At 41.2% G+C, this 141,711-nt stretch overlaps 8 protein-coding genes across 16 annotated transcripts; 6 read left to right on the top strand and 2 right to left on the bottom strand.

Annotated features, from left to right (window-relative positions):
- Positions 1-2,449: 2,449 nt before the first annotated feature.
- ano2a (anoctamin 2a) lies at positions 2,450-15,759 on the top strand. Its single transcript, XM_069162629.1, has 27 exons — positions 2,450-2,575; positions 2,794-3,099; positions 4,381-4,476; positions 4,628-4,800; positions 5,099-5,153; positions 5,271-5,322; positions 5,443-5,498; positions 5,983-6,030; positions 6,210-6,274; positions 6,613-6,747; positions 6,849-7,009; positions 7,764-7,846; positions 8,294-8,305; positions 8,575-8,649; positions 8,752-8,808; positions 9,413-9,487; positions 10,008-10,209; positions 11,257-11,368; positions 11,453-11,510; positions 11,614-11,714; positions 11,837-12,000; positions 12,097-12,249; positions 12,506-12,558; positions 13,652-13,830; positions 14,065-14,170; positions 14,444-15,020; positions 15,112-15,759. Exons 1-27 carry the CDS (start codon positions 2,450-2,452, stop codon positions 15,756-15,758), a joined length of 3,927 nt encoding a protein of 1,308 aa, XP_069018730.1. The 3' UTR covers position 15,759.
- A 1,982-nt stretch (positions 15,760-17,741) lies between these two features.
- On the top strand, positions 17,742-22,484 carry cers3b (ceramide synthase 3b). Its single transcript, XM_069162798.1, has 11 exons — positions 17,742-17,784; positions 18,525-18,701; positions 18,874-18,991; positions 19,453-19,571; positions 19,654-19,711; positions 19,924-19,974; positions 20,074-20,166; positions 20,452-20,580; positions 21,691-21,797; positions 21,881-22,034; positions 22,148-22,484. The coding sequence occupies exons 2-11, from the start codon at positions 18,529-18,531 to the stop codon at positions 22,265-22,267; spliced, it is 1,122 nt and encodes a 373-aa protein (XP_069018899.1). The 5' UTR covers positions 17,742-17,784; positions 18,525-18,528; the 3' UTR covers positions 22,268-22,484.
- A 605-nt stretch (positions 22,485-23,089) lies between these two features.
- cfap161 (cilia and flagella associated protein 161) lies at positions 23,090-27,687 on the top strand. Of its 4 annotated transcripts, XM_069162772.1 has the most exons (9): positions 23,090-23,241; positions 24,102-24,191; positions 24,288-24,505; positions 24,601-24,682; positions 25,166-25,201; positions 25,612-25,734; positions 25,896-25,969; positions 26,353-26,498; positions 27,340-27,687. In XM_069162772.1, exons 1-8 carry the CDS (start codon positions 23,170-23,172, stop codon positions 26,486-26,488), a joined length of 831 nt encoding a protein of 276 aa, XP_069018873.1. In that variant the 5' UTR covers positions 23,090-23,169; the 3' UTR covers positions 26,489-26,498; positions 27,340-27,687. The 4 variants fall into 4 exon arrangements, with proteins under 4 accessions (XP_069018873.1, XP_069018874.1, XP_069018872.1 ...); XM_069162773.1 differs by lacking the exon at positions 27,340-27,687 and having other exon boundaries at positions 25,681-25,734; positions 26,353-26,618; XM_069162771.1 differs by lacking the exon at positions 27,340-27,687 and having other exon boundaries at positions 26,353-26,618.
- Positions 27,688-30,368: 2,681 nt separating this feature from the next.
- Positions 30,369-35,772, top strand: LOC138206248 (high affinity choline transporter 1-like). The gene is made up of 8 exons (XM_069162824.1): positions 30,369-30,552; positions 30,696-30,809; positions 33,007-33,162; positions 33,313-33,461; positions 33,647-33,793; positions 33,959-34,112; positions 34,416-34,633; positions 34,734-35,772. Exons 1-8 carry the CDS (start codon positions 30,369-30,371, stop codon positions 35,247-35,249), a joined length of 1,638 nt encoding a protein of 545 aa, XP_069018925.1. The 3' UTR covers positions 35,250-35,772.
- Positions 35,773-38,630: 2,858 nt separating this feature from the next.
- Positions 38,631-109,048, top strand: igf1ra (insulin-like growth factor 1a receptor). Of its 2 annotated transcripts, XM_069163542.1 has the most exons (21): positions 38,631-39,905; positions 48,491-49,054; positions 88,931-89,231; positions 90,293-90,429; positions 91,058-91,202; positions 91,899-92,107; positions 92,205-92,331; positions 92,977-93,212; positions 93,363-93,530; positions 93,807-94,014; positions 97,279-97,562; positions 97,676-97,818; positions 98,255-98,420; positions 98,521-98,623; positions 98,847-98,917; positions 99,014-99,243; positions 100,058-100,162; positions 100,425-100,584; positions 100,831-100,960; positions 102,882-103,016; positions 106,736-109,048. In XM_069163542.1, the coding sequence occupies exons 1-21, from the start codon at positions 39,800-39,802 to the stop codon at positions 107,259-107,261; spliced, it is 4,254 nt and encodes a 1,417-aa protein (XP_069019643.1). In that variant the 5' UTR covers positions 38,631-39,799; the 3' UTR covers positions 107,262-109,048. The 2 variants fall into 2 exon arrangements, with proteins under 2 accessions (XP_069019643.1, XP_069019644.1); XM_069163543.1 differs by lacking the exons at positions 100,425-100,584; positions 100,831-100,960; positions 102,882-103,016; positions 106,736-109,048 and adding an exon at positions 100,302-100,414.
- A 3,578-nt stretch (positions 109,049-112,626) lies between these two features.
- Positions 112,627-114,551, bottom strand: pgpep1l (pyroglutamyl-peptidase I like). Its single transcript, XM_069163560.1, has 5 exons — positions 114,186-114,551; positions 114,048-114,100; positions 113,845-113,961; positions 113,281-113,507; positions 112,627-113,184 (listed from the first exon to the last, which is right to left on the bottom strand). The coding sequence occupies exons 1-5, from the start codon at positions 114,214-114,216 to the stop codon at positions 112,959-112,961; spliced, it is 654 nt and encodes a 217-aa protein (XP_069019661.1). The 5' UTR covers positions 114,217-114,551; the 3' UTR covers positions 112,627-112,958.
- A 474-nt stretch (positions 114,552-115,025) lies between these two features.
- On the top strand, positions 115,026-123,151 carry synm (synemin, intermediate filament protein). Its single transcript, XM_069163544.1, has 4 exons — positions 115,026-115,952; positions 117,219-117,343; positions 118,851-118,930; positions 119,108-123,151. The coding sequence occupies exons 1-4, from the start codon at positions 115,155-115,157 to the stop codon at positions 121,150-121,152; spliced, it is 3,048 nt and encodes a 1,015-aa protein (XP_069019645.1). The 5' UTR covers positions 115,026-115,154; the 3' UTR covers positions 121,153-123,151.
- ttc23 (tetratricopeptide repeat domain 23) lies at positions 122,043-134,220 on the bottom strand. 5 transcript variants are annotated; one of them, XM_069163547.1, is made up of 12 exons: positions 133,705-133,917; positions 133,311-133,488; positions 132,001-132,124; positions 131,634-131,787; positions 131,414-131,539; positions 126,673-126,844; positions 126,402-126,507; positions 125,912-126,039; positions 125,754-125,783; positions 125,516-125,665; positions 123,689-123,771; positions 122,043-123,480 (listed from the first exon to the last, which is right to left on the bottom strand). In XM_069163547.1, exons 1-12 carry the CDS (start codon positions 133,758-133,760, stop codon positions 123,366-123,368), a joined length of 1,422 nt encoding a protein of 473 aa, XP_069019648.1. In that variant the 5' UTR covers positions 133,761-133,917; the 3' UTR covers positions 122,043-123,365. The 5 variants fall into 5 exon arrangements, with proteins under 5 accessions (XP_069019648.1, XP_069019649.1, XP_069019647.1 ...); XM_069163548.1 differs by lacking the exon at positions 125,754-125,783; XM_069163546.1 differs by lacking the exon at positions 133,705-133,917 and adding an exon at positions 134,016-134,220 and having other exon boundaries at positions 125,516-126,039.
- Between the last annotated feature and the right edge of the window lie 7,491 nt (positions 134,221-141,711).

The raw sequence follows: 141,711 nt of genomic DNA, 5'->3' as shown, positions 1-141,711 counted from the left end.
AAAAAAAAAAAAAAAAAAAATCCAGATGTATGGGTTTTACTGAAAGTTTGGTACATGTCCATTTGGTCTGAAGTGTGTCTCTATATTTGTCAAAATTGTTTTTGCTGGTATGGCATTAGAAAGGAAGAGGCAGCTGTTAAAATTAGCGATGTGTAATCTGCTGTATTTCAGGAGAGATCGTATTAGACCAGCTCCCCCGCTGCCCTCTGCCCGTTAGAGGGTACAGCTGACCCTCCACCCTCTGCAGTTAAGCCGTCATCTAAGGATAGTGAATAGTGGGACTAAGCATCCTGTCACTGATGTTATAGTAGATGCTTAAGTTAAGTGTTTGCAAAGTGTGCATGCGTATTGATGAGCACGATAAACCTTCTTGGAAGCAGCACTGGCATCAGCCATTTGAGAAAAGGTATCATGACTGATGAGCCAACTAATGCACCACACGTGGGACATGTGGCTGAGTACGTACTATATGAAAGGCACTAACTCGCACCTCTTTATGGTTCTGTGAAGAAACAGTAGAGTTTATGGAACATTTGTAGAGATTTTACTTTAAAATACATGTCCAGTTCTGTCATTGCACCTTCCAATGTGTCCCAGTTTTGCTGAATTGTTCAAAAAATGACTGTGCCCTGGTGAATTAATAGTTGACGTGGAATCTTTTTGACCTGCTGAACTCCAAGTGACATTCTCCATTTCCATCCTGCCTCGTGTGTTTGCTAACACTGGGTTAACAAGGATTATCTTGGGTGTGTGTGCATATGTGTAAGGGGATTGAGTGTTGGAAGTAATTTGTATGTTGTTGTGTGAACGCTGTTTGATTGACTCTTGGTGTGTTTGCAAGTCTGATGACTTTCCCTGCTGTCGGGTAGGTGAAACAGACAGTTCAAATCTGTCCTGGGACCATTATTTTTGGAATTCCAAATGTTTTGAATACTCTATGTACTGTATGAACTCTTCATTTAAGTGACTGAACCATTAGTAAGATTGAGACCACATACACTGATATTTTTAATCAGTTCCAAACTGAGATGCCTTAGAAACTTTTCCAGTGTGCAAAGTGCAATAATTAATGGAAAAAAAACTAAAACAAATTCTAACTCAGAGAGGGAAATAAACATATTACTACTTTTTTTTAATGGAATTTTGAGAATTAAGAAAAAGAGCAGAATTAATCAGTCAGAAATGAGAGTTATGCTAATCTTATGCTAAACTGTAAAATTAGAAATATAAGCCAACAGTAACAATGTCAATCTCACTGATAGAGCCATGGAGAACCTGTAACAAAAAAAAAAAGATGCCACAAAATGTGAAATAATTGTTTCGATTTATGTTTAAGGAAGAACATTTTACATGATGTAAATGGACTAGCCCACCTTTGAATGGCTGATGCTCAATCCAAAAATATCTATGCTCTCCCAAATTAAATCAATGTCTTGCTCGCACTTACAAACATGTGTAGATCCGGTTGTGATTAACCACAGAGACAAAAAACACAAAACTAGTGTACGATTCGAATGTTTTTTTTCTGAGCTTGATGAACATTGTAGGGATTGAGCGGAAAATTTCAGGAATTTTAGCTGCATCATTTTGAGCACTTTCACTTATTGCGCCATATTTAGTGGATTCAATTTGAGGGATTCGAGTAGTGAGAGACTTACCACCCACTCATCTCTTACCACTTCATACTTTAGCTCCAAAGAATGAGCCCAGTGACCAAATTACCCCAACAGATTGTAAACTGTGCCGCTTGGATTGCAGTGTGAGCTTAATCTGAGCCCACGGCTTCAATTGGGTAAAAAAGAGACAAGGCAGCTTAACTTTGGCTTAGATTTGATCTGTCAGCCTAAAACAGCTACTACTCTGTGTTTTCTAACACGAAATATTCGACAGAAAGCTCAAGCGAAAAACCAGTCGTCGATTTATATTTCTGGTTGCACATCAAATAAAAGTTCAACAAATGGAAGTCTGTTTCTGCTTCTGGAAATGAATCCACAAATTTTTTATTTTTTGTATTATTATTATTTATTTTTTTTTACTTAGAATTGTGATTTATAATTGAGAGGAGAATCACGGGAGGCCTTTCAATGATAATAAGATGTGTAATATTATAAATCCTAATTATGCCAAATTATTTACGAGTCAGTATCCATATCTTTTAATTAGGAAACATCCAATAATTATGAGACAGTATGACATAAAAACAAATCATAATTCAGGTTCACTTTAAGGAATGATGGTACAAAAAGGTTATGGAGGACTATTGTATGAACATAATAAGATTCTACGGGGGGGGGGGGGAAATGGTTCCACAATTGACTGACTATCTTTTTTCCAGTTATAGCTTGAGCTGCCAGGCCTTCCCAATTTTTCAACACTGAACTCACTTCTTTACTTTTGTTTTCCAACAGAGGGATGAAACGGAAAAGAACGTATGCCCTTCACCACAGCAATGAGTGAGTCATCGTCCTTTCACTCAGAGAAGTTGGTTTCATTGGCCCGATCACTGTCCGGGCTTGGAATCGATATCAACGGAGGGCCTATCAACCCACCTTACAATGAAGAATTTCTAACTTCGGTATGTTTGCCCCTGAATGCAACAACTCACATGCTGAGGCTTTAGCATCCTGCAGCAATATTTCAGCTTTCTCAGCTCTGGTTTCCACTTCCAGAGATGTCAGACATGCAGTGTTGCCAGATTGTCATGCTGTTATGTTACAGTATTCCTTAAGACCCCCCCCCCACCCCCTTTAACTCATCACTTAATCAAATCATCTGTTTGTGTTCACCTTTTAGGAGTCTGGCATCGATCTAGGCCCTGGTCTTTTTTTTGCTGATGGCAAGAGAAAAGTGGACTACCTACTTTGCTATAAATACAAAAAAAGGCAGGCGTCTAAGGGACGAATGTCCATCATATCCAATGGTAGTATACCATTCCCTATATCAGGTCGTATTGAAATAGAAGCAGATTCAGGGGAGGGAGGTGGACCGGCAGGAGATGTGGAGGAGTCAAAGCTAACTGAGGAGGAAAAGGCTTTAATGAGGGAGGAGTTTGAAGCAGGACTACTGGAGGCTGGACTGCAGATTGAGCGTGACAAAGAGGTATGCAGCTGCTTTTTCTTGAACATTTTTTTAATCTGCTCTACTCTCCGACAGACGTTTATGGCTCTGAGATTTGTCCTTAAGTGATATAAGTGAGTCCCTTGAAGCTGGAGAACATTCCTGATCTGTAATTAATGAGAGAGAGTCTAAGATTAGTCGTATATTATAGGATAATATAGCCTGACACAACCAGACCTTTCTCCACTGCTCTCTGCCAGTGCATACGTATGTTGCATGTCTTTTGTAACGGAATGTATTCTTCTTCTTTTTTTTTTTTTTTCTTATTCCAAATATGTCTATGTGTGTGTAGATTGCGGGGTTATCTCTGTGTGTATTTGCCAGCGAGATGCTTGTTTGTCAAATCGGCTGCTGTTTTGGTTGAGGATTAAGACCATTGACCGTAAGTGTGAGGCCAAATGACAGATTACAAGCCCTTATTAGAGAGTGATCCACTACTCAGAGGTGTGCGTACTGACACATACACGTATTTGGGAGTGACTGCTGGGTTTTACCTGTATTGAATGGTTGGAAGGATGTGCATAGTGCCTATTGTCCCTGTATATGAGTAAGTATTTAAGATACTTTGAAATATTTGCTGTGAAGTGAATATTCACTGATTCATGCTCACCCATATGTAAGCTATAATATCAAAGAGTCTTTAGTTTGTCTGAAGGTAACATTATTATGTTTTAAACATTCATTAACTGCTCTCTTTAGAGCCAGCTACACTTCAGGGTAGAGTAAATCTGAAGAAGATGATTAATATCATCACTGGAAAATTGCTGGAAGCATACAGCTTTAGATGCACTGTAGGTGATGTTTGAGTCTGTGCGGTTGTACCTGCTAAGCACTGAGTTCACAAAATTGATTGCGTGGGCTGGCTGGAAGTCATTGTTCTGTTCACATTATCAAAATTGGTAATTGGCTACATTATGGCGACTTTCAGGTACTTTTCCCAACAGTTATTACTTGCACTTTACTATACGTTGCTGGATTGGGAGGTTCTGGGTTTGAAATAATGGGATTTCCTGCAAATGCAGTAACATACTTACAGGTTTAGAGACGGTTCATCTGGGTGTGTAAGGACTAGCGGAAGAGGCAATTAAATGCAAAGACAGAGTGACAGATGCACAGTCTACCCCGACGTGATAATGTAATAACTTAAAATATAATTTTTGTTTCCACTTGTAATTGAAATCTAATTTGATTTGTGTGCAGTAATGGGTGGTATGAAGTCGTTTAGATAATGTTTTTTGTGTTAATGTGTCTGTTTACGTGTAGAGGGCAAATGGCTTGGGGTTTATCCGGCTGCACATCCCATGGTCGATACTCAGTCGAGAAGCAGAGCTGCAGAAGATCAAAGTTCCTGTGAAAAAGGTCAGCAGTTTGACATAATCACTTTCACATCCTGGTCATTGATAGTTTTATTTAATGGGTTTTGACCTGAGGAGTTGTATGTCAGAAAGCTGTTGAGTGTGAACATCTTTGATCTAAATGGTTTTTACATATGGTTTTTTTGTTGTTGCAGAAATGCGAATTGCGAAAACAGATAGGCATCGCTGGCATGTGGGATTCTGTTGTCACCAAAGTCAACACACCATTTCAACCAGACGTCCCTGACTTTGACATCCACAGAGACTCACACTCACGCGTCAACTTCAAAACCCTCAAACACCCTTTTATCAGAGACAAGCTTCACCTGTGAGTACATAGACCGTCACACTCGCATGCACACCTGCAGTGAAATGGAATCAAACAACTCACCCACTTTAGGAATTTCCCTTGGCTGGGGACAAACATGTGGTTTAGTTCAGTCATATTGGGGATTTAGATAACACCCTAATATCTAAATCACCTGCAGGCCGTGTACTTTTATTGTATATATATAAGTATAAGTATATATAAGTAGCCTTTTATTTTTTGCATTGCTGAAATTCAAACTCTACAGTCAGTGTGCCTCTGTCTAGTAAGGGTGACTACTTCCTGTGACTTCTTGCAGATATGACATCAAGTCAACAGAAACGGTATTTGACCATGCAACACGGAGCAGAATAGTGAGTCTAGGAAAAAATATTTTCTAATTTCTTTTGTCAGGAATATTATGTAGGTTTTAAATATGTAATTGAGCTCAACTATATATATTTTTTTTTCTATGCCATCTGTGCGTTTAGGTTGCTGAGATTATTTCACGCATTTCCTGCAGACACTCTTGCCAAACTACTGGTGAGATCTTAACTTTCTTTTACATATTGTTCAAATGCATGCTATTTAAATTGTATTCTTTTCCATATGCCAGTGGTCATAAAACTAAAACTGTGTTAAACTCCCTTTTGGTGTCATAAGGCATCAACTCATTACTGGCTCGGGGTGTCTATGACTCTGCCTTCCCTCTGCATGATGTGAGTAGAACAGAAACAGACAAACATTTTGTTAAAGGACTTTATTGTGTCATATAGTAGAGGTTACTCAGTGTATGTGCAGGATGGATGTTTACGGAGAAAAGAGGGCACAGCTTTGGTTTTCTTTGCTGTGATTATAGTCTGGAAGACCCTGTTCCCATTAACATTTGCACAGTTACTTTGAAGGACGGGTGGAACAATCAGTGGGCAGCGTGGCTGGTTAAATGTGATGATGTTGCAGTTAACGCCTAGTCTACATCTATTAGGATGGACCGTCTGGAATTGATTCCCTTCGGAGCGTCTCTAGACTCATATATTCAAACAGTGGATTGGGCTTTGGTAACACCAGACTATGGAACTTGATCAAATTTCATATAAAAATGCAATCCCAAATTCATATCTGCAATTATGTATGGATATGTATAAAATATGAAACACTATAAGTCACTTTATCTCATAAAGAGCCGATCACTTTTTTCTTTAGGGGTCTTTTACAAGGAGGGGACGGAAAGATCAGCGAAATGACAGACAGGTGAGTTGAGTTTTTGACTTTCAGACATGTTAGGAGCAACAAGGATAGTAACCATTTATTAATCCATTTTGTTCAGTCTGAAAACCTTACATTGATTCCAACATTCGTATTTTGTCTATTCAATTATGTGTTATTAATTGGTAATTTACTCTAATGTCATGTGCTTGTGTGTCCTTTAGCTCCTCCATGAAGAATGGGCCAACTATGGAGTGATGCATAAATACCAGCCTGTGGACCTGATCAGGTACTGAGCAGATTTCCAGCTACTGTTATAGCTTCGCTGTGTGATTGCAATATTTATTACCGATACGAATACCAAAATGTTGAACAGAACAAACATACGGGTAATTCTGCTGTTCAAGAGGTGCCAGTGGTGCAAAATTATGAATAGTCTGCCCAGAGGATTATATGCTGGAGAAGATGCCATAGGGTTATTGAAGTCAAAAGTATTTATTTTCTCGGGTTTATGAGTGTCCCAAGTAAATTTCACTGGATTCATAATTTTTTTTGATGACCACTGACCATGCTTTTTTCTATCTGCAAACCCATCCAGCTAGTTGATATGTTTTTCTATGTTTACAGGAAGTACTTTGGAGAGCAGATTGGGTTGTATTTTGCCTGGCTGGGTGTTTATACTCAGCTCCTCATCCCTCCCTCTGTACTGGGCATCATTGTCTTCCTATATGGCATATTCACTGTGGATGCCAATGTGCCAAGGTGGGCAGATACAAACTCTTCCAAATCAAAAGTACATATATAATCTACTACAAGTATTAATGTCATCATCTATGTGTTGTTTTTACACATGTGTATTTCAGTCAGGAGACATGTGATGACAACCTGAACATCACTATGTGTCCGCTCTGTGATGGAGTGTGCGACTACTGGCATCTGAGCTCAGTGTGCTCGCTGGCCCGAGCTACATACCTGTTTGACAATGGAGTCACTGTCCTCTTTGCTATTTTCATGTCTCTCTGGGGTAACTACACACTCCAACACACTTTCCTGATAATATTACAGCAACTACAGTACAATTCAATAGACAAATTTATAGGAAGACACAAACACACTTTCAGATTTTTTTTTAATTCACCCACTGGTTAACCGGGATATACATATTAAGATACGACATTGTCTCTAACGTGAGCCCTGACCATTAAGACAGCAGAGGAAAAAAGTGTTTTGTATGATTTATACTATATATTTACTGGAAACAGTACTGAATACAAATTAAGTCCCATATTACTACTGCAATTACAGTTCTCTCAGTAGGGGTTTAAAGTAGTTATATTGATCTGTTGTTGCTGTAAAGATGGAGAAATTATTGCTCAGACAGTTTACAAACTAATTTTGCATGGCATTCTAGTGTTCCTCAGTAAAGATGCTCTACTGGAGGAGTCAGGTAACCTCAGGTTTGCACGGTTGGGCACAGCTGTATTGGTGTAACCATGACAATAATAACATCAAGCTTGTACCTGCCATGTAAATGGAATCCAGGCTTACTCCGAAAACCTAAGAAACTATAACCATTACTATCAGGGCTTGTCGGTATGAGGTTAATTATTTTTCTGCATCTGGCAACATTTTTGTCCACATTTTGTAAGTCCCAGGCAACACAAAGAAAACCTTGTTTAACATATCCTGCTTTTTAAAATTGTTTACAAGGCCAGGGCTTTTGATTCTTTTTAATGTCAGTGATTTCTGACAGATTCCTTGTGTGAATCTTCTTGCAGCTGCCTGTTTCCTTGAGCACTGGAAAAGACGACAGATGTGTCTGAAACATACCTGGGACCTGACGAGCTTGGAGGATGAGGAGGTATTAAAGATTGATTCAAGGATACTGTGCATGTTCATACTGTGCAGTTAACACACGCATACACTATCTGAGAGTCCATAATATCACATAATTTGTTTTATTTTTGCCTCTCTGTTTCCCTTCTCTATTTTAATAAGCCAAGACAGTCTGGGTCAAAGTGTTAATGTTATGGCTCCGGTCAACCGTGACGACAGAACAGGAACTTCCCCCTAACGCACACATACACAAAGACACATGGCTGCCCATGCGCAATGTATTTACCACTCTTTATCTTGTGAAGGGCTATAATGGGGTTGGTCTGCTCTTAAAGGGCACTTGCTGGATAACATGACTCAGCAGGGTCGCAACATAAACAGTCACAGCCTATTAAAACTGCGTCTCTCTTCTCTCTTACTTACTATGTCTGTCTCTGTATCTTTCATTTTTCTCTGTCCCTGCTGCATGAAGGAGCGAGTCCAGGTGGGAAAGTTTCTATATTTGTTTAATGCACACATTGAAAAAAATATATATATATTTTTTAAAGCCACATAAAAATAAAAACAGCTTACACACATGCAAATATTTTCTAAATATATTTTCTCTGTACAGTTATTTGGAGCCTAATATTTAATCAGTAAATTATTAATCAGCAGCTCGTTTACATTTTCGTTTGTGTGTGTGTGTGTGTGTGTGTGTGTGTGTGTGTGTGTGTGTGTGTGTGTGTGTGTGTCTGTTTGTGTGCACTTCAGGAGGAGATGAGGCCTGAATATGAAGAAGCTCTCCAGGAGAAAAAACACAAGATGAAAGCAAAGTTAAAAACTAAGGTACGGTTTATTAGTGCATTTGTGTTTAATTCACTTGTATATTTGTGACAGAGACTTCACGCATTTAACCTTTTCTCACTCCGTGTTTTTACTCGGTTGCAGCAGACTCAAGCTGCGGAGGGCGTAGACGGAGAAACTGACCAGATGCTGGCCTCCCAGGTATCACTGCACTGCTCTGAGTGACAGGACATTTTGTGGGCAGGGCTGCTGCAGTTAGGTGATTTAAACTTGCTTCATTGTGACAGCCAGCGGATAATCTCCCTCCTTCATTTACATTGCCCTCAGTGAAGGCAAATAAACTCCAGCTACCAAAGCGAAATATTACAGTTCAGTTTTTTATGTATACGAAAATTATGAAGGACTAATTCTGGGTGTATGAGTTTGTTTGTTCATAAAGAACCCCCCTTCACCAACAGTGGGTGGTTCAGTCCAAAGCAGCTTACCTGCCTGAGATTAGCCTAGATTACTGTTGGTCGGAGAGGAAGAAGGGGAGGGGATTTCTGTCCTTTCAGATGGCAAGCATGCACCTGCCAGACAGAAAACAATATGTGTGTGTGCACAACATGTGCTCAGCATTACTGCACATCCCATACTGTAATGCAATAAATCATACACCTGTGTGTGTGTGTGTGTGTGTGTGTGTGTGTGTGTGTGTGTGTGTGTGTGTGTGTGCGTGTGTGTGTGCGTGCGTGCGTGCGTGCGTGCGTGCGAGTGTGAGTGTGTTTTCTGTGCACCCAAGTAATATGCATGTTTTTTTTTACAGCAAGAACCAGAGACCCTGGACATTGAGGATCACCTATCCGGTTATCTCATCAACATTTCTACTCTACTACTGCTGGTACTATTCGTACTCTCCTAATGTTCTCACTTTACTGTTAGCCGTCTCTCTTTTGTTGATCCCCTTGTTAATCTTTTGATTAACAGGAGAATCCAGTAGATTAGCAGTTGGGAGGGCGTCACTGTTGCGATATCAGGCATTTAATGGAACTCATCCGGGGTTTTTTTCTGTCTTCATATTCTTTGTCAATTTAACTACGTTGTTTCACCACTGTTTTCCTATTTTATTCATTCATTTTGCATCAATATACAGTGTCAACACTAGTAGCCCTAAATCAATACTAGTCACTGTTAGTTCACTTTATTAGACTGATATTAAACACAAAGTGAAAATCATAGAAATATAAATAGTAATAACAACAAGACAAGAAAAGTTAGAAAAAGATTTTTACATATACCAAACGTGAAAAATAATCGATAATCAGCGAAACATGACATTAAAGAAAACAGCTATTCTTTCATACCAGAATCTTGTCATTTACATTTTTTTTATGTTGTGTGTGCGTGTTTTGTGTGTCCAGATATTCGTAACCTTCTCGGCAGTGTTTGGGGTAGCAGTTTACCGTATCTGCATGTTAAGTGTGTGGTCCATGAACCCCGATCCTGAAGCCAAGGACAGTGTGAGGATGACGGTCACCACCACAGGCATCATCCTCAACATGATGGTCGTTCTGGTGTTGGAAGAGGTCTATGGAGCGATCGCTGTGTGGCTGACTGAGCTCGGTACTATAGTCAATAGTGTTATACAGTAATGCATTAAATGGTGAAGGTTTATTACTTAAAATGTTAATTTTTTGGATTATTATTTTTATTTTTTTTTATTTTTTTTTGTGGACCAAGACTGGACTGTAGACTGGAGACAGAATAGCAGCATGCTATATCAATAAATAATTTTTGTTCGGCAAAGCAATTAATGGGGGCCTATTAGCAAACATATAGAAATTTGTTTTTTTAACATTGCATTTTCCTGTAAACACTAAAAAGTTTGCAGAATAGATTAAAGTACAAGTTTTACATGAGATATCTTTCTTTCCATAACTCGCATACCTTCACTTGTCTATTCTGTCTTGTAAAAAAGTATTTTTCAATCTGTTTTTCTGTTTGTATTTTTTCTCCGTATCAAATCCTTTTATGAAGAAAAACAACTCCTTTGCTGTTTAAATCAACTTTAACACTGCAATTCAGGATATTTCAACACAAAAGGCCACCTTATAAAATTAGGAAATTTGAATAACAGTCACTCATTGTTTATTTTTATTTTTTTTGTATCTTTATCTAATGCAGTCTCATTAACATTAAGATCTCCAAGAGAGACCGGAGAACAAGACACATTCACAAGAACACAATCAGCTAAACAGACACAACACAATGGAAAAAAAATAATTACAAGAATCGTAAAAAAAAAAAAAAAAAAAAAAAGCTTCAAAATTGCCTCGGGGAATGTCAGATGCTTTTTTGAGGGCAAAACAGTTGTGCCAACACAAGTGTATATGAGAGATATCTAAAGTTGAGTAGTTTCTGGATTGTGTACTATAATTATTAGATTCAAATACAACAAGAGATGTGAGGTAGTTTGGAAGCTTCAACAGCAGAGCTTTATAAATATTTAATATTGAGATGGTTATTTCCTCTTGACAAGAAGTCCATCTGACCGGGTGGTGCTTAGCTGCAGCGTGGTGGATCGAATATGTTGAAACACACAATAACACGAGAGTGTGTCTAACGTGTGCTGAGGATTCATTTAGAATTGTTGTATCTTCTTTCCAACAGAACTTCCTAAAACAAAGGAAGAATTTGAAGAGAAGCTAATATTCAAGTCTTTCTTTCTCAAATCCATGAACGCCTTTGCACCTATTTTCTATGTGGCCTTCTTCAAGGGCAGGTTTGTATCTTTATTTTTTTCTATCTTCGCTAAGTCACTATTTTCTGTGTTTATTTCCTCATTGTGTGAACTCTTCTCATGCAGGTTTGCTGGGCGGCCTGGCGATTATGTTTACGTCTTTGGAGACTATCGCATGGAGGAAGTAGGTTCAGCTTCACACATTATTGATTATTGTTTATTTGTATGTACCGTGTAAGTAAGGTACATGTGCATCTGTAAGTACATTTGTGTTTTGTATTCTGCAGTGTGCTCCCCCAGGCTGCCTCATCGAGCTGTGCATCCAGCTTAGCATGATCATGCTCGGAAAACAACTCATCCAAAACAATGTGTTTGAGGTTCTTATACCGTATGTCTATATATATATATATATTTTACTTTTGAAAAGATACTTTTTTTTGTTTTTGTTTTTGCAAAACTGCTTAATTGACCTAACTTTCATCTTTGTTGTGACTCAAAAATATTTTGCAGCAAGCTGAAAAAGATGTACAGAACAATACAGGAAGAAAAAGGACAGAAACGAGCAGCAGAGGATGAGGACAATGAAACAGAAGAAAAAAGACCAAAGCAGCAATTTGACAAAGATTTCATCCTTGAACCCTTTGAAGGTGTCACTCCAGAGTACATGGAAATGAGTGAGTCTCTTGCGAAATCTTTTATTCACAGAATCACCCACAACAGCAATTGCGCAATCTCATTGTTACCTATGTGTGCCTGTGTGTCATATACAGTAATCCAGTACGGGTTTGTGTCTCTGTTCGTGGCCTCCTTCCCGCTGGCGCCAGCATTTGCTCTGCTCAACAATGTCATTGAGATTCGCCTTGACGCTTCAAAATTTGTCACTGAGATCCGGCGGCCCGATTCTGTGAGGTGTAAAGACATAGGTACAGATCTCACATGAGAACATGTCCGCTCTGTCAGTCTGTCTGTGGGAAATTGAAAACCTACTATTATGGAACTTTTAATCACTTTCTTCTTCTTTACTCCACTCTGACCTTTTGCTTTCCTTCCTTTCATACAAACACACACACACACACACACACACACACACACACACACACACACACACACACACACACACGTGGATGGCCACGCTTTCCTTTTCCTCTTTGTTTCTTTTCATGCAAACGCGTTCTCCAGGAATTTGGTACAACATTCTCTGTGGAATCAGCAAGTTCTCTGTCATTACAAATGTAAGTGTGTCTGTGTGTGTGTGTGTGTGTGTGTGTGTAACCTTTGACCCCTGGCAGAGAGGTTAATCCTAAAGAGACGGTAACATCAATTTACTTGCAATTCACTACTTCTGTTGCCTTATTCTTGATTTAATTGGTAGCATGTTCACATCTTTAAAACTAAATTAGTGTATTTTTTTTCCCAATGTTTCTTCCCAAAATTCATTGTTTATATCTTTGAGATCAAACAACTATGTTGCATTTATTTCCGTCCTTATAAAACATTTGCAAAGCGACTTTTAAAATACTTTTTGTAAATGAATTCACATTGTTGATTGCAATCTGGCAATCTTCCTCCTCCTTAACTTTGATGGTCCATTGCTACACCTTTATGTTGCCAGATGTCCATCAGTGGAACAGCAGAAAAATAGTTGCATGTGTTACACATCTAGAAGCGCTGCGGTACAAAACTCGCGGTATCTTTGAGTGGCTCAACTAACTCAGTGGTTCTGGTTACAATACGGTCTGTTAAGAAATTAAGCAGGTGCAATTAATAGTTAGCAAATCAATCAGTCATAAAAATTGATAATTACAGGTTAATGGAGTCAAATTACTGTTACTAAAAAAGCTATTTTGAAGTCTAACAAAGTAATTTTGGCCAAGCCCAAATCAAACTTAACAAAACTAAATAATGAACACTAGATAATGTGTAGTCCCAGGAAGATTTGCAAAAAAGTAATCATACACAGGCCAGAAAGTGATTACTAAATCTCACAAGAATATGCAGCAAATTTAAATAGTTTCTAAATGGACAACATCAACGCTGTGACTACAAATAATAATAAAAAAAATCCACCAATAGATTTTTTTTTTTGGATTGATCTCCCAATAGTGAAGCTATATCACAACACAGATTAAGGGAATAAAAAAAATTAACAACAATAACAAAAATGGAATTATAATAGTTAGATAGTAATACTGATCGTAGATTACTGTTTTGAGGATATACAGCTTGATATAGCTGATAAACAACTGCACCACAACTAACTGGTACACAATAATGTGTCATAATAAAATATAATAATTTTCTTAAATTTTTTTTGGTCAATTTCAGGCATTTGTCATCTCCTTCACGTCAGAGTTCGTGAATCGAATGGTTTACCAGTACATGTACAGTGTAAACGGCACCATGAATGGCTACATGGAGCACTCACTGTCCTACTTTAGTGTCAGTAACTTCCCACCTGGCACTGCCCCAAACACCACCCTCATCACCGGAGTCTCTATGTGCAGGTCAGAATGATTCCCTTAACCTTGACCTACCTGGATCTTCCTTTAAATCCTTGAGCCCAGCAGCTTAACTCTTAATTTACCCAAATCCCAATGTTGTCCAGAGTTCCACAAAATGTGGCATGGATAGCAATGATTTCCTGACACAAGTCTGTCTCAGAATTGACTGATTATTTTTTGTGGTTATTCATGTTGCCCGATGTTTTAACTCACTAATGCTCTGTCTGTTCTTTTCAGGTATAAGGACTACAGAGATCCCCCGTGGGAACCAAATGCCTACACCTTCTCCAAACAGTACTGGTCTGTCCTGGCTGCAAAATTGGCTTTTGTAATATTCTTCCAGGTATACAAATATTTATGATAATTATGTCTAATTTTGTCTTTCTCAAGGCCATGAATGTCTTCACATTCAATAAATATGTGGCTTTTTTTTTAAGGGTGGCCATACAGAGTTAGTTTTAAACCCTAATGTCTCTATGAACAGCCCAAAAAAATGCTTAACTCATTCTTCACTATTGTCTCTCTTTATTTCTCTCTCTTTGATGTTATGTTATAGGTCAGTGGGGATGCACCACTCCAGCTTCTCCTCTCCTGATATCTCTCTGTTTCCCTACAGAACCTTGCCATGTTCCTCAGCATGTTAGTTGCCTGGATGATCCCAGATGTACCACGATCCCTGCGGGAACAGTTGAAGAAAGAAAACATGATGCTGATGGAGTTCCTGCTGAATCAAGACCAAGGAGCCAAAAGTGCCAAAAGTCACTCCCCAAAACACTCCATCCCCTGTCTCCCCGCCAAGATAGACATTGTGGTGGAGGCACCACAAGAAGAGCTACAAGTGGGGGAGGAGGAGGAAGAAGTGGGACTTTATGTCAATCTGGATGAGCCCCGAAGGAACAGTGACAGCGACCCAGAGGTCGGGAAGTCATTTGAAGGAGTTGAGGAAAATGCACAAGACGAGCAAGGAGGTGAAGGAGAAGATAAATGGGAACCAGCAGAGGAGAAAGAAAAAGAAAAAGATGTAGAAGTAAAGGAAGAGGAGGGAAAGGAGGGTAATGAGCAAGAAGGAGGAGAAGAAAAAGAGGAAGGAGAGCAGGGAAAGGAAGAAGTAATTGAAGATGAAGCCAAGGCAGTGGAGGATGAGAACTTCACTATAGATCTGGACTCCTTCATGAGCGAGCTTGGCCTGTTAGGTGAGAGGAGAAAACTTTATGTTTCACAACATAACTTTTATGTTCTCTTGTCTGTATCTTATGATTAATGTTTCCATTTCTCGTCATGTAGATGAAGAGCCTCCTTCAACTACAGCTCGAGATACTGAGCTTCCCCGCTCAGGCTCCAAACAAGAATACCAGAAAGACAAAGAACCTCCGTCACATCCATCATCGACGAGAGGCTCATCCCAGAGTCTGAGGGGCTCCAGGGTAGAAATGACAACATCAGGTACTGAAACCAGGACCTTCTCACTCATCGCCCCTCCTCCCAGGGAGCCAGGCTCGAGGGCAAAGGCCCGTTGCTCCACCCTGCCTTCCCGCCACAGAGGGGCCGAGGCTTGTTACAGCCTGCCGCAGGCCAGCCACTCCACCAGCCTCACAAAGTTCCAGCCGACGGGTTCGCTTAAGGCCCTCGTCCCCCTGGGCTCTTCATCCAACCCATTCTCTCCCCTACACACTGCGGCGTCAACATCATCACCACAGCTCCCATTGGTCCAACAGGCCAAAGCCCCAAGTGAACTGTTTGTGCTCAAAGGCCCTCCACCTCAACAGCCACGCTCCAGGGGCAAAGCCCGGTGCGCCACCCTGCCTCCACGACAGAGGGCACCCGGTCCTGAGGAGCCCTCTACAAAGCCTAGCCATTCTACCAGCTTTACAAAGCTGGGAGACTGCATCCCTCCTTCGCCCAGTGAACTAAAGCGCAACACACCAGTATGAGGAGAGCTGCAGGGGAGGGGAGGAGACAGAGGGCGGCGGAGGGAGGGGGAGGACTATCCAGAATAGCCTCTCCTATCTGTGCCTGCAGCCACGCTCCTCCTTCTGCCCTCTCTATCTGCATATACGTGGGGTCTGAAGGTAGGCCATCCGGATCAACTGAAACTCCTTTTTATCCTCCTAATCTTCACAGAGATGTTTATACCACTCAGTGGTTTACAGCTGATCTTGATAAGGGGAGTGCTGGACAGTTCAGAAAAAGACTTCTCTTGCCATGACCACTGGACACCACTGGAACTCTTTCTACTTTATTTCTATTCTTTTTTTTTTTGCTGGTTGTTTCTTTGTTGCCGATTTGTTTTTGCCACATCTCAATAGCCACTGCTCCTCTATTTTTTTCAGTACCACACATGCATCAGTGCTGCCTTGTAGGCCAGAGGAAGCTGAAAATATATACATCACGGCTAGTATCAACAGTTATGCTTGTAGAGTTACCGTTCATTTTTAGAGGTTTTGATATATAAAAGATGTAAAATTATAATAAAAGAAACACATTTTTGATATTTGTTTTTCCTTCTGAAGTTTCACAATCATTGGTTTGTTTATGTTGGATTTTAGTCTTGTTATAGTTGCCACTAAGACTTTGCTTACTGACAGAAAAGGTGAAAATTTCAAATATTCGGCTGATTGCAGTTTATGGTTAAAACAGAAACCATATTAGACATACTGTATATGAGGGGTGGCGAATAATATAACCATGTTTCAGAGATAGCAGACTGAACAAAGGTAATAACATGTAAAAAAACAACATTAATAACATGTCACCAGTAAATCTTGACAGGGAGATGGCAACAAAATGTAACTTGACACACTTGTTGCGTTGTCTCTGTCGCCCCCCTGCGGTGTATGGTGGAACGCAAAGAAATGATTCCCTGGTTTCTTTTTTAACATGGATGATCAGTAATGTGTTGCTTTACTTTGTATCCCCATGAAACCTGATATATTCACAGCTCTCCTGCAAATTCATAAACATAATCACCAGGTGATTGTAATCAGTTACAGGAAATAATTATTTTCCCATGGAAAAGTAAGCAAGTACTTTATATTAATAACCATAACCAATAAGGTCACCTCATTTGCATTAATATGTTTATTATTAACCCTGGTAGCTATTAATGCAGAGTAATGTTTGACCCTCTCCCTTTGTGTGAGAGTTCCTCTTTCTCCCCTGGCTCCTCCTCCTCTGCCCCACCAACTGAATGGGGCCTTTGTGGGGGGGCTCCCTGGCATTCCAAGGGAATTCTTGCAGGTGAGAGTATATATGCGCAAACAATCCCACACTTAGATGGGATTGCAGCTCACTATTTTCAACTGAAAATGCTCGAAGGGCGGTCATGGGATTTCCTGTAGTGCTCAGCTCTCTCACCCCTAAAAGACCTGCAGCAACTACGAGGGTGTGATCTCAGGAGCGGACAGGGTGTGAGGGAAGGATCCCATTTTCTTGTAACCAGGTGAGTGACCACATGCATCCCTTAAAACCAACAAGCTTACTGAAACCTGTTCACACACAGTGAAGTACATCGTAGAGATTAGGCAAAGCATTACCTTACCAGCAAACATTTGCTTTCTTTCACTTTACTTTTTTGAAGAATGGCTCCACAATAGTAATACGATTTGATCTAATAGTGTTGTTATCTGCTGTGGATAAACACAATAAATAAACTACATGAGTAATAAGTTTGGCTTCACACAGACAGGTACCTGGAAAACATCCAGCATTTTACTCACATTGGGCAGATTGAAGGTGAGTGCCTGTTTGCCTGACCATACATTTACTTTCATTGATGTATTCTCTTGCTGGTTTACAACAAAGGATGTAATCACTTCAATCAGGTGGAGCGCTAAAACAGTTTGGGTTTCACATTATATTTTACTTTAGTTTAATTTGACTTGTGTCACACACGGGTTTTATATCTGCCTCAGCTTTCCTCTCTTCTGTTGGAACTTGTCAAGACAACACTGCCTGCAGGTATGTATGCTTTTTTCCTATGCTGACTAATTAGCTACCTTTGAGGATTAGGTACATACTAATGATTTATTACATTTTCGTGTCAAAATTTAGAGCAAATATTTGTAATTAGCTAAATTTATTTTAACAGACCGCACATTCTCACTGCTCAAATGCGATTTTTTTTTTTTTTTTTTTTTTTTTTTACATTTTATACTGTTTGATGGGCAGAGTCCACAAGAGGTAGGACTTTACTTCTTTATAATCTACTCCTCACCCTCCTTTATCTTTCTTGCCCTTTGATATATACTGGAGTTCTCCATCTTCAAATTACTCACTTCACTTACTTCTGATTTTGTCAGGGGCTAGATTGAAGTAGTGGAAAATCAGTGTTCTTTTCTTTATGTCAGCAAGGGAACAGCATTCATCTTATTTAAAAAAAAAAAAAAAAAAAAAAAAAAAAAAAACAGAGCTTCACATTACTTTGGCCACCTGATTATCTTTATAAAAAAAAAAAAAAAAAAAAGGACAACAGTAACAAATCCTTTATCAAATCTAATTATAAATCCTTAAATCAGACTTTCCAAAAACTCAGGCATAATTTCACTCATTTGAAATTAAGATTGTGATTGAGATGAATCAAACGTAGTTTTTCTTCTGTTTGTCAACTAATGCTCTGTAAATCTCCATTGAATTTCAGATTTTAAAACATGAATATGAAATAAAATTGTGGGTGTAAAGCTGTATTTTGTGTTTGCCAGCACCATGTTGCAGACAGTCGGTGAGTGGCTGTGGTGGGACCGTTTGTGGCTGCCAGCAAACCTGTCCTGGTCTGATCTAGAGGACAGCGAAGGTCGTGTCTACGCTAAAGCCTCTCAACTTTACGCTGCTCTGCCCTGCGCCCTCTGCCTGCTTCTAGTCAGATACCTGTTTGAAAGGTGAGAATATACAGTAGAGACATGCATGTGTCTGGGAGCTTTGCAATGCAATCATCTGGTTTCAGAATACAGGGATTATGTTGCACAAGCTTGAAGCAATGTTATGAAAGTCCAAAAACCAGGCCACCTGTTTGTGCTTGGAAGAAAGTAACACAGCTTTGTGCTGCTTCAGGTACATGGCCACACCGCTGGCTGATGTGTGGGGAATCAGGGACAGGGTGCGTCTCCCAGCAGAAAGAAACCCTCTCCTAGAAAACTACTTCTGCAGCCAAACACGGGTTCCATCACAGGTATGCTAAAAGAGGTGTGATCACTTAAAAACAAAATAGGTCTTTTGTTTACATACAGTTATCTTAAGCAACAGTCACTTACAGTATATATGCATTTTAGCATTTTAGATACTGCATTTGTGTGGATTTTATAAGATTGTTGTTGTCTTGTTAGTGAAGAAACATTTTAGAATAAAGCATGAAATACTTATAAGTAAAACAACAGAATGCACCACTGACTTAAATAAATGAAGCCTTTTATGAACAAGCTTGTTCTGCAGGTTGAACAAAGATAAACTGATTATATGTAAGGTTTTGTTGGCACAAACGTCACTGGAATTTGATGCACTGTAAATAAAAAAATTAAAAAAACATTTCTCAAAGAAACATTGCATCTCAGAGTGGAACACGTTATAGTGTATAGGTTCTTTAGAGAGTGTGCATCCTAGTGTAACCATTGGATGGTCTCCCTTGTGTCTGAGGCTGAGGTGAGGTCTCTTTGTAAGAAGACCGGTTGGCCTCAAAGGACAGTTGAAGTGTGGTTCAGGAGAAGGAGGAACCAGGACCGAGCGGGGCTAAAGAAGAGGTTCTGTGAGGCCAGGTGTGTGCATGTTTGTGTTTGTTGTTTATGCGCTGGCGTGTCTTTGTGAGTATGTGACATTAGTGTTCTTGTCTGTCAACAGTTGGAGATGCTTGTTTTATTTTTTTGCATTTCTTGGTGGGGTCCTAGCTCTCTATGATGTAAGTATTGGGGACATTTCTTACCTTATTTTGTCTTTCTCTTTTCTCCCTCGTGTCTCTCTGTCTTTTGGTTGTTGTCCTTCACACAACGGGGGTGACATGGCACACAAACAGGCATGAGCTCGTTGGCCAACATTTACCCTTGATGCTTTTCTAGGCTATTCTCCAACCCTCCTCACACTCCTCTTCCTCTCTGTGTGTGTTGGCTTTAGAAACCTTGGCTGTATGATCTGAGGGAAGTTTGGGAAGGATTTCCTAAACAGGTAAGTGTTTATATCTTTGTTATTATGATGGACTGCACAATAACGTATGCAGAATGACACACAAATACATCTAAATATGTGTGTAATGTGTTCACACAGTCCATGCTGCCATCACAGTACCGGTATTACCTCTTGGAAATGGGCTTCTACCTTTCGCTGCTCCTCAGTCTCACATTTGATGTGAAACGAAAAGTAAGCAAACAGATTTGTGCAGATGATTAAAATCAAAATGAAAGAGTTTCTTTTACTTTAATCAATTTTTTTTAATTATTATTTATTAGTTATGTTTGTATAATTGATATTTTCTTCATTATTCACAAAATGTTACTTTTGCAAGAGCTTCACATCATACAAACATGTTTTTTTGAACATATATCGTAGTTGATTTTATGTTGTAAACATGCAATCAGTTGAGGAAGAGTATCTTTATGTCAGAGTCATATACTGTATGTTCACCTGTCATGTGTTTGTGTGCAGGACTTCAAAGAGCAGGTGATTCATCACATAGCCACACTGCTTCTTCTGAGTTTCTCCTGGATTTCAAACTACATCCGTATAGGAACACTGGTGATGGTAGTTCATGACTCTGCTGATATACTCCTGGAGGTCAGTGCTGTTGTTACATTAGTCCATATACTATTCCATGTTTTATCTATTGGTATATTGCAGGCTGTGCAGTGGGGTATTAACAGATACTAATTAGCTGTGAGATTTTGTATTGACACTGTTCTGCAGAAACACATTGACTTAAACTGAGATATCATAAAAATGTTACTGGTAAATAGCAAAGCTGTGTTGTTAAAATAATTTTTTTAAAAAGCAGGAAAAAGGATTGAATGTTAAAAATGTGGCTTTGATCATGTGAAAATAAATGTATTTTTTTAAGTTATTTTTGCTACTGTAGTCTTTGTAAAATGTTATAAGAAATACTGAGATACAAGGTCCCTGTGAGCTGTATGGTACAGAAGGCTAGCTCTAATTTCTCATAAGAAGAGACAGATACTTGATGAAAACAGTTGGGGAAAAAAAAAAAAAAAAAGGCTACAGGATAATGGTGGAAGGGGTTGGCCCAAACAAAATACTAGTGACTAGCAATTGTTAAAGTGGAATGAAATGGAAATAGAAAAACTGAGACGTGTTGAAACTGCAATAATCACTGCAGAAAAAAATAGGCAGAATGAACATTGTTCGGGACTCAATATAGTGACATATAGTGTAGCTGCATCTAAACGACTGCATGAATAATGTCAAATTAATAAAAACCAGCTTGTTATCACTATGTTTTATATTTGTTATTTTCAGTATGGTATATTGACATCTCAATAAGTGAAAAGTTGCTGTAGGCAGGTCTGACGATAAAATAAATATATGTATACGTGTTGGCTGGTCCTGCTATACATTTCTTGGCATGTTCTTTGTTTCATGTTAGATGCTCAGATACATAAGAATTCCTGCTCACATTTGCAAATAGCATTTTGAAGTCATGACTCAGATTTCTTGATGCACAAAAAAACCAAGGTGACGTCACTATTAATAATCTAGAGACTAGCAGAGAAACGTTAGTATAAAAAAAAAACTTGAATTACTATAGTGTTGAATAAACATGCCTACAGTTTTTATTCATGTGTTGTATATGAATAGAAACACTGACGGCTGCCCTTGTTCTTTCATAACAAATAAATGAACCTGATTCGTGTCCCTGTTTTCATCTCACAGGGGGCAAAGGTGTTTAACTATGCAAAGTGGCACCAGACTGCTAACACCATGTTTCTGGTGTTTACATTTCTCTTCGTACTGACTAGACTTGTTCTTTTTCCTTTCTGGTAAGTGAGTTAAATGAACAGATGCAATGTAATGCATAATGGCAATCTTGGTGCCCTAAATATTATGTCCATATCCTCCTCAGGCTGATCCACTGTACATGGGTGTACCCGGTGGAGCACTATGCTCCCTTCTTTGGCTACTATTTCTTCAACATCATGTTGCTGGTTCTACAGATACTCCACATCTACTGGGCTATTCTCATATCAAAAATGGTTTACAAGCTCATCTTCAGCAAGGTGTGTTTCTATATTCATCGATGTGAAATGTGTGGCAAAGCTGCACGTCCTGTTGCTTCTCGTTGAAGCACTCATTTTCTACCTCTTCTCTGTGACTCATCTTCATCCTACAGCTGGAAGGCGACGACAGGAGCGATGAAGAGGAGAACGACAGTGACTCGCTGAAGGAAAGAAACCACAAATTCAGGCACATGAATGGCTCTGGTGCCAGAGGCCGGGCCAATGGTCACTGATACAGACAGGAACAGGAAGAAAAAGTCAAATGGACAGCAGACACATGGACATACTCTGTCTGGAATGCAGCTCTTTGAATCTAACAGCATGTAAAAAGAAGAGCAACTACACTTGAGCAGAGGATTTTATTTTTAAGGAACTGTGAAGGATGAGAGAAACTTGGTTGAAGCTTCAAGGTTTCCCAATTTGACTGTATTCTGAACTTTGACGTTATCGTATTCTACTCCCAATTAAAAAAATACAGGATCACCCCTTTATATGTTTTTATTTTTTTTAATTTTTATATCTTGCTGAATTTAATTATAGGCTAATGATAATGAAAGATAACATGTAAGGCTTGTGGGTGGCTACTTTTGGTGCAGTGGGGAAATGTATGTTATTTGTTATGGCTGACTGAGTTTATGCTTTTCAGACATAGGCTGTGGGTGAGTATTTTTTGCAGATCTACGTTCAATTTGTTCAGACGTTACAGCATGCCAACCACAAATCTTAAATCCATCTCACAATTAATTGACAAGCATATCACTAAGGTCTTTAAGTTCAGCTGCAGGGTCTTAAACTGTCGGTGAGCATGAGCGCGAATACAATCCCGTCGACTTCGTCCATGTGCGGCTTCTGAATGGATGACGTAGTGAAAAGCCCAGCTTTTAACAGCCCTATAAATCCATTTGCAGATCCCGATGTAGCTCGGGAGTAAAGCACCGTGGGAGTAAAGCACTGGATGCCAGCGGCTGTACCAGCACAACCTCTCGCGACAGTACGCGAGAACTGGTGAGAACATTGTTACCATAGAGACCACCACACAAAGCCCCAGGAGACGGCGAAACACCAAAAGTAGCTTAACTTATGAACGTCAGCTCTTGTATTAACACAAATATTTTTTTTCAGACTTGTCTGCAGAATGGATTTTATAAGAACCTATAACAGTAGTGTGAAAATCGGAAACTGGAATGAAGACCTGTGCTTAGAAGAGGTTTGTTTCAAACTAAAGATGTTTTCGGGACGAGAGTTAACTCATCGTAGTTAAGTAACGTTTTTTTTTTGTTTTTTTTTTAATAAGACCATCAAGAAGTAAACATTAGTTTACATTTTAAAATTGACTAAATGACTGAAAACGGATTTGAAATGGAAATGGGTACCAATTCAGTCTGACAATGAGGCTTCTGTCCTTCAGGAAGTGAATTTAATCTCGGTTTTCTCAGAGTCAAACACGTCACTGGGTTTACTGACGCAACGTAAACAACTTTTATCGCCATTCGTTAACGAAGTGGAAAAGAAAAGCAGAATATAATTAATCATACTGCCACTAAAAGAGGGAGGAAGACAGAAAATGTATCTAATGATTATAGTCTTTAAAAAATATTTTACCCCTTTTATACTTTTATGGCTGAAAACATTATCTGATATCTTATACAGTCTTCCTTGTTCCACCTTACTGAAAATAATCTGATAAACTGATAAATATCCAATGTGAGACTCTTGGGTTTAATATTTGTATTTGTATGGCTGTAAAATGTCCTCACCTTGCAACATTTAGATGCCATTTAATGCACATTTCTGTGATGTTTATTGGCAGCAGCTCATACGAGGAGAGAGATCACAACATGTGGCCGTGCCCGGTTCCTAAATCTCACTGCCTGAACTCTCCCACAGGCTCAGTTATAAGGAACACATTCTTCCTGATAAAGATGAGAATGTGTCCTTGGCTTGATTTTGCTTAACAGAGAGTGGGCCGGGCTGTCTCTAGTGTGAGCAGAATCAACAGTCATCTCGGTATGTCAGGCCTGCAAAAACACACATTGTAAATGTTAATGTTTTTTTTTTTTTTTCCAGGATGCCAAGGAAGAATATCTGGAGAAAAAGGAGAGGGGTGAGCTTGCTGCCCAAAAAGTAGATTTCCTCAAAGAGAACATTTTGAGACCGGTAAAATGAGTTTAATCTAATCAAGAACATCTTTCAAAGCAATACCAACGACACAATGGTTATGACAATGATGATGGTGTTTGTCCACTTGTGTAGGTGAATCTCTCGGTGACTAATGACGGCGGATTGCACTTCGGGGATGTTATAATGTTGGTGAACATGGGAGGAGAAAACAGTGAGCGCAGCGTAGTCAGCATTAACGCTGACATTAACAGTTTGACAAAGACTCCCTCGCCTGGCATTCAAATCCCTTGTGCTGTCAGTGCAGGAAAAAGTGTTCAGCCCTGCACACGCACTGCATTCATCATTACCAGGTAAACACTGTCATTTAAAATGACATCCACATTAACCTCAGTGCACACAGTAACACTCCAGATGTAAACTTGTAACACTGCCTGTGTGACTTCAGTGTTGATGGCAGTCCAGAAGGATCCATGCTGCGATTTGAGCAAAGCTTTGCCCTGAAAACAACAAGTGGCTTTGCCAGGGGAGTAAGTGACACACAGACATGCACACATTTAAATAAGTAATGTGCACAAAGACTGACTGCACTGCTAAAGTGGCACTCCACCGATTGTCGACATTGAGATCCTTTAGTATGTCACCGGGAGAACTGTGAAAACGGTTATTTTTTCTTTTTTTTTTGGCTGAAGGGAGTTTGTGGGTTATTATTGAACAATGTTATTTCACTTGTGCTTGATAGAAACTGGATGTTTGGAGATTGAATAAATAGGTTATTTACCAGGCAGGGCAAGTCTAATAATAGATGCAATATTGGAAGTGGTGTACCAGTAATCGGGACTAAAAAAAAGGCTGTGTGTCTGGGGGGGGGGGGGGGGGGGGTCGAGTTGTGCGAGTTGGATGAATATGATGTGTCTTGTGACCATGTATACTTGTGAAAAAAAAACACAAATGTTGTCTTTTGTATGTTATTTCTGGCGTTGACTCATTTTCTGTTAATTCTTTCCCCACAGCTTAATTTGACTAGTGACCTGCAAAGTTTTCAAAAGGTATATCACGTTCAAACATTATCTATTGAAGATCATCAAGGAGAAATCATTATAAAGCCCAACCAGACGTTTAACCCTCGTGTTGTTCTTGGGTCAAAATGTGTTCTGTGTTCAACCAAGTTCTATTTTATTTCTATATTTTTATATTTTTTTGGGATCATTGGTCATCATTCTTTAAAGAAACCTTCACAGCCTCCTTGTCACCAATGATCCCAAAAAAATATGAAAATAAAGTAGAACTTGGTTGAAGACAGCTGCGGGTCATTTTGACCCGAGGACAACAGGAGGGTTAACAAAGTGTACATGTGGAATTCTTACATGCTTAAAGTTTAATGCAGAAATGCAGCAGTTATGTTCGTCCTTTTCACTTGAATTTCTTGATTGTCATATTGCTGTGTCTTGATTTAAAGTATGCAAAGAAATCCCACCTCCAAGAAGTAAACCTGGATGACAATGCCTCCTTTCTTTCATGGTGGAAGGTAGTGCACTTTGACCCCCAGGAGAGGCTTGAATATGAGGATCAGCCAGTTCCTGTAAGTCTTATCTCCACCTGTTGCAACATCAGCATGTTATGTGTCAATTAAGTCTGTAACTACACAGAAAGCTAAAATGTGTTGTCCTTCCTTCACCTCCATTGCATTGAAAATGTCCATCCAATTATCAACACGCTTTTCTTTTTTTTTTTTTTTCACAGGCTAATGTGAAGGTGGTGATCATACACTGCAAGACAAACCAGGCTCTTGCTGTGCTGGGTGATCGAGTCTTTTGGTATTTTCCATTTTTCTTTTTAAAGTATCCCTAAACTAAGGGTAATGTGTTGTGTGAGGCAAATACTATATGTAAAGAAAGATATCACAAAAAAAAAACTCCAAGTAAACTGACTGTTAAGGCTAAATTTGAGTTACAGTGGCATGAAAAGCCATTTCTATTCTCAACAAAGAGAGCAACTTTAAGTCGCAACCTGACGAGAATCAGGTGTCTTCACCCAGCAAACGACCTGATGTGTAATCAGAATCCAAATGTCAGGAAAAATACCCTGTTCACTTCTGTTATGAACAGATAGGGGCCTCCAGTATGGCAGCTACAAGTCATGAAACAATGCCTGCGTGCCTGCTGTTGTTCTATAGTGTGTGACAGTTATGTCTCTGCAGGACCACATACGGCAAAGAGTACGAGGTGACGGCGCACACCTTCCTGGACTGCTACAAAGTTGAAAAGGACAACAATCACTGGATACTGTGCACCTCTGACCCTGCAGGGGACGGACTTGCCCTTCTCAACCGCTAACAGTCACTGGGTAACAACAAGGCGCTCACATAGGCAAACCCTGGTATCTAAGTCTATCGCCACTTATTCTTATGTCCAAATAGGCCAGCAGCAACTAAAGGTTTTACAATAAAGGTTGTTTATTTCTGTTTACATCACTGATTTTTGCCTCTCAGGAATTTTTTTTTTTTTTTAATATTATTCAGACAATGTGAGAGGTGCATTGCTCTATGTAGGCATTGTCATAAAAAACTAAAGGTCATGCTTGAAAGTGGGAGGAATTGGGTGAACTGGAATTTGTTCTGTAAGACATTTTATTGACATATCGATGAGTTATATGATGAATTATGAGTAATAAATTTAAGAAAAAAGGATGTGGACAGTCCTCGCCAGCTCACTTCATGCACTCCTTTGCCCTTATATGGGCTTTTCACATTGGATATTCTTAGTCAAAGATGGCTACGGGCCCACTTAGCTCCTTTTCACATACACATTGTTAACCCAGGGTTAACCGAAGCCCAGGGCTATACTATTCACACTTAGCTTCTGCTGGCCCTGGGTTAAATGTCTGTCACTGATGATTACAATGTAGAACTAGAATACGAAATCTTTCGCCGGGAGACATATGTGCATCAACTTTCATGAGTTTTTGAATATGACAAAGCCTCCAAAAAGGCAAATCACTTTACGTGAGAATAATAAGGAACGAGAAAAAGAAAAAGAATTCCTTGAAAAACAATAGGGCTTTCGCACCATCGGCGCTCGGGCCCTAATGATGCATCACTAGGCTCCACTTCAACAGCAAGCAGCAACTTTACTCTAGTCCCGTTTCACACAGGCACATTATAACTTTGTGTTTTGTCAATTTTCAGGGGATAAACCTGCAAGGTCAGGGCAAACCCTGATCCAGGGCAGGCCCAGCAAGACCAAGGCTAAAGTTTGGGCTGGGGTTCAGGATTGTGTCAGTGTGAAAGTTTTCTACGAACTGGGCTAAGTGCAGTGAAAACCCCCCATATAAATATATAATAAATATCACATCGCACAATTAGTGTTTAAAGTAAGACCATGCAACTTTTAGAAGAACAAATTATAGAGCCTTCCCACGTGAATTCATATGCAAGATAAAAAAAAATAATCTGTGTGATATGTCCGGTATTGCTAATTATGTGGCCTCTATGTTAAAGATTCCCTTCAGGCATATTCAAAGAAATACAAAAATACTCTGCTTTGAATAACATTTTGTGTCTAATGTGTTTTCCATTTAAAAATAAAAGTTCAAATGAATGGGTACATATTCTTATAAATAATTATTCTTATGAGACAATGATGCCCTTGTCTCATTGAATAATCCTCAATCTATGCAAGTAGTTTTTTCTTTGAAAAGTTTAACGACTGGGTACAAAATGGCCTCCTGCATCGCTGAAAGACCATTTACAGTATTTGTGCAATGAGTTTCCACTTCACACCGGTACAGATCGCCTTACAAATTATTGGCGATCAAAGAAAAATGCCCCAAATTTTAGATACAAAGTAAACTCCACTTTCAACAGACGAACGTGAAAACAGCGCTCCGCTTTCAGACTCTGAACATAAATACATTTTGTACCGAAAAATCAAACATTTACGAGAAACAATGAATGACCTATAAGTAAAGATGGACTTTAACTAAAGATAAGTTACTATGTAACTCACCTTAATGAGACAATTCAATGACTTAACTTATTCGAATTACATTTGGCATGCAACCTATTTGTTTGGTTTGATCCTTAAATTAATAATCACACGTTTGTAGTTTCCTGGTTGTGGTAACCTATTATTTCTCCCTCTCCTTCGCTAAGGCATCATGTAGCCGGCCGTATAGATTATTAAAACGTGGCCAGTGACGTAAATCACGTATGCTAAGTAGACTCAAAATCGACTGCATGCATGTGCTTCTTTCTTGCACCTGACGACCAAAGTCAACTCCCTTTGTGGAAAACGTGCTCTACGCTGCGCAGGTGACGGGCATCATGTTTCTGCATAGTAGACTCGCAAGCGAGACACGTGGAAACTGGAGATGGTATTTTATTCCTCCTGGTCGCGAGGATCACATGCGGCCTGCCGCGGGTTAAAACACAGCTAAATCTACCAAAAAAAAAAAAAAAAAAATTAAAAAAAAAAAGTGCCACGGGTAGCCTATTCCTTTAGATAAAGATGCGACGCCTCTGGCACGGGGGAGTGTTCAATTGAACAACATTTAACCGGTTTGCATTTGTTTCTAATGAGTTTTTTTTTTTATATTTTTCTTTACAATTATGCGCGAAGATTCCCAACAGCGTTTCAATTCTGTATTTGATTATGTTTTGGATTTAGGTGCCATCTAATATAAGTATCGAGGTATTAGTTTTCTGCTAAAACAAAAAAAAAAAAACAGGTTGAACACAGCGCCTAATTTAAAGCGCTGAACGCCTTCAAGAGATAAAGTGACCAGTCGGTGGTTTGTGGAGAAGCACTTCGCCTCTCCGGAAAGGTGAGTTGAAGACGGTTTACGATCCCATGTCGAATGTGTTTGATATCTTCTGGTTAAGAGGCACATTGGTCGTTGTGCAATTAAAAATAGTCCCGATTCCTTAAACTCATTTGGTTGCAGTTGTGTTAATTCTATATTAAGGTCTATTTTTGGGGGATAAATGTGGACTTCCGGGGTTCTCTGTGAGACAGATTTCAGCCTGTCCTTCCAGACATTTCAGGAGGATTATTATGGCTTCAGTTGTCTTAACGTTTATTTAATACCTTAATAAAAAAAAATAAAAAAAAAATCGCACACATATTCGCCATATAAAACCTATATAGGCTGGTTTAATCTACTTTACCAGTCATTTTGATTGGTGTAACTTCAATACTTGCAGTATTTTTACATTGAGATAATTTTGCCTAATTTAAAGACCTAAACAATTGTTGTTTTATAAAGAAGCTTTTTCAGCCCATTGCCATGAAAGGGATCAATGTAGTTGGTGTTATTTGTAGCAAGATTTAAAAAAAAAAAAAAAAAAAATATATATATATATATATATATTATTAATAAATGAAACATTTAATGAGGATGCTTTAAAAAGACTTATTGATTTTGGTGCTATGTAAGATTTCTAAAGCACACACAGCATATGGATAGCAATGAACCACAAACTAAACTGAAATCAAACGTTAGCTAAGGGCCAACCAACTAGTCTGAGTGCTTACATTCCTGTTCATGGAAAAAAACCAAAAAAAACGTGTAGACCAGATGACCAGCTGTTGATACCTCATAAATACAAATTTGAACCCGTTTCAAACAGGGTATGGGTGAAGGAATGCTGAATAGAAACAGAACCAAATTACCACAGTGATGATTTTTTTAAATTTTTTAATTTTTTTATCAAATAGATATTTCATATAACTACTGAATTATATTTTCTCTTATTGAAATAGTTATTTATTTATTTATTTTTTAAAGGAGAGGATTCAAATAGAGTAATTAAATGGAGTCTGTTTCAGAGCCCTCCCGTTGCTTGGGGAAAACTATTCTGACGAAGACAGACTAAATACTGAAGCCAAAAGTCATCTGTTAACTTTTAACTGAACACTCTAGCAAAGAAGCTGCAGACACTGAATCATGGAAAAGGTTCCTCAGTGGTCTGGCTACAGGCTTTTTGTGTAAATTGTAAAGCATCCCTGGGTGAGATCTCTCTTTAATCAACTGCCAGAGGCAAAAAGGACAGAAAATAGTTTGGGTAGAGCTGTCAACCTAACCTGCGGGAGGTAGCAAAGTAGGTTAACAACAGCAGTGCACATTAACAACCTAGCTCGTAAAGGCCAGGTTAATATGTGTTGCATGTTGCAGTGTAATTGATATGCTGTGTATTGATTGTATCACCAGATAATCATGGCAGTGGATGTCCCTGGACTGGTGGCTATGGTGGTTTTTTATATTGTGATCTTGCTAATTGGTATTTGGGGATCTAGAAAATCCAAGAAGGTGGAGAAGACGTGCACTGGCAACAAGAGCGAAGTTGCAATTATTGGTGGCCGTAATATCGGTGTCTTGCCCGGGATTTTTACCATGACAGGTAATACTTAAGTTTATGTTTTGTCAGTAGTACTTATTATGCATGCCCTATGCTCCTTTTTTACTTTGTTATATTTATATTTGTGGTTTATGTGTGTTTTATGTGTGTTTTATTTATATTTATATTCTCTGTTTTGCTTTTAGCGACATGGGTTGGTGGGGGTTACATTATGGGGACTGCTGAGGCCGTTTATTCTCCCACTCAAGGTCTCATCTGGGCTGTAGGACCTCCTGCATATTTTATCAATTTATTTTTGGGTAAGTAGCTGAAACAAAATAAGCTTCTGTATATTGATGCCCTGTAGAGCAAAAGTTGATGGTTGTCGCGTAAACTTAACGAATATTATTTTACTCCTTCAAGAAATTGTTAAACATGTTTTTTTCCGTCTTTAATAGCACCCTGGGGTTGTGCTTACTCCTTCATACTTAGGGGATACAGGACATGATACCTGGCATTTGTTTTTGAGTGTTTGTGCGCCATATGTTCTACGCGATACTCTTCAACAATAGTTTAGTCACGAACACAAACAAAAGTCAGCATAAATAATCTTTAGGACATAGATTCGCATTAATAAATGCGATTTACACAATGCCAATAGGGTCTCGATACAGAGTGCAGTGATTAGGTTGTAGGGCCAAGGTGACAAATACTAAAATTACATTGCAGAGATGTGTCTTGTATGCATGATGAGATTATATCTGGAAAAAAAAAAAAAAGGATTGCTGGCAGACTGACAACTTTTGCACACAAAACAGGATTGTATTTTGGAAATGAATTATGTATCAATAAATTTGTTTCGAGGTTATCGTGACGGAGAACACAATGTTCATCAGACCTCACACACATCTGATGCAATGTATCACCTCTGTCCAGCGGTCTCACCTTGTTCTAAAAGTCAGTAACATTGTTAGAAAGCCATAGTGTCCTCTGTCATAACTTGTTTGTGTTTGCAAACATAACGATGTGCATATTTACACCAAGCATTGGTGAGCCTTTTGTAATCCAGGACAGGCCCTGGTCTGGGTCTGTCTTCCAGAACCTAGGCCTTGAATGCTTACTTAGCTTCTGCACAATGTGCAGCCACATGCTTAATCTGGCTTGATGTTGTGTACCTCTTCAAAATAAGTAAAAGTACAATCCACTGGCCTCATACACGGATCTCAGAATTCCATCATACAGAGCGCAGAGGACTTTATGGTGCATTTTATTTTTAGATAATACTTTAGAACACATAATTGCACCTTTGGGTTGATTTACATCACTCAAGAGGCCATTGGTTTTTCCATATAATGACAAGACATCCTTATTTGTGAGTTTAGTTAAATTCAATTCAGCCTTGCAGGCACTATTGACTTCATAAAGCCTCTCAGGAGGACTATTAAGAATCATAACAAATGTTACCTGGTCTGACATGGTTGGTTGTTAAAGAATTGATACCAGAAAAGCATGGGCACCAGCACTGCTAATGCAGTGGTCAAGTCATGAAGTTGTGCACCAGATTTCCCTGATGTAAGCATAGCTATCTTTAGTAGTTGACTGGATAATACATTATTCTTATCACAGAACTGTAAAATATATTTGGCAAACAGTGAAAACCTATCCGAGAGGTCAGCCTTCATATCACCAACAACATAAACGATGCATAAAAGCAAGTTTATTCGAGGATGCGTTCTTATTCTATCGACACGCATAAGGTTTCTACATGAAGTATAAAAATGCGTTAATCTTACTGCAAGAACCAATCAACTTCAGACCTGATGGTATTTAATGCCGAGTCCAACTTTTTGTGCCATTAGAATATCCACATCTACAGCTATGCTTTCTCTCATCTCTATTCGTATCGTAAGATCAGTTGTGGATTCACGCGCCACAGTTTTCTCTCATTCTGTTTGTGACGTTTTATGTTTAGGTTAATGCCACAAATGTGCAGGACCAGCAGTCAGATGATATTGTGAAACTGCATTTATAGGCGCAATACCAGGCACACTTTTTGAGTGATGCCCAATTTCAATCAACTAAGATGTGTATGAGGTGATTGTCCATCATAAGGCCAACAGCTTGGCTTTGCTTGCATTAGACAAATGCGATTCTTGTCGGGTTTTAAGCCGTGAACCTGAGACCCTCTCATTGAGAACTTGTAAGCAACAATTCAGTAGGTAAAGTCTGTATATTTGTATTCTCCACATCTTTCACCATCAGTAGATTGTTGGGATATCTGGGCCTACAAACATACACTTGCGTAATTATTCATACAAACAATAAATTCCCACCTCACCTAACTTGCTTGTTAGTATAATGTGTGCTGACATGTCTGAATTGTTTCTATTTAATGACTAATAGACTCATCGTTGTATCGCCATTGAAACCACTAGAGTGGCAAAAAAAAAGTAACTCGTGTTTATTTGTTTTCAATAGATGTTTTCTTTGCCTACTTTTTTTTTTTTTTTTTTTAAGGTGGATTGTTTTTTGCCAAACCTATGAGGTCGAAGCGTTACGTGACCATGTTGGACCCATTTCAGAATCGCTATGGCAACATATTCACTGCAACACTTCTGCTTCCTGCTGTGGTCAGTGATATTTTGTGGGTGGCGTGCATCCTTGCTTCTCTGGGTAAGTAACTCTTTGTGGCTGAGCCTTCATGTCTCAATGTGTCAATTTAAACATGCGCAGTATTACACCGCCAGAATTAGTTACATAACATATAATTTATATGTTATTGTGTCATGCCATCTCTGATTTAATGTTTTATGTGATTTCCAGGAGGAACGATGAGCGTAATACTTGGTCTTTCGACTACCATCGCCATCATCATCTCAGCAGCTGTGTCCATCATCTACACATTTCTGGGGGGTCTCTACTCAGTTGCATACACTGATATAGTTCAGCTTTGTTTCATGTTTGTCAGCCTGGTGAGACATAAAAGCACAGATGGATGGAAATGACTGAACGGAGGGGAGGATGGATGGAGAGAGGGCAAAAAAAAAAAAAAAAAATGGCACTTAAATGAGAGATTAATACTTAAAGTAAGAGATGAAAGTAATTCAGTCGATAACTTGTCCTGTTTTTTTGTGTGTTTTTTTTCCTTCTGTTTCAGTGGCTCTGTATTCCTTTTTTGGTGCTCAGTCCCGCAGTTATTGACCTCTCACAAACAGCCCACCTTAACCAATCAAATGGACAGGCGTGGCTAGGAGAGCTGGAGCTGGCAGACGCAGGAAAATGGGTTGATGAGATGCTGATTCTGGTTAATTTTTACAATTCATTTTGTGTCAATGTGTCGTTTAGTTAGGTGACTGAAATGCAACACCCGTAGCTTTCACATGCAAACACATCATTATTAAGCAGTTTGTACATTTACAACCATTAAAGGTGATTTGCAAACTTACTGACCGACGTGTTGTCTCGCTAGGCTGTCGGGGGACTGTCATATCAAGCCCTGTACCAGAGAATCCTCTCTGCAGCCTCCTCTGCTCAGGCTCAGGTCACCTGCTTTGCTGCTGCTGGGGCAACTTTTATCATGGGGATCCCCTCAGTTGTCATTGGAGTAATGGCTGCCTGTGCAGGTACAGTCGAATGTAAACGCACACTGTACATACATGTTCAGTAGTTATGACACTTCTGGCCCACCACAATCGTAAACGGTGTGGGATAGTCGAATCTAGGTTGTATTTGTACTTACGAGTATTTGCATGATTTGTTGTGGTTTCAAACATTTAGCCTCCTTCTCCCCAGTGGTAGATTTTTTTTTAAAAATTTTTTTGATGCCATCAAGTGACCTTAAAAGCTTTTTCCAACCCCGTTATTTCTTTTCATTTTTTTTTTTTTACCTCTGTATCTTCTCTCTCTTACTCTCCTTTGTCTCTCAGACTGGAACCAGACAGAGTATGGTCTACCCCCTCCTTTTGAGCGAGGGGATGCAGGGAAGATCTTGCCGCTTGCCCTGCAATACCTCACACCCTCCTGGGTCTCAGTGTTAGGCATTGCTTCTTTGGCTGCGGCAGTCATGTCCTCCATGGATTCTACACTGCTGTCCTCAGCGTCCATGTTTACACAAAACATATACAAGACTACTTTGAGGAAGCAGGTGTGTGTGTGTGTGTGTGTGTGTGTGTGTGTGTGTGTTTAATTCAGCATCAAGCAACGTAATTCCCCTTCATTATCCATCTCCCCTTGTCTTTCTGCAGGCCTCAGAGAGGGAGCTGCAGTGGGTGATCCGTCTTAGCCTGCTGTCCGTGGGCCTGGCAGGAACAGGACTGGCCTTCGGTGGTGACAGTGTGCTTGCCCTCTGGTTGTTAAGTGGAGACCTCCTCTACTGCGTTATCTTCCCACAGCTGGTCTGTGTCCTGTTTGTCCACTGTAGTAATACCTATGGTGCTATTAGTGGATACATAGTAGGTCTGCTTCTGCGTGGGTTGAGCGGGGAGCCATTTCTTGGGCTCCCTCCTCTACTCCTGTACCCAGGTTGGAGGGAAGAGGACGGAGTTATCACACAGTACTTTCCCTACAGGACTCTGGCCATGCTTTCCTCTGGGATATGTATTGTTACAGTGTCCTGGCTGGTGGACCTCGTCTTCCGTCAGCAACTAATTACTCAGTCCTGGGATTTACTGAAAGTGTTTGAACAGAGAAAAGAGACGGATGGGGAGGAAATACCCGTCCCCTGCGAGGAAAAGAACATCACTCTTAGTTCAAAATTATAGATTTAATTTAATTACAAACTCGTTCAAAGTAGCCTGCGCAATCTCTGAACAACAGTATGACGAGAGTAATTCCAATAGGCAGCTGAGGCATCATGGTGTTTCCGTTCACTAAAACAGGTTTAAGATAAGTGTTTATTAGTCCGACAGCGGGACAATTCAGTTATCCCGGCAGTTTAAGCATAGAAAGTACCGGTAGAAAAAAGATTCCATTCTCATAATTTTAGTCTTGATTTCAAAGGTAATAAAATTCAGATTCAGCAGTAACTGAAGAAACAAAGCTTTGAATGTTATTTGAAGTGTAATACTTATGATGAGACTGATTCTTCCTCAGAAACTCATTAGAAATGTTGGTCAAAGTATTTACCACGATTTAATTTTTTTTTTTTTTAAAGGGATCATCACCAAAGGACCATAAAGATAGTGAAGCACTCTGAATAGTTTACAAATGTTTTGTGATTGCATGTGTTCATAATGAAGTATGTCTCTGATCTTTACATACAGTAATTACACACCAATTAAAAGTATTAGCCGTTTTTGTCAATGATTTGACTTCATGTTCAATCGGAGCTACTTGACATATTCACTAGAATTAAACTGTGATGCCTCCATTGCAGCAGCAGAGGGCGACACCTAAACACTAAATTGACCTGAACAGCTTTATCAGGCTCTCACGAGGTGGTGATTCTCCTCTCTCCCCCCCCCCCCCCCCCCTCTCCTCTCCGAAAACACATTTTAAAATTTAAGAAATCCACGAAACTGCAGTTTTAAGGTAAAAAAAAATAAAATAAAATAAAGTGTGTTGAGAGTCACTCATCTGTTTCGTCCATACTGGTTTATTTTCATTCACTTATTTAAAAAAAAAACAAACACGAGAGTTTTACTTGTATTTTTACCATATAAATTACGCTTCAAATTTCGCATAGGCCTATTAGAGCCTTGTTTTGGTCATTAGGGCCTAAACCTCATAAACATTATAGGCCAACGCAAAAGATCAAAACAACAAAACAAAAAAAAACAGGACTCCCCCTAAAGTAATACGGGCTAATCAATTTTTGGTTGTCTTCAGGTAATAGACCATTTAGCCCAATACAAAAGTATATTGGTTAAGAAAAGCGAACCTACCTCACCACCTCCTTTCCTTTCACCTTAGGATGTTTCATAGCCTACCGTAATATGCTACAGCGACGGTAGTGATCGGGATTATTTAGACCTGTTCGGTGATTTGTTCAAGTAAATGCTGGAATATTTATTCAGATTGTAACAATAAAATTCACCGTTAATTTCCCCGATGGAAGTCGTTCTTGCAAAACAAATGGTTGGAAGAACCACAGACGCATTCAGGAGTTGGGAAACGGGCTTGTCAATCAAACCGCTGTGAGACGAAAATAACCAGAAGTATTCAATTATTTTCACGTCAGTGAAATAGCCCACTCTTATGGGCTTACGGTAAAATGCACCTGCATGATGTTTGAGAGAGACATTAGAAACGCAGGATGGAGGCTTCAGAGTGACGCTCGTGGCTCTCATCTCATCACTGCTTGTATGAGATGAATGAAAGTTGAAGGCAGATCTGTACAGTCCCATCTTGAATCAAGCTCCATGTCACATTTTACTTCGGGCCTGTGACGATTGTGTGCTGTGTAACCTATGGTACAGCTCCAATCCACTAAATAGACTTCATAGCATTGAAAGTTGTCCTATTTATTGCAGCTGCAAGAAGTTGCTGTGACTTTGAAATTATTTAAGTTAGAATGATCATATATTTCCACTTAACACTGTTAAATTAACAGTATAATGTAAAATATTTGTCCACTTAACGACATTTCTCTGCTGGGAAAGTCCTCATCTGAGATTATGTCAAGTGATTTCATAATTGGCAAAACAATTAAGGATTTTCAATAAACCATATCTGCAGTTTTAATATTAAGGTCTTCTTAGTCGCTTATTTTGTGTGAAGAAATCCTGTGGGTGCTGACCTTGGAGTTACCCTCAAAACACTCGTCACACGCGTACATTAAATAAAATGCTAAATTCAAAGTTATTTTTATCACCCGTTTTTACTAAAGTTGTCCAGATGTGAGGGAGGATCATCATCAAGCAGTTTGTCCAAACCACATTTGTAATCTGTGAAAACCAACATGCTGTTGGCAATACTTTATAATTCATTCAAAGTATTCTCTGATACTCCTTTTCTTTTAACCTCTAATATGAGCTGCATAATGTTTCACATTACGTTAAATCTGTTCTGATATCAACTCTGTAATATTTTGGCATGCATTTAAAAAAATATATATATATATTTCTGTCAAAGCAAAAAAATAGTTTGAAAGAAAGATAAGTGATACTGAATATTGGCAACTAATCAAGCCAAAATTCCTCAGTTAAACTCTCACATTCATTGTAAACATTTACCAAACACACTCACACGGAAGAAATTCATCTCAGATAGCATGGTCTGATTACAGGTTGTATTTCCCAATAATGTTTTACTTTATCTCAGGTTTCCACAAGTAATATTTCTTTATCTTTTGACTGAGACAAATATTTCAAAACTTTATTAAAACAAAGGGCCAGACTACCTGGTAGAAATGAGTTCCTCTGGTCCCTTGGATTAACCTGCCCACAATTTATGTCAACTATGGAATTGTGTTTTGATTAAACACGTTTTTTTTTTTGAAGAAGAAGAAGAACTTGTGCTAGGTCAACTAAACTAATAATAGTAATAAATTATGCATTTTGACTCTGAGCTAATCTATAGAACCAAAGTTAAGGTTTGAAAATAAAACCAGAACAGCCACCTCAGGATCCTCATACCATTTCAGTTATTGCCACAGAGACATGTGTCAACTTGGTAAGACGCACACATTTGCAACAAGACGATGCAACGATTTTGGTAGCCAATAAATTTCATACACAATACTTTGCGTGGGTGTTGCATTTGTTTTGATTAGTGAAACGCCAAAATCAATGTGAAGAAATTGTTCCCTAAAGCAGATTGCAGCCTTACATATTGCAAATCTGATGAAAGGACCCCCAGACAATCATCTTGAGGACCCAGCCTCGGGTTGAGAACCTAAGTCAAATGAGAGCGTGTTCCCACATACACGGAGAAGTTACCTGATTTGATAAGTGGAACAATATACAGTGAACATTAGTAAAAAAAAAAAAAAAACCAAAAAACCCATGCATTTTGCTCATCTAAACGAAAGTTTTAGAGATATACCAACACACGCCGAGCCTCCTCGTACTCCCTTCAGAGACACCCAGCTGAGGCGGTGCGCGCGTCTTGTTTAGGGTGTCCCGAGCTGCTTCGAGGATCGCTGCGTCTGAATCCACTCCGGGTTTTCCTCCCTGCTCCCGGCCACCTTATCCGTAGCACTATGTGTTTCTGCGTGAGAGAAGCCGACTCTTGTTTACAGCAGCGATTCCACGGAGGAGCGGAGACCCACAGCCTGCATTAACCGAGGGCGAACCGTAGGATTTCAGCCACTGGATATACGCGCACCGGGAGTTTTGTTTTCTCTTTTGTGCGAGGATCAAGACAAAACAAGGAGCATTCTTAAAGGGCAACTCCTTGGACGGATTCTCCCTCCCACCCCAGCCGAGGTCGTCTAGCTGGAGCGCTGGAGACCCATTCTCTTGCGTGGCACAAGTCTGGTATTTTCTTTCAGCTGCAAATCCCGACTGACGACAGAGATAAGTCCGAGCCGAGGAGCTGGAAAATTGGTTTAAAAAACAACAACAACAACAACAACAACAACAACAACAAAAAACACAACGACTTCTCACTGCGAGCCAGGACTGGTTGGTGGGGATCGAGGGTCTGTGCTGGCTGAATGGTATAGGCAAAAAGGTTTTTCATTCATTTTTCAACCTCCCAGCCAGCCACCACCCCTGTGGATCTGGACGTGTTTTCTGCCCCCCCCCCGCCCCCCACACACACACACACACACACACACACACACACACACACCAGCTTCTCCTTATCCACAGTCATTCACAGGGGGATTCTTGTGAGCGACTCTGGCGTTATATTACCATGGTGGTAAAGGCTACAAATAATTTAATTTAGTCTGATATTTCTAGTCTTACTGCCAGGCCTGATCGCACTGTACGCGCACTGCTGTTTTCAAGAGATGGAGAATGAAGATGGGGATTACCATCATTTATCCAGTAAAATCACTGGCTTCTGTGCCATACCAGCCAACGTCAAAGTATCCTGTGACTGGCAAAAATAACAGACTGTTTTAGTCTTTTTTTTTTTTTTTCTTTTTTCTTTTTTCTCAAAGGAATTCCCTGTTCCAACTATTTGAACACATTTATTGATATTGTTTTAGAGCAAACCCAAGTGGACAAGCGACCACGCATTTGCAGGCTACCAGAGTAGCGTTTTGGGCTGCAGACACATCTTTTTTGTAAACTTTTTTCACAATAAAGCACTTTTTAGGAGCTGATGCGTATAACCTAATTATTTTTAGTTTAGTTTTAGACCCCGGATTTTTTTTTTTTTGTTTGTTTTTTTTTTTGTTTTTGTTTTTAAGAGGAAAATAATGTTCAGGAGCAGGAGATCAGAAACACCGATGGATAGCCCGACCTGGTTTTGGGGTCTGATGCTGTCTGTCTCCATTACCTGCATATGGTCCACATATGGAGAGAGTAAGTATTTATTATAATATTTTCTTCAAGTTTATTGTTTAAACAGGAGGAAGGCCTTGAAGTGGGCTGTAATATGTGTTTTTGAAACACATTTTAACCTCTTGTAAACAAGCCTTGTGCCTGACTGGAGGGGAATAGGCGTTGGAATGCATTAATATAAATGCCACATTTATTTACAAAATAATGAAGGATATTATATTTGGATTCAGTGACTGAATCCGACAAACCTGCTGAGCTTTTAGCGCACCGAGTCGTGCATGTTACTTATATATTAACTGGAGAGGACCGTGTGGCGTCAGTAGGTGAACACAAATAACCAACATTATTACTATTGTGCGTAGTATCATCTGATTTGACGAAGCAGTACCGTTGATTTAGAAACTGGGGAGGAGGGGGGGGGGGGGGGGGGGAGAATACTGAGCACACGCCGACAGGATTTTTGACGTTACACGAGGAAGCAGAGGATGAATCCAGGGAGCAGAGCTGAAGGTTACTACGACCATGTGGCCATTTTGCATTTCGTAGTGTGGCGTCGCTGCGCATGAACAGCCAAAATCACGCAATCCTCTGCTTCTTAAAAAAAAAAACACGCAGTCATGAATACACAAATATAGAATAAACAACCGACTAGAATGAAGAACAGTTAACGTGATGGAAAATGTCTTCATTGTCGAACAACCGTACATCAATAGTCTTGTCAGAATTGTGCCAATTAACACAAGCCTTGAAATACAGGAGCACCTGAGTTAAGCTTGTTTTCAATCCACCTTTAACACCGCGCATTTTTAGACTCATGGAACACGACAAATGACTGACAACAAAGTATATGAAACTTGAAAAGGTTTCCCTTTTGTCTTTACAAAATGTTAAACCTGGCTATTTAAACATACACTTTTCAATAGCGATGAAGGTGAGGATAGATATGTTTTCAGATTTAAATTATTTTATTTTTCTGCTAGGTCTTCACTTTGAGTGTTTTATAAACGGTAGGAACCAGAGATAATTATTTTCTCATTGAATTACCCCTAAAAAGACACTTTTCAAACTTGTAATGATTTAAAATGTCTCAGCTTCTGCTCATTTTTGTACACACTGATCTCAGTTTGTTTTTAAGACTTAAAATGCGTTCATAAGTGCTTCAGCAAGTATATGTCAAGTCTTTTCATCCAATCTTATCCAATGCATCATGGGCTGCCAGAGTCCAGGCTGCTTTTTGCCAAAGCTAAAATAGAACAACTGATTAATGCAGGTAAATTAGGGTTGCCTCTCTATTTATTGGATATTATACAGTGTATATAATGTTAGTGTGCCGCTGCTTGGTGTTGATGTCTTAGCTTTTCAATGAAAACTCTATAAACACCATCTTGGGAAAATAAAATACTTGATCGTCTTAAAAAACTTGAAGCCAACACCAATTGGATTATTTAAATGATTTGGCAAATTCATGCTTTTTGTCTGAGAACTAAATATTTAGTGTAGTAAAACAAAACAACAAGTTATGTTCAGTGGATTAGTGTTGATCGAAAAGCGAGTTTTAGTTCCAAACATTGTTTTTTTTGTTTCTCTGGATATATTTCTCTCAGTAATAATTATTCCATTATACGTCAGAGTCATGATGTTTTTTTTAAATATGACACATTTCTGTTAATCTGACCCGTCTGACACCAGAAGTTGCTCCTTCGCCTGCTTCTTTTTGAACACCTCTCTTCGTGCATCGTTCCGCCTTGAGCCCAGAGATCGTGCTTGTGTGTTAGGATTGCGTGGCTTGACTTGAGTGTGTTTGCCAGCTAAGTCACATTCGTTTTAACTAACTCACTTGTTTCCTGAGAAGACATAGTGGATACATCCTGACATGGGAAGGAGACATGGCGACTGGCCTCTATTAGCATTCAAATAGAAGGAAAAGCTTAAATCAGTCCTATTGACCAGTGGTCCTACCACAGCCGTGTTCTTTGAATCCCTCTGAGCTCAGTGAGAGACCCATGAACGCAGTTGGGGTCTGGGAGACAAGTCGTCGCCCTCAGATCTTGATGCCCTGTGGTGTATTATACATCAAGCCTTCCAGAACAAAGAATTCAGTGACAAAGACAGTGGGGACTATCAAGTATTGGTCTCACCGACTTATCACTTGAGGGTGATGTTTACTTCACTGGGCTGCAGAGGTTCAGAATTTCCAGCTTCTATCATCACTTTATGGAAAATCACAGATATCCAAGAGCTCCATTAGGGGTTGAAAACTTTCTTTGCTCTGTTCGTTTTGATAATCTGTCCACACCAATAAAATGTAATTACGCTCCCTTTTAACTCCCACCGCTGTAAACTTTCCATGCCATGGCTTCCAAGTATGCGGCAAACAAGTCTCTGAAAGGGAGAGAGAGAGCGAGGGAGATAGAGACTCGGTGTTTGGAAATAGATTGTGCAAAAATACACTTGCAAGAGAAACAGACTTGGTTTTGTTGATTGGAATAGTAGTGAGTTTGTGAACTGTTTTATTGGCTTTTGCTGTTCGCACGGAGCGGTCTCCTGTAGCTATAGACTAATGCGCCCAACTTCGTCACTTGGCACCACTACTATTAGAGTTATAAATAGATATGTCACCAACAACATTGGTGCAGGGGTTGTGTGAGTACAGGCACCCTCTGTCCTGTTCCATGAGGGCACACCGGTGTTCCTGTTCAGTTATTTATGAAAGAACATGTTGCTCCGGAAAACCTGAATGGCGGAATAAATAATCAAACGCCAGTGAGCATTGTGTTTGACAGCCACCCTTTGGGGTATGGCATGCTGCAGTCCAGCTCCCCCATGTCATGACAGTGCAAGTAGCGCAGATATAGCTGTTGTCAGTCTGTACTATAAGGGGCACCTCCTTGTGACTGTGGCGACACCGTGGCCCCCTCTCAACTCCAGCGTGCGCCCCCTTCCCCCCACATCTGCCTGGCCCCGATGCAGGAATGCACTGTCACACCCCCGGTAGAAAAGTGTAGCCATAGTGCTCCTGACCCACGTGTCTGTGTGTGTGTGTGTGTGTGTGTGTGTGTGTGTGTGTGTGTGTGTGTGTGTGTGTGTGTGTGTATTTATATGAGTGTTTTCATGTGAGTTTATTGTGCAGCTTTCTGTGTGCACTGCAGCAGGACTTGGCGTGACAGCCTGAGTCAGTGGCGTGCCCCTGAGTAAGGATGTGAAAGTGTGTCACTGGGCTAGTTTGTGAGAGTGCAGTCGAATGCTATCCTACAGCCCCTCCATGCTGCCAGCTGAGGTTTACAATGCTTAATTAAACACTTCATGTCAAGTGGCACGTTGTTGGATTTGCTCAAATGCAGTCTCTGGCCAACCGCACATACATCATCATCGGCCGGTGGTTTAATGGCCCACAGAGTATTTTACAGTTTGTGAGATGACTGCAAATGTTAGCTCTCCTAATGGATGGCACCGGCTTTATCAGTTGAAAGCTATTCGTTAAGAACTGAACGTGGATCCATCCTCAATGAAGAATTAATCAGACAAAGATTATTCTCTGTGGTGTTTGCAGAATCACAGCGAGAAACCTTGTCATTGTACTGTGTTTATCATTTAGTTAGAGCTTCATCTGCTTATTTGTGATAAAAAAGAACATTTCTCTGCTGAAATTTAGCACAAAAAAGCAGCAGGTAGTTTTGCCGAGAGCTCCAAATTGAGGCATTCTGACAAGATCTCTGTTTGATTTTCTTAGACGCACATATTCAGTGAGGCGTAACACCTTTATTTTTGTTTGATCATATAATTTACTTTCTTTTATGGATTTTACACATGTCAGAAAGGTCATGGAGTGAACTTCACACAAACTTGAGTTTCTATACAAAAACAACTGCACAGCTGGTGGCAGAACAAATATTTTTGAGACGACTCCAAAAAGACATTCATGCTTCAACATAATAATGGTCATTGGCACTTCAAATAAAGTCCTCGTAAATTAATTTAATGCTCATTTTGAAAGCTTTCACACATCCTTCCAGTCATCAACCCTTTATCAAAGAAATTATTATTTTATATAAATCAGCTCCCTGCAAACCATATTGCTATTATGTACTTCTAGTGTGCATGTAAACACGGAGTATGTTACCTCCTGCCCTCTACTCTCATTTTACAGAGGGGGAGTCCTTGTGTGACAGTTGTTATGATGGGGAGTGTAGTGTTACTGTTTGGGGTTTTGGTGATATCTGAGCCTCAGTGTTTGAAGTGAGGTCCACTGAGTGGAAGTGGCCCACCAGACCGCTGGTCAGATGACTTCCAGTATGCTGCGGATTAGAGCCAGATGATGTGGCAGGTGCAAGTGGCTATGACTGCTCTGTAACCAGCTCTCTCACTGCTTGAACCAGAACTAAATTTTGATTTTGATGTTAATATACTTCAGGACTCGTATCATTTCCAAACCTGACTCTTTCTTTTTTTTTTTATTTATTTATTTTTTTAACAGTTGCACATTTCACAGAGTGAATTCTTAACAGTGCAGCTTTTGGTTCATGTGCACCTCATAAATAAAACCAGATTCTTTGTGGTTGCTCATAATCTAGAAGGAAATGTCAAATTAATTTGCATAATTATGACTCCTCAGTTGCTTTGGTCTGAATATATTCTTTAACCCCAATATGTGACACTTTAACAGTCTCCTTTCAACAAGATGCATAAGTTCATCCAAGAAACATATTTAAAATACTTACTGAACTTTAAATTCTCCGTTTTGGGATCCGGACCCAAAATATTTAAAAAAATGTAATGTTAAAAATATGAGTGGATAGTAATCAATAACAATAGGCAAAAATGTAAATGATGACAATTTGGTAGTGGGTTTTCTGTCTATTTAAAATAATTTCTTAACCCTCGTGTTGTCCTTGGGTCAAAATGACCCGCAGCTGTGTTCAACCAATTTCTATTTTATTTTCATATTTTTTGGAATCATTGGTGACAAGGAGGCTGTGAGGGTTTCTTTAAAGAATGATGACCAATGATCCCAAAAAAAAAATATAAAAATATAGAAATAAAATAGAACTTGGTTGAACACAGCTGCGGGTCATTTTGACCCAAGGACAACACGAGGGTTAAGTAGATATACGACATTTTTCCAGGATCATTGTCCAGTGTGAGACTTTTAAATTTTTCTTCTTTTTATATCATCTTTATGTATTGCACTAGGCACACAGCACCTTAGCATCTCTGCAACTGCTGCAAGAGTTTTAGGACCCTAAAAACCTCACGTAAAAGGAAGGCCAAAAAGCACGGACCTACGCCAGAACACGGGAGTCAGGAATCTTGACTCATAACCTTCCTGGAGATTACAGCTGGTTGTCTGGTAAAGGATATAAGTGCTTTCCCAGAATGCTCAGTTTGCGCCCTTTTGATAAACGGCACGGCATGTGGTCCAGATTTCAATCTTATGTCTCTGTCAGCCAAAACTGAGATGATGTTTATTTACGCACCGAGTATGTTTACTGGATCTGAATCAGACTTTATGTGACGTTAAGATAAATAGTGACCATTAGCCTTGGCTTCATTTGACGGACATGCGCAGGGGTCATGTTTGACTGTGCTTTTGCAGGTGTGTTTGTGTGATGACATTTCCACAGAGGGCCAGGGCAAGGTTTATCAATCATAAACATGAGCCGATGGATCCCATTAGGCTGTGGAGATATGAGTGTTTACTCAGCAGTGTGAAGAGCAAAGAGACACAGGAGGGAGAGACAGACACATGTATCCAGGATTATCACTACTTGGATGCTGGCGCTGAAATATATCTTTTTGAAGTTATAATGAATAAAGGATTTGGTAGCTAAATCTTATTTAAGCATTGTTGTCTTTGCAACAAATGTATTGACTGGCAATAATCAGAGAAGCCTGGAGGCTTAGTTTGAGGCAACATCTTTCTCACTTTTGCAAGGAAATGATTGGAATTCCTGGTACTTAACATGCCTAATGAGCAGAACAAGGGGATCACAAAGAGGAAGTTTGTGTCATTCCTTTCTTTCTTCCTTCCTGTTCCAACATTTTTTTTTGAGTGTAAATCAATTTTAGATACTCTGGGATATTTGCTTGGCTTTTACAACATGCAGAAATACTGTCAATGCTGACACCAGGATGGCCTCTGATAGCTACGCCTGGCAGAACTCTTTCCCCCGGCCAGACGCCCCGATTTTATAAATGCCCTCATCAGGAAGTGGGGCCTAGAGTTTCTCTTTACTAACAAACAAATTAGTCTTTGTATTTGAGTGGCTCCACCCCTCCTCCCTCTCTCCGCGGCTGCTGGAGAAGCTGGAAGAAAATTCTCAATGAAACAAAGAAGACATGCAGCTCGATGGCTCACAAGTGGAGCCCAGGGGCATTGGTGTTGATTGGGGAAAGCAAATACTATTTGCTACTGGAGTAATTGTTTCCGTTCTAAATTTGGAGAAGTGAAACACCCTGACAGGAGCAAATATAGCCCATTCATCCCAATAAACAATGCGGCTTCTATTTTTGGCAGAATAGTTTGAACAAAGCACATCAAACATGGATTTTTTTTTTATTTTTTTTTGTCACTACTGAAGTGGAGTTAATTCACTTGTGGAGACATTTTGAAAGCAGATCAATTTCTTAGGATTAACGTGATTAACCAGTGTTTTGACAGGGATCAGGTCTTTTATTGAAAACATGTCTGTCTGTCTTGCTGGACAGGCACTTTGACCGACACGCTCATCGCAGCAGCGTCCTAAGCCCTTGTAAGAACATAACAGGTTTAACCAAGGAGCTCATATGTCAAGGCATTTCCTGTTCTGATTGTTGAACCTTCTTTTAGAACACTTCTAAATAATATGCAATTTGTTAGCTTCAGAATGTAGCTACAAACTTAATAAATCATTTATGGTTATATAAATATTTAAGATGCAATATAAGGGAATTGAGAGATTTTTTTTTATATGTCCTTGCAGTAGAACCTTTAGCTTTTTGTTATTTACACAATTCACAGCCACCCCAGGATTTTACCCCAGGTGGTTCTGCTGTTGTATTGCGGTATGAGAAAGAATTGTGCAGTAGCTCATCAAATTTGTAGAAATAGAAATTTTATTTTATTTTAAACATTTTGATTTTTTTTTTTTTGCAATAGGCTATGGATGAAAAAGCAAAATTAACTAAATGGTTGAAATAGCTAAAAGTAAAAAATAAATGGTTTTGGATGGGTACAATTATTGGACAAATGACTGAAAGATAGAATGTAAAACCAGTTGACTCCATTGGATAAATGGATTAAGGAGGATAAGAGTAGGCCGAATTGAGTCAACAGTCAACATTAGTGCTGCGTAAATGGTCTGTGGTAAATAGTTAGGCGATATAAAAGTAATTAATAAGTAGCTGAAAAGCTAAGAAGTGCAAATGCAAACATTTCAAAGTAAGTCAGACAAAAAAGGGTTTTGGATCTTCTGAGTTCAGTCTATCTTTCGTCCAGTATTAAAGTGAGACACGTTTTCTGAGCAGCAGCAGCAGCAGCAGCAGAGGCCTTTGCAGCCGGAAGTGACAATTCCAGGATGCTACTGCATTAAACAATGATATTAGGTAGTATTTGGATGATGGCCACTAACAGTCATGCCAGAAAACTTTATTTCCCACGATGGGCTGCATTTGTTTTTTTGTTTTTAATGTTTTATGATGGCTGCCTAATGACATAACTCACGGCTGCCACCCACTGCTCACGAGTTTGTCCCTGTTGTCTTTACATTTGTGTCAAAATGTGTTCAAATACTGTTGTTTGAGGACACGCATGACGGTATGTTTGACCTGGTAAGAATTTACCTTTTGTATGTTACATAGTTTAATTTGGTGTAGTCTTGATAGGCATTATTTGCGGGAGAGTTGATTGTCATCAATAATTAAATGGCGGCTTTGTTGCTAATGTGTGTGTGTGTGTGTGTGTGTGTGTGTGTGTGTGTGTGTGTGTGTCAGTCAGCGTCAGCAGACGCTTAGGCACTGTGGTTTCAAGTGTTGTTTCCAGAGCACAGAGAATCGGCTTATTTATGTGTGGAGGTTATCTGAGGTGACACAACATTTTACAGGGAAAGACAGGGTTTACGTCTGCTAATCATACAGAGGGTGTTTCTACATATTAACTTGTGCACCTCCAGTGAAACTGAATATTTCCCCCCACCTCTTTATTGGAAATGTGTTCACCTCAGCCAATCGCCCCGATGATCTCTTTCCTTTTTAGCATAAAGAATACCTTCCTGAGAATAAATTAACTTCTTTCATATAGTGTAGGAACTTGGTATCCCAGTCCTGCTCTCTGTATTATTTGTATGTGTGTATGACATACTGCCAGAAAAGTACCAGCCTTACCATCTTAACTAACAGGATTATATGTTTCAAAAAGATTATGATAATTAAAAGTCTTTAGGCCAAAGTAATCTTAGATGCTAATCTATATGTAGTGTTGCTGTATCCTGCAGCAAACCCTGGTGCGGCATTCATTTCTGATACAAATGTAAAACTGTTACACTCTATTGTCAGTGTCATTTCGGATGATGTGTTTGTTGATCAAGAGTAATAAAATGCATCCTCATGTGACGTGTCCCTGTGCCTTTCAGTCTGTGGCCCGAGTATCGACATCCGAAATGACATCAGTGAATTCAAGCGTCTTGAGAACTGCACAGTAGTGGAGGGCTACCTGCAGATCCTCCTCATCAACGACAAGACTGCCAACATCCACCAGGATGTTTTCCGCCACCTCAGCTTCCCCAAGCTGACCGTCATCACCGAATACCTGCTGCTGTTTCGAGTCTCGGGCCTGGATAGCCTCAGCATGCTCTTCCCCAACCTGAGTGTCATCCGTGGGCGCAATCTCTTCTACAACTACGCACTGGTGATATACGAAATGACCAGCCTGAAGGACATTGGCCTGTACAACCTGAGGAACATCACGCGAGGAGCCATGCGGATCGAAAAGAACCCTGAGCTCTGCTACTTGGACTCGGTGAACTGGTCTCTTATTATGGATGCTGAGTTCAACAATGTTATCAATGGGAATAAGAAGGCAAAGGAGTGTGACAATGTCTGCCCAGGCATCATGGAGGATAACCCTCTGTGTCAGAGGACGTCCTTCAAAGACAACAACGACTACCGCTGCTGGACCTCCAACCAGTGCCAGAAAGGTAACCTGAACTCTCTGGTGTTTTATTTCATACCCTGTCTCAGAAAAGAGAATGACGTTTGCTAAATTAATTTTAATCACGGCAGTGTTTGTGTAAGACTTTGCAATACAAGTAGAGTAAGTGCAGATGTGGCTTTGATCTCGGTCGGTGGTTTCCAGTCTCACAAACATTCTGAAATTGTGCGTTTCTTCACCAGCGAACAAATCCCATGAATCTATGCAGGGTTTTTCCTTCATTTCCGTCAGGCAGCAGGATTGTCCATGGGCCAGTGCAAACATTTCCTCCCTGTTCATTATAGAGACCTTGTCGTTAGATCAGGCTATTTGTGGAGTGAAGGATGGCTGCAATATAGAGCACCAGGTATTAGAAAGGCATACTCAGTTGAGGTTAAAGCTGCCCTGCCAAGAAATGAGGTAGTCTACCTGTCTGGACCATGTCAGCTAAATATTTGCCTGGGGGACATTTTGCAATTTATGAAAAGGGGTATATTGATGAATCTGGGGGAGGGTCATCTTTGTTTAACTTTGGCCCAGCAGTAGGGTCATGCATTTTTTAAAACAGTTCAGGAGCCGGTCATATCATTTCTATATATTAAATGTTGAATTCCTTTCAGTCTGCAGGTCTGAATTCATTCACTTGTGTGCATTTGACACTCAGTTTGCCTCAGTTATTCATACAGCACTTACGGTGAGTGTAGCACCTTGTGGTAACATTATCTTCACTGTCTTTTTCACAGATTTCAGAGTGCGAGACAACGTGTGCTTTTAGATTAGAAATTGGGACAACTAGATCAGCTTCCTCATGCTTTTAAAAAACTATTTTATAAGGCCGTTCGAGCCCCTACAAAAGTGTCCCGCAGCATGTTTTGACACACGCAGCCAAAGCTGAGCTGTTGCTGAGGCTTCCACTAGAAACGTTATATTGCTTTTTGGCATAATCCAACCATTCTCCTTATGGTTTTATATCAAGTTTCTCGCCTGTTTTGCTATTTATGCAGCTGCGTTGACAATATCAAGCTTTCAGTTGTTTCCTCAGGCCCTCCATACATTGTTTTTAACTTTTCTCCACGGTTTCTGAGGGAAGGGTCATGAATATTTTTTCAAGGTTGCAGTCAGGGTCACATATATTATTCTTCGAATACAAACGGGGCCCTTGAATGTTTTTATCAGAGGGTCAAATTCTTTCACAGACTAGACTTAAAAATAACTCCGTGAAGACAGTTGAAATGGTAGTGACAAAAATAGAAAATAGGCTATTGACCTACAGTTTATCTCCAATGCAAAATTATTTGTGCTCAATTACCACATTCTTAAAATAATTATTGTGCATGAATACTGCCATAATGTCACAATGCATCTGTATGAAAAGCATCACAAAAGAGTGACAAAACTTATATGTAAAGAAACTGTTACTGAAAGGGCTGTTATCTGCTCATTACAGGATGTAATTAGACATGACCTTCCATTTTTTTTGCTGCTTTGGTTTGATTGTTAGCAGACATAATTTATGTGTGTCAGTGAAATGGCTGATGTCTCAGATTTGGCATTGTGTAGTATATTCCTTTATTTATTTATGTTTTCACAGTATGATAAGGAATTGCTAATATTTCCCTCTTTCTGGAGTCAGAATAGCCAAATTGCAGCATAACTCACTGACACACAGGTACTTATTTGTGGGGAAAACGATGAGTTTGAACATGACGCTTGCTGTGTGCCATTTTAATTGTCCTATCATCAATAATGGTGGGAAAAAGTGCCTTCTACACCCCCTCCCCCCTTTTTCCCCTCTTTTGTTTTCTTAAGACCTGTGTTCAGCTCCCAAGCTCAGTCTGAAGTCTCAAACACCACCCTCCTTCACCCCTCAGGGACCCTCAGAACAAATAGTGGAAATCAAGCTTGTGTTTTTTTCCCTAGTGACCATGTCTGTGTCTATAGAAAAGCTACAGTGTTTTTTGTTTGTGTCTCTGTTTATTCAATGGATGCAGAGACCTGCTGGAGCTCCTTGTGTGTTCTTGTCAGCTGTTTGATCTATATACATTTGGCAATGTGGATTAAAAATGTTGTGCTGTTATATGAATATCTTTCAAAAAACAAAACAACATTTTCCCAAATGTGCACATTTACAAAATGCCACATTGTGAAAGATGCAGTCGCCTGTTCAGTCCCACAGTAGACACAATGTGGTGTTTTGCGGCGAAGCCCTCTGTTGTTCTCGCACAGCGGACTTGAAAGGCAGAGCAAGAGTATTGTTTGAGCCAGTTCACTTCTCTCAAAGGCCCAGGCAGAGGTCAGGGTAAATGCATTCATCTAGAGGGCTGTGAGGTCTCAAGGCTGCAGATAAAGGCTTCAGAGAGCTGCATGGTTCTGAAAAAGGAGGAGTTACTGAAGCAATAATAAGGACAGAATGAAGCTAGAACAGATCAGAGATGTCTCTTAATATTCCAGGCTTCATGCCTGTCTTTGTGTTGTTGTTTTTTTAAAGGCTTGATGTGTCTGTTTCTCTCCTTCCTGCTTAAGATTCCTCTCTCCTCCCTCCACCCCTCTGCATAATTGCCTTGTTTTTCTCCAGTACAGATGTTCCTTCAAGGGCATGCAGTGGTTTTTCTAGTCAATACGGCCTGGTCTCCTCTTTAATTACACTACATGGGGAGGGAGTCCTGTCTGCCGAGCTCACTACTTTAGCCTCTGGGCCTCCTGGTGCTTCACAGAGCAACAAAAAAACGTCCACATGTTTCCAACAACAGTTTGGGGTGTATTAGATCAGCCTGCAAAGAAGGGAATGTTAATATGATGCTGGACAGAAGAGGCCAGGTTAATGCTGTACTTATGGGTGGACAGAAGGGAGTGGGAGTGACTGTGTTGAGAAGTGCAGATTGGATCAGAGGTTCTGGGTACTTTTTAGGGGCAGGCAGTGATGCATAGAGAGGCCCTTACTGAGGAGCCGTACACAGGAGGGGGGGGGGGGGGGGGGGGGGGGCAACGAGGGGAAATGTCAGACAAATGTCAAGTATACAAGCTTGACGGCGAGCTCTCGAAGGGCAGTGCTCAGAGTGTTGAAAAAATGCCCGTCCCTCCCATTGTTTTTCGTTCGTTCCTCCTCCTTTAACCCCTCATACCTCCTCGTATATCCTCCTCGGCTTCCCCGCTGTTGCTTTCCCCACTTTGTACATGCTGTCTGTTCATTTCTTCCTCACTGGCGTTCTCCACTTCACTTAGCCTCAGCCTCATCTCTGATTGTCCTTGTCAGTTGTTCTGCTGGTGTTTCCTCTTCTATTTTCACCTCGCTCTTTTCTACAGGGCTTATCAGGGGCTGTTAACAGCGCCGGCTCAGATATCTCTCCACTGTTTACTTGTAGGGGGCCTTCTCTCACTCACACAATGGTCACAACTAACCGGCTTGTTTGGCCAGGCCCTAGATCCTTTGACATTGCACGCTGTTTGCTTGGAGTTATCGGGGATCCAGTGACTAAAAGGCGTCTAGCCTGGTTCAAATAGCCTCCTCAGGTCTCTGTGTTTGTGGCAGACAGGCCTGCCCTCTGCTGCTGGACCTGAGCCAAAGCCAGATAGACAAGAGGCTGTTATAATTAGGCAGATGAGCAAGCAGGGAGCATGCTGTTGTTTCCTTGCCCAGTCTCAGGGCAGGTTAGTCTTCATAGCTCCACAGGGAGGCATACGCTCTCGTACTTGCTGGTTCTCACATAGCTCACATGTCTTCTTTATGTAATAGAATATAGGCTTATTGTAGGGTCAGCCTTGCAGGCACTCTGGTCTAGTTTCTCAACCCTTATCAGACGTTTAGCCTGTCTGATTTGAAGGAACGTCATGTCTGCAATGTCAGATACATGTCGTAAGTCAAGTCTGCTTGTGAAAATGTTACCAAAATGTGTGAAAACCAAAACTGCCTTTGCCTGTTAAACATGCAAAACAGAGGTGTAGTGGGTTTACCGTTATGTAGTGTCAGCTTGAGCTTTAAGTTAAAGATGAAAATTGAACATAAGGAGACCTGCTGTCCTGTTTTGCCACAGAGTCTTTGCCCTGTGTGTCCTTGTACTGAACCCAGAAGAAACTCAGCCAAGCAAAAGCATTTTGGAGCCCTTGCAGTTGGGAGAGCTCCCCACCTGCCTGGGAGACTTTTGCATTTGATAATATGTTTACTCCCTCTTTGCCAAAGACCTACTTGATATCTCTGGTCTAAGTGCTCTGACCTGAGCCCACTTCACAGCAGGAGAAAACCCTTTTTTTAGATGATGTAACTGCAGGGTAAACAAGTTCTGACAGGCAGACAAAATCTTGTATTAATCTCATTAATAAAGCACAACACTGGCGATGTTCGAATATCCTGGAAAGACCAACAGTTTGTTTGTTTGCGTCTCATTACGTTCTGACCTCTTGCTTAAGACATGAATATTTAAAAATGAGTCACAAACAAATACTTTCACATAGGAATAAGACAAAGCAATTTTCTTAAACAGCTAGGCACTGTAGTGTTTTGCTAAAAAAGGAGTAAATAGGGAATTCTTCTTGTAAGAAAAACAATATCTAAAGACTTGTTTTAAACTTGTATAGTTATATGCTAACTAACTGTTAAAAACTGGTAGAAGAATTTCTGTTTCCATTTTGATCGTTTTTCCTTGCTCTATGCTAATTTATCTAATCAATGCTTATTGACAAGAAACTATAAATTAATCTAAGAGAAAACAGAATGCAAGTCCTTGTTCCTAAGAGGTTTTTTGCCAATTGATTTCGGAGGCTACCTCATAGATCAAACTTCTTGTTGTCAAGATTAGTTCTACAGAGATTGAACTGCAGAGAAATGATGCTCCGTTTGTGCTGACCGTGAGCTACATGTATTGATAGTTACAATTAGTACAGTGTAAAGCATGTACACTACGTTAAGTTGGATAAACTGAGTCTGCCCCTTTAAGTATATAAGGTAGAAATTCCTGCTGGCTTAGTCATTGGTGTTGTGAGGGGATAAAGAAGGGGAAATACACTGCACAGCACAGGCTGTATGTGCCGACTATGTTTGCAGCACCATAGAGACACTGTTTGTGTCTTATTTGCGATAAGAAGGAGTCAGACTGATCAGTGTGTGTGGTCTATTTTTATCTCTATGGTTGTTGTTGTTGTGGGGCTTGTTCATATGATCATGTCCATTATTTTTTGTTTAACCAACATCCAACAGCAGATACGAGGAAGCCTTTAAATATTTAATGGCTTTTCTGGAGCTCATCAAAGTCCTGCGGTCGTGGGGACAGGACACAGAAACAAGCTCAAATTCCAGTCTTGAGAGTCTGGTGCTTTCCTGGGGGCACACTCAGCACCGTGACTCAGTGCCCATACATCCGCTGCTTCCACTGGACATGAACTACCCGCCTGCGCTCTGCTCCATTTTGTACAAAGTTCAGGCAGCGTGCCAGTGTTAGTGCCAACGAGATGATGATGATCAGACTCGTTCACTCCTGCCTTCCCACAACCACCAGACTAACGATGGAATAATCACATCCGTCATGTTACCCACTAACATGGTTAGAGTTGACAAAGGTGGTTGTACATGGTTAGTACCAAGCATTTCAGCGTTGCTGCAGAGTATGGCGTAGACCTCGGGTACCTTCAGCAGGACGTAATCAACACATAAGACTGTTCCTTGTCAGTTAACTCTGACACTGTGTATGTGTGCATATCCTTGTCTTTATTATTTCCCACGAGGACCGGGGACTATTGATGCACAGCGTTACAACTCCACTGTGCCTCTGAAATATATACATTAGAAAGCAGACAAAGCTTCCTTCACGGCAGCCCTTTGTTCTCTTTGTATTCTCAGAAGCTTCTGTCTCTTTAAACAGCGGTCCAAGGGCAAGAGAAGCGACAACCGGCTGTAAATAGGTTTCAATGTGTGAGTTTGTTGGAGAAAGAATGGAAGGAACTTGTCATTCCTCTTCTTCTTCCTCAGTTGTGGTCGAAGAAAACTTTTATGTCTCCAAACTAACAACATTTTTTAATCAGTCAAGGATTTTCCACAATAATGTCTGCAGATTTCAGCATTACTTATTAAGTCTACATTGATAGGTTGCAAAGGTAAATTAGCACATTTATAAACAGTATTTATGGAAAGCATTTTTTTTTAACGATTTTATGCCTTCATTGACAGCAACAGTGAAGACAGACAGAAAATGGGGGAAATTATTTTTTTCATTCATTTTTAAATAATAGTTAAATTATATGGCTATTTTCTTTCTTGTATTTTTTTTTATAGTACTCGTTAGTTTAAGGAGCATTTCATGGTTTACAGTACTACTACACTGTTTTAATCTACAGCATTGCCTATATATTGTAAATTAATCATATTACCAAGTTTTTAACCACAGTTTTAGATTACATATCATTTATTCTGATCATTCTCATAATCTGGTGTGTATTTGTGCAAGTGTCTACACTCATTCCATCTCTGCGCCCACCCTCCCTTCTTCTCACTCTCTCCCCTGGCCTTTGCCACATTTTCTCCCATCTAGGTCACATTCATAAATGTCATTTTTAGGATCCGTTAGCAGCTGATGTTACTACATTCACCCGAAACGGAGACCTTCTTCACCGAGTACCCAGAGCCCGAGCCCTCTTACGGCGAAGGGGGAAAACTTAGTTTGGTTACAAATAGTTTTTCTGCTCGATTGGTTTTATTGGTTGCCTTTGGACTTTTGAGAGGCCTGGGGTGTGATTGGTCAGAGTGGAATTCTTTTTTCCTCACACTTTAATTTGTTTGGAGCTTCTTGCAAAATTGTAACATATTATATTTGCCTCACTGCTTGAGCAGAGTGCGGTAAAAAGCCACAGACGCGTGTCAACTGCCATTACTGACTTTTAATGTCAACAACCGCGTCTTTCTTGGTATAATTTAAATTTGATTGCAAGTTTGAAAAGTTTTGCGAAGTCATGATGACATGGTTATACAGTGTGTCATTGTCCATGTATGAACAGCAGGCCTTATTGTCCATTGAGCCCTGTGAGTTTATCCAACTCCTGTCCTCTGTGGCCCACAAAGGTCTTCTCTCAAAGCACTACCAGATTAGCCTCTTTTCCTTGGTTTTCTCTCGTAGACTTGATTGACCAAAATAGGACCTGTGTGTCATGCTGCCAGCCTCCAAAGAGACAGACTGACACACTTGCCCTCACATCCAAACACACAGTCACTCTTTTCTCTCACGTGCCATCCCTCTTGACAAATTTTCCTCAACTTGTGCCCAGGTTTCATGTGCCCACTGTGACTGTGCCTGCTGTGTTCATCTATGTGTGTGTGTGTGTGTGTGTGTGTGTGTGTGTGTGTGTGTGTGTGTGTGTGTGTGTGTGTGTGTGTGACTGCATGTGAGCCTGTAAGTGTCAGCCCAGTGTGTAATATGTTTCCAGCCTGTTTGATGCTTGTTTGAGCTACCCAGTGCCTCTGGTGATAGGCTGCCTGCTGCCTTCTGGCTGTGCAACTCGGAAGCTGTGACTCATCCTTTACTCTCACTGCTCATTCATAAATCTACGTGAATACTATAACTTCCATGGGGCCCCTCTGTGGTAGGTTCCCCTCAGCCCCGCTCTAAATGGCAGGAAGGATGAGGGCTATCGCCGCCTCTTAGTGACGCCTCTCAGAGAGGTGAGAGAGACGAGTGCCCGCGTATGCTGCCTGTGCCTGCCCTTGGCGCCTGAACTGCGTCTCTGTCTGCCTGCCTGCCCCAGCTCTATTCCTCCATATAGCTCAGGCCAGAGCAGCCATTTACTCACTGCTGGGCTGGCTTGGAAGTGGCTCCAGGGAGATAATGTGCCATGCCTGCAAGTAAGCTCTGAGAGCAGGGGTTAATTCCACAGCGGAAAAAAAAGAAATCTCCTGCTGACAATTCTCTCCTGCAGAGGTGAGGATGTACGCTGGCATGCCGCAGAGAGAGGAGAGTATGCTGCTTTGCCAGAATAGTTAGTGTGGTTCACTGAGGTCACAGAAACACTGCTCCTCTATTTTCTTCCCGTTATGTGTGTGGTAAGGAGACGTGAGGGGATCTTAGCTGCTCCCTCTACCTTTCCCTCCACACATGGCTGAAATGTGTTTCTTTGAAAACCAATCCACTTCCCTAGGCCATGTGTAGTTGTGTGATGTGTTTTGTTTTAAAGTTTGTGACCAAGTGAGTTTAACTCTAAATAATCCAGCAGGTACAATCAAAGTTTCTTACATCAACTATGGAAAGTTCTTGTATAATAACTAAAGAACAGTAATTGTATCCTGTAGCAGCTTAGCCCAGGATGAATCATGGATCTAATGGGTGTGTGTGTGTGTGTGTGTGTGTGTGTGTGTGTGTGTGTGATTTGTGTACACAGCATCTATAAAAGAGATATCAAGCAGGCCTCTGCGTGCCAGCGGTGTTTTGCTGTCTGTTCTTTTTCGGAGCATGTGTACAATGAGGAGATGAAAGGACATCATAAAATTACAAAGGAAACCTCATGAATTACACAGCTAGATGAAATGCCTGTGACAACCACACACTTCCCCTCAAATCCTCTCTTCACATTTTCTGTGTGCCAGCATGAGGATTGACATTATATTAGCTCCAAACAAAGTTTTGATCGTGTCAGCTCTTTACAAATCTTCCCCCATGTAACTTTTCAATGTCAACAACCCATAAAGTAGACTAACTTGTCTGACGTCGTCAGTCTGCTTTTTGTCGGTGACTGAAAACTGACCTTGACCCTGTCTGGTGCCTCCTCTTCCTCTCGTCATCTTGTTTGGGTGGGATCCCCAGGGCTCAGTGCAGTTGTCAGCACGCAGCCTAATGGGCACAGGTGGCTGGGGGCTCCTCTGCCTTCTCCAGCCCTCTTGGCATGGCTCTCTTGGCAGACCGGCAGCTCCTTGGCCGGTCGCCTCATTCGGCCACCAGTTGGTGCTTTGTTAGCATCGGGGTGGCCCTGGATGAATTATGGTTCCTGCTTTGAAATATGGCTCCTCCTGTAAAGAAATCCAGCAGCGTGTGAAGTGCTGATCAGAATTTGTGTGTATTTTATTATTCTCGTAGATGTGGATGCAAATGCAATTCCATTCATGACAACGCCCAAAGTGATGACATGTTGCCGGGTCATTGCTGGTTCCTTCATTATTGGCCACAGTGGAGCGGAGTCTGAGAAGGGATGGGGAAGGCAGGGGGAGCTGGCGGAAGAAAAGCTGTACAGCTGTATTGCACCATGCAGCAGTCAGACAGCGGCTTGTTACTGTGTCAGATAAATATAGAGGTCTCTAGAGCTTCCCACTGCAGCTCTATCTCCGCTTGCTGCTTGAAGGGAGGGAAAGGCCGCGTCACCTGGGAGCTGCCACTATCCTCATTCATCCTCACTAAATTGGCTTTGGATTTGCAGGCCATTAAAGATTATCGTGACTCTGTGGTGGCAGATAGGCTAAGGTAAGGTGACAGGACAATTTTGTCACTGTTGGTCCCCCTCAAGGCAGCCTGCATGACAACACAGTGCTGACCCATAATAAGATCACCAGAGAGATTTGTCATTTAGGCAAGGGCTGGGTCCAAACAGGGAATAATGTTAAAATTCTACCTGCTTTTTTTCAGTGCGATGAGAGCCATGAAATACAATTCCATTCACCTTCATTGTATTGGAGTGATGGCAGAAAACACACAGAGGGATACTGTATGGCAAAACCTGGTTACTTCTAAATCTAAATTAATAAATGGCCTCACAGCCAAGAAACAGCATCAAAGTTCATTCTTGACCTTGAAACAGCAGTTTGACCAACACAGTTCCAACTTTTGTCCCCTTCCTAGCTTTTTCCTGACCTTTCAACTGCCTCACAAAGTCTTCATTATCAGAGGGAGTTGACTCAGTTGTCCATTGAGATGGATATGCTGAAACATAAGCTCAGTAGCTGTTATGATTCCATCCAAAGCACTTCCAGAGTTTCTGTCCTTGTTGGCTTGTAAGCAAAACGTGTGTGTCCCAGTGATGGCTCTGCTATTCAAATGATGAGCTTGTTTACTGACCCACTGCCTGTCTTGTATGTGTGTTTTTGTCTTGTGTGTGTGTGTGTGTGTGTGTGTGTGTGTGTGTGTGTGTGTGTGTGTTTCGAAACAGCTCACCCTCGTAAGGCAGTCTGGCTCATCAGGTCTGCTGATAGAGCAGAAAGGACGGCTTGATGGGGATGGAGGAGGCGGTGCATTAGCACTCCTTTCATCTGCTCCATCCCTCTTGTGTCTGATGAGAGCGCATTTGTTGATAAGCGTCCAGCACGCCTTTGAAGTCCCAGTCTGGACTCGTCCCCCTTCAGTCCAACGCCACCCCCCCACACACCCACGCACGCACGCACGCATGCACGCACGCACGCACACACACACACACACACACACACACACACACACACACACACACACACACACACACACACACACACACACATGCACACAACCCACCACCACCAACCCACTCCCATTAGTGCATCAATTACAGAGGCGGGGCTTGTTTGCACTTGAGTGTGAATCAGAAATCGCCTCTCTCCGTGGCTGTCTGATAAACATGACAGACACTAGCCTACAGCCTGCATGTAAACATGGCCCATTGTCATTCATATTTTATTACTCACTCATTTACTCAGCGTAGCCTCCCTTCTCTCCACCCACGCTGCGCTTGCCAGTTTGCTTTAGCTTTTGTTCTCTTACACCTCTCCTTTTTTTAGTAAGCCATGGCTTACTGTTGACGAGTAAGTCAAAATACACCTCTGCGTCATGACAAGGGGAACAAGGGGAAAAGGCGTAGTGGCTGAGCTGTTGTCTCGACCCTCCCCAGTAGTAAGATACTCTTTTGTCCTATATGTACTGTTGTTAGTACATTTCCAGACCAGACATGTACTTGCTTGTAAGAAGCTTGTTATTGCATTCCACCTACCTTCCTGCATAATATATGGTATTATCTTCCAACCCTTTTTCTCTCTTCCTCCCTTCCTCCACCTGTGTGTGGGGTAATGACACCGATGCTCCTGTTTAGGAAAACCCCTCAAACTTCATTCTGCTTTGACTCTCTCTAGTTGTGTTTTTTTGCTCATAGCTACAGTGCAGACGCACGTCAAAAATACCAGCTTTGATCGGCCAGGAAGGATGCATTAGTGTGGTAGGGGGGCAAGAGAGAAGAACGATGCATAATCCACTTTAAATACATGAGAATGTTGTTCCTACAGGGAAATAGCCTTTTTCTGTAAGTTTTATTTACTGTACAGGTTGCAGTTCTATTTTATCTCCTTCTTTGTCTCCTTTTCAATGCTGCAAACTTTTGTATAACAGCAGAAGTTTAGTCTAATGGTTGTTTTGAAATTTTTACATTACTGAGATGCCTTTAATATTTTTTTCTGTTTAAGAGCTCCAACACAAAAGACTGGATTTCACCATGATGGCGTAGCCTTTATTTACCAGCAACCTTTTAACGGACTGAGATCAAAATACTCATTTTAGTGTTTAGATTAAATGTCAAAACCCAACTTCGGATGCGTGTCACCCTGAAAATAAATGAAATACCGCAAAGTACATGAGAGGGGATGTGTGTCACTGCCTCTCGGCATGTATTCTATGTAGTGTATATACTGTATGTACGTATCTGCATAGGTACAGCTTGCTCAGACACAAAGTAGCTTTTGTTCAACGAGCTGTGGCATTGTGTTGCCAATGTGTTTTGCTCCACGTATGCGGGTCATTCATCCGCAAGGCACAATACAGTCTCTTCAGGCAATCAATTCATGTGGAGGTTTTACTCAACTGTCTTCTGCTCCATGGCTTTTTTCAAATGAGTGGCTAATTTTGTTTACATCAGAGCCATTAGGCAGTATGATTACTCCAAGCCCAAAGACCATGTGCATTGTACCACACAAATGGACATTTGTAACAAATGCTTATAATTAGGGTAAACATAAAACGGTCTGTTTAAGCAAAATTTCATTGGTTTAATTCTCAAGCATATCTTTACTCAGTCAATGCTATGCTCTTTAGTTACTGACTATGCGGGACAGTGAACATCCAGCATGATAAGAGTTTCAGGAATGGGTATGTCGTGACACAGGGCTTCAATTTAATAGTGTGGCCTCCATAGGTATAATATTTCCCTTTGTGGTGGTGGGTAGAGACTGTCCTGGCCTCCCCACAGCATCATATCACAACCTGCTCCACTCGGTAAATTCACCGACACAAATATTAAATAGAAATACGCCACCCTAAGTCACTCACAACACATTGCTGATCAGTTTCAGGTTATCCTGAAGCTGTGCAAAAATGTGTACGTGCAAAATATCTCTGCAAGGTTTGCTCTAATTAAATCTTTTGATTTCCAAATGGCCATCGCCTGCTTCTCTGACACAGTATGAGTTTGTATGTGGAGAGCAATAGAAGGAAAGAGTGTGGAGGGTGAAGAGACTTCTTATTATTATCACTTAGAAGCACTGGAGAATCCTTAACTCACTTTGAAGTACAGCGATGAGAGTGGTGGGTTCAGGGGAGCACTTCTTTGGATCATCGTGGATTATGGCTAAAATTGTCTGTCTGGTTTATTTGTGTAATGCCAGATGCAGGACTCTTCTGTGTATGTTTCAGGACAGTCATGGGTGTGTGGATGGATCAGAGTATAAGCCACTGGTTTGGCACCAGTCGGTTGACTGGCTCGTAGACGAGCAGAGAGATATGCTGGACTCTAGCCTACTTTGTGCAGCTTTGGTATTATTAGCATTTTGTGCTTCTGGAGGGCTCCTGGTCATAAAACCAAGCCAGCTGCCCACCTCGGCCTGGTGAGGGGCCGAAGTATCATGTAGAATCTCAAAGCAGGAATGCTCTTGAAGTTTTTACACCTTTTTGGTACACAGTTTTTTTTAATTAAGTGAAAGTCTAAAGTGGCTGGTGTACAAGCATGTTGGCCTAAGTAAAGGAAATATTTCAGACCAGGAGGGATGCCATTGAGACTGAACCTTTTTTTTTTTGTCACTGACTCCACTGCTACTTGAATTGAAAGATTAAAAAGAGAGTTTAAACTCTTAGAATTTGGGTTTAACTATTTGTATCTTAATATTTTTGGAAGCTCTTGCCTGTGCCGTTTTGTTGGCTCTTTATATATTTTTTCTGTTTGCTTCTTGTGTGGAGAATCTACACAGAATGACTTTGAACCCCACACACATTTGGTCTGTGTCTGCTCTTAACACATTTTAACACTATATTAAAATCAGCTTACTGATCTTATGCTATTTATTTCAAATGAAGTGAACAACAGAGCACGCACTAGCCAACTGTGATTTTGCCTTGAAGTGTATGTAAATATCAAAGGGATTGTTATTTCCTAGCATGTAAGTACGTGCTCTGCCCAATGTGCTCTTTGGTGCTGCCATGGAGACAGACACCTCTGCATTCAGCGCGTCACTTAGTGCCTGCGGGTGTCAGAAAATGCTGCACACAAGCATGTGTTTAAACTCTTGGCTCCAGTGTGGTGGGAGGAAGCGGCCTCTCGGGGCACAGCAAAGAAAGGCAGCGCCGCTGCCTCTTTTTAAGTGCAACAACGGAGATGTAGCTCTTGATTTATGGAGTGAGTATGAGCTGGGCGGGTCATGTCCTGCCGGAGAGGCTGGCTACTGGAGGAGGAGAAGGGGTGGGAGGCGTGAGTGAAGAAGGACTGAGACGAAGTGAGCACTACGGATGTTCACTTATCTCCACCCTGCAGTGAGGTCACATCCACATTGACATCTTTACAAGACAAAGTCAAGATCAAACACGTTTGTCACCCCCATGGTCCCAAAAATATCCCCTCAGCTCTGATCTATGACCAGGCCAACTTGTAAAGTTTCCTTTTAAGTAATCACCACCAGTACAGGCTGCTGAAACACAGAGCAGAAAAAGAACTAAAATGTAACAAAAAAATGTATTAACCAGCAAAAAAAAATTTTTTTTCAATCTGTCCTCTAATCAACTGCATTTATTTTTGGTGTAAATGTATGAGTTTTTCTTATGTGTATATGTTTGTGTTTGATCGACTGAAGTGTGGAAAATGGCTGTTGTGTGAGGGTGACACACAAAGGCTTTGTGCTGGGAAGTGTTTGTCTGTCTGTGACATTATTTCTTTTGCCTTATTTTCATTTTTTTTTTTCTTTCTGTCAACTAAGTGACACACCCATTCCAGGAATCTCTAGTGGTTTTACTGACTTTAACTTTCTCATATAAATACTTACTCTCTGAATGGCCTAAATTAGGGCTATCATACTGCAGATTGATTCAGGATATTGGCGACAGGCCACTGTGGGGATGGTCTGCAGCGTGGCATTTTTCTGACATAGCTCAATGGAGGAGGTCTTGCATGTCTGCCTTTGTGGTGGAGAAGGCTGTGTTTGTGTGTGTGTGTGTGTGTGTGTTAGGAGGTGGAGTGGGGGGAGGTGGGGCCTAAAGAAACAACAGCGACTGATCTTGAGTCTGTCGCCTGTTCTCTGCCCTTTGGCAGTAAACTTGATCAGCAAAGAAAAATACACTCTGCCTTTACAATGCAGCCCTTTGTCTCCTGTCGTCATCGGAACCGTCAAACATTTTGGAAATAGTTTCCAGCTTATTAAAACGCTTCCAGACCGTGACTGTTGAACTAGTGAGTTTTCTAGTTAATTGCTTGGCATCCTTCCCCATCTTAGGTCTTTTGTGGGCATCTTCAGAGAGTGAAGGCTTTCTGGTTGGAACTTATCTACCGCTGGTGCTCTCCACCATTCCAATTTCTCCCCAATCTCCCTCTCTGTGCTTCCATGACTTTGATTAGCTGTAAAGATCATAAGCTACTTCAAATGTGACCTTCTACCCTCATTGCCACCCAGAGTCATTGTTCTAACTAAGCGGCTCTCTTCAGCAGAGATGAATCAGCTTTTTTGTGCCAATAGCCTCTTACAATTGGCCATTAATGGTCTGTTAGTTTAGTTTGGGCTCTGTCTAAGTTAAATCACAGATGCTATTAGGCAATGCAGCGATTCTAGTCTTGCTGATAATATTGGAATCTGACATTTGGCTCTTCAAATTAACAAAAGCCAAGATAACTCCCTGTTTTTTTTCTAAATTGTTGGAGAAATTGGGGTGACATCGAGAGAGTAATTCGATTTCTGTTTTAGATTATTGGCACTGTGGTGTTTTATTTAATCTGAGTATCGGTTATCATTGCCACTATCACTTTTGAATTGATCCTTGGAGAAAATAGGTGCATGGCCCCTGTGTTATTCGATCCAGAGCTTTTCATTGCTTATCAGAGTAGCCTGTCCTCTCCTCTACAGCTCTACTGTCTATGTGTGCGTATGTGTGCCGGTGACTCCCATCTGAATGACCATAAATCTGCCAATGGAGTTTTTAAAGTGTGCTGCACCATTAAACCGACAGAAGAATAAGTCTTGACTGGAATAAACACGAGCATGGGGACAGTACCAAAAAGAAAAGCCTTTTTCTTGATGTCATTGTGCTCATTACTTTCCGCCACTCAAAAATATATTCAGAACCTTGATTGGTCACTAGTGGTTTCTGATGCCTTGCGATCAGTAGCCTCTGAGGCATCTCTGTTTACTTCATAGTCCCAAATCCCATTAGAATCTGAAATCAACACAAACTCAAGTTTACTCTTAAAGCTTTGCCGTACTTATATTTTGTCTGTCCTATAACTTTTTCCCCCTGTCAGCCAAGAGTACTTAAGTTCAGTCTTATGTCTGGCTTCCCTGCTGGCATTCTTGTTGCATACTGAAGATTCCTCTGTCTATGAGAGAGCTAAGGAGAGGAGATACAATGTTAGTGAGGACTGGGGGATGCCAAACAGGGCAGACAATGGGCAGCTTCTGTTAAATGAGCCAATTGGTATTGACTCGGGCTTACTGCGTCTTACATATTGTCACAGTGTCGGTATTATTCCCTCGGTGATGTCATGTCTGCTTCATGAAATTGTCTGTTGTTCTTAATGCCCGGTGTAGGCTTTAGTTAAAGCTTGTGCAAAACACAGACAGTGCTTGCTTTACATGCTTTTGTTGGACACAGCATGTGGGGTGTGTGTGTGTGTGTGTGTGTGTGTGTGTGTGTGTGTGTGTGTGTGTGTTTGTGTGGGAGGGGAGGGTGTGGGGGGCGGGGGGTGGTGGCCTTTTCACTGTCTGACCCTCACAGGGAGATCTGGAAGAATGCCTATTGTTTCCTCATCACTTGCTTTGTCTGATAAACTTTGACCAACTCCATAGCTCGCTAGCTGAAAGCTGTCTACACTACATCACCGACTCTCCTCCTCATGTTCTTACCCAACTCCCATCCCTTACACTTTATTCCTCATCTGATTTCCTCCTCTTCCTCACCCTCCCGCAGATCCTCACCCAAACAGCTGCTGAGCTGGAAGACCTCCTCTCAGCCTGTGGGCACTGTTGGCCTGCTTACCCAGGATAAAAAAAAATGCCTCGGTCTGGACAGGGATTACATAAAAGACTACTGTCTTTGCTGTCAGTACAGTTCATTTCCACTGTTTCAAAAGGATAACACTGGTGCCTTTATGTAATGTGACAGACAGAAAGAAGACATAACCCCCTCAACCTTTAAAAAATTAATTTCTCACTCCACTACCTCTCGGCTTGTTCAGGCTGTTCAGATTGTACAAGCTTTCTATGTAGCCCCATTCAGTAGATCAGTATCATTAAACAATGTAAGCCACCATCCATACTGGGTGACTCAATACTTTTCCCTTATGTTATTTTGCTCTACTATACCTTGAAGGCTGTAGGGCTGAGTTATCTTTGCAGACCTTTGTGGGGCTTTGTAACAGGGAAGGTTTGGAATTCAACATCATGCACCAGACCAGCAAGAGTCTGAAGTGAAATAAAACCTTCCAGTAATCCTGATTTGGGGACTTGTTTTCACTTCAACCCCATATTTTTAAGCATGTTATTTGTGAGGTTACCTAAGGCACTCAAGAGGGATACAGCTCAAATAAAGAATGCATGACGGTAAGTGATCCGCTGACACGTCACTTGCACTCAGCTCAGCTTCTCCAGAATGCAGTGTTTAGCCTCTAAGACCCCTACAAATCAGGATATTTTTAGAAAATTCCACTTCTTATTCCTCTTAACAGCGATTAGGCAGTGACGACACATCTATTAATGTTTTCTACTTGGATAATGATATTGAACTGTATTGTAAAAGGTCATGTTAGCACACGGGGACTGTACAATCCGTGTGGGCACACTGTTTCATTAGTGTCGCTTTTTCTGTAAACTAAATGTTGTCTTTTCCCATATTATCCACTGATGTCGTTCAGAATGGTGGCAACTCCACACATTAGGCATTGTGTGTGTGTGGGCTTGGCTTAGAATTATATGGAGTGCCAATGGTTTCTATGTGTGGGAATGGTCCAGCTGTATTTCTGTTGTTTCCCTTGGCTGGTTCTTTTACATTCTTCCCCAACCTCAGAGATATATGATCATGTTCTTTCGATGTCATGCCACCATGCCGTCTACTAGGCTGCTCACTGTCTCTTGCAGTCAGTACCAGCTGCCTGCCTTTCGGCTGTTTTGTCCAGTGTAAATAATCATTAATAGGGATACACCTCTCCATCTCTCACAAGTCTCACACACCAGATTTTAGTGTTGTGTCGGTTTCATCACAGGATTTGATTATTGGGCTGGAATCCGGGTCTTCTTGTAGGTCAGGTGCAATTAAGTTTGCCGAATTCCACAAATTTCTACAAATGTTTAGACTGTTGAACCCTTTGAAGTCCCTGCAAGATTGACAAGAAGCTTTTCTGTTCTCCTTGTGATCCGAGGATAAGTGGGATGGATGCCTTGGAACCATTTCCCTTGTTAAATCAGTAACTGGATTAGAGGTACCCTCTGGAGAAAGGTGCCATAATGATACTGCACTATTGCACAATAACAGATGCGGGCAAACCCTGCCTGGATAGCTCTCATACACAGTGTGCATGCTGATGTTTTGGGTGACAGGGAACCCTTAGATCTCCCAGATGTGTGGGCAAAACCATGGATCACTGCTGGACATCTGTGGCTGCTTTGACACAGGTGTTAATTGCAATGCTCTCCTGCTTTATGCAGTATCTCATAGCATTAACACGGACTGTAAAAGATTCAGGGAAAATGTATGTGTACGACAGAGAGTGAGAGGAGTGTCTCCTCAGTGAGCTGAGGAAACAGCCAGAGTCCTTTGGGTGTTCCCTGACAGCTGCAACAATCTGAGAACACGGGGCTCACCTCTGAAAAGAGGGGAGAGCACGAGACCAAACACAGTCATGTGCCCATCTGACAAAGTGGGGTTAAGAGCCCGCTGCCATGTCAGTCTAAACTGAACTGTTTTTGGTTTGTGTACAGATACAGGCACGGACACTTACACAGCTGGACAAAATGACCCTGGCCGGCACATGTAGGCTACATTGTTCCCTCCTGTGTACAAGGCAGATCCCTGAGCTATCAAACACTATTGCTGTAGCTATTCATCTCTCACACTATCTGGTTAACACTAAAGGAAATCTGTGAGGACGCAGAGCAGGGGCCAGGTACATTGATGAGGGATGTCTAACAAACTCTGAGTGAGCCTGCTCTTTGCCAACCTCAAATGACAAGAGTGTGGCGGAAAATGCAGTGCTGAGGCAGAAACCCACACCTTGAAGGATACACTCACGCCCACTCTTCACTGATAGCTACTGCCTGTCACACCCTTAGGCCACAGAGTCGAAACCTACACGGTAAATTCTATGTAATAATGGGATTCTGCTTTCAACTTGATGAATGCCTGTATTGTGTTTAAAATACGTGCGCATTGAGATTTGCATTGGATTTATTAAGGCACCTCATTGGATGGTACCAAGATGTGAAAAACTACACGAGACAAAAACATATAATCGTAGACTAAAATAACATCAGTACAAACAAATCCAGAAATAGATATCCATATTAAAAAAAACTCCATATTAAAATTAAACAATATCTCCTTAATGACTCAAGAACCTTCTTCGCTCAGGTAAACTTGAACCTTAGCCGTATTATGAGAATTAACATGCATGTTTTGATCCCCTGAGGTTTTAATGAGGGAAGCCAAGCGCAGGTTCTTTGCTGTTGTTGTGATCTGATTTTGGCGGTTGGTGCAGCAGATGGGAGGGGTGGCTGGAGGTTGGAGTGCCTTTGGTGCGCCCTCCCTCAAGTGGGTGGATATGTGCACGCAAAGCACTCTCTAGTCTGTCTTTAGGCAGACAGACAGCTGGTCAAACAGGCTTATGAGAGCAGTAGGCAGTCTGGTCTCTGACTTAAGCCCATTAGGCCCTCTTTACTCCTCATTGGTCAACAGCCCCAAGTTCAAAACTGTTTTGATAGTATTATGGACATGGTTCCAGGTGTAACTCCGGTGCTCTCAAACAATGGCAGGAGATCTTCCAAAGAAACCATAACACATTTATGTGTTCATGTTCTGCCCTGCCCCTAAAGGGTTTTCAAGTCTGTATGTGTTGTTGTGATTGAGTGCTGTGAGGGTAGAGGCCCACTGGCCCTGCCCCTCTATGTATGCTGTTGAGTGGTTGTGTCGTGTAGCACGTAGGCTTGTGGAATCCCGGGCCTTTCTTCCGCTTCCCTCCTGGCGGGTGGCCTGGGCGGATGGAGCAAGCAGAACGGGCACGGGCACGAGGGTGCACGGATGACACAGGGATCAATGGAATGTGCTCTGGAGTTGGTATTTTGGTGTCTATGAATGAGAGACCGCTAAAGCAAGATTTAATTTCATGGCCAAACCTGTTTTTTTTTTTTTTTTTTGCCTTGGAAGACGTTCCTTCTAGCACTTTTCAGCCAGCCAAACAGACAACATAGTTAGCTCAGCATCAGGATGTAATTTATTAGCTAATGTAATACAACACCAGCCATGGCTGTCTCTGTTTCCCTGCACTGGACAGAGAAAACAGAACACAATGTTGTATTACACAAGAAGCACAAGGAACAGAGGAGAATATTGACTTACACAAAGGTCTGATTTTATTCCAAAAAACCTGTTTATCCAATGTGACGTGACACTGATGTACTCCTGACTGGTGAAATGATTTACTTTTATTGCTGTCTCCTTTGCCATCTGTATCACTTCTCTTTAAATACAAGCCAGCAGCTGCTGGTCAACCAGACAGTGCTATTTTATTTGAACACTGGCCCTGCTGTGGGCACCAGGAATGCCTCAGAGTTATTTGAGAGCAGACATATAATTATACCATTAGACTGACAGTGATGCTTGCTTTGAAATACTATGGTTTTATTTTGCTTGCTCTAATCAAAGCTGATCTCAATTTCTGTTTTCGGGGGGCCGCAAACAGCTGCGACATCCGGATCGTGCTCTCCTCCCTTTCCATCCTCTCCTCTATTCTCTGTGTGAAACCAACTCATACAGGCGCCTGGTCAAAGCACACATGTGCTGACGTCACGCGGGCTGCTTGTGGGCTGACGTCGGTGTTCAGACTCAAGCCATATCAGAGGGGCGAATGGGCCCCAGTCAGTGTGGCTGCCTGGTAGCACGGTCCACAATGGCTCCTGTTCAGACCTCATGTCCCACAACCGCAAACAACGTGCATGCGTGCGTGCGTGCGTGCGTACGTACGTGAGCATGTGTCTACGCTTGCATCAACTCCCTCATGCCAGACATATCTGATGCAACAGCGGATCAAGGGATCAGTATGTCATTTCTGAGAATAGTCTTCCCTACATATCCATTCACTTTGGAAGAATGTGGGCTGATAGAGCCAGATGTGACTAGGCTAGCAGCTGCCCACAGCCTCTTTTTTTTCTGCCGCGTCATGTCCGGTGACTGGAAGAAGACAGGGGGACAGTAAGCTGATGGACGGACAGACAAGTTATTCCATCATTTCAGTTTATTCTGGAGGAAACTATTCAGTCCTTTCTTCCCTATCTTTCCTCCCCTAGTCTCCAACTCCACATCTCAGGGAGCTCAGCCTTTGGGATTGATAATGTGTCATTGGATCCACTAGTAGATCAATGGCCTCATAGCCCACTGGGGGCCGGCTACTGGCAATCCATCATCAGGGGTCACAACCCATTTAGCCCTGTCTCACAAGCACTCATTGACATTCAAGTGCCATGGTCAAACAGAGGGAGGAGAGCAGTGTTAAGTTATGTTAGTTGGCTGGCTGAATGTGGCATGATTTAACTGTTGAAGCCTCTCATGGGGCTACGACCTCAGCTTGTCAGAAGAAAGCTTTTTACCTTAACCACTCCATCCTATGTCTCACTAACACAGCTTTACCAGAGTCAATGAAACATTTATATCCAACGATAGTTCCAGGAACAGTCACAGTCCTTTTATTGGCTTAGATTTGTGTTCCTTAGTGAGTGAGTGTGGGCCTATTTACGTGCGTTTTTTTTTGAACCCACATGAAATCACCTTCACCGTGACAGCCAATCATGCTGCAAATATGTGCCTTATTCCACTTCAAAGGGGAAAATCATCTTTGTCCTTGCTGTAGGGGACTAAAGCAGCATGTTTCCTAAATGACAGCACAGTAGCTCCGTAACAGCAGAGCGTCCATTGGGTCCAGGCTGTCACCTTTCAGTCAAGCTGTTGTCTGTCCTTCCTCTCACATCTGGATCCAATAGGAGCAGCTTCCTTCTCTGAAAGAGGGACACATAAATAGCCAGGCAGCCGTAACCACACGGTGCAGCACAGCCTGGATGTTGGTTCATTTGTTTACTGCTGTCCCAGCTCAGATATGGCGTCTGATATTCCTATCCCCCCTTGCATGCACCCCACCCCCGTGTCCCTCAGCTCCACCTCTGATCCTCCGCTCCCTGGGCTGTGGTGGTATGACTGACGCACGTACACTAACTGCAGAACGCACGACCACACAGCTCTGTGCCCTTCTGTGGAAAGTCTGAGTGGAATGGGGCCAGGACTGAAACACAGGCAAGCAGAGGATGGGTGGTGGGTGGGCTGAAGGTGGCCTGCGTGGGCTGAAACCTGTGGGCTGAGGAGGGGAAACGCAATATCCTGGTTATAGCTGAACAACTAAATGTGCTGCTTTTATGAGAAATGAAGCACAGCAGCAATTCCTTTTCTAGTGCAGAGATTATATAACCATTGCATACCTTTAGTTTACAGATGCATACCTACGTGTACAGTGTATATATAGCTACATCTGGTATCCTCGTTTGAGATGTATGATGTAGAAACAAGAGACATGCCATTGGTGAGGATGTGTATGAACCATAGATGTGGTTGACTTCTCCCTCTTATATCCTAATACTGACCCTCGTCATGATGTCTGCCATATCTGTACGCTTGCCATTGACTTGACACATGCTCCTTTTGTGTGGCACATGTACATGTCTTACTACAGGACCCATGGACCCCCACCCCACCCCCCACCCCTAAATTACAACTCGGGTGGGTCTGTTCAAGCTTTGCTGTGGCCCTTCGACCCTTCCTTGCTTGTCCCCTTGTCTGCAGAAGCGAAAGAGGGGAGGAGGAGGAAGGAGGAGAGGCATGGTTGGTGTGTGTGTGTGTGTGTGTGTGTGTGTGTGTGTGTGTGTGTGTGTGTGTGTGGTGGGGGGCAACCGAAGCTCTTGCTTGAGTGAGTTTTAATTTGTGTGCTTATAGCAGAAGACACTACAGAGTGGTGGGGTGGGGGTGGGGGGGGGGAGCTGGATGCATTGGCGCTCATGCTCCACCTCAGACTGGCTACATGCGTCTCAACAACATGTACAAATAGACACACAGTTACACTTCCTTTTGCACCTGAATTGTATGAACGGCTCTGGCACTCTTTGTTTTCTCTCCTGTCTGATTGATCAGTTTATTAAACTCTGCGGAAGGCTGGAATGAGCTGCTCAGGGACGCAGTCCCAGTCTATTTTCCCTGCCCCATTTTGTTGCTTCTTTAACATAGATTGCAAAATGTTTGGGTATAAAAGGACAAAAGATCTCCTCCTATGCTTGGACCACAAAGAGCGGTGGAAAAAAGCAAATGTTACAGCAATGAATCTCATGTTGCTTTGAAAGCATGCCTCGAGAGTCTGCCTGTGTCCGTGTGATGTGGTAAAACTGCAGAAACATGGAGGTTATGTTCCAAGGATGGAACTTGAGAATGTCCCCGCTCCCCTCTTGCTGGCCTCTGAGGAGGAGCCACCAGCGCTCACTCCTGCCCCCGCTCTGCTTTGCGCCTGCCTTTCCCTGCCAGACGCATAGCTTCAGTTTCTCTCCCAGGCCACAAGGGTATCAGGTTTGTTTTGGAGGCGATGGGGGCAGGAGGAAGGGGACAGGGATGAGGAAAGCTGGCATATGTGAGGAGGTGAATTAGGCGGACAAATCTTGGATGGAAATGGTTAGACAGGCAGAGAAGGGGTGCATGAAGAGATGTAAGGGAGGGGAGGGGGGAGAGGGGGAGAAGAGAGAACAAACACGTCCCTCCTGGCCCGTTGCTGCCCCTGACCCCTTATCCATAAATTCCATGCCAGCAGCTGGAGTTGTGAAGCAGCCATTTTATGAATGAGGGTGAGAAGAAGAGAGCGAGAGATGGAGAGGAATAAGGAAGGAGAGAGAGTGCGAGGGGAGGCGGGTCAGGTTGTGTTTTAGTGTTTGTGTGTGGGTGGGTGAGACGCGGCTCAGAGGCGCTTGTGGTGGAGTTGGTTATGTGTATGTGTGAGTGAGTGTTCGGGCTTTGTGTTTTGTGTTTTGTTCATGTCTCTGCGGAGACACTCTGCAGTCTGGAACAAAAGCCCAATTTGGGCTGCTCGCTTAGCAGCCACTGCAGATCAGTTGTCACAATGAGGAGTAACAGGCACACCTTGACACTTTTATAAAGTCTTTGCCAGCATAAGGGAAAAGAGATTTCCTGATTTTGCATGTTTATCCATGAGGTGTCTGTAAACATTGTTTTTATGCTCTCCTGTTGTCCCAGCCGCACCATGAAATCTACCCCACTGTTATTTTAAAGTGGAGTCTCAGGGGCTCATCAGACAAGTTCACTATAGTTTATTTGCACTGTTATTTCATTTAAGCTTTCCAGTAAGTACAAAACAATATGTATTTTTTTTTCTCTTCTCAGTTGTAATACTCGTGTTGTGTTTCCTTTCCTCAAAGGGGAGTGTTTGAGGTTACACATTTAGTCACATATTTATTTCCAAAACAGTTCGAAACATCTTCTTTTCAGTGGTAGTAGAGACAGTAATAATTTTTGAGATGGATCCGTTTCCTTTAGCTTCCTTCCTTTCTATTTGAGGATGCAGCAGTCAGTAGAATTGGAAGGTGTCCGGTAATATCTTCGAGACAACTGTATCCAGGCCATGATAGAATAGTTTATTTTTAAGTGAACACTGTTGCATTCTTCTTTTTGTTGTCTTTAAGGTCACTGAGAATGTGTCTTTTGTTCTCCTTTTCTGAGGAAGTGCATGGATGCTCTCAACACAAAGCGTTGAGCTGCCAACATATATTGATTCCTCGCTCCCATCACTAGCCGACTCCGTCAACCCTGCACTGGTGACACAATGATGGCACGGCCATCCTTCAGTCTCTGTGGGGAGTTAAGGACGTGCAGTGTGCGTCTCATCATGCATCTGTTTGATGTATGATGGACCAAGGGGAGTTTTGTGTCAAGCGAGAGCGGTCCACTCTTTCAGTTGCATTGCTCAGTAGTGCTTTCCAAATAACTTATAGCTGTTGGTGAATAAGCCCACAGGACCTTTGTGAAAGCTGTGAGGCAGACAAAGATCCCCACAGGGAGTCCCACCATGTGAGCTCAGTTTAACTTGGTCCAGTGTTCGGCAGTGTTTTTCTTCCTTTGGCCGACATACTTTGATTTCAGCTTAAATCTACTTGATTCTAAATATCAAAAATATCATAAATATTTAACACTCCAGAAAGAAAACTGAAATTGGTTTCTTATGTTTTATAAATTAATAAACAATGGCTGATATTTAAGCGAACTAATTATGAACGAGGTCAGAGACAGTGCAACCTCTGTGTTGTCATGGTGATCCCCGCCCCCTACTGTCCTCCACAGAGCAGTAGGTAGCAGGTGCTATTAGCCAGTCAGTCACTCAGTCAGTCAGTGCTGGTCGTGCAGTGCTGTAGGTAATGGGAGCTGACACAGAGTGACATTGCAGACAGGAGGACATGCTGTCACTGCGGCTCAGGGACACGAGGACGTCCTCTGGTGTTGTTTACTCCTCACTGTGTACATTAACTCTGCTCATCCTGTCGGTGAAGCCAGCTGCCTTTTTCTGCTTTTTCTACTCTTTCTCCACCCGCACACTCCCCTACCCCCGAGGCTACAGAGAGGGAGCAGCTTGGCCTGGAGAAGATGCAAAACTCTGTTTACGCATTGGACGTGCTCCGTGTCCAAGGTACATTGGGAACACATTTTTAAGGACAGGCTGAGCTCACTTGCTCTCAGGGCAACTCGGTGAACTTGTATTATGTCCCCCTCAGTGGACAGGTGACACACATGCATCAGGTGTGCCCACATGTAGAAGGAATGTGCTCCTGCAGGCAACATGGGGCTGGGAACAAATGCTGCAATGTTACTTCGATCTGACTTTCTGTCTGGTTCTCTGATTTTATACTGAAACAGCCCGTATCAATTATTTGTTTATTTGGATTTGAAAAATCGGTAAGCATAGGAATTTAATTATCCATTAATCACTTAAGTCACCAATAAAGCAACATTGCTAAAAATGCCTAGTAACAGCTGGAGCTGCCGTTGTTTATTGTAAACTGAACATGTTTGGACTGTAAGGTGAACAACTCGAAGACCTTGGATTCTCTGAACATTTTGTTTAATATTTCTTGACATTTTATGTATACTTTCAAGGTATAAACAATTAATCAATGAATAAACACTGTAAAATAATGGTAACACTTTATCTTTTCTCGGAAGTCTTCTGGAAATGACGATGTGATTTGATAATGTCCACGAAACTACTTTTCTTATTAAATCCAAGTGAATATTAATTATTAATTAATCATTGCAAACTTTAGTCTTCATATACAGTATGTTGAATAGTAAGCTTGCCTGTAGAGGTTTTGTTTTTAGCTTCTCAGACTAAAAAACTTTTGGAATTAATTAGTTGGAAGTGCACCACTTGAACATCAATTCTCATTTTCCATTTTCCTTATAATTAGTACAAATCATAGCACTTTCAAGAAATTATTCAGCAATTATGGACCCAAAGTGTAAAAAAAAAAAATCAATTTCTTATTAAGGGAAATCACTAGTTGCATCCTTTCTCTGAAGTATTTCTCCCCATCTTTTCGACAAGAACCAAATAGACAAAAGAAGTATATGTGATGGCTGCTGCCTCTGTACAACCTTTTTCTGTCTAAGAGCTCAGCAGAGTACAGTGAGGCCCCGCAGCAGTGGGCTAGTTAGGATAGCAGATAACTTGTGGGGCAATAGACTGTATAGTACACACAACTCCTCTGAGAGGGGTCAGGGCAGAGTAATAGAAGCTCTAATCAAACCACCACTAGACAAAGCAGTGCCTGGAAATTTGGCCACGGAAAAAGGCCTGGAGTCAGAGCCAGGACTTTGATGGCTTTCTTTTGAGTGGTTGTTAAAGGATATGGTCTCCTGTTTCCTGTGTTTGCTCCTTCTCGCTGTGTGTGTGCATGATTGATGGCTCATTGATTGAGCAGCGTGCTCCCGTTCCCACTCTCAGCCAGCTATCTGTCCCCTGGCAGTATGTAGCCAGCACCAGCTGTTCGAAAGTATGCGAGTGTGTGCACACATTGATGTTTGTCTAAGTGCATTCTGGTGGAAATCACTGATCTAGCAGGTATGATTCCTTTTCTCCCTTGCCATCTTCTCATCGTTTCATTGTTCATAAGTAAGCTCCAGGTAATGTGCAACTCAAAGCACATTCAGGTTTAGGCAATATTTAACACCAGGTCATGTCACTTGGTTAAGATAATATTGTATGAATGATCTAAGTGTGACAAAAGGCTCCTTGTATCATCATCTGCATGGTTTTTGGTGCAGTTAAATCCTACAATCTGTTACCAGACATAGGGATTTTTTTGTGAAACAGTTCCAGAGCGGCAGCAGTGCTACCACGGAACAGTAAATATAGCCTCAGGCCTTCCATTTGTTACAGTGTGTGATATTCAGTTCAGTGGCATTCAGACCAATAACAGCTTACAAGACATTTTATGAAATAGCTCTAATAAATTAACATCTGGGGACAGTAGTGATACAGTAGTTCTCAGGTAAATATAGAATCGGCACATTGTGTGCACGCAGTTTACACAGTTGGTGCAGTGTCCTCTTTAGATAGGCTGCCACACGTATGTCAGAGGAATACAGTGATCACTTAAGAAATGAGCATAAAGTGGGTGTAAAGTGATATGTTTGGGGAAACCCTCAGGCTATATGAAACTGAACTGAAGGAGTGATGAAAGGTCTGAAATATTATTATGAGAAATAACTCAGACTGTGAGAAAAGCTGAAGCTTGTTTGTGGTACTTTGTTGCTCATGTGCTGCGTTTTGTGTGCACTACGGATTGAAGAAGAATCTTTGTATTCAGATAATCTGTCTTCTTGTCTTAGGTGTATCAATTTCAAGGGTAGCATTGCAAAAAATGTCTGTTCCCTGACCTTCTATGAGATACCATAGATTTTAGGTCATAACAAGGGAAAAAAAAAAAAAAGGTTTGTGTTTACATTCTGAAAGGATGTGTGCAACATGTCTGCAGAGCAGTGTGCCTTTATCCTGTGTCTTAGGCCCCCTGTTGGTGCTGGAATACTGCTGCAGCCTGGTCCCTTGAGTTGTGTGAGGCCTGTAACAACAGGAAAACAAAAGCATATTTTCCTGAGCAAGGAGCGCCAAAGTGGGCCACACTGTTGTGTGCCCCGTGTCCGTGTCCCAGCTGAAGGAGAGGGTTGTCTGCAGCCTGGAGAGGAGAAAAAAAAGAGGAGGGGGGGAAAAAGCCCACTGTTTTTAAACTGTGTCTTTATGTCTCTCCTGACTGTGAGTGTGCCACGGCATTTCACAATGGAGGCCATTGTTTTGTTTGGGGGAGAAAGCGTGGGCATTTTGTTTCAATCATTTCTGGAAGTCTTATGTTTGACATGGTGGGGGCTTAGCACTTCCTGTGGTTGGAGGCAGGCTTGTTCTTTGTGCCCATTTCCCTGCCTCGCTACTGGCATCTGACTCCGCTGCCCTCCGTCTCATTTTTTGAAGGCTCTAATTTACTGCGTGTTTGGAGTTTTTTTTGTGTTTTTTTTCTCATGATGAGGCTGCAACTTTTTGGATTATCTTCAGTTTAGGAACTATTCTGCTCTGCCTGGTTGGCCTTGGCTGGAGGTGGTTTTGAGTCTCTGTGGAGTCCACGTATAATATAACATCCTTCTCCCCACAAACGCCCCCGCCCCATATTTCCTAACCGCTGCAGCCTCCTCGATTCTCCCTGCAGTGCTATGATGACATTTCACCTCTCCTACGTGCACCGACTCCTCCTTAATCCGACTAAGAGCTAATCTCTCATGGAGGGATGCGATTCTGGACTGAACGCTGCATCTGACTGACAGAGCAGAGGAGTGTCAGCTGACTGGCTGATTTATACACACTTTCGTCACATTTCCTTGATCCTTTGCCCCCACTTCCATCAGACATGAACACCTGTCTGACACAGGGAAACATCCCTGAAGTTACGACCTCCTCAAAGAGCCACATTCTTCTGCTACACGTCTGTCTTAATACAGAGGCTAAATAATGGTCTGATTTCTCTTCTTCTTCCAGCACATCTTGTTTATATTAAGCAAATATTTCTCAATAGGGTCTCTTTCCCTCTGCGTCTATCTCTCTCTTGCTTTGAGAATCCTTTGGTTTCATTACTGGAGACAGATCACAGTGAGGCGCAGCTGGTAATGGAGCTGTCTTCTAGAGAAAGTGTCAAACCTAAACTTTAACAATAACACATCATGAAGCATAATGCACCAAGCTAAATTCCCCACTTGGCTTGTGTTAATTAAGAAAGACTTGCTTTAGTTTTGGAGCTTGAAAAAATAAATTGTGGCATATGTGCAGTGTGTTTAGATTTGTGTGTGTGTGCATGAGTGTCTATGTGTGTCGCATTCTGCTTCATGCTAACAGACCACACACTGACCCATCACAGAGCACATGGTGGACGTTAATGATAAGTAAGTGTGATGTGGCAGGGGGTGGACTGTGAGGAGTTTGCTCTACAGCCCTTGTGTGCATGCCACTTCCTGTGAGTGTCACACAAGGAGCATGTAGTTTCCACACGGACGGAAAAGGAAAATTCACACGCACTTCAAGACAGACAGACAGGATTAGCTAAGCCTTCCACACTCCACATGGGTTACATGCTTTAATAGTTCTTTCATCCTTCTTTGGTTTTCTTGCTCCGTCTTTCCCTCTCTACTCCTCGTCCCTCCTCCTGAAGGTGTTGAGGTCCCGAAAAGGGGCAAACGACTGTGTGTGTGATGCGACGAGAGAGAGAGAGAGAGAGAGAGAGAGAGAGAGAGAGAGAGAGAGGATATCTCCGCCCACCCTCTAAAGAGGACGTGAAAAATGGGGCTAGAACCATGATGTCACCGACAGCCAATAGGAAGTTTGGACAGGGGACTGTTTAAGGCCCATCAGCTGTCCTGCTCCATCCACATCGGCTGTCCTCTTCTGCTGTTGGTACAGTGAGTCCAGGCACAGCTTTAGCAGTACTCTGCCCCAACTCAGGCCACTGGCCTTTAGCCTCTGACCTTTGACTCGTGAACCTGTCCCGAGCCTCTATCGTCAAACCCCATACACCCAGTTCTCGCAGTCGATATACGGCGTATAAAGCTCCTGAACCCTTAGTTCATACTGTAGTTTATTTGCAACTGAAATTCTATCTTAAACCAAACATGGTAGAGATTAGGTAGGGGACTGCAGTTTGTCACTGCTATGGTTTCCACACTCTCTGTATCAAGCCTATGCTGTTTGTGTTGTTTGAGGCCAGAAGTGAATGGGAGACTTGCGTCATGGTAAAATCTAATTAACACTGAAACTTAGGTCGAAACTAAAGAGCTGTGTCTACTGAGCCTGTGAGTAAAACTCACTGAAGGTGACGTATCCCCCAATTTGTTCAGAAACTTGTAAACAGTGACGTGTCTTTTTTTCTTTTTTTTTACACTCCACTGCATAAGGCTTTGTGCAACCGGCATATTTGCTGCCGTTGTTGCCTAATTTCTAATGAGGATAAGCTATTACGAGTTCAGTATTTACTGCTCTATAACAGCTTTTTCGGGTAATAATCTGCCTCTACATTTGCCTGGTAACCCACAGGGAATAAAAGAAATGTTTAAGGTAATGTAGCTCCTACTCCTGGTATCCATGCACACTGTTTGAGGTGAAAAGATGAAATGAAAACCAGCTCCACTGTTGAAAGCTGGCAAACATTTCCCGTCATTGGTCCTCTTTGGCCTTATCAGTGTGCATGTCAGCAGTGAGAGCCTCTATTCTTCTGTGTTGTTCAGTCGGCCATTAAGTACCTGCAAGCTGCAAGCTTTTAACTCCAGATAGGAAATTGGCAAAACAAGCACGAGTTTCGTGTACTTAGGTAAACCCTTGACCGGCCTCTTTCATGTGAAATGAAGCTTTGTATTGGATCAATACAATAGTATTTTACTGTGATACTATCAGGGACTATGCTATCTTATCTGGCCATTACACTTGAAAGGATTTGCCTAAAGTCTCAGTGCAGGCTCTCCAGTTGGAGAAAATAATCTCAGTTTCTTGTCGTAACAGATGTTAACTCCGGGCCCAACCGTCCCTGCTGAAACTCAGCCTAGTCCTTTTTTTTTTTTTTTTTATAAAACAAGTGCCACTACACAAGAGCTACTGAAATTAAGGGAAGAAAAAAAGGAAACCCTAAATCCAGATGTCATATTTGAAGTGGCTAATGGGACTGACTGCACAGAACAGGCTCCACTGAGGTGCCACACAATGAGGTGTACATCCCAAAGAAAAGAGGGAGATGCACGGGAGAGATGGGCTAAGCAACAACATTTCATCGCAGTCTGTCTGTGTGTGCCAACAACCAGCCACTGTCATTTGAAAGACAAGGAAACTGCAGTCAAACAGACAGAGACTGCAATGTAAGCTATGTATGTGATACCACCCACCATCCACCAATTTTTACACACATTTATGTAGTGTAATAATTTCATGTAATTTCAGGATTTACTGGCCACTGGCTATTAGCTCAGTAATCATCTAATGGCCTGTTCAGTGTTTGCGAAGCACTCCACTTTAACCTGGCAGGAATGCTCGCAATGAACACACAACTCATCCCCACCAGCTTTTTAGCTCAAGGCAAATGTTGCTACGTTTAATCAGGATTATGCCCTCCTTGAAGTCAAATGAAGATGTGTCATTTTGAATCCAGACATCATGCCAGCGGGGAGAATGTATGCCGGACGCCATGCCAGGATGAAGTCTGGGCATCGTGTGTCGTTAAGTTGTAGATGGTCATTTACAGAAATAGGCCTTGGCATCAGAACCACTACTATTCTGATGCTCTGATGATGATAGGCTAAGTTTGAGTACAGAGTAAAAATGTAACACAGGGTTCCGCACATGGTTGCTTGCAGCATTTCACTGGTCCTATAATCTAAGAATCACATTTAAAAAAAAAAAGCTGTTTATTAAAGTGCTGTAGAGTCCGTTTCAATATGCTGAGAATCACAATTGGTCAATACGGCTGCATGTTCCTTTGGGCTCCAGCCTGTCTGGGGAGAGGTGGGCACACAAGCAGGTGTTGGACTGTGCCTGAAAACATCCAGCACCTGAGCCAAACAGAGCTGTAAATTGTTCAGTTAATCTGACCAGTTATGTTTTTGTTCCAGTGTTACGTAGTAAAAGTCTGTATTTGATGGATACCATGTACGCTTTATGTAACCGAACATTAGTCTTTAGTGATTGTCTTCATGCCTGTCTCCTCTATGTTAAAGGAGGGATTAGAGGGCAGTGTGTAGGAGACTGAAGGGATGTGAGGGCTTGACACGCTCTCACTAACCCCAACCAGTCACCCAGTTAGCCAGCCAACACAGCACTGCCAGGAAACATACTGTATTTAATGAAGCAGATCTGGGAAGTAAGGTATTTTTAGAAGCTGCTTTTAGTGAGAGGAAACACCTCAGAATCTGTTAAAAAAAAAAAAAAAAAAAAAAAAAAAAAGGGAAAAAGTATTCCCCAAAGTTGCCTTTCCCACACTAATGTCTATCTGCGCACCTGACTTAGCTTTTCACTTTCAGTGGCTGCACATGACATATTTCGGAAAATGTCTACGAACTCCTCCCTTTACCAAATCAGCATTAGATACACATCAGGTGATGCATGCACTTGCCATTCATTGGGTAAATCTTACAACACATTTCTGCAGTAATACTTGATTTAGATGAGTCATTCAAAGTGGGGCTAAAATAATGCCCTGCCATTCATTTGTATGAAGACTCAGTGGGCCCATTTTTTACATGCCCTCCAAGTCATGACAGGCGCAATGTGTGTCCTCAGAATAAGTTGGCCTGATTTAATAAGGAAGTTTGCTGCAGAGGCCTGTCTTTATGCAACAAATAAGACTCCAGGGGGGATGAGCTGGGACTCTGGGACTTGGATCCTACTAGAAGTCAGACCCACAGGGGATTCAGAAGTTCATCTTGAGTCCAGACTACAGTAGGTTTAGGGTGTTTGATCCCCCTGATCAGTTTTACAGACCCTCTTATGTTCTTTTTTTCAGAAATGACTAGTACAATTAATCTGTTAGAATAGTTGCCAATTAATTTTCTAATGGAACTACTGACCATTCTTTTTGTCTACATACATTAATTGCCTGAAGCTACAATTACAGAGAACAGTTAATAGGATATGGTGTTGAAATACCTTAATACTTAATGTTGGTGCATCCCTGCCTATCCTATAGTGGTTTCATTAACTAGAATATGGGCTTATGGCCATTATTATCTAATTATTAGTTGGAATGAATTCTGCCAAATAATATTAGAATATCCATGTACATTGTATTCATCATTGTGGGATTAAAATATCAGTTCAAATGGATTTTCTTACTCACTTTTTCCACTGTTTTTACTTGTCTCTAATAGCTTTCAGACTGTCCTCTACCTCTGCAGTGCTAAAAACACAAAGTTCTTACACATCTAATGGTGCTGCATACCTGTGTCCTTTTACTGAGTGCAATCAATCAACAACAAAGCAACAACAACAACAACAGCAGCTGCAGATTGAGCCAAGGCCTGAGGGCCGGAGGAAGGTGTGTTTGTGTGTGTACGTGTGCGTGTGCGTGCGTGCGTGTGTGTGTGTGTGTGTGTGTGTGTGTGTGTGTGTGTGTGTGTGTGTGTGTGTGTGTGTGTGTGTGTGTTGTTGTTGTGACTGAATGCTAGTGAGGGGAAATGCCACGCATGCCTGAACACACAGACCAGCACATAGTTGTGTGAAAAACACATTGCTGTTCTTTAGAGGGCATGGGAGTGGAAGAGACCCAGAAACACTGGGATAGGGAGGAATGGGCTCATGCACACCTTTGTGTGCAGGCCTGAACAGAGATTTAGCGGAGCTCATCTGAGCCAGCTGTCTGCATGAGAAAATCACATCATGATGCCGAGCAGTGTTCCCCTTCTAAACAAAACCCCCTCTGATCAGCAGAACGGTCAGTCTTGTCGAGCACGTACAGCCAGACACACTCTGTCTGAAAAGGTGAAAAACACCACTTTAGATTAGATCAGTTCATCCCAGCACTTGAGACTCTATCGCTGTACCAGTAAGACAGCACTGGAATCACTGATGCGGTTTGCCTTCGGCTGTGAGTGCAGGAAGCATCCTTTCTCTAGCTGCCTGGGCTGATGTGGTTTAAACAAGTGTCTGGAGTGATCCACTGGGGGCTCCCAGGGAGGATCGGGTTGCCGGATGAGGATGTGGCCTGATGGAGCTCAGGGAGCTGCTGGGGAAGGGGGAGAAGGAGTGGAGAAGGGGGTGGGGGGGTCAGCCTACGATCGGGGCTGCAGTAGCCCATGATAGGCCCGCAGTCTGCTACTGTACTTCTGTTCAGCTACTTTATTGTCTGCGCTCAGATCTGGTAACCTGAGCTCAACAGCTTTGACTGTGCAAAGAGTGGGAGGATTACTGTAGTGTGCAGCAGAGTGAATACTTTCATAAATGGAGGCGATGTAGAGATACATTTAATTATATCCTAATGGAGCTATGGCCCCTTTTACATTGTAGAGCAAGGACAGGCGGTGTGATTGACACTTAATGTGCAGCTTCTACAGTAACCTCCTTCAAAATCATCAGTCAAAGCAATGCATGTGGTGGTTATGTGCTAATTATGCATGTGCAATATTTATAAATGCACTATGTCATGATAAATACAGTAAGTACACTCTTGTATTCAAACAAACTGTCTGTAAAATCACAGCCAGTTAAATGTCGCCTATTACTTTCCTGTCTATTACCTGTATTTGAATTTCATGCCGGCTTCTCTATAGCCCAATCAGGTTTTGTAATTTAGCTGACATTTCACTAAAGGGTCAGCACTCTTTACGGGAATAATCCCACTACAGCTTGTTATTAAGTAAACTATGTCTCCTCTGGTTTTTCCTTAACTTATGGTTTCTCTGAATCCATGGAAAAGTCATGCTTAATCACTATGGTTACGACTCCCCCTCCCAATGCCTGCTCAAGAGAGGACTTGTTTACCATCTCTGCTCCAGACTCAATAACATGTCAATCATCAGGATTAGAACCTCCCCCGCCTGTCTGCTATTGGTCCAGCAGAACGCTGGCAGTTTAACCCCCACCCTCATCTTTTTAGACACCCCCACTTCCCTCGAGCCCCACTGTGAATAATGAATGATTTCCCAACTGTCTGTCACGCTTCCTACTTATCTTCAGTGACACAAGGAAAACATACTGCGCTTTGATATGTTATGGAGAATGAAACATGTAATCTTTGATTAGATCATCTTTATGTTTCACCATGGCTGACACCTTTGGGCAGATTGGAAAAAGTTTATAATTTGACCATATTTCTTGTATTTTCATGCCATGCTTCATCGTCAGATGTGTCGGTGACCTGCTGGCAGTAAACATGTCACCAGCCTCCAAATGTAAACAGCGTAGTAGTCTACTTACACAGCGTGCTCTCTAGCAAATGGGACATGACTCGCATTCAGATGAGGAGTATTTCTGCACTGCAATCCTCTTCCTCTCAGGCACCAGTGTTTTTATTTTATTCCATAAAGTAATGCAGTTGCTTGAGAATCCAACTGTCAACCCTCCCACCCATCCTCCTACCACACACACACACACACACACACACACACGCACACACGCACACACGCACACACATTTGTATATAGAGACACACACACATCATTCTGCAAGCAGACAGTGCTGAAATTTAGCCATCTTGTGTTATCAGATGGAAGCTGCTTTTTTGTCGATACAGACGGTGAGGGGAGGTGGGAAGCATTTTTGTAGGGCTGTGGGTCATATGACCCTGAACCCCCCTTGCATGTTGCATACAGAGAAGACAAGGCCAGCCTTGCAGATGAATACATTTCCCATAAAATACGTTGTGGGCTCATATAATTTATTAAATTTTCAGCTCTATGTTCCTCTTCTCTTATCTCATATCCCTCCTCTATAATCATGTTTGCAGCTAAAAAAACAAACTCTTCTCAGGTTTCTGTCGCAGTTCCTGAAGTTGTTATGAGGGATTAACATTCTCCCTGTTGAATCCTCCTCAGCCTGGAACATTCTGCAGATTCTCCACATAGCCCAGTGACTGAAGGGTACCTTCAGAACAAAAACAAAAACAAAAAAGCAATGCACAGGACTTGTCTGTCCCTCGGCCTATTAGTGATGCCTCCTCCCTCTGCTGCTGTATTTAATGGTGATTGTAAGGATGCACCAGCCACTGAGAAGGGAGACTCCTGCGTGCTGACCGTTTCCTCGTTTACTATTGATGAAATGGACCCAGCCAATCCTCGTGTCGCAGTGCTCTGGTGAACAGCAGGGGCAGGCTGGTGGTTGGCTGTATGGTGTCTGACCTGTCTGTGTTTGCTCAGGGAAAAGAGCAGAAGGGAGGGGGGTTGTGTAACTACTGTATGAGATGAGCAACATTACAAACCTCCCTACCCTCACTCTCAGCAATTTGACTTATTTGACTCTGCAGCCCCAGATTATTGCCAAAGTTTTCGTGTCCACAGTTTGTTTCTGCAGTTTAGTCTCACAAGCCTTGTTTAATGTAACACAATGTGTGCTTAAATAGGGTCGCATCCCAACCTGCTGATGCCTCCAATTTATTCCTGCTCATATAAAGCATCCACGCAGGGGACTACAAGGATGATGATGAGTTATCCTAAGAGGAGCCCCTTGTTAGGTGTCCCTCTCCTTTGAAGTAGTGGAAACCTACAATGCACTGCATAGCTATGTGTAGAGAGCAGCGGCGTGGAAATAGAGCCGCATTAAGAGCATCTATAAATAGGGGATTGTATCCTTGATACCACGGGTTGTTTGGTCATGCAGTGAAACCGGGTCGACTTATATGGATTTGAGGCAGCGATGCTCCCTCCCTCTGCTTTCCTCTGTTGGAAGGTATGCATGTTTGGAATTTTTCTTCATTGAGGAATCTGTTAAAATGATGTGAGAGGAGCAGACCTCCTCCAATAAGACTCATTAGAGTTTGCTTTGGCTGCCCCCTTTTGGTAGAATTCCAAGAAATTGAAGCCTCACATATGTTTCTCTCTCTCTTTCTTTTTTTTTCTCACTCTGCAAATGTGCAACACTAATCTGCCTGCTTTAAACATGCTAATGTCAGCATCATATTTCCAATCAAATCACAGCTGTTACGGTGAGAACCTGTGTGCGCGTGCATGTGTGGGCATGTGTGTGTGTGTGTGTGCGCATGCATGCGTGTGTGTGTTGGCATTTGATGCTGTAATTAAAAATAAAAAAGGTATCTGCCATTTGTTTTGGACCTGATCCCGCATAGTTAGATACAATGTTGGTGAAGTACCACAGAGCCACTCAACTCCTGGTGAATAGCACAGGAAAGAACATATAGAGAAATACCCTGCTTACTTGTGCCGTCATGAAAATACTCCATTAACTGCTTTGTGATTTAATGGTCTGTCCTATCAGGAGGTTATTGGAAATGCCTTAAATCCAGTCGTGTCTTGAACAAAAATATTTTGTCAGTGATTTCTTTTTAAAAAGTTTTTTTAATTTTTTTTTTTTATTTAAGAAAATAAATATATTTTTAAAATTTTATTGAATTAAATTTTTGTATATATATTATTGTTTTTATTTTTTAAAGGAAATATTCAGAGATATTTTCATCTCTTTTGTCATAGAATCCTGTGGGAATACAGACCAATTCACCTCTTCTCCTATTTGATTTGACTGAATGTGAGGCAGGTGTGAGAAGCTTTCTGGAGTGGGAGTGATCAGTATCCTTCCGTCATGAAGCAAGAGTGCAGTTGGCACTGTGTTTGCTTTGCTGCATTGCTGTACTGCACGTTCTTAACCTACACAGATGTTTTGTAAAGCAACATTAAATATTCATCAAGAGATTAGCCTGGCAGCCGGGTTCATTTTCTTGACTGATTTACAAATCAAGCAAAATGAAACGCTTCAAAACCTGCCTTTAATTTGAAAGTAAATAAACATGCAGAGTACCTTTTCTTCTTTGTCTCTGGCACACACACATAATCACATACCAACATGCTACACACACACACACACACACACACACACACACACACACACACACACACACTCAATCTACATCATTTGTACTCCAATAATAGTATCTGCAATGAGGACGACTGAAATAATATAAGTAATATAAGTAAGTCATTTGCGTATTGTCACAGTCTTGCAAATTATAATAACATACATGAAAGAGATTGGTAAAATGTGTGTGTGTGTGTGTGTGTGTGTGTGTGTGTGTGCACAATTCCTTTCAGCTCTGGCTTTGCACCAGGAGGCGGTTGCTAAGGAACGAGGAGTGCTGTGCCTTATTTCAGTTCAGTTCAGCGTAGTTCAGTTTTATTGCCCATGTGGGGAAATTTGTCTTGCAGCAATAACAAAGACCATAACAACAATAAATAGTAAACACTTAAGGCCCCCAAATATTAACAACACAAGGGTGTGGAGGCCAGCCAGAGCTTTGCTGTTTGGATAATTTCAATGCAAATAATTAAGATTCAAGAACCAATTATGATGGATTTATTATACACATGAACTCTTGATTGAGCCTTTCCCAGAGCAACTTTTTATCTGGACAGAGATCCCTAAAACAACAGCAGAAAATACGTCACCAGGCCTTTAACAGTCGTTCATATAGATCCCCACACACACTCCTGGTGCCTTTTAATGTAGTGGACTCCTCTGAACCTAGGGCACCCTTTCCTGCAGTGTCTTAAGATTAGCTAACAGTGGGAAACCGCTGCTGTTTTCCCCAATGATCCTTTCTGTAAACAGGCTGCGCTTACAGCAAAGATGTTTTTGAACATTAAAAACAGACGCCTCCCTTTCGCCATTTTGATCCGTGTCACTGTTAATTGAAGATTAAGACAGATGAAAGTAGTACCAAACAAGCACTGATCTAATCTTCTTGTGTCTTATTAAACCTGAATAAGCACCTCCTGGTAACCCTTGTATTTTTTGTGTCAAAGTTTGGATTCAGAAAGATTTATTCTCCAGTGATGAAGGCGGATGATACGTTAAGGGTCATGTTGCAAGCTCTGTATGATAAATCTGACAAACTGTCAGGATGTACATCTGTCAAATGTACTATGTGTCTGTCCCAAGAAAAGGGAAAATGCTATGCGTTATTGATAACATATTGTTGTGTGTTTTGGTGTCTTGGTGAAGCCAGTCAACAGAGGAGTCTCTATGATTCATGTTGCTCAAACTTAATTTGAAACACCCAGTGCAATCATTTTCTGTCAATTTTTCTCACAGCCTGGAAAAATAGACAGTGATTCTTTCCTAGAAGATGTAGTAATAGTGGGAGTGAGAGTTTCATTTGAGATGCAGTTATTTTTGTTTTTGTCTAAACTTTCATGGCAAAGATGATTGAGTGCAAATATATTTGACAGATTTTTTTTTTAGCACCTCTTTTGTTGCCAGTTTGGCTTAAAAACAAGAAATGGGTATAAATGTGGTACCAGGACTTTGTTTTTGTCAAAGAATAAATGAAACTTTGGGTGCTGTGATGTTAGATGTGTTCATATTAAGGGAAGCGTTCTGTCCTTTGAGGTTTTAACCCTGGTGGCGCTCCATTTCCTTTGTTATGTTATTGTCCAGCTCTGTGACTCTGCTGGCTGATAAGATTTTTTGTAGCTCACTAGTTCTAAAACCTGACACCACCTCACTTGTTGCATTTACAGACCAGTAAAGCAAAACAAAAGACTATCAAAAACATCTTCATCCTTTCACAGCTCAGAAAAAAATCCACTATACAAGCAAATGTACAGATGTGATGGTGAAACAGTTACAGTGAAGTGTGGTTCTTATTTTCTTCATTCCTCATCCTTATAGTTCGGGAGGCAAGACACTTAACATAATGTAATGTAGTCCAGTATAACACCATGAGTTACCAAGACCTCAGTAATAAACATAGGTAATAAAAACTTTGGGCAAAAATCTAAATACACTGGATTGCATTAGTTTGTGCAGTTATGAAGCGGCCAGGGAGTATACAGATGCAGAGACTGTATCGTATATCATACTGCAATATATTCGCTTTCTTGTCAGCAATCCTCACCTAGTTTTCATTATTTAGCATGTTCTGAAGGTAGTCTACATTTCTCTTCTCTCTCTCTCTCTCCATCAGTATGCCCAGGACACTGCAAGCTTGCCTGTACAGACAAAGAGGAGTGCTGCCACAGCCAGTGCCTGGGTAGCTGCACCGAACCCAACAACGACATGTCCTGCTCCGCCTGCCTCCACTACTACCACGAGGGTCGGTGTGTGCCAGACTGTCCGCCTGACACGTACAAGTTTGAGGGCTGGCGCTGCATCACCATGGACCTGTGCTCGCAAGTGCACCTGCCCAGCGATACTCACTTTGTCATCCACGGCGGAGAGTGTATGCCCGACTGTCCCTCTGGCTTCACACGCAATGACACTAATCGGTAAAGACGTACCCTTCACTCCTAGTTTAGGTTCTGATTATTTGAAAATGCCACGGAAGGTGACACACTGAATGTACAAATTATGTGGAAGAGCTCCTTGTTATCTATATTGAATAAATCCTATCAAATTATGTCTAAGGTTTCTTAAGCCTAAATATTATTTTTCAGTGTTCTGTATTTGGATTTCTGTGGGATCATTACATGATCGTTTTCACAGGGAGTACCACAGGTGATGGTATTATTTCCTAGTTAATTTCTGTTGTGCTCTGTGTGTCTATTCTTTAGTATTCACATATGCTAAAGCAGCTTTTATTCACTGTGCATTATGCATAATGAATTCATGTGCATAAAATATTCTTGAGCTGAACTTTACCTGACCTCACCCTTCACAAGTTCCTTTTTTTTCAAAGTAGGTCTGAAAACTGTAAGTGCCAGAGGTTCAGAGTATGTCAGACGATTAATGATTCAAGTTGAGACTTTCCCAGACTATTTAGAAAGAGTGAAATGTTCTCAACATAGCGCCTTGTTTTCAACACTCACCACTGGTAAATTGTACAGGCCAGCACTCAAAGGTTTTAAGAAGAGAGTCGGCTGAAGTGCCTTCACGCTTCCTCCACTTGACATTTCCTGTGTTTGATGCCAACCTAGGATAAGAAAACTTTTTTGTTCACAGTTTTCCTCTCTGATTTATCTTGTCAATTCCCTAATGTTTCCGTGCACACTGACTGCTAGCGGATATTTTTTGGCCATACTGCTGTTGTTTTGTCTCTGAGGTCAACACAACGAGTCTCTTTCTCACGAAACAAGAGTTCAGTTGAGGGCCCATAAAAGAAAACTATCCAGGTCACCTTGTATCATGCTCTGAATTTATTTGCCTGCATCCTCTGGAATGCTTGGGAGCTTGGGAGTGGACAAATTATTTTAGGGTGAGGTACAAAATTTCACAAAAGTTTTTGCTCATCCTTTGACAGTTTTGACCCCCCGCCCCACACCCACACTCCCCTGTTTCCATTTCTCTTCTTTCTCATCCACTCCTTCCCTCTGCTTCTACTTCTACACAGTATGTTATGCAGTGCTTGCAACGGCCTGTGTGATAAGGTCTGCACGTCCCCTGTCATCGACTCTGTGGATGCTGCTCAGTCCCTGAAGGATTGCACCGTCATCGAAGGCATTCTGGACATCAACATTCGACGTGGAAGTGAGTATGACAATACTCAGAAGGCCATTGCTTTTAGCACTACAGATACTGTATATTTTTAAGTGTAACCTAGCTTAGCAAGCTACACTACAATACATTCCAGGAATTTTTTGTGAACTAAACTACATCCGCTGCAGCTAAGCAGATTATACACGCGAGGAGCGCTCTGCTCTCAAACTGGTGAACACTAGCCAACAGAATATTTAACTTGGCTAAAATCTGCTATACAGTACTCTATAGTAATCCTTTCCCGACTGCAGTACGCAGACTTTATTACAGCATGTTGCACTTGACTGCCTTTTATTATGATTAGAGTGATAGTGAAGGCAGAAGAGCCTGGTGGTCTAAGCTGGTGGGATGCACTGAGAGTCACAGAATCAACATTATATCTGCTTCCTGCACTCCAACCTAATTATCACATTATGCTGTAATGCTGTTTATTTGCTCAGTCGACAGGGTGGCTCACAAGCTAATCTCCACATATGATAACGCTTATACAATTGAGTGCACATGAGGACATGTGCATTAAGGGCTAGTCTGTGTACCATAGTAGCAGTACAGGTCCCGGATTTTTGTTTTTGTTTTGTATTTCTGTGTGATTGTGTGTGTTTTTGTCTCCTGTCCCCAGATAATATAGCTTCTGAGCTGGAGAGCTTCATGGGATTGATCCAGACAGTGACGGGCTATGTGAAGATTCGACACTCCCACGCACTTGGCTCGCTGTCCTTCCTCAAGAGCCTCCGTTACATCAATGGGCAGGAACTCATCGACAAGTATGGCCTATCTGCACTTTTTTTTGGCCTGTGAACATGTGCATGTGTGTAGTGACAGAGAATTAGAGGACATCAGCAAAGCACAGCCTAGCTAAAAGCATATTTTTGAGTCTCTGCTGTAGGTATTGCAGATTCCCAGATACTGCAGATATCAGATATTTTAAAACGTCATGCACACACGCCAGATAAGTGACTGTGGCTACAAAGCTGAATGAAAAGTCTCAGGTCCATTTGTGTTTTCACTATGATATCACCAGCAGCCTAAGATACGAGGGAATGTTTTTTTGGGGATGGCCAAAGGGGTCATGGGAAAGCCTGTCACCCCTCTTGTTATCATTTCTCCCGGGGTTAAGTTACACTCAGAGGAATGCTGTCGAGGATGGCAGGCATTCCTTACGTTCTGGAGGTGTGTTACTTGGACTGCTGGAGCTAAGACTCTTAGCACGACACTGTTTCTGCTTCATCACCTAATCTGTTCAAATGCAGGCTCATTATCAAACAGACACACAAACCTGAGCCCACGTTGTGTCCACCTCTGTTAGTGCTTAGCGCTGCCTCCAGATGGATAAAAAAATATTTTTTTAACTACACTTCTGGCAACTAGAACTCCATGAAACATGTTCTCACTCAATAAACAAATCTTCCTTGTGTCAACAATAGAGGATATGTTTGTAACCTTCTTTTCTCCATTACCAGCATGTACTCGTTCTCCGCCATCAACAACCAGCATCTGCAGTACTTGTGGGACTGGAGTCAGCACAACCTGACCATCCGGGCTGGACGTCTCTTCTTCCGTCGGAACCCTAAACTCTGCATGTCGGAGATCCACACGATGTGGGAGAAGACGGGCATAGCTGTGAAGCCAGAGGAGGGTGATTTCCGCAACAACGGTGAAAGAGCGAGCTGTGAGTATATTCACGTCAATTTAATTCTAAAGAGCCATGAAATGTTATTCTATCTTCGTACAAATGACTCACTGAAGGACCTGCTCTGTTGTGACAGGTGAAAGCCATATCTTGAAGTTCAAGTCCAACATCACATCAAGTCATGCAATCAGGCTGACATGGGAGCGCTACCAGCCCCTGGACTATGCAGACCTTATCAGCTTCATAGTCTACTACAAGGAGTCGTGAGTAGTCAGAAGAGAAACGGCGTTTTAACCTCTGTACAGACCGTCATATCTAAAAGAGGCACGATGGATACGGACGAAAGGGTTTTTTTCAAACAAAAATCTGTTGTTTTTGACGTGTAAACTGAAAGTCTCCAAATTAGACTTAATTTTTGTAAACAAAAACAATTTAAAAGATCATATATGCTTATTTGACCTCAATTGCTTCTATCTGTATGCTCTTCATATTAATGCCAAACATTTTACAAAGACAGTGTTTCAGCTTTTGAATTGGCTTCCTGCCTTTGACATACGTAGATTTTAGATGACCAATGGAAGAATTTTCTCACAAAACAATCAACCAAACTTAAAACATCACAACATCTGTATCTGCTTATTGCTTGATGTCTTGGTTTGATTACTTGTAAAATTATTGACATGGTACAAAACAAAGCAAAAAGCAAATGACAAAACAATCAAACATTTAATGGTGTGCTTTGGAAAATAATAAATAGTATAACGTGTGCAACATTCGTAAGTAGAGTTCCAACATGACCTAGAATGTGTTTTACTTTGATGCCAGTGGTCAGTGTTCATTTGAGGTTCCAAACAAATTTTTTGTAAATAAATTACATGTCATTGTTTGAATTTGTGTGTCTTTTCCAGACCTTTCCAGAACATCACAGAGTTTGACGGCCAAGATGGCTGTGGCTCAAACAGCTGGCACATGGTGGACGTGGATCTTCCGCAGGATAAAAACACTGACCCAAAAGTCAGTCTTCCACACCTTAAGCCCTGGACCCAGTATGCTATTTTTGTGAAGGCTATTACCCTGCAGGTGGAGGACAAACACATCACTGGGGCAAAGAGTGATATTATTTACATTCGCACACGCCCATCATGTAAGTCTGACCATTAATCTTTGGCACCAGTGCTGTAGTTCCTGATGCTGTTTTTAAATGATTAATGAGGCAGCCTCCCCTGTCACTACTGTATGTAATTCCATGTACATATTTGAATAATTACATGTCTTGACTTTGGCCCTGTTACAGTGCCGTCTATGCCCAAAGATGCCCGTGCATATGCCAACTCCTCAACCAAGCTGGTGGTGAAGTGGTCACCTCCAATGTTTCCCAATGGCAATCTGACTTGCTACCTGGTGCGCTGGCAGCAGCAACCCGAGGACAGGGAGCTCTACCAACATAACTACTGTTCCAAAGGTCTGCATTACACATCATTATAAGACGATCAACATCTTTTTATTTGCCACTGATGAGTCCTTCATTTAAGAGTTTGTCAACAGTTTGTCATTTTGGAAAATGTGCTTTTTTTGATCATCTCATCTTACCTTCAAAAAGCTAATAATCGTGTTTCCCAAAATGTAAAATTACACTTTATATATGAAGATACAACACATGAAACACTTTGGGAATGCAGAATGCTGCCCCTCACTAAACAGTCCTTTGTCCTGGTTTTTGGTTTGATTCCTCAAACAGAGCTGAAGATCCCCATCCGGATCTCAGCGACAGGGCTCACGGACATGGAAGAAAACACCAAGCCAACCAAGTCAGACTTGGCAGGGGCAGAGAAGGGCCCGTGCTGTGCTTGCCAGAAGACGCCTGAGGAGAAGGACCGGGAGAAGGATGACCGTGTCTTCTTTAAAGTTTTTGAGAACTTCCTCCACAACGCCATTTTTCTGCCGAGGTAATGTAAAACAGAGTGGAGGTGTGACATCAGCCTCCTTAAACTGTTTTCAGGTTCTGCTTGGTGCCTCCTTTCATGTGGAGATGGCCATCAAAGAGCTGAACTTTTTAGCCTTGATTGGTCAAAATGAGGGCTGAGGTGGTGGCCCCGGTGTAATGGCTCCTCCGCGGGGCTGACGGGATCTGAGGCGCGGGGGCGTGGATGGGACCGGACGGGGGCTGAGCCTGGCTCGCTGGGCTCGGCCCTTTTGTCGGGTGGAGCAGATGAGGAGACATGCTGAGTAGGGATCCAAAGCCTTCTTAGCGCTCTTGTGGCTTTCGGTTGCTGCGGCAACAGTGGCACAGGGGATGTTAGGACCTAACAGGCAGCAATTTAGGCAACACAAACAAACCCAGGAGAGAGATGTGATTAAGGAAGTCTGAAGGGCCTGGCTTGGCTGCACGCTAGCTGCTTAGGCTTTTGTTCCCCACAATAGGGACTGACATCTGTGTTGTGTTATCATTTAACTTGCTCGTGGCGATGTATGTTTCACTGTTTCAAAGACTCCAGCTCTGTTTTCTTCCACATTTCTCCCACACAATCTTTGCATTTGTGAACATTCTGCCTCACCGTGCGATCCGTCACCGTAAAATATGGAAAACTTTGATGTACTTGTTGCTTCTCGTGAAGAAAAGTTAAATATCTGCTGTCTTATGAATCCATATCTTTAAATGATGAGCATCCGCAGTTCAATCAGTCAAACAGCATTTCTCTCCCCTTGTTTTCTTTCACAATGTTTTCATGGAATTGGATCAATATATCAATGGAGATCACCTTTTTTTTTTTATTGTAATTGATCTCATCTGTCCCCCTCCTCCTCCTTTCTCTGGCTGTGTTGATTTGTTACGGTATAGCTGTCAAGGAAACTATCAGGTGGCAGGTCCCTGGCCTGCAGCAAGGGGCTCAGCCAATGTATGCACAGACTCTCCAATGTAACACAGCCAGCATTATTAGAAACTACTTCAGGGAAAGGCCTTGAAAATCAGAGCGTTTCTTTCTTTTCTTTTTTAACAAAGGTTCAGGGTTTAGACCCAGGGTGAGGGGAAAAGAGGGTGAGTGAAAACAGAAACAGAAAGAAGAGGAAACGTTTTCCATTCTGTCCCCCTCGACTCGGCACTCCACTCTCCTCCTCCCTCTTGCACGTTGTCTTTGTCCGAGACTTTTTTTTTTTTTTTTTTTTTTTTTTTTTCTGGAGTGAGACAGCTGCCAGGAAATGTACAGTGAACCCATCTGGAATTTAAATGAATGAGGGAAGAGCCCCATCAGCACTAGAAGACAAAAAGAAAGTAAGGAAGTAAGGCTGGAGGAGGGTGGCTACACAAAGAGGAAGGGCTGCCAGCATCTGTTTAGCAGACCTTGTATGTTGTATGATGCAAAACCTGTCATCAGCTGACTGGAGCATTTACTGTAATCACCTGCTGTTGAAACTCATGATGAACACATACATTAATTGATAGGGACTCCCTGGAAGTTACCTCTCCTTCCATTACATTCCAGAGATCTGTCACTCTTCTTCGTGAGCTCGCTGTGCTGTATGTGTTGCCAAGCACTAATAATGCACCCTAATCGCTACAGACTGGATGCGTAGTCACGGCTTTCCTCTCTGTTTTCCATTGCGTAAAGGTAGATCTTTTTTTAGCCGGCGAGGTCAGGACCCTAGCTGTAGTAACTCACGAGCTGTACGGCGTGCTTCAGTCAGCTGATGAGCCTTTTCACAGTGGTACGACTGCCCTGCTCATTCTCATGCTCTTACACAGACATTACAGAAGATCCTACAAATTGTCCTTCATCTAGCCTATGCTACTTTCTACTCGGACTCATGCCTCTGTGTCTGTCCTCGCCACTCTGCTGTCAGTCTTCATATATTTTGGATGTATTGTCAGTAGTAACTGAAGTGCTGGGCTCTGCTTTGCTGGACTGCACCAGTTATGAATGTCAGAGAGGAATGTTGACATGACAGTGCGACTGGTCTTTCCCACGTATCCCTCAGTGTCTGTACACTCCTCAAGGAGGTTTAAGTCTGCTTTAGCACAAACAATGCCTGACTTTAGCTTAGGTCAGTTAACTCTATTAGTTCAACATTATACTTTTGGTAGAGCTGATTAGTCGATTGGCAGGAAAGTCAAGTTAGGTGGGAGTTTTTTTTAAGCAAAAATCCCCAAAATGCTTGGGTTCTAGCTTCTTAATTATGAGGATTTATTGCTTTTGTTCATCTCATGTGATTAAACTAAATATCTTTGGGTTTCGAACCGTTTCTCATATTTAAAAAAAATATAACTTTTTTAGGTGCCACCAGGGTGTGTAGATCATAACTAATGATTTTGAATAAATAATTCAAACTGTAAACCGGGAAAATTATGTTCATTATTGATTAATCTGCTGATTTTATTTTCAATGAACTGATTCATAGTTTAATTAATTAATTAGCTGTAAATACCGTAATGCATACCTAACCCACCTCTTCATGTTCTCCTCATTATGTTTTCAAACAACCCCTAAACATTTACCACTGCAGAGCAGAGCTCTGTAGAGTGTGAATATTGCTTTCTTTTTCTATCTCGGTCAGGACTCTTTTCTTTGTCCGTCCGTCTCGGCTGGCGACCCTGCAGGTTTCACAGGTAGACAAGATGCCCTGTGGTGTCTCGTGTGCAACTGCTGCTGCTACAGTTACAGCTGTCACCGCCTGCTTGCCCCCAGTAATGACGATGTCCAGCTCCAGAAGGCTTCACAGCTTATCTGCACTATCATTCCAAGTTGTGCCCTAAAATTCAAAGCCATGTTTTATTTCTGCTCTACATTTTGGCTTTTTAGACTCTTTTATTGTGGATTTGATTTGTTAGACAGCAGCTTTGTTTTTTTCTTACTCTGGAAAAACTCTTTACGTGTCTGTTATTTTTTCCTATTCTCTGTCTGTCAACCTTGCAATGATCCGTCTGACCTCATCCTTCTACACAGCACCACTGGGAGTAATATGCAGCATCTGGACACATGGCCCTCGCACACACTGACACACACGTACAAAAAGTATACACTCACTCCACCCGCTCCTGCGAGATATGTCAGCTTTGTGCAAAAGGCTTTTGGGAGTTGTAAACCTACAGTTACTTGTTACAAGATTTGCAGGACATCCCGCATAGCATTTGTCTATTATTGTCCTCAGTGCTTACTGTACGTAAATCAACTTTCTTGCTGGTGTTTTCATTCTATTGTGTCTCTATATTTCAGACCTCCAGACCGTCGACGTAGAGATGTTTTTGGTATTGCAAACAACACCCTGTTTCACGAGGGTGGTAAAGGGAATACCAGTCTTGGCCCAGGGGACAACAGCACCGACGGCATTCCTCCTGTTAAAGAGTACCCCTTCTCGGAGGACAGAAGTACAGCGGAATTTTTAGAGATCCTCAACCTGCGGCCCTTCACTGTCTACCGTATTGACATTCACGCCTGCAATGAGGAGGTGGGGCGCTGCAGCGCTGGAGCTTTCGTCTTCTCCAGGACCAAACCTGCAGGTGAGAAACACGATGACCTTGATGCGATCTACAAATATAGCGCAGTATGTTGCAACACCTTTTATGATACGTTACATCCTTTTTATAATATTGCGAATGTGTCTGTTCCCCAGTCAAAGCAGATGACATCCCTGGAAAGGTGATCTATGAGAGGAGTGACAAGGTTGAGGGGTGTGTGGTGCTCCACTGGCTGGAGCCCATCGTGCCCAACGGACTCATCCTGATGTACGAGATCAAGTTCCGGCTGGGGACTGAGGTGAGCCAGGCTGGGTGTAATATTAGGCCCCTCACATATGTTTTAAGATGCATCACAAATCACGCTCGCACAAGCACGACTTAAACTCAGATTTAAGATGAACTTAGGACAATCTTTTCTGTTTAGGCAGATGAATGTAAAGGCCAGTTTCGAGTACCAAATTCTGAAGATAAATCATCACAGTGAAGGTCAAACATCAAACTTTACTTACAACTGAAGTAACAATAAGCAAAACATATTTCTGAGAGCGTGGATAAAAACAAAGTCTTCACCATCAGTTCACAGGATAAAGACTTTTGTTACTGGTAATCAGTAAACTTTTATGTAGAGCCTGTTAGGGCTTGAAATAAGAACAAACTGAGTTTTACTCTAAATACCTGACCTCCACCTTGTGCTGTCTTCATGCAATAACCAGCATGTGCTTGTTTTCCTGCAGCCTGAGAAACATGGATGTGTGTCGCGACAGCAGTACCGCGAGCACAAAGGAGCTCGGCTGACCAACCTGGGCTCGGGGAACTACTCTGCTCGTGTGCGCGCCACTTCTCTCGCAGGAAACGGCTCCTGGACGGACAGTGTGTCCTTCTATGTACCTCCGCCTAAACGTAATGCACTTCTCCTTCATTAAATGCTGTACTTAGAAATTTAATGTCGGTATGATTTTGTCAGTGCTGATCACTTTTATATGTCTGTTCTGCCTGACAGGAGATGATGGTGTTACATTCTACCTGGTCATCATAATTCCCATCATAGTGACACTTTTCATCGCCAGCCTCACCACCATTCTCTTCTTTATTAACAAAAAGAGGCAAGTCTATTTTGTGAACTTACTTTCCACATTGCCAGACAAAGTTCCTTAATTAAGTTGTTCTACCTCGCTTTGCTCATGAACCTTAATGACCAGTGTAATGTTAATTAGAAGTAATAGATGTTGTTTTCATTAACATTCCCCGGTGGTAAAGAGTAGACCTCCTATTGCATCCACAATCAGAGCTGCCTGCCGTCTAACTGAGCCGCGTTTTTGTTAACAGGAATAGCGATAGACTTGGGAATGGAGTCCTTTATGCATCTGTCAATCCTGAGTACATCAGTGCTGCTGAGAGTAAGAATATCAAATATCGTTCCCATTTTCCATTGTTATATTTCAATGTAAGTGCATGTGGTGTTGACCTGCTGTTTCTTTCTTGTGCTGTTCCAGTGTACATCCCGGATGAGTGGGAGGTGGCCAGGGAGAAGATCACGATGAACAAGGAACTGGGCCAGGGCTCCTTCGGCATGGTGTACGAAGGCATCGCGAAGGGCGTGGTCAAGGACGAACCGGACACACGAGTGGCCATAAAGACGGTCAATGAGTCAGCCAGCATGAGGGAACGGATTGAGTTTTTGAACGAGGCCTCTGTCATGAAGGAGTTCAACTGTCACCATGTGGTAAGATGGACATGTCATAAAAGGGAGATGCCTGAAATAAAAGCAGATAGTGCTCTCAATTGTTATTTCCTATTTAATCTGCATCGATGGAGAGAGAGCGAGGCCAGCAGGTCACGAGGACTATGAGCGTTGAGTACACTGTGGTTGTCTTTACTCAGGTAGCTTCAGCCTGAGGCAGGGTTCAGGCTTCTGGAGATTGTGTACATTCTCTCATCAGTGTGATCGCAGCCTCATTAACTACGTTAAATGGACGTGTTAAAGATTTTCCCTTTGAAAAGCTGCAGTTACAACCTTTTTATTAAGTCTAGCTGCTAAACAGCCAAAACACTACATTAAATACATTTTGAATAATTTTGAGGAATGAGATTTTTTCAAAATTCAAAGCAACTTAAAAAGAAATCCTGTTTGTAATACAAATATAAGATGAAAACTATGAGCAATTGAACTGTTTTTGCTTTTATCCCAATGTACTTCTGAGTTTTCAAGATAGAGTAGACAACCTACCTTACTACCTACTAATTTTATAGTACTGTGTATACACTAACCTTTGTAATTTGAGGTTATTATACAAGAAATACACACATGTAACAATTGTATGGTACAATACATGCACTATTGGACATAAATTAAACTGTGACTTTAGAAAGTAAGCTGTAACTTTACAGAGAGAAAGTAAAAGTGAGCATTTGCATTGTGAGAAAATAGTTTTAATCAAAACGTCAGGGACAGAGTGTGTGCTATCTGTGTTGTGAGGATTTGGGGCATGCCTTTTGACTTATCCCTGATGACCTGTGCTCTGTTGTGATAAATGTAGGTGCGGCTGCTGGGCGTGGTTTCTCAGGGACAGCCAACCTTGGTGATTATGGAGTTGATGACCCGTGGAGATCTCAAGAGCCACTTGCGCTCTCTGCGCAAAGATGTAAGCAGCTTTTCCTCACGCACACACACCTCGGCTATATGTTATATACAGTCTCATAAAGAAATAGGTGATGGTGTGTACGTACATACACACTAAGTTTTTTTCTTTCTCTCTTTCTCTCCCTCTCACACTCACATAGCATCTACCCTTCGCTTCGTCTTGCTACACTGATGAAAGCACAGAAACATGATATGATGACTGATAGAACAGTGTTTTTCAAGCTCTTTATCTTCTCACCTTCTCACCTTTTATTCTGCCACAGAACGCCACCAGCCACGTCCTTCCCCCGCTCAAAAAGATGATCCAGATGACGGGGGAAATCGCCGACGGTATGGCGTACCTAAATGCCAACAAATTTGTCCACAGGGATCTGGCTGCCAGAAACTGCATGGTAGCAGAGGACTTCACTGTGAAGATTGGAGGTAAGTCAAGTTAATATGATGCCTTCAGCCACCCCAAGGTTGCTCAATGCTGAACCTGCTCTGCTGGCCTTGAAAAAAAACTGTTTGGATTTGAGTGAGTGCCTGAGGCAGTGGAGTCCTAATGTAGATGGACAGAGGGAGGGAGTAAGTGAGGGGAATAGATGAGCTCTTTTGAGTTTCCTCTCCCACACAGACTGAGAGACATTTAGAGGCTATCCCAACCCGGTTTCATTTTTTTTTCTTCAGATTTTGGCATGACCAGGGATATTTATGAGACGGATTACTACCGAAAAGGAGGGAAGGGCCTGCTGCCTGTCCGCTGGATGTCTCCAGAGTCTCTGAAAGATGGAGTGTTCACTACAATGTCTGATGTCTGGTATGAGAACACATCACTCTCACATACACAAGGCTGCATTATACATGTATGAACCTGTTCTACTCCACCAAGCCTGCTAAGTATTTCAGAACTGCCTGCGTATTGTGTGTCTTTGTGTATGTGGATACTTTAAAACAGTTCATGCTGCAGGGTCAGAACTTTAAAAACCTGCAAATCTCTTCACGGCCAACATTTTTTACTTAGCAGTTTGAACATGCATTTCCTGCTGTAACAGTTAGTATTTCCAAAACCATCAAAATCTTTTGGTTTCTGGCTGGCTCTTTGGAAATTCCTCTCCCCATGACAGAACAGTATGGGACAAGAGTATTCTTTTTTTAACGATAACCCTGTTTTTTTTTTGTTGTTGTTTTTTATTTCAGTGTTTGGTAGATTCTCAGCCTGCAGCTCTGCCACATTGTTTACTACTGTAGCTAGTCTAACTGTTTACTAGCGCCCCTGCAAGTTTCTCAACTCAAAGTGTCCTGCGGGTCAGTCCCTAAGAGTGGGCTTAAACTACTCCAGATGTTCTCAAATAAGAGGTTGCAGTGCCAGCACAAACCCACCTCCACATTTTGTGTGCTATATCCTCCTCTTTGATGTTGTACAGAAGTTTAGTGTAACCCATTCTGGGCTCCACAAAAAGGTGACATGTATTTTGTTGATCAAGAAAAACTGTTTTGATCTGAGGACGGATTCATCCACTTATATGCAGTGCTTGCTTATAGCAGGGCTTAAAAATGAGCTGCCCCACACTTTACAGTGCTGCAAAATATTATTAAAGACAAAGCCACAAAACGAGCTTCAAAAGACTGAAGGCTGTAATAAGCTTCTGCATGTAGGCAAAACTGTCTGAAGAGTCATATACAGACATTTGGTGTTCGCCATTTTCTAGTTGTGTGCGGTATAACATACAACTTGTTTACATTTGCAGCCTTTAGCCATGTTAGCGATGTGGCTCTATAGATGGGAATGTTGGTCTGTCAGTTCAACCCTGTGGTCCAGACTGAAAAATCTCTCCAACTAAATAGATTAAATGTGGATGGTTCATGGTACCCAAAGTATGAATTCTACTGACTTCAGTGAGTTTGGCATTGATTTTTGCCCTACTGCCCGAACAACTAAAATGACTTTTCCTTTGGTAAAACCATGAGTTTCACATTTTGTTGTTTTGAGAAAATGTTTATTATTATTATTTTAGATTGCATTATTATTATTACACTATAGGAAATACTGCAATGAAATTAGCTTCAGGCCTTCATGTTCCCCTCAGAATGAATTACAATTACTTTGGTGATTCTCTGACTTTTCCTCTGAAGTCATGGCCAGGTAAAGAAAAATAAGTATTTTCTCTAATAGTTTGGGTTATGACTTTGGTTTTGCAGCCAGTGAGCTTGATAAGTTCCAAAAATAAGATAGTGAACATGCCAAACCTTGACGTAGAAGTCAACTATTTCTTTCTAATTGCAGTTCCAACGGTGGCGGCAGTGGTTGAGTTTTAGTGCACAACATACGTCATGGTGGTCAACGCTGATTGGTTAAAGGCTGCTCCAATGGTTTCAGAATTAACCAGAGATCTATGCCCATTGGGGTGCAACGACTGGAAACAATCCCCAGTGGAGTGTGGCCAGACCTTATCTATTATATATATAATACCGGGCTAATGCGCCCTAACCACTCACCTATCAGGTTGACCCGAGTGCAGGACGATTTACCCAGTAACATAATGGATACAGTTTCTTTCCAACACAATAGAAGATTTATTCAGATGTAATAAAAAAAGCCAATATGCCTGGTGCTATTAGCCACAGAAGATTTAAACCTTCTCTGATGTTGCACTCTGTAAATAGCACTGAAAGAGCATCTGATAAGAAGCAAAAATATGACATGATACATTAATTTCTTTTCTTTTCTCTTGTTGCAGGTCATTTGGTGTCGTGTTGTGGGAGATTGCCACATTATCAGAACAGCCTTACCAGGGCATGTCTAATGAACAAGTGCTGCGCTTTGTCATGGAGGGAGGACTCTTGGACAAACCTGACAACTGCCCTGACATGCTGTAAGTCTGTCCGTGATCAATCATTTTGTAATATCACCAATTCAAGTCCTCCAGGTTTATGCTACGACACCCTAAATGATGTATTGTTTTACCCTCTACTGCCATTGACCCCGCACGTCTTCTGTGTTATTTTGCCCGCCGTCTATTTTAAGTTGTGGTTCTAAGTGTGTTGGATATCATGTGTGTATGCTCCGGTTGAGCCAAAATGAAGGCTGACATTAACGTCACAGGTTAAATGTGGTACGTTGACGACATCGCTTCGGTGGTCAGCTGGCAGTGAGGAGCCTCCTCACCCGTCAGTCTCGGTCCATAGAAGGGATGCCACGACCCGTGTGTGAAAGATGCCCCTCATCCCTGCAGCCGGGGGACGGGCATGAGGAGGGTGTCTGTCCATCAGCGAAGAGAATTTGAGCGATAGAAACAATCCATTAATTTATCTATAATTCATTAATGAATCACCCTGGCTGTTAGAGAGGAGAAAAAAAGAGCACAGCCTGCTTGTCAGCATGCAGCACGGCATATATGCATTTCTGCTCTCCCTCTCTGACCTCAATAAGAAGGCATTCTGCTCTCTCCCCTCCCACTCTTCATGGCTGACCTCACCTTAGAAAGAGTGCGAACAGAAAAAAAAAAATAAAACCCCGCCGAGTGTTGTGAAGACACAAAACTCTGGTTTCTATGGCAGCCTGACTATTTTGTTCTGATTACAGGAGTGTGTGGATTGTGTTACGGAGGTGGTGGAGTAGGGGCTTTGCCTCCCGGTCTGTAAGCAGCACACAGGGGAGTCAGGCTCATGCCGATGGTCGCCTCTTCTGTAGTGACTTAATGGAGATTTCCATATGACTGCTGAGGTGCAGTGAAGCCAGACATTCATACAAAGACTGAATAGAAGGACACAAGGAGTGGAAGTGGGCAGGATTACACACAGAGGGATGAGTCATATTTGGAGAGCTTTGAATGCCTCCTCCTTGTACTGAGTTTCCCTTGTTTCGCAGGTAGCTGTGGGTCATTGATTGGATTTCCCATGTTTCTGTCGAGAGTTTCCTGCAGACAAAACTGCATTCTCTCTTGCAGGGTTAGATGAAAACACCATGCAGACTCTCCTATCATATTAAACATCATGATTTACTGTGGAATGCGGACCTATCCCTTACGGTGCTATTATACATCAAAGTTTCACTCCACTGGTGATGGCGTACTTGTGAAGTTTTTTTTTAGTTGTGTTGCAAGAGATTCCTGTTTGGGTTTATTAAGCTTTTATCGTAGATGTTTGGAGACTGTTCTGCACTCATGATTTGGCCTCAAAGTTGTGTCTGTTTCTGATTTTATCAAGGGTTTTCATCTCTTCAGTGAAATTTTGGCTAGAATAGTGCTTTTTTTTTTTTTCCCTCAGAACTATTTTAACACTATCACTACCAGATCTTTGTTTGTAACACTCAGCATTTATTGGTCACAAAAGTTCAGAAACTGCTTTATTAGCCAAGTATGTTAATACGTACAAGAAATTTGACTCCAGCTCACATTAGCTCTCACGACATCTCAGTGTTTTCCTCAAGTTTGTGGAAGACAAAGAAGCACATATTTGATGGTAGTATTAGTGGTTTCTCATCCAATTAAACTTTGTTTTTCCAACTAAAGACATGAAATTTCACATCATTTTTGCCTATTACTATATATAGGTAAAATATTCCAAAGACAAATAAACAACACTCAAAAATCTGAAAGACAAAATTAGCTTCAGAAGTCTTTGGGGGAATTTATTTAGTTTGATCCTCTCCATGATGATTTTACATTCATTCAGCTAAGGTGGTGCCCAAAATGGCTTAAGCCATATAACAGTAGGGAAAACCCTGCATTTTAATTCAGTTCAAACTTAAAGGATGGTACAGACACAGGCATACAGCTAAACAAAGATTTCAAGCTAAACAAAACAATTACACAAAAACAGAAAAAGTGTTAGAGAGTGCATGACCAAGGCAGCCATCCGGGGCACCATCTTGCTCAGTCAGAGTCAAACTGTATTTTTACAGCACATTTAGATACATAAAAATGGAATTCTCTGTACCAAATGTGTGTTAAAGTGATTAAAACAGAAATAAGAAACTTGAGGGACAGCACAAAAGAAGTGTAAAAAATGCGAGGTTTGATCTTGAGGAGTACTCAAAAAAGTGCATGACAGGTTAAATGTAAGCCAATTTAGCCTAAAAGAAATAGCCCGCGTCATGGGTGTCGTGATTGGCAGGATGTTGACAGGAAGTCAGGAATTACTGCAATGTTTGTTTTCTAAATTGGCATCAACAAGTCACGTGTTCAGCAACAGATGGTGGGAGAGGAGTATTCGGCAGGCAGGACTGTGCAGACGGGTTACCCTGGTGCGTCGGCCCAGCTTCAAGCATTACATGTCTTTTTCATGGAAGCTCTGCAATCCCACCTGGGTTTGGACACCTTAATGTCAACTTTGCGACCTACACCTAAAAAACAAGTCAGAGCCACCCTCCCTGCTGCTTCAGAGTATGAAGCAAGGCGCGTGCTTCGAAAAGATCTTCCCATAATTCCGCTGTGTGGACAGGAGCTGGCACCCAGCTGCAGAGGTTGTTGTAGACGGCAAAGAGACCACTGGGAGAGGGAAAAAAAACAGCGGGAACAGCAAGAATGGAGCAGAGATGGCCGAGGTGTTTATATCAGTGGGCCTTAGAGAGTATTCTTAGCTTGTTTGTGTATAATTGAAGTTGTGGTGTGCGGTGCTGCACCACACAAAACTGTAATAATTCTCCCTTTTATGATGTTGTTTTGACATTCCCAAAGCTTGGTTGCTGGCCTGGCACAGTAACCTGAAGTATGATTTACTGCTCTGCTGAGTACATGCTACATTGATGATCTTACTGTGTGTTTTAATGCTGTAAAAAATACAACTTACAAATTTCACATCAACTGAACAGGCATTAAAAAGTAGTTTTTTTAATTTACTTGCTGTGTGCCACTAAAAGTCTGCTAATCTGCAGCAAGTTTGGAATATATCCAATATATCTGTGATTTTACTTCATTTTAATTGGGCAGTATTAAAAGATATGGGATGTTAACCTGCCAACAAACCTGCATGAAATGAATGAGCAAGTTAAAGAAATTAGGATAGGTATTTATAAGTGATTTAACTTTTTTCCCATATTTAACAGAATATGAAACATAAAATCTAAGCCTGTTTGTGTGAACTTTTACAATGTAGTTCACTTTAAAATATTAATGTGCTGGTGCACTATCAAGATCAATATAGTGAACTTTATGAACTATAGTGAGTTTTAGTGCCAGTGTATTGAAAGGGTCTTTAACTTCAGTTTCTCTTGCCACCTACTGGTGAGAAATAGGAAGTGTTCCCACTATGACATTTTAAAAGCAGGGCATGTCTTGCTTGACTCTGTACTTACTGTAATCATTCCTCCTGCCCATACCGTCTGTGAACTATTCACCTATTAGCAGTAGTTGTTTTTTTTACGAGATAGGGGACAAAATCCACAGTTCAGTTCAGTTAAAAGTGATGTTGGTATCTTTTAGTGTTGTGTGTTTTTAGTATGAAATTATAAATTCATTATGTAGTACGAAATGTGTATGCGAGTATTTTATTACACGAAAAGAAATAACATACTATACTTTAATGAAAAACACAAAAACGATAAATCCATGGCAAATTTCTAAGAGTTTTATCTTTTGTGCGTCACTTACAGGTTTGAGCTGATGAGGATGTGCTGGCAGTATAACCCGAAGATGCGTCCGTCCTTCCTGGAGATCATCAGCAGCATCAAAGATGAACTGGATCCTCCCTTCAGGGAAATGAGCTTCTTCTACAGCGAGGAGAACAAGCCGCCGGACACCGAGGAGCTGGACATGGAGGTAGAAAACATGGAGAACATTCCACTGGACCCTGCATCCACGAGGCAGCCGTCTGCTGCTGTGGTTCCCTCGTCTGCGTGTACAGGGGTTACGCCGCCTCCTTCTACCCAGCAGTTATCTCCCATGCAAGGCCCGAGTACTCCATTACTGGGACCTGTGTCTCCCTCCCCCCCGGGCCCAGTTGCCTCAGCCTTGGCGTCTCCAGGACAAGCCTTGGACAAACACTCAGGACATGTTTCGGCCAACGGGCCTGTGGTGGTGCTGCGGCCTAACTTTGATGAGTTGCAACCCTATGCACACATGAATGGGGGCAGAAAGAACGAACGGGCGTTACCACTGCCCCAGTCGTCGGCCTGCTGATATCAGACCAGCCTCTCCTCTTCCTCTTACACAGGGTAACACAAACCTCTCCTCTAACTCTTAAGGAAGGAAGGATGAGGTAAGAAATTACTTTCATCTACTGTGTGCCAGTAGATGGTCTCTCCACTCCTTTGAGGTCAAACACAAACTCAAAAAAACTGAAAAAATAGCACAGAAATCTGCTAAAGCATTTGGAGTTTGGTGGCTCAGACTCAACAATGGGGAACTCCTTCCTGCGCAGCCTGTACTTCAGTCTTCATTACATACAAGTCCTTCGGGAAGGAAAACAACACAGGCGTGTTTCCTGACTGACAGATGTACACATGAATTTAAAGAAAATCATCTTTTTTTTTTCTTTTTTTTTTTTTTTTAGCATATCTGCCAGCAAAACCAACAGAAGAGCACTTTTTTTCCCTCATGATTTTAGAGAGGATATGATGGATATTTGAGTGTGTATTTATACAGACATGATTCTCTCCACAGTATGTTAGACCTCCATTTCTAAAACGACTTTCCATCAAAATGACTTTCTTTCCATGAGCAGACTGGCTCATGGTGTGTGAGGATGCCTCAATTAGAAAGTCTGGACTAAGATCATTGTTTCATTTTACTATTGATATTTCTACGGGATCCTGTCAGGTTTGGGTCAAAATAGTAGAGGAGGGCCTATTTTGTATCTGCCAAACTATTGCCAAATCAAGCTTTTTCTGCAGTTTCATACAGGTGTTCCTTTTTGTTTAAGGCTGTGATTCAGAGTTGCGATAACTCTGTCCAGGCAATAATACCAAAACTGTTTGGGTTTCAGACTTCATGCTTATCATTTGTACTAACTGCACCTGGAGGAGTGTGTGAGGGGCTGTAACAGGACAGAATCCAGATGTGCTGTGTTCACATGTGCAGTCAAAGTTGTACCAGAATATGCAGTGTCTCCACTGAGGGTGAAATAAATCCAAGAAACCTTAAAAACACAAAATTATTATGAATTTACCTGCAAATACAGAAGTCAGCATAAATGCAGGATTCAATCTGTTTGACTCAAAATTAAAGTACATTTTTCTTTCCATTATTTGAAACTAAATTTCTGTAAAAAGTTAAAATAAGTTATCACTGGACTGATGATTCAATAAAGAAATGGCAACAAAGCCCTTTTTAAAATCCATATCAATGCCATAAAACTTAAATTTACTGGGATTTACGGTTAACTGTGGATTACCATACGACACAAGAATACCACATGACAGATCATGGCTTTTAATCTTAAACTTAAACAGGAGGTTTATTAAAATAACTATTTTCACTTGGCATTGTGTTTCTATAGAGTTGAAACAATTTGTCTAGAAAATTATTCAACAACTAATTTGGAAATCAATCAACTGCTTAAATCATTCCAGCTCAAATCTGAGGATGCGCTGCTTTTGTTGTCCTATGTGATAGCAAACTGGATATGTTTGGGTTACTCATTTTTCACTATTATGTGAGAATTTCCTTCCCTTATTATTACTTATTTGTAAGTAATAAAATGATTGCCAAATTCGCTGAAAATAATCATTCGTTGTATTCACCCTGTGTTTTCTTCGAATAATTATTTTTGAAAAGCCATCATGCTTTTGCTGACAATGGGGCAATCAAAAACCCCCATCACCCGCTATATCAATTCAGATCGTAACATCAATAAGTAGACATCTGAAGGAAGTACAGATTTGACTAGAGTCAGCAAACTCTGAATCACAGCCTGAGTCTGTCTTTAGTTTTAGTAAAAAAAAAAAAAAAAAAAAAAAAAAAAAAAATCTAAAAACATCAAAGGATCAGAAGTCTCACACTGCGGATCACTGAACTTCACAATATAGGAATACGCCTCTGCCTCCACTTTGATTTCTTCAAACCTTTCTCTGACATTTTTAAGTGTACATTTCACTTGGGAGGTGAACGCCGTTCGCCGATACTGCTGTTCAGATCAAATGGCACCAAATACACCACAACAAACCTGGGACATAAAGCGAGAAGCTGTTGAATCAGATTTTAGTAGCCTAGAGACAACCTTTAAGTCACAGGGGGTCTCTTGTAGAATTTGTTTCTCTACATTTCAAACACATATAAAGGTCTTACAGTTGTATTTTTGACTGCAGGATTGTTTTTATACACATTGTTGGTTTTGTCACTTTTTTAAAAACCTTTTTACGGTTAAAAATGTTTGCCTCTATGTCTGTACAGAACAAAGCTGCTATTTTATTCTTTTTCTCTTTTGGATGTTATATATACAGAAATCCTTCAGGTTTGGTATTTTATGGTCTCCACTACAGTCCATTTCTAATATCCTCAAACTCAATAAAAATAAAATGACAAAAAGTTACCCCAAAAGGTTTTCTGTAACACTACATTGTGTTCATTGCCTTTTATTTTTATGAAATGTTTCCTTCTGTATTTGTTTTGTGGATGTCTATATTTTATTATTAATATTAATATTATTATTATTATTATTATTTGGAATGGACACCTTAGCTCGATGTGTGAGCGTGTACTTTCTGCACCCTTTTTGTACTTCTTGTCTAGCACTGCGCCTAGCATTGCCCTCTAGGTGCGACTCAATCTCAGGTCAAAGTAAAGGCTTTGCTTTCTCCACACATTCTCATAATCATCGTGTACTTGTCCACCTTGTAACCCCCCCCCTCCACCTCCCCGCCTTTTCCTACCTTTATCATATTTTTTTTAAGTTGAACAGCGTCCTCTTTCCTTCCCTCTGGCCTCACCACTGACCTTATGGCAAACTGTACCCATCTCCCCCCGGTGCCTCCTTTTTGAAGTCAGGATTAGTTCCAGTATACGAGATATTTACTTAATACCAGATCTGGTATTTTAACCCATCCATTTCCTGCCTCTTTGTGAATAAATAGGGCTAATTGGGATGTCTTGTTTGCCTTAAATATGCCAATAATCTTTCAACCATTTAAAATCTGCTTCTTCTTTTTATTTCAACACCCTCAAGCACAATCCAACACCACTTCTGCTAATGTCACTTTTTCAAAGTGACAACACTTATTTCAAACTTATTGTTTGTATTCATAATCACTGCTTCTGAAAACCAAATAAAGGATGGGTTAAAGTCCAGGGAAGGGAACACATTTCAATGTCATGAATGGAAAAGGTCTTAAAATGGCTGAATAGTGAAAGTGTTTTGAAGGATTTCTCTTCATGTTGCCTGGTGATTTTTTTTCTTTTTTCCTTTCTTCAAAGTTAATTTTTTTTCTGTAGGAGTGATATTTGTTTTTATTTTTTTTAAATTTTCTTTTGTGATATCAGTTTAAATCACTGTATAAATGCCCCATGATTCAGTATAAAGTTGGATTTTTTTTTTGTATGCATTTTCTTTAGTGTCATGACTTGGGGACTTAAAACCTTTTTTTTTTTTTTTTTCCCTTCAAGCATATATCTACCTCACTCTTTTTAAATATATGTAATGTGTATGGAAAACGAATACATCTCACTCTTTCACATCATCAGAAGTTTTTAGAGAAGCCTCACTTGGATAAAAACTCACAGGGATCTAGATAAACCTCGTGAAGTGGACTAGGACAGGAGATGGAATGGAAGTGTTCAAAGTTCAGCCCACTTTTACAAAAAGTGAGATTACAAAGAAAAGGATCGCATGTTTTGAAGTTTTATTCTCTGCAGAATCAGGCTAAAAGGTTATTGGGTAATAATGTGAGGAAAATGTCACATACTTATGTCAACCTCCGCTGTATTTTGACTGGACAGTTATCAGTGTAATAAGGCTTAAAGCAGGTTATAGTACACTCTTTTGATGAGAAAGGAGGCCGGGGCTCAACATCAGTCATTCCATCTCCACAGAACATAATGTCACAACCTCAAACCCTCAAAACAAAACACCTTGATTTTCTCATCTAAAATGCATTTATATAGAAGTCTAAAGAGTTATATCATGGGAAATATTTAAAAAGGGAAATGTTTTATTCTCCTCCAAGCAAAATAAAATGTTGTTGCTTTTTACCTGCAGCAGAAGTTTAGTTTATTCCAAACATACAGATGGCATTCACTTTTTCAAAAAACAAAACAAAAATTACATTCAGTTATGTGTGTGAATCAGTACTGTGAATGTTAGAAGAAGAATTCTGTACTTTCTACACAAAAACGTCATTGAGAAAGCAGCAACTCCACCTCCTTCATGTTTCTACCCTCAGTAGGGACTCCTCGATGGACAATTTCAATGTTAGAATCGAAGCAGTGTTTTTTTTTTTGTTTTTTTGTCATCACTTAGACTATTTGATTTTATCATTTTGAAATTCTTTGTGCTTGTGTGAATGTCATTATATGCCCCTGTCCAAGTCTACCTGATGAATACCACGACATTTTGGCTTTAGAGTTAATTTCCACCATTGTCAGTGTGAATCTCTCAACGACCATTTTTCGGCCGTTTTGATCATTCAGAAGTGAAATCTACACTCCTTCCCTGGCCTGTTGTACTGCTACTTATAATAATGCTGCTGGTTCAAGTCACCTCAGTGGATCTTATTGTCACCAAAAATGTTAAACATATAAGGTGGCAAAGTAGCTTTTTTTCATCTCGAAGCTTCTCGTAAAACCTCAGCTCTACTTTTTAATCACAGTGGCTACATGCAAAGTGCAAGGGCTGAGAGCAGAAAATAATCTGTGTTGAAATTAGTATCTAAAAGCAATACAAATTTTTATTATGAATAGGCCACTGCGTAACTTCTAATGTGAAATTCGGGTGCTCAATCAAGGTTCCTCCAAATTATTTTCTATGTGTGGTTTAGGGTGGGAAAACATGAACACTCCTTTGATATAGAAACATCTGATTGCTGCTGAATATCATGTTAATATAGAAATCACCACTGACAAGCAAACCGTTTGAGTAGTTACTTAACATATCTGTGTATTTACATTGTTCCAGTTTGGATGTATCGTGATATATTTCAGCTTTTCAGTTCTGAGAGTAGACACTGACTTGTTGTGAGGTGAATAACTACTAGTTAGATCACAAACCTGTCAAAACTTTAGCATTTACAAGAAACACGTGGACATACAGTTTATAGGACAGGGATGTTGCGTAGATTACGGGTAGTCATGGTAACTAAGTAAACAACATGATTAGAAAAAGATGATAGTTTACAGCTTCTCACTAGTTGCTTTGTTTTGCATTATGCTAGATTTCCTGCGTAAATATAACTAAAAACACTCAGTTTAGTCATCTTCATCATTTTAACTCTTCAGAATGTTCTTCATGCAAAAGTCAGGTTTATGGAGGATGCATCAGTGCATTCAAACAGCAATAATAAGTTTGAGGTTTATCATTATCATGCCTCTGTTTTTATGATTTGCATTCCTATACCTTCTGAGGGGGCCTTGGTCTACTACTATTATTTTATTCAAATGCTTTCACAAAATCTGTGTTCATTACTTGATTGGGGGGAAAAAAAATATTTAAAAAAAAAACTTTCACTAGACTATGTCTTCTTTCCGACTCTTTATCTGAGGCCTCAAAGTTTTTTCACACCTATTGCTGAGATGGTGTATTTTTGACATGCCGTCTCCAAATGTGTATCTAAGAAATTCTTGTATTTTCTTTTTTTTTTCTGCAATTTTGAATAAATAAAAGAATGAGAACTATGATTGCTTGTTCTGTTGAATTTCCTGTAGGTCGCCGTTTCTCATCCACGTCATTCAGCGATAAGGTGTCTGCTGGTGTGGTGTAAAATGTCTGCTCGATGAAGATGTACTTGTTTCTGAAGGGTCCTCCAGCTGTTGGAGCATGGTCTGAATGAGGGTCTGCAGCAGAGGTACTAGTCTGTCAGCTGAGGCCAGGCTGCCAGACGAGGGTAAGTGGATGAGGGCTGCTCTCCTCTCGCCGTGATACAGTGAGCAGTAATATGCAAAATCACATAGGTACCTGAAAAGAAGACCGAAAGCATTATCTCCACATTATAGTCTTGAGTGTTGAATTGAATTGAGTGTCTGGTAAAATAGTGCAGGAACAGATGCCTACCTGCCAGCGTCTCTTGAATAAATCACATCCATCCCTGCTTGTTTGAAGTGCTTGGAGACCGCCCTCATGTTAATGAGCGAGTCCAGTTTTTCTGGTCCGCCTTCGATGCAGCACTCACATTCAGGACAGAGGCCACAAACATCTCTGTCTCTGTATCCGCTGTTCTTCCCCGTTTGCTCCAAGATGACGACTCTGGAACCTCTGGCTACGCCCAGATGAACAGCAAACTGGATGCATACAAGCACATAATGAATTATTCACCTTCTTATATGATATGAATGTTCCAACACTTATTATATTGACAAAGGATGGACACATTTTTGCAGTCTACACTGAGGTCCTATAGGTCTACTCATATTTTTTGAGTTACATTTTAACAACTCATCACATTTTACAATTAAAAACTAACGTGGCGGATATTTGATGTGATGATTACAGCATTCATATATTTAATCTAAAGAAACAATAGAATACAAACCTCCTCTTTGGGGAATCTTTGAAACCTAAACTGAATATATAGACTACAGTTATTTACAATAATAATTTGACAGTAATGATTTTTACCTTTGGTTTAAGCGTTTGCCAGAGTTCAGGAATAATCTGTTGGGTTTTAACATAACTCACTGGTACCTCCTTGATGTAAACATTAATCTTCTCTCCCAGTCCGACCAACTTCACCCCCTGCAAGAAGTTTTAGAGTTTGTTATTTTGAGACGGTGACGCCTGAACTTTAAGCACTGCCACATTAAATGTTTGTCAAACATTACCTGGGCTGCTGTCCAGCTGGGGTTCTCCAAGAATTGCCTGAAAGGTCCAAAGCCTGAAAAAGTAGATTCATAATCGGGCTTGAAAATAAACGCCGGTTAGAGGAGGTCGTGTATTAACGAGAAGATACGGTAGGTTACCTGTAACGAGCACAGTTTCGCTTTTATTCATAACGTTGCCAAGTTTGTATGGTGAGTCAGTAAGAGGAGAAAGTTGTCAACACATTTCATGTGACGATATTGAAAGACAAGACTTTTGTTTTAGCTATCATAACGTCTTTTTTGTCCGCTTGGGGGAGCTCTTCTCTGACAAATGTGGAGGCCGTGTGCAGATGATGCATTCATGTGACTCATGTAAGTTCTGGCATCCCCTTTACAAGTCACTACGTCGGCTACATAATTAGCCCGATAATAAGACTGAATTGCATTTCGTTTTTACCCAGTTTTTGTTATTTACTTAAATACTCACAACACTTTTATAACTCATTGTTATAATTAAAATTGCTGAAAAAAGTTGCAGACGTTTTTTTTTTTTTAACCAAAAATTATGAATTACCCGCAACAAAAGGGTATTATATCGTCTATTGTGTTAGATCTTCATCTTAAAAGTAACTTAAGATGTTAAATACATGTAGTGGAGAAGAAAGGACAATATTTACCTCTGCTAGTAGAGTGGAAGTACAAAGTAGCATGAAATGGAAACACTCAAGTAACGCATAAATGTCTTAAAAATATACTTAAATACACTACTTGAGTAAATGTATTAGTCACTACTGTGCATGACATATTTTCAGCATCTAGCTTTCATTTAAGTTTCCTCTCTAGGCTATTGATCATATTTGGTTGTCAGTTTAGGAATTATATTTCAGACAGCCCTTTAATGCAGCATAACATCTGCCAGGGGCACGGACGCGCCCGGGACGCTCCTGTGATGCAGGCAGGACCCGCCCTCCTCCTGCTGCACTTGTCAAAGGGCACTGCTCGCAAATTACATCACAGTTGAGCCCACGGACACACACGCAAATGACACCGAGACAGTCCGTCTCCTAAACAATTAATACACACGCAGAACCATTTTTAAAAAGTGACTTTTTATTATTAGATGCCACGATGCTTCCTTTTAAGAGAACTTTTGAGATCGAAAAACACCAGCTGCAGGAGCTCAACAGCAGACTTGCCCAGTATCTCTCCAGGACGAAGCAGCTGGAGCAAGAAAATGCGCATCTTATCACTGAAATAAATAAACTCAGACAGGTGAGGACGACCGACCGGGAACCGAAGTACAAAGCTGAGATGCAGGATATGCGAAGAATGGTGGAGCAGCTGTCGTTTGAAAAGTCCCAGGCTGAGATGGAGAGGGAGAAGCTATGGCGGGAGTTGCAGATGGCCCAGTCTCTGTGCAGCGAGCAGACTGGCGTGTGCAGGGACATCAGCGGCGAGCTGAAGGGCTGCGAGAAGGAGCTTCAGCACGCTCACAAAACCAACAGTGAACTTCAGCAGCGGCTATTTCAACTCCAGAACGAGTATAAATGCGTAGAGGGCGCGCACAGGCAAGAAATGGACCATCTCCGGCATCAGGTGGAGTCCCGGGTGGTACCCATCATCACGCAAACTTATCGCGGGCCTCCGGTGGTCTCCGTGGAAGAGGTGCAAGAGTATGCCCGCGGTCTGTCCGAGGGATGGATTGAGACCTTTGAAATGTACCAGCAGAAGGTGGAGGAGATGGAGCAGTCCATTAAATCGGACCACGCCATGCTGAGTGATCTGCAGAGGGAGAAGATGCTTTACGCCTCTGAGATGGACAAATTGCGCACACAGGCGGAAAAACAAGCGCAGATTCAAGTGCGTCTTGAGGAGCAACTGATGCAAATGCAGGAAAAATTCCGTGTGGGCTTCAGTGAATATCAGGTGAGGACAAGCCCATTAGCTACACAAGAGTGGGCCAGAGAGAGCCCACATTGATATTTCAAAGAGACTATAAAGCCAGAGAGATTGCAGTTTTGCTACCTTAAGAATCCACAAAACACACCTTACAAACACACACATTTCTGAAGGATACTGACAGAATAATCTCTTGTTTATCCCAGTGAGCCACAGGAGAGGGGCGAGGCCAGTCCCTCTTCCCTCTTCCAGCCCACATTGATATTTCAAAGAGACTATAAAGCCAGAGATTGCAGTTTTGCTACCTTACGAATCCACAAAACACACCTTACAAACACACACATTTCTGAAGGAATACTGACAGAATAATCTCTTGTTTATCCCAGTGAGCCACAGGAGAGGGGCGAGGCCAGTCCCTCTTCCCCCTTCCACACCCACTGTCCTACAGGCACTGATGCAGCTGCAGCTGTCATGGCTACCACAAATGAGTTGTTATGGATCAGACTGATTCTTAAGCCCGAATGATTGTCAACACAATTATTATATCCTCACAATCTAGGCTGAAATTTATGGCTCACTATGTGTAACATTCTGTATCATCAATACATGAAGGCATTACCCAACATGAATTGGTGCCTGGCAAGTCTGTGTCCCGTAAATGTCAACAGCATGGATCTTGCGTGCAACATTTGACCTCATATAAAAGGATTGAATTGCTTGAGTCGCTAGATGACATTCTTCCTCCCTGCTACTTTATAGGTGCTAGATTACTCCAGCCACTTAAACCAATTAGCTGTCAGACTGACAAATCCTTATTAGCCTCCTAAAGATGGAGCCCCAAGCAGGTCACTCTGAAGCAAATGACTTACAAGGGCCATACACTGCAGGGCTTCCTACAGTTTTTCTAACATCCAAAAACACTTATCAGTTTAACTACATGTTCAAATTAAAATAGCAGAATGTCAAATTGTACCTGAAAAGGTGCATGCACAAATTAGACCTAAATTTGGCCATATTTCTGCATTAGAGGTAAACATAAAGAAGTGGTTGGAACACAAACAGAACAAAACGGATTAAGTTAACAGCATCGCAGGCTGCAGTAAAATGAATTGTGGTTACACACTTCTTGTTAACATGGGAGCTGAATCATTACAGTATTTTTAGTTAAACTGCATAGCTGAATGAAAAATAAACTTATAGCACCCCAGTGGGATGACCACAGACTAGTAAAATTTAACTATGTACAAAATGAAAACTTGAAAACATGTTTTTTTTTTTTTTTTTTTCCTCCAGATGATTATTGAGCAGCTGGAGCATGAGAGGAACATGATGGCTGACACTATAGCAGAGAAGATGAGAGAGCATCAGCACCTTCTGCAGGTGAAGATGGACCTGGGCATGGAGGTGGCTGCTTACAGGTGATGAGCCTATTTATTTTCTCAATGTTATGCAGTAAAGCTAAATTCATTATTTTATGCATTACTGGTTCTATTGGAGTAGAATAGACCTTTTCCCAGTATACCTTGAGTGCCAATCAAAAACAGTTCTATTCTATATTCAAGCATCCTAGTAAGCCAGTGACAGTGAGCCCACATTCACACAATACCAGCACCCTAAAACTGAAGCAGCTAAATGAAATGCAACCATCATTCGTCTTGGCATTTAAACCAGTGTTTTTTCTCTTGTGCGATATCAAAATGTCTTGTCTATGAAAGAGGGACATAGAGAGTGTTATCATGTGTTCCAGAGCAGAGTCTGGTGCCCGAAAAAAAAAAGCAATCCTACACTTTGTAAAGGTGATTTGTGCAGTTCATGAAGAGTGAGATTCACAAACGTCCAATTAATAAAACTTTAATTGAACCATGACGTGATGACAACTGGGGGTACAATTTTCTTGACGGTGATGAAAATATGCTCTGGAGTATGAGTACATGATACAGCCAGTAATACATACATAGATTCAAGAAAAAATTACCGGTCAAACGAGCCTCCTACTTGTTGAAGTTACTCTTAACTTAATTAGTGCTCTCCTAATTTCACATTAGGAGCAATCTGCTGCTTTCTTCTGTGCTTTTATCCGAGAAGTCTTCCTTCAGATAGATAAACTGAAAATAAGAAGCTGACATTAACCGTCTGAAAAATAATTCAGACTGAACATGCATCTTTAATACAGTTGTTAAAACTTTCTTTGTGGTTTATATTAATGAAGTACAACAAATTTATATCTGGCATTTATTACCCTGTAATAGCATTGCACGTTCAGTCGACCTGCTCATAACATAGCTCGAACACACATGGTGACATACAGACTATTTTTACTGGAAGTCAAAGTTATTTATACAGTAGTTAATGAACTGTGTGTTTGAAGGTTATATCCTGAAGTCAAACCTTGTTATATCATCACCTCTTCTATCTCAGAGACGTGACAGTAGCATGTGTTTTTGTATGTCACGAGTCAGCTTTTACTTTGGGAATCATGGTGAGGACAGCCCCGTATTGTAGTTGTTATTTTTAGGTCAGTCTTACGGAAGGCACTATCCCGAGAGGTTGTTCTCTTTTGAGGCACTTTGGTTTGCTGTTGTATGTTTGATGAAGCATGGCAGGAAAAAGGTGAGCTGTTTCCGCTAACAACAACAAAGTCTATATTAATCGACAGTGGCTTGTTATGATTTTGACGTTTACTACCCTATATGGCCAGGTCCGGGATTCATACCGTCTTGTAAAGCCTGTTGAGTTTAGTTTGAGAGGGTTGAAATGGCAGAGCTGAATGATGTGCACCGTCTTGTGACGTATTTGTCTTTGATTTGTTTGTTTTTTAAAAACATAGGAAAACATAATTTGGTAGAAATAGGGTAAGAGCCCATGATTCATCTACATTTATTTGCACTTTTCTTCAAAAGTATTTTGTCTCTTGTCTCTGTTTAGGGCTCTCTTGGAGGGTGAGAGCGGCGGTCACCAAGATGCTCATAGGAGAGTGAACCAACATCAAAGAGAAAGAATAATAGGTACTGTATTGAAAAGTAATCCTTCAATTATTTTAATTAATATAATAATAACCAGAACTCATTGTAAGTATAGTTTCTTCCTGGATAAATGACAATATGCTACGATACTAAGCAGCAGTAAATAGAAATTGTCTTTGCATCAATAAATTGTCTATGCTAATTACGTCTCTGCCTCAGATATCAAGATGCCCAGCCAACCCTACACTCCAAGAGCTTCCACCTTAACCACCAGACAACATATGGATGTCAGATACACGCTACCAACTTCAAACCTGAGAAGATTCCCCGTGGCTCCTTCTGGGTCCATAAGTCCCTCTAGGGTCATTCCTATTTCAGTTGCAGAAAGAGATCGCCATCAGAGTCCGGCATCCAGAAGAGATATGATCTCATTCAACAAAGCTCGAGCTGCCGCCTCTGCCCCCGCTACCACAAGCACCAAAGATAAGGCAACAAGTGAATACCAAATCAGTAAAAATATTCAGAAAACAACATCAGAGGATGAAAGTGTAAAAATCAAACAGGTCTCTCAAGTAGAGAGCAAAAGCAGCCCCGTCAAGTCTTCTACTGCTGAGACCGATTCAGTAAGAGTGGTGTCACCGCCAGTGATGAGCTTCATCACGGAAACAGACACAGAAAGCAAAAAGCATGTGTCAGATGAAAAAAAGAGAGTCAGAGTTTATGAAAGTGACAAAGGGAGAACAGAGTATACAATTGGCCCAACTGAGAAAAAGATATTAGACACCGTGTCTGTGGAAGAGATCATTGAGAAAGTGATCAAACCAGCAGGTTTGGAAGCTAAGGTCTGCTCATCAGGAGAATCAAAGGTCAGATATCATGTAGAGAAGACTGAGCAGGAGGATGGCACGACTAAGACACAGATAGTGCTGGAGTCCAAAGTGGAGGAGGATCTGGATGTTTCTGAGGACTCTGCTCTCAATGAACTACTGAGCCAAGGGGTGAAGAAGGTGTCACTGGAGGACATCAAGGATACAGCAACAGGAAGCATGATCAAGAATCTGCTTAGTGGCCTGCAGGGAGGAGAAAACCTATATAATAAGTCTGTCAATGTGGAAATCATTGAGGAACCAGTGGAGTCTTACAGTGATGAGGAGATTGATGCGGAACAGAAGTCCAGACGTAGTTTTCATGAGCCCTCGGCATATTTCCAAATTGAGGAGTTAGAAAATGTCACTGAAGTTCAGAGGGGTGATGATGATGATGATGATGATATGATATCCTGCATAACAGGCAAAGGCCAGTCGAGAGGTGGATCCGTACAAGTACAAGTCCAAGAGGTCTCTAGAGAGATTGAATGGCCACAAGACCAAGAGTCTCATGAGTATTTTGTGTCCACCCCAGATGACAATCTTTCTGAACCTGAGGAGGGTGGTGGAATAACTTCATATGGCCATTATGGCATCGTAGATGACCTGTCAGATGAGAGGTATTACCAAGATGAAGGTCTTCCCCAGAGAAGAGTGACTGTAGAGGAAAGTGATGAGAACAAGTTCACGTCAGGAGATCGCTTGTTTGTGCAAGAGAGTTTTCCCGAGTGCATCATTGAAGAAGAGGTTCGTGTCTCGCCTGTAGTGCAGGAGTCCGTGCTAGACTTCCTGAGAGAGGACTCTTTGGAGCCCAAAGACCAGCTGAAGGGAGCGCTCGAGAAGCTACAAAGCTCAGTGTCAGGTCCACTGAGGGAGCAGTTGGCTTTCCTGTCAAAAGTGAGCAGTGAAAGTCCACAGAACATGGCTGTCGATGTCAAAAAAATGCAACAGTCAAGTGACAATGGAACCACAACTATAGTTGCAGAGCTAAATGTCTCTCAAACCCTGGAAGAGTCTGGGCTTCTGGATGCAGATGATCTGTCTGAAGAGCAGATCATGGCAGCTCTCAAATCTTCTAACCTGGGGCTTGAGCAAGCCATCCAAAGTGGGGCAGGAGGAGGGTACAGCATCAGAGTTTCCAAAGAAGAGGATTTTGCTTATGGCGGGAGCTTTGAAGGCTTTGCTAACAAAGGAGAAGCTGCATCTGAAATCCCTGAGAAATATGTTAAACTGAGTCCATCAGAGAAGTCCTTCACCTTCCAGATGGACGTACAGGGCAGCCAGGCCGAGGCCACACCAGGGCAAAAGCTGCAGTCTCAAATCTCGGAGACCCCAGTGAAGATTTCTCACGAGAAAAAAGTCGCCACGGTTTACCTCGAAAGTCCTTCAGAAGATTAAGAAAAAAACAAGTCAGAAATTTAACATTTCATAATTGCCAATGTATTACTGTCTGCTGAAGTGCGCATACAGGGGTGATTGTAATGCAGCAGTCCACACACACACAGCCGTAATGCTGGTTGCAGACACTGTAATAATGCTGTTCTCTCTGCAGTCAAACATATCTAAATGATTTTGGTGTGTTTTTTTTTTTTTTTTACAGTACTTGGAGTGTGTTAGCTACAATTTTGAATAATATTGGACTTAAACTCAGCTACCCAGTTAAAATTCCCAGTTTAATACATATTATTTTGTAATTAACTGCAGCAATATCCTACTAAATTACTCTTTACTAACAAGTATGGTTAGATGAAGTTAGGATTTGAAACATCTATATATTGAGTACATTTTTATCAATGGTAGGGACTACTGATGCGAGGATGTTTAACCTTTTCATATCTTGCATTTAATGTTCAAATTGCTTTGTTTACTCTCTTTAAATTTCTCTATTTTTGTACTAACCTATGCTGTATAGCAACCTATTCTGCAGTTTACAGCACACCATCAACCATCACTTCATGGATGTGTTTGCCATGATGTTGGTCAACAGACCAACACAGGACACTCTGAGTTATGAGGTGCTGTGCACCATTTGCAGACTGGGGATTTAATTTTTCTTGTTTAGGGTCACCTCTACCAAATGGAATGATATTAGTATACTACATGCTGGAACACAGTGTTTTATTTTAAGAAGTAGTCACTAACATGTAAAGAATGTAGTTAAGCTTGCAGTTAATGTCGGTGTAGTGGGAGTAGAAAAAAAGACGTCCTCTGACATTTGTCTTAAGAAACCTTTAAAGTAAATGTGGCACTTAAAAGTGGTTGTTCAATAACTTACAAAGTTTGGTATCTTTTTTTTTTTAGATTATTTAACTTTACTCACAACTAATGGCACATTACACATTCGGAATAATTGGAAAAAAAAAAAAATCATCCATTGTTTAACCAAATCCAGGCTTCATGAAGTAAGAAACAAGCTTGTAAAAAAAAATTATTTTTACATGGTATGTACCAGTGCCGTAAATTTCTACATTACTTACAGAAATTAAAAAATTGTGGATTGTACCATTTAGAATTCCTAAAATAGCTGTCAGTTTGAAAAGCAATAGTCTTAACGAATTGATGAAAAGCAGTAGCAAAATCTTGATGAATGAAAAATATGCAGCAATAGTGATATTATACTCACATCTGGTTTTGATGTATGTTGTGTATGGCACCTGTTGCTTGTCCACATTTGTTGGCTATTACAGTGTTGGCATGAAGGGTTCACCTTTGCTCTGACCTAGGAGTGTGTGGTTATGACTGCAACTATTTTTGGATCATCAGCTTAGTGGCACCGAGTGTTCACTTGGGTGTGTTGTGTTGTGTACTAGTTGCAAAAGCAGAAATGGAACATGATGGTTAGAGTCTGGATATATGTTTTGGACATTTTATCTAAATGGCTGTTTAAGTTACTCTTTGTAATCACTGAGCAATGTCTTTGCAGATTGGCTTTTTGCCAAAATGTTTGAAATATGCACAAATACAATGTTTAGCATGAATGCCTTGCTTTTATAGATATATTCATTAGAAATCTATGAAAAGAAAACCAATTTAAAGGATTTTTTTGCATGTAAGTGCCCAGATAAAGCACTTACATTGTCTAATCAACAAACAGGAATAATTTAAACACAAATACTATTACATTAGTGCACTTAAATTGTCTATGAATAAGTCATGTTTGTTATGTTACTATATATGTGTGTACACAGTGTAATCTGGATACCATGTGCCCTCTCATAGATAAACAAATTGTATTGAGTCGGTATTTAACAAATGTGGAATGGAAAGACCAACATTGCTTTTATTGAGATAATGATTTCTATTGACTAAATGACATTATTGCTCTGGTTAACATTGGTTACAGCCCTGACTTAAAAAATGATTAATATCTTAACATCATTAAAACATCTTGTGGGCATGTTCTGTGAGAGTGTTTTTTCAAAGCTAACAACTTATCTCACCCAATGTATAAAATGACACAAAGTAAAGTTCTGTCAGTCGACATAATGCAGTGGTAGTTACCTGCACCACCATGACAGATACATTTCAGCAAAACTGATTATCAGTAGTTCTTGGCCGAAACCTGTGAAATTATTATAGTGACAGCATTTTTTTTTTAAAACAATGACAATTCAAGAGTCAGACATGCAGTTTTCATCGTTACCACTGGATGATACACCTAGAAATGTGTGAGGTTTTGTTTTCCTTCGACCTTGCCTCTGCAGTCTCTCAGCCACCTCTGGTGCCCTGAAAAGCAGACAGCACATGGTCAAATCACTGAAACACAGACTGTATTCTTACAAATGTCTGTTGTGTCGACTGATATTTTCTTCTAATTTAATCACACGACAAAAAACAAAAAAAATGGTTTGATTAGCAATTTATTACCAGAAGAGTCAAATGTCTTGTACAATTTCATTAATTGTAAATATAACTTAATGTTCTGCAAATTTACCGGGCCAGCATGTCCACAGCTTGCTGTATAGCCTTTGTCTTCTTGTGCTGTGGACCATTCAACAAAATCTGAATCTTCAGGCACTAAAATTAGAAATAAAAAAAAATGAATTATTGACAGCAGAAAGAGTGGTCAGTGGAAGATGAGAGGTGCAACTCATACTCAGAGGGGAAGAGACACTTCCTAGCAACATGTGGATGCACTAAACATACCAAAATAACCACCGTTGCTGTCAAAGGTTTAGATAACACCTGTGCTGAACACTCGGGGTGTCGAGTCAACAAGGAGGATCTGCTAGATTTATTGCGAGAAGCTAAACCAACACCCCAAGGAACCTGAGGTAGCTAACAAAGTAAAGACTGAGCTTGACTCATTTTCCATTCTGTATTTAATTAAATCAAATGAGAGAAATAAGCAATGGTTGCTTAGCTCTAGGATATCAGAAACTATTGCCTAATATAGAGTACAGAAAGGTCAAAACATGTAACAGTAAACACATGTATGTGATTACACAGCATGCCTGCACAGTGAAGACACAGACGTGATAAAAGCCTGCTTGCCATGTCTCCAATCTCCATAAATAACAAGATGTGAAAAGAACTTTGTGAAAGCAGGGAGAGAGTTAGTGAAAAGTCCCCCTCTTCATCAGGGAAAGTAAAACACTGGTAATCTGGAACGGAGCCATCTGGCCTCTTGGATGTTTTCACTGTTGCTAAGGTTGATGTAATGGAAGGTGGTTTTCTTCAGCAGTTTTTCAGAGAATGGGGGAAATGTGTGTCCATCTGTGTATGCACCATTGTTCTCTTTGTTTTTTCATAGCTCTTATGTACTATATCTACTGTATGAGCAAGCTTTCCTTTGGAAAAACAAAGGTTACTCAATCGGGGTGAAACTGATGTCATGATCACAGCAATAAAAAAGACAAAAAAAACAAAACAGTGGAGATATCTGCTCTGTGTCAGGGCACTTCAGAGAGATACTAGTCAGACGTGGTGCAGAGAGAGGGGGCCCTCATGTACCCTGTCAAACTTGGAACCATTCTGCACTTTGATAGCAATAACAAAGCAACATAGCAACCAGGCCCCTTCCCTTACAGGCATTTCATTACCGGTGCGGAGCAGTCCCCCCATTCCTGGTGTATTTTAGTATGTTTAGCGGATGGCAAAACTGAGCTCATGTGGCAAATACGCAGTCATACAGGATGTGGAAAAACAAAAACACTCATTACATAAGGAAAAAAGTGAAATAGTAATAGCTGTAAAGAAAAAAATGGATACATTAAGTAAAAGGCTACTGGTAATTCAATGTGTGGGCGCTGAAAGACATGAGAATGTCACTTTTGTTTCAAAGGACGTAATGGCATGCCACGCTAATTGGGGTCGGTGTCCTTTTAATTGACAGCAGTTAGCAAACAGTCTTTCTCTCTCCAAAGTCGTGTTGCTCCATCTGTCAGGCTCCATCCAGACTGAAGAAACACAAAGTCACTCTGTGTGATATTTTGCACCAGGGAGGGTGGCTCTGCACACTACACCCTTCCAAGATTAGCATGCAACTCTGATAACACTGACCTCTAGAGAGATGGTGGAAATAGCTCATCTCAAAATGACACAGACTCTTTGTGTATATTCTGAACAGGCCTCTCAGCCTCTCTCTGGTGTGGGTGGCCATACCTGCTGAGTCCTGGCCTTTTATCAAAAACTCAGATAGTTTGGTAGAGACAATGTCACGTCTGATGACAGGAACTACTACTCTGTCTAGCATTACTGGTATGCAGTTGGTAACCAAGGTAAACATGTGTGTTGTGCATTTTCTGTAACATATGATTACTTTTGTCATGGTCCTGTGGGCCTGGTTCATCCTGCTTTCAGCCATCTCCACACTTCCTATCAGCTGCAGGGTGTCTGCTACCTCAGGGCTCAGGTCACCAAATGCAGATCTTTTAGAATCAAGAGAGGCTCTCTGGATCTCCACAAATTTCTGCAACATCACACAAAAATAAGTAAATCCTCTCTTACCATCTGTCGACAACATGCCAGGTGGAATAAACCAGTAGAGAATTACAGACTGTGAGGATGTGTTTCCATGGTGCTGCTCTCTGGAAAAAAAACATGTGTGAGTAATGAAAATCTGAAGGGACGGTTTCAAAACTACACTAGCAAATATATGACATGGCTTTGATATTAGTGTCTGGTTAAAAAATGTTTGTTTGTGAGTATGTGTGACCTCTTGCTGTCCCTTCATAAGGAGAAAGCGACAGAAGTCATCCTGGGCAGCAAGGAATGCTGGATCCTGTGGACCTACAGAGCTCTTGTATGCACTTAGACTCTGCTCAAAGTAGTGACCTGCAGAGTCTACAGCAGCGAGGGGGAAGACACAAAAAATGATTCATATTAACTTAAATGATGGCAATAATTTGATAGAATAATTGATTCTAAAAACGTATACTGCAACATAATGTATCCAACATGAAATAAGATCATTTATAAACATAAATCTTTGTAATTTTCACAGTATCCAGATGTTATGTTACATAGCTACCGTGGAGCACACTTGTTGACAAAGCTGAACTTGGACATGTCTTCAAAAAGACTATTGTAAGACATGTTTCCATAACACCATCTTAAAGAATTTGACGTATAAGAAGACAATGGGATATTCAAATCCTAATTAACCTCTTGTGCATATCACTCAGGCCGTCTGTGAATAGACTCACCATTGTGATGGGGCTCTGCTGCAGCAGAAAGCATGAGGGCCAGGCTGTGGGAGATCTGAGCCCCCTCAAGCTTCTTTGGACTATGACTCATAGCAATGGCATGAGCCTAGCAGAAACACCCACGTGAAATAAAATAGATCACCTATTACTATAAAAAAAAGTGTAGGAACTTTACTTAATAACAGCTTGGAATTGTCTCAAGAAGCTTTTGTGTGTTTGTGCATGTTGTACAGAGGAGTTGTGTTTGGCGTGTAAGCGAGGTGCTTCTTGCCTTGGAGAGGTGCTCTATGGCTCGGTCCAAATGACCCGTGTCCTGTTCAATGGCAGCCATGTCCCTATAGACAGAGCAAGTCTTCTCTGGCTTATTACAATCCTTCAGCAGTTGCAGAGACTTCTCACACTGGCTTAAGGCCTCCTCTGGTCTGTTCTGTCTCGTATAGACCCTATAGAGCAGAGAGGACATACAAAATAGGCAGACTGTCAAAGACTAAAGGGCAAATATACTGGTGGCACCTGGAAGTTACTCTTATACTGTATGTTTACAAACAAACAATAATTTTGTAATTCTGTCCACAGGATATTTGCTGCATGTCTATACATCATCTGTTTCTCTTCCTTAAGTTTATTCAAGGTTTTTTTCCATATCCAAAATGAGAATCTAAGAAAAGCCAATGCCAAGGCAAATTTGTGATTTACACTCATGGACTATATCAAAAAATGTCTTGGCAGTAACCAATCTCTCCCGGTATGAAAGTCTGCATGGAAGTGGAATATGCTGAAACCATTCCATTTACAGTAGATGTTCTGTAGCTGACCCTGTACTTTGATTCCTTTCAGAAACCCCAAAGTATGAAATCCTTTGAAAATAACACAAATGTCCTAAATATTGTCTTTGGTTAGTTAGTGAATAGTATATAACCACACACCTTTAATACTACGGCCTGTTTTATGCTACTGAGCTAACTATTAGGTGTGTAGCCAAAGTGCGGCCTTACAGAGCGGCGAAGGCTTTAGCTGATGGCTGCAGTTCAAGCCTGGTGCAGGGCAGACTATAATAGGGACCGTTGCACTTCTAACTCCTATTGGTTGCATTCGTTCACAAGTCTCTTAACTATTTCCTCTGTGACTGAAGGTTACTCTGGCCTAACCTCTGAATGTGTTTAAATTCTCTTTCCAGGATATCTAAATTAGGGTATGTTCTTGGAGCCCTGGAGCAAACCACCAAAGCAAAGCTTAAGATCTAAGTATGGTACTTGATGAAGCAAGAGTAGCTCGGAGCTGCACAGTTGTTTTTTAGGATTCACATGTTCTTTGCGCTTTAAAAAAAAGTAATTTCCTGTCATACTGCATGAACTTTCTTCGGTTACTACGGAGAAAGAGTGTGGGAGGGTGGAAGGAGAGGATGTTATGATGGGTACATTAACCACTGCAAGGACACTGGATCCATCAGGCTGCTGCGTGGACAGCTTCAACCCATCTAATGGACTCTAAATTTAATTCGGCTCTCCAGTCAAGGGGGTGGCCTTTCTCAGAGGGCAAAATGATCTCTACTATAAAATCTCTGGCTGTCATAAAGCAGTACAGGAAACCCTTTTCAAAAATCACTCTCCCCACTTCCACACTGTACAGACTGCAGTTGTATGTGGTTATCTGAATTTGTTTACCAAGAGAATGCACACTGAAGTTAATCTGGAATAACATGCCATTGTTTGGTTTTTTTTTTTTAAAGATTGCCTTCCAGTATCATATTAAATGTGTTTTATAGGGGCAGTGTGTGAGGGAACCAAAAGTCACAGCCTGACTGTTATGTCGTGTTCACATCTCTGGACTGCAGGAATTTGGGTATGTATGGCTCAGTAGTTATGTACCAACAGCACAGCTTACAAAAACATAGTGAAGGCTTATTTCTTCAAATTTTCCCATGAATCTAAGATTATCTTAACATGCCATGATAGATAGTAGAGGTGTCCCACCCATAAGTGCTCATAGGGCAGGCACTTCAGATCCTTTTTAGGGCAGCAGCAATGGCTAAAGTGGAGCTGCATTCCAACATGGCTTGAGTCCTACTATTCTGCCTGCATGGACAGACAGGGACAATGCCCCTCTATCCTCTCACTCTGCATCCTTACGCACTTCCCGGCACAACGGTAATATGCCACATCCCCCTGAAATATACTAACCGTCCGCAGTGAATTAATATAATTAAGGATTTATAGATGTGTTGCCAAGCAAGCCACACAGCGTTCTTTTGTAAACGTTTCCAGAAAACGGTTGACGTAAGTTTTCTGGGCTTTCATTTGGAAAATGATACAGTAAGGCTGAAGCCAAAGTGAAAACAGAGGTACAAAAACGCAACAGCTCTCTCCAGAAAAACTGTACGGTGCTTTAAATTGATGGCATTCTGACTGATGACTGCGTGCCTCGGGTAGATCTGATATGGATGAAAAACTCCAGAGAACAATACTTAACTACTTGTTGGATCTTGGGTAGTGACTCTCAACCATGGCAAACAAAAGTCCTGCAGGTTTCATTTGAGTTAAATAATCTGAGAAAATGTTATATCTGGAATAAGAGGTGATTGAATTTAGTTACCTCTTTGACAGGAATTAAAATGAATATAAAATTACACAATATAAGTTTAATGGCAATGTACAGCACGGTGCTGTTAATCTTCCCTATCAAATTACACTGGTCTACGTCTTATCTACAAAGAATGATGGTATTCTCTCTCCTGCTAATGCTGATGTGCTGTTCGTGTGTCCTACGTCACTGACTTTGGGCTGCCAGTTAAGATGAGAGATCAAGGCGGTGGCACACTGACAGGAGAACATTTTGTTGGCAAAATGACTATGTTTTTGACAAAATACAAAATAATGAAAATACTTTTACGCAGATTAAATTACGCAGTTTTAATTATTTTGAAATAGTATTTTAAATTAAAATTTTGTCTCACGGCCCTCCATCCAGATTCATTTTGTCCTTCCATAGGAAGGCACCTCTGATGTAGACTCCAAGCAGAAGAGTATACCTGGTATTTAATATACAATAGCTATGTTGTGCACACCATCCAGTCTGTGGCTTACATATACAGTACACCAAAGGACAGTGGAACAGTGCTACTGATAAAAGCTCAAACTCTGTAAACCCTTTGCACAAAGCTGGTGAGTAGATGACCTTCCAATTAATATGATGCATGAACAAGAAAATAATGTGAAGGGTGGTGAGAATTTCTATTTCTATGAAATTATGATTCATCCAGAGATAATTTATGAAATACACTCACAATGTTTAATTTAATACGATTTTGTGACTTAATCTGTAAATGTATGACAGCAGGCATAAAGAAGCAAAGAAAATAAGTCATCTTGGCAGCCATGGCCTGAGAATATAAGGACGCAAACAACAAATTTAAACCGGGCAATAAAGCTTTTTGCTGCCCTGACTGAAATATCCCATCTGATTAGTGCACACCTTGAGTGTGAATCTAAAGCTGAGCAGAAAATTTGGACCAGGATCTATAGCTAGAGTTGAGCTTACTTTATTGTTCCAGGCTTTGGTGGGAACATTCCCCTCCATCACAACAGTGTTGACTGACAGAGCTTTAGAAGCATGCCAAATTCTTAGTCATCACCTAACAAAAGAGATTTAGCAAGCTTACACACAAGCCAGAGTCTGCACATTTTTTCAATTACACACATCATGTCAACAAACTCGGACTTTCTGAAAGCGGTCAAGATGGCATTGTTTACAAATTCCTACGAGTGTAGCTCACCTCACCTCAGTGCTCTCAAGTTCAAGGGAGAGCATTAACCATCTACTGAGTAAAGATATATACATTTAAACCAAGTAGTGCTTTCACATACCAGGAATAACAGATCAAAATAAACATAAAGACATCAGGGGGATGATCTAAACCCAGTGAAGGTGATATTTTCTTTCCCGGTTGTGCTTCTAATTTCACCCCCAGTGATTTAAACTATGACAAGTGGGTGCTATTTTATATGTTGCCGGGCCACATAGTTCCCATCACAGACTACACTCTGTACTGCACTTGACGTCCGCGCTAGTTATCTCCACCACGATCCTTTAATTCTTTAATCTTTTCCTGAGCATGTAGTAGCCTACTGCCCCTTGGGACCTTCTCTTGTCAATACCACCATCAGGTTATAAATGTAGATTGCAAATGGTAGCAACACGTCAATATTATAAAAATAGCAGTAAGTTGAAGTAAACAAACAAAGCAACTGACATTTAACAGAGTAGCTAAATGCTTTAAAATTTCAAAAGGAGCCAGGGAGGTTTATAACTAAGGAAGAAATCCAAAGTTAAACAGAAAAAAGGAAAAGAAGCAAGTTTATGCAGCAAAAGAAATGCTTCTTTCCCATCTGTGCCTGTGCCTCGTCAATGACCGAATGAGTGACATACCCACCCAGCATCATTACAAAGCACCCTGCTGAGTGGATTTGACAGCAATAGGGGATATCATATTTCGATGAGTTGTTATTTCCAAGAGAACATGAAAAATGTGGTTTATAGAAGCATAAATAAGTCAGCAAAAATCCCCCACCAAAACAGTGTAAAAGGCAGAGCATGTGCACATTTGGAGGAATGTTATGCCATCTTGTGGTCAAACTTAAACGTGAAGCATTGAATTTCAAATGGGAAGAGTTTCAGAAAAACTCATGATATTTAGTAACAACAAAAATTGCTGCAACTTTCAAACACTCCAGGTAATACTCACCGAAAGATCTGACTTGTACTTTTAAATTGGCAACGAAACCAAGTTATCTGGCTCAGCCTGAACACAATAGTGTAATAGTCACAGGAAACAGAGCAAATCATCGGAACAGCATTAGTAAAAACTGATATTGCACACTACTGCCCGCAAATTCGACATTAAAGCCTATAAATCTACTGTTTATTTATAACTTTTCTTTTTTGAACACCTCTTTGTTGTGCGCTACTGCTGCTGCTAAAAAAAATTACACAATTTTATTTTTTCACTACTGTACCTGCATAGACCAGAGTAGATGTCCAGCTGAGTCTTAATCTTCACTTCCTGGTTGATAACATTGTGTTGATGAAGCTCCTCAAGCATTTGTTCTGCCTCCAGAAAAGAGGACTCCACCTCCTTCAAAGTTGACCAGTCAAGGACATTTTCAACTTTTAATATTAGTTGATATTCATGTTCATTGTTATACATTATGGTCAAACCCATCATGATAAGGATATTTGTCTGTAAGCAGTGAAGCACCTCCCTGTGTGAGGTGTACACTCAGGAGACATGCGAGAGCCTCAAGCTTGTCACCTCTGCAGGAAATGGAGGAGCAGAAAGACAGCAGTTCTCTGGCCAGAGTCAAGTGCTTCTGGGCCTGCAATCCCCAGCCTAGAACAGAAAACACTGTTGAGTTCAAAACAGTTTAACCGTGTATGAAAATATAACTTATCACTGAAGCAGCTTAATCAGCTTAAAGCACAGGCAGATACATGGACTGATCATACAGAGTTGAAGTATGTAAAAGAAGCCTCCTGTTTTTTTTAGATTTTTAATTCTAGATTTAGATTGAGATTTACACTCAGAGGATCTTTGTAAAATTACCTTTGAACTGGAAATATGCTTTGGCCATTCTGGCATGGGCCTGGGCTAGTTTCAGGTGTCCCTCTCCGTATACTAGCCTCGTCAGGGCCACACAACGCACCAGGTCCTGGATACAAGCATCATACTGAACAGATACAGTAAATGTCTGTCAGTATCATCTTTCTTGATAGAGATACAGTAATTCATGAGAAATGCTCCGCCAACCTTTGTTCAAATTTTGATAATTGTTTGACATTTATGATCCAAAAACAGCAACCATTCGCTGGTTCCAGCTTTTCAGACAAGAAAAACTTGGGTTTTGGCCCTTTTATTATTAATATAACTGGGCCTTGCCTGATTGCCACAGTTAAAGGCAGTATTCACATATTTGAATCCAAATAGATTTCTCGTTGGATAAAAGGTGACCAGATTCCAACAAACCAAATGTTGGCCAAAGAATAAGTTTGTGTGCGACCATGTGGGACACATTACGAAGGCTGAAACGTAGTCTAACATTTTGATATGTGTGTCCAACTTAGAACATAAAAACCCAGAGGTAACAGGTTAGGCCTTTAGCATGTGAAAAACTAAACAAATATATGTTATTTAAATGCAACTTTCCAAACTTTCCAAAAATGGTTTCATGCAGTGCCAGCTTACCACAGCGTGGTGCTCACCTGTGTGGTAGTGCTGCACAGTGTGGTAAGCGCAAGATATTTCAACCATATTTGTCTGGCAATCATCTTTGGGTTTCAGAGGGAATGTCTGTGTTGAAGCTTCATTTCCAGATTTTACAAAAGCATCTGTCCTGCAGTGTTGACTTTTGAAAACTACCGCCATGCTGTGCAGTCCCTCATAAAGTGGGACATTTGGTCACCCTAATTGCAGATGATGACGCTTGTTCCCAGTGTGCCAAACCTGGCTAAGTATTCTGCTCCCAAACCTTCCCTGCTAATAATTGCTGCTAAAATTACAATAATAATAATAATAGTAAGGCAATTTATGTACATGCAATCAATAGTGTGACTTAAATATTACTGACGTCTGGATTTTTCCAGAGGGTGTTGTACACAGGGATATGAATACTCTGGTGTTCATGCATCCATGTCAATGTCATATTGCACAATATGATCACAACCAAATGCTCTTAGCAGCAATGATTAGCTGATGTCGAGAGGTGCGCCTACAGCTTGAACAGATTTATGCATGCGCATTACCCAGTAAACTAGACCAAAAATCTGCAGGGCAAGTAAATAAAGCACATCTTCGGACCACAACTAATTGCAAAAATCGACATATATTTTGGTCACTACAACGTACTCTGGACCCACCTCTTGGTTGTCCTCACTGGCCTGAGCCCGGCTGTCAAAGTGTTTGAGCTTTTCTTCTGGAGGCATCATCATGAATTCCTTCTTCGCACAGCCGGTCTGTGAGGGACTCACTACATCTGAACCGCAGTCCGGGAACACATCCACACCCCTGTCGCTGCTCCCCATGCTTTCAGAGGACCTGCAGGTTTGATGAAACAGAGCGCGCACAAACAAAGTTGGCCTATAAAGTATCCCTGATGGAAAAGCTGCAGATAAAACGCTACAATTGTGAGAGTGAATTGAGCTTCGTCTATTTATTATTTATTTTATTTTTTTAAATGTCCCGCGGCTGAGTAAAGAGTCCCATCAAAAGCAAAACTGGGCTGTAGTATAGATTCAATTTAAGGGAACTTACTTAGTCGGAGACACTGATGAATTTTGGTCGTGGTTTATTCTTTGCTTGATCGTCATCCATTTTTTTTTTTTTTTTTTACAAACTATCCTATTACAAATGTTTGTGATTTAACCGCTGTATACGGCAGACGGTGGTAATATCGACGGAGCCATCGGCAACACTGGGTTATTTACGGTTTTGTTACCGTGGTTACCATGCGCGTGCTACAGTAGTTAGCGTGACCCCCCCCCCCCCCTCTTTTCCCCCCTCCGCCCCCTTGCAGCTGTTCGCCCACGTTGTTTTACCGAGAAGAACAACACCGGAAACTTTACCTTGCGTAAAACGCTTTGATGCCTAAACGTCAACTATGAACGCTTTTCAGTTACAAGAGCCAAGCCTCCTTAAGCCAGATGTCGTTAAACGATTCAATCACTCGCGGGAGGGGAGGGGGAGGGGGAAGCCTTTTCTGAAGGTACACGCACGCAAATAAGGAAGTGGGACGCATTCAAGGACCAGACAGTCAAGTGTCATTTGTCAGCTTTAAAACCGCCCCTAGCGGTCACTCATTAAAAACAATAACAAAAGACGGAGTTTGATGACGACATTAGTAGCGTGGGACCATGGGAGTTGTTGTCTTTATTCCTAAAAAAAAAAAAAAAAAAAAAAAAAACACCAAAAAACAATACTTTCTATTATAATCAATCTTAAGCTTAGCTGTTCGTGATTTCATGCCTCCCTCTAACGCTACTGTTGTCTCTTTCTCAGCGTCTCTTATGTTTAGTTATTGCTCTGCCTTGTGATAACGGTAGATTTAATACATGTAGTTTGTTTGTCATGTTGGAAGCAAGGCACGGTGAGTAAGAAATGCAGCTCTGCACCATCAAAACCAAATGTTTGGCTGCTTCTCCACCTTCATTGAAGTTACAGATTTCTCTGGGTTTGAACATCGCTGGAAACCTTTGGGTTAATGTAAGTAGGCTACTCAACTCAACAAACTATATAGGCTAACACGGGTACATTAATTCTGTGCTTTTTTTTGCACAACTATGAAGTCAATAATTTAATAACAATGTGGCCCCATCAGTGCATTATTAAAGAAGTTGGGTTCATTTTGTTTTTGCTCATCAAAGTGTATTGGTGTTCCCTGCAGCGTGTCTGGGAGTTAATAAATAATTATGACCTCAAGGAAGGCCATGCTTTATTGCCTGATCTTTATGCCCTGTTTTGAAGAGGGCTTCTGTGTCAAAATCTACTTTAAAGGACTCCCCCCCCCCCAGTTTTGTTCTTTGTAAATTAACAAATTTGGTAATATAATGTGTCAATCAAATCAAACACAGCATGTCTGAGACTATATCAGCAAGGGCACATAATCTCTTTGAGCTAGTCACATACTTACTTATATGTAGGCTACCTATAATGTAAAATTAACAATTCTCAACACAATAGCAGCCAGCTCCAAAATGATTTTAGATTGCAGATAATAACACCTGCTCTTACAGTGTGCCAAATCTAGCCATGGATAGTGCTCCTATACTATTTGTCAGTAAAAAAAATATAATGTAAAAAAAAAAAAAAAAAAAAAAAAAAAAATGGTGTTAGTGTTATTATTAATAGTAGTTCCACTAACTGTAATAGCTGCTGTATTAGAAAAAACCCACACTGGACATTATGAGCAGATAGGCTAATAGAAATAGGGCATCATATTGAAATCCTTTAAAACTATTGTTTTTGTGTAATCTTTGGTCCACTTAGGTCCATGCAATCTAGAAAAAAAAAAAAAAAGTATATAAACGTAATGGAAAATCAGTGTATTGCACAGTTTATGTCCACAAGATGTCAGTACAGTAACACAAGACTAATGGTCCTCGACATACTGGAGACTGCACAATTGTGCTCATGGGAGTATTAGAATATTGTTGTGCTCTTTTAAGAAGTGATGGCTGGCCTGGGGTTTTGGCCATCCCTCAGGGCATGCACACTTCAAAGTGTTTAACTGGCACTATGCAAACCTCCTTCTTTTTTCAGTATTATCCAGACTGTATCCTCTACATTTATTAAATGTTTACTCAGGACTCTCAAGGTGGTACTTATGATTTGTGAACCATTATTTGGTCGTCCACACATTTGAACAGACAAAAAAAAAAAGAGATAACAAAAAAAGATAACATAATTTATGATGACAGAAATAATGGGCCATAAAATCAAAAACATCAGCGTCAAAAGAAGAAAAACAGTCAACCATGTAGAAAGTAGGGCCATCTCTGCATCCTTATTGGTTAATGTACTGTAGGGGAGAGGCAACACTGACCTTTAAGTTGTTCAAAGTCATCTACTAATAGCTCATTAGTTGTAATGGGTGGATGTTAAATGGGCTGAAGTCACTGTGTTGTGCAGGTTGAGAGGTGCCAGTCAGATGCAATGGTAAACAATGAACCTGAAAGACTTTCCTTCATGCCTCCCATCTGAAACGTTTCAAAGAGTAGATTTTTCGACATTGTTTTCTAATTGTCTGTACTTCATTGAAGCTACGGTCCCCGAGATTAAAGTTTAATATTTGCTCACAATCTGTTAACTGTCGAAATCATGCAAATAAATTAGATTCACTGTTCGACATAGCAACATCTTTTCCCCTCCATTAAGTTATTCATTACATCACAATATATATACAATATATAATCCGTGTGAAATTTTGTAGTCCTATAAATTTGAATTGCAGGTATAAATGAAGACGTAGAACTGAAAGGCTTTTCAGCATTAAAATATAACCTGGTTGGAAAAACAAAATCCACATGATTCTGTGCTTTAATAGACATAAAAGCAATATGCCCATAGCGAGAAGAGGAAATGTACATTTCCTTGTGAAAATATCCTTTCTTACATCAGTGCCCAATATCAATGCCAAATAAACAAGAAGTAACGTCTCTGTGGCTGCTTTGAGAAATTGGTCTCTGGAGACAGCTTTCTAGGTTAATTTATTCTGTATCGGGCCGGCAGTCTGTGTACCGTCACCACTTTTAAACTCGGGGCAGGGCACATTTTGTGTGCAAGACTGCCTAAGATAACTTCTAATGGCTCCTTGGGATGGCTGCTGCCGGTTGATTCTGGCAGGCCATGAGACAACTCGTTTATTTGTTTGTTTGTCCCGTGAGTTTTTGGCTGGCCGTTCAGGGCTCTGTTTGGCCCTGGTCCCTGTTGGGCTTCTATTTCTGAAACCCAAGTGGCTCTTAATGAAGCTGGTAGGGTTGGCATGGGCCCTCAGCAAACCCAGGCCTGATCAGACCCTTCTTCTTCTGCCTTGGCAGCCACACTCCATTTGCTCCCTCTGGCTTCCTAATTTAGTAACGGTGGGTAAAAATATGCGCTAACGAACAAGGTCTGGTATGTCAGGCTGGCGTCCAGAGAAGAGGGAGAGAGGGGAGGGAGGGAGGGAGGAGGGAGGTGGGGATGGGAGGGAGTGTTTAGGAGAGGGGTGGCGGTGCTGTTTTCACAGCAGGCACCCAGTGATAGAGGTAGAGTCACTCCAACTTCTCTGACATCTGTGTGTTTGTATGTATGTGTAGACAGTCAAGTGAGTGTGTTGGGGGGTGGATGATGAGAGGTGGAGGGTGAGTACTTAAAATTTCTCACCCTTGCCAAACTCCATTCAAACGCTTCTAATCACATTCTTCTGTTGTATTTTAACTGTTGTATTCTAACCACTCTTGGAGATGGAAAAATTATCGACAGAGTAGCATTGTCCTTTTTTCCCCCGGCAGTACGAGATTGCGAATATATCCTTCACCGACCTGCAGTCACACAGTCACACGGCAGTCACATCTGTAACTTATGATCCAGATTTCGAATAAGAAATACTCTATAAGAAATTCATGAGTCCCTACTTTAGAGATCAGTATGCCAGTTGTTTGAACTGTTGGGTTGCCGGGTTGTTACGTCTTTAGACATTTTAAATGAGCAGTGTGTAGGATTTAGTGGCATCTAGTCGTGAGCTTGCAGATTGCAACTAACTGACCGCTTCCAAGCGTGTGGGAGAATTTACAAGTGGGCGCAAAACTCATGAAAAACACAAAAGGCCCTCTCTAGAGCCAGTGTTTGGTTTGTCCCTTCTGGGCCACTGTAGAATGTAGATTGCAGTGCTAACGGCAGGTTCCGTGGAAAAGGACCCGCTCCCAATGTAGATATTAATTTTTAAGCGCAGTTCAGACCAAAGAACGTTAGAACGTTGCAGGGAAAGTTGCAGTAGTGTGAACTGGCCCGTCCCATCTCGACTCAAAGACAGTGTTGCCTGCGATTCAGCTTGTCAAATCGCAAGTAGGCAATTTTAGATTGTAAGGCAAGATCGTTACTGTTTTTTCTGATGAGACATCGACTTCTCAAAACGATGGAACTACTCCTCTGCTGTGTCGGAAGAAGACGGTTTAATTTTGCAGAAGCCCCCTCGACACTTTCGTTTATTATGTAGGATGAGCAGATACCTCCATAAATATACTGAGCAGCACTAACTGTAAAAAGTAAATTTTTTAAAGCTTTTTTGTTTGTTTGTTTGTTTGTTAGTTGAGTCCCTAGCAAGACTTCATCAGAATGGTGTATTTAGTGGGTGACTGTTCAACCCCTTTATTTTGTGGAAAGAATCTCCAGAACATCTCAAACATAATCCAGATATCATATGACTCTTATCACTATGGCACCTCAGTGAATGTGTTGAGTTTATTGCACAGGGTTTTGAGTGGATGCATTGCACACTGCAAAGTATTTCTGTACTGTTGAGTATATGTGTGGGCTTGCTAGATCTGTAGGGTAACCTTATAGATACAGAGCTTCCTGGTTCAACCCTACCTATAGGCTACAGAGCCTGCAGGCAGCGGAATAAAAACGTGTTTTTAATGTATGTTTACCCTCTACACCTCAGACTTTCCAAGTTCTTTATTTTTCATGGACCCATTCCAATAACATTAACAGTGAATAACTATATTGAGACCATTTTTCAAAAGACAAAGGAGAAGTCTTACCAATAAACTGTCTTGTAATCATTCAGTGGCTCTAATGATACATGTTAGCTCTTAAAAATAATGGAATATTTTAGTATTACAGTCTTTTCATTCAGTGTTTCATAACTTAGAACATGCTCTGAGTCCTGCGCTTGCAATAACTCCACTTTCATATGTCAAGACACTTGACCATAGAAATCTGCCTTCAAGCACTTTAGCACTTGCTCTTCTTGTTCACAATTTAAGAGACTCATGGCAACATTGTCAACTACACTTGAAAAACCAAAGCTTTAGATGAAAACAGAAATCCTCCTTGTCTGTTGGACGGTAGCAGCAGGAAAACAAAACTGCACAGGCAGGATATCTGCTCAACATGTGGATTAGATTGGATTAGATGTGTAGATGACATTAGTCATGAAACTCATGTCTTGCTTCTATTTGTACGGAAAATTATAGTGTACTCGCTCAAGTTTAACCTAGAACTGTGCGGTAAGAGGCAGGTAAGGTAACAAACCACACTGTCCCCAGCCTGTGCAGGAACAGTGTTATCAACATGCAGAATGATTCACACAAGTGGCGGCAAGATTCTCGTCACTGAGCCGAATCGAAATGAAAGCAACACAATTCACAATTCAATTGGTTTTTTTTTGTTGAATTCTCAAGCTTCATTAGAAGTTTAAAGTAATATGGTGTGTGTTTTATGTTGTTTTAGTTTGATATGAGTGTTTTGCGCAAGAAAAAAGAAGGCAAATATGATATATTTGTAAAATAATCTCCTTGGAACTATTATAAGCAGTTTCATAAAAAAGATAATTAACATTGACATCTTTAACTTTCCACACAGGAATGGATCTATCTTCCATAACGAGAAAGCAATTTATGGATCCAATTCGCAGATAAATGAAGCCCACAAACTCATTTCTTATTACAGTCATATTCAATCTGCAAGAGGCATCAATCATATTATGCACATGCTTGTCAAATATGTCACAGTTATTTGTTAAAACCACAAACTAGCACCTATCTTTTAGACAGCTGTCCCCACTTCCTGTGTTAGTTAACCCACAGACACCCACCCCTCAGCAATGAACATGAGCCCCTGTTGTCACAAATGGTGTGTAGAGCAGGACCAGAGAGCGGAGACAGTAATTTAATGTGACACATTTTTATATAGCGTCTTAAACCATTAAAAATGGTTAACTATCTTTCTACTACAGATATCGTTGCAGTTCTGGAGCTTTGATATTCCTCTTTAGCCTTTGACAACAACGTAGCTCATTAGATTTTGAACAGAAAGTGTGAATTTTGGGGAAAACTGTCACAACCCGTCAATTCATAATTCTGTTAAATTGCACAAGTGGTTTACCACTTAAACAAAGGTATCCTATTCTGACTCACAGCAAATATGCAAATGGTTTCACAGCTGCTACACTTCAGATAAAGCTAGGTTATTTGCAGAAATGTGTTTCAGTACCATAATCAAAGTATTTGTGCAAGTAATGCTGCTGTTAAGAAGTAGAAACAAAGCCGGGGACTTAAGCCAGGCACCCCTTCCTTTGAACTGACTGAAGCCATCCATAGCAAAGACATGATAGTTACAGTACGATAAGATAAGCTCTCTGCATCCAGCAGCATCCTTCCATTGCCTTGTTAAACAATAGTTTCTTATTCAAATTTGAATTGTTCTCTGCTATAGCAAAGACTCGGGATGGCTTAAACTTGTGTTTATCCTTACCTAAACCTTGGCCTAATTTGAAGCATATGCGGAAAACAAATCTACTATTGTTCCACCTCTAAAGCTTCTTCTCTATTCTATTCAATGTCAAAATCAAAGATTATGGAGCGCTTTGGAGGTGATATTGCCATTCTTTGTTTAGACAATGGTGGGCTAAACCAATAACTGTTTTTTGTGCTGACAGCATGTATATTCCTTCATAATTGCAGTTTTAGCAGCATTGTTGCAGGGAGACACTGGATGGGTACGGGGGAGTTTCATCTTGTTCCACTGCCTGCAATCAGGCTTTAGGAACTAAAATACGGAGCGGTTCGCAATACATTTTCCAAAATGATGTGGAGAGGCTTGTCTGTATCCCTGCAACCTCGAACCAAATCACACGCACACAAAGGTAACACTGCAAAAGACATCCCTTAGACTGATGAGAGGATGGTGCAGCTCCTTGTCCTTGGTACACAGTGGTCCAGCCTTTCACCAAGGGAAGATCTGAAAGTTGCCTATTCACTCAATCAAAGTGCTGCAATTCACAGTGAATTGTGCTTCAATGCTGCCGAGTGGTCCAGCATTAACAAATGTTTCACCTGTTTACATTTGGAAAATGTCTGTTCAGCAATAAGGGGCAACGTCTTTGTCCAAAATGTATGTTAGTTCATACAATCATATGTTATATTTGTTCCATCTCCAACTCTCAGATTTACATTTAAAGTCCATGAATCAGTCTGTAAAGTTTCATAGGACTTTTTTTAAATTTTGTCATAATAATAATAAACATTTTAAATGTATGAATATGACATGTATAGTCAGCGCACTTTGAGCATGATGCTGACTGCGAGAGAACTGATTCCTTCTGCTTGATGGTGAATTAAATAGTTCAGGCTTAAGACTTGCGTAAACCTTACATTTAATCCCTACCTTCAAGAATATGCTCCCAAAATGAATGGTTTGTATACAATAGGAATATAAAATAGGGGGCCTTACTTACTTACATATAGCTGTGAATGTGAATGAGAGGCTCAATGTCCACCTGTGGTTCGCTGACCTTTTGTGGCTTCTCTGCTGACTTGGTTCAGATAAGTTCAGGTTGTGTGATGCGGTGGTATCAATAATGGAAGAAAGGCAACTCTCTCCCTCTGGCTGCTATGTGGGTCACTTGGTGGATGGGAGAGATTGATGAAGAGCATCAGGGAGAGTGTCGGAGTGCCTACCTCACAGCGGTTCGAACCAAGCCGCTCCCCCTGCACTTGTTCCGAGGCCCCCCTCCTGAGCCGCACCGCCTGGCGCTCTTTAAATGACCTTCAAATTAGCCTT

This window comes from Embiotoca jacksoni, unplaced genomic scaffold, assembly GCF_022577435.1.
Source record: "Embiotoca jacksoni isolate LCO1_2020_lvr unplaced genomic scaffold, fEmbJac1.0.p SCAF_3, whole genome shotgun sequence".
NCBI lineage: Eukaryota > Metazoa > Chordata > Actinopteri > Embiotocidae > Embiotoca > Embiotoca jacksoni.
The sequence above is the reverse complement of the archived record's forward strand: the minus strand, read 5'-3'. Positions and strand labels throughout refer to the sequence as shown.

Coding starts and splice junctions, on each gene's coding strand:
- pgpep1l (XM_069163560.1), bottom strand. CDS start 114,216: ATGAATAAAAGCGAAACTGTGCTCGTTACAG. Junction 113,962..114,047: donor CCAGCTGGACAGCAGCCCAG/GTAATGTTTGAC, acceptor AACTTCTTGCAG/GGGGTGAAGTTGGTCGGACT. Junction 113,508..113,844: donor GGCAAACGCTTAAACCAAAG/GTAAAAATCATT, acceptor GTATGCATCCAG/TTTGCTGTTCATCTGGGCGT.
- LOC138206248 (XM_069162824.1), top strand. CDS start 30,369: ATGGCAGTGGATGTCCCTGGACTGGTGGCTATGGTGGTTTTTTATATT. Junction 33,462..33,646: donor GTTTCATGTTTGTCAGCCTG/GTGAGACATAAA, acceptor CTTCTGTTTCAG/TGGCTCTGTATTCCTTTTTT. Junction 34,634..34,733: donor AGACTACTTTGAGGAAGCAG/GTGTGTGTGTGT, acceptor GTCTTTCTGCAG/GCCTCAGAGAGGGAGCTGCA.
- cfap161 (XM_069162772.1), top strand. CDS start 23,170: ATGGATTTTATAAGAACCTATAACAGTAGTGTGAAAATCGGAAACTGG. Junction 25,202..25,611: donor ACCTGCAAAGTTTTCAAAAG/GTATATCACGTT, acceptor CTTGATTTAAAG/TATGCAAAGAAATCCCACCT. Junction 25,735..25,895: donor ATGAGGATCAGCCAGTTCCT/GTAAGTCTTATC, acceptor TTTTTTTCACAG/GCTAATGTGAAGGTGGTGAT.
- synm (XM_069163544.1), top strand. CDS start 115,155: ATGCTTCCTTTTAAGAGAACTTTTGAGATCGAAAAACACCAGCTGCAG. Junction 117,344..118,850: donor ATGGAGGTGGCTGCTTACAG/GTGATGAGCCTA, acceptor GTCTCTGTTTAG/GGCTCTCTTGGAGGGTGAGA. Junction 118,931..119,107: donor TCAAAGAGAAAGAATAATAG/GTACTGTATTGA, acceptor TCTCTGCCTCAG/ATATCAAGATGCCCAGCCAA.
- ttc23 (XM_069163545.1), bottom strand. CDS start 133,760: ATGACGATCAAGCAAAGAATAAACCACGACCAAAATTCATCAGTGTCT. Junction 126,845..131,413: donor ATCTACTCTGGTCTATGCAG/GTACAGTAGTGA, acceptor TCTGCTCTATAG/GGTCTATACGAGACAGAACA. Junction 126,040..126,401: donor AGCAGAGCCCCATCACAATG/GTGAGTCTATTC, acceptor TCGCTGCTGTAG/ACTCTGCAGGTCACTACTTT.
- cers3b (XM_069162798.1), top strand. CDS start 18,529: ATGTTGCAGACAGTCGGTGAGTGGCTGTGGTGGGACCGTTTGTGGCTG. Junction 18,992..19,452: donor AAACACGGGTTCCATCACAG/GTATGCTAAAAG, acceptor CTTGTGTCTGAG/GCTGAGGTGAGGTCTCTTTG. Junction 20,167..20,451: donor CATTTGATGTGAAACGAAAA/GTAAGCAAACAG, acceptor GTTTGTGTGCAG/GACTTCAAAGAGCAGGTGAT.
- ano2a (XM_069162629.1), top strand. CDS start 2,450: ATGAGTGAGTCATCGTCCTTTCACTCAGAGAAGTTGGTTTCATTGGCC. Junction 6,748..6,848: donor GTGGATGCCAATGTGCCAAG/GTGGGCAGATAC, acceptor TGTGTATTTCAG/TCAGGAGACATGTGATGACA. Junction 12,250..12,505: donor TGTGAGGTGTAAAGACATAG/GTACAGATCTCA, acceptor CGCGTTCTCCAG/GAATTTGGTACAACATTCTC.
- igf1ra (XM_069163542.1), top strand. CDS start 39,800: ATGTTCAGGAGCAGGAGATCAGAAACACCGATGGATAGCCCGACCTGG. Junction 89,232..90,292: donor ACACGCAATGACACTAATCG/GTAAAGACGTAC, acceptor ACTTCTACACAG/TATGTTATGCAGTGCTTGCA. Junction 99,244..100,057: donor AGTTCAACTGTCACCATGTG/GTAAGATGGACA, acceptor TGATAAATGTAG/GTGCGGCTGCTGGGCGTGGT.